This window comes from Ischnura elegans, assembly GCF_921293095.1.
Source record: "Ischnura elegans chromosome 13 unlocalized genomic scaffold, ioIscEleg1.1 SUPER_13_unloc_1, whole genome shotgun sequence".
Classification (NCBI taxonomy): Eukaryota; Metazoa; Arthropoda; class Insecta; order Odonata; family Coenagrionidae; genus Ischnura; species Ischnura elegans.
The window spans coordinates 6,947,036-7,053,263 of NW_025791657.1; the positions used below are offsets into that span (position 1 = coordinate 6,947,036).

At 36.9% G+C, this 106,228-nt stretch overlaps 2 protein-coding genes and 1 long non-coding RNA gene across 3 annotated transcripts; 2 read left to right on the forward strand and 1 right to left on the reverse strand.

Annotated features, from left to right (window-relative positions):
• Positions 1-3,337: 3,337 nt before the first annotated feature.
• Positions 3,338-42,345, forward strand: LOC124172375 (zinc finger protein 271-like). The gene is made up of 7 exons (XM_046551822.1): positions 3,338-3,369; positions 3,488-3,625; positions 15,857-16,024; positions 18,384-18,503; positions 19,086-19,205; positions 25,045-25,117; positions 38,389-42,345. Exons 3-7 carry the CDS (start codon positions 16,019-16,021, stop codon positions 40,854-40,856), a joined length of 2,787 nt encoding a protein of 928 aa, XP_046407778.1. The 5' UTR covers positions 3,338-3,369; positions 3,488-3,625; positions 15,857-16,018; the 3' UTR covers positions 40,857-42,345.
• A 6,874-nt stretch (positions 42,346-49,219) lies between these two features.
• Positions 49,220-50,789, forward strand: LOC124172414. Its single transcript, XR_006868154.1, has 3 exons — positions 49,220-49,272; positions 49,583-49,784; positions 49,920-50,789. It is a non-coding gene; the product is annotated as an uncharacterized LOC124172414 (long non-coding RNA).
• A 1,833-nt stretch (positions 50,790-52,622) lies between these two features.
• Positions 52,623-55,375, reverse strand: LOC124172397 (putative nuclease HARBI1). Its single transcript, XM_046551852.1, has 4 exons — positions 54,494-55,375; positions 53,776-53,923; positions 53,347-53,485; positions 52,623-53,059 (listed from the first exon to the last, which is right to left on the reverse strand). The coding sequence occupies exons 1-4, from the start codon at positions 54,613-54,615 to the stop codon at positions 52,677-52,679; spliced, it is 792 nt and encodes a 263-aa protein (XP_046407808.1). The 5' UTR covers positions 54,616-55,375; the 3' UTR covers positions 52,623-52,676.
• Between the last annotated feature and the right edge of the window lie 50,853 nt (positions 55,376-106,228).

Consider the following 106,228-nt stretch of genomic DNA (forward strand, 5'->3'; position numbering starts at 1 on the left):
ATTAAATTTATATTCAAATATTAGAAAGTAGTATTTACAAATTAACTAATCAGCTATAGAAAAGATACATCACATCAAAATTCCTGATTTCTTTCTAATTTTTCAATTTTGATGAAATTATTTTCATGGATAATTTTGGCGCACTAAAATTAATTTCTAATACTTTGCCAAATCTTGCCTTTGTGGCACAATATCCGCCACAACACGCAGTAGAGAAAATTAGGAATATTCCAGGAACTCCCAAAGCAGCGTTCCGCGTTTGCCGTAGTATATAAACAAGCGATCTCGGCCAACAATGATTCAGTTGGTTGAGTCTGTACTACGAAGTGAGAATAATTGATTCATAATGGAAATGACACAAGTTCGTCATTTAGCGTACAGAAGTATTATTCAGTGTAGTAAATCGCTACCCCTTCATTATACCCACCATCTATTCATGTAAGATGAATTGAAAATAAACAACCAATTTCTGAAATATTGCTAAGATGTTTTTGGTTGTACATAACCTTAGCCTCATAAGATCATAGTTAAACCTAAAGGAGAGGTCAGCAAAAAGAAATATAATATGTTTGCATGCACTCGGGACTATATTTAACAACCGACCAACAAACTATTTTCAAGTTCTCTCACATTTTATTATTTAGCAGCATAGGTCAGGGAATTCTTTGTTCTTAAAACAAGGAGTATGGTAGAGGAGTCATTCCATGTCAAATCAACCAATATTTTGTTCAAATGACACTCAACGACTCAGATTTTCCTGAAACTTTCCATACTTCCTGGTATATATTTAGAAACTGTGTACAATATTTGCCTCCAATTTTCAATTGTTAATGAAATATGAGCAATTGCAATTTGGGAGTGACCCCTTAAGTGCCGCAACGTGCAACACATGGTGATTTTTATTTTCATCCATAACTCCATTCCTGTGAGATGAAAAGCCATGATTATTTTTTCTAAAGCTAAGTGTTCCATATTGATCCCACGATAATCGTTAAATATTCAAAACATGAGGTCATTCATGCAGTGAATATTTCATCAACAATAGACAACTGGAGGCTAAAATTGTACACAATTTCTAATTATATCAACCAGAATGTATGGCCATGGCAAGTTTCAAGAAAATCCGAATCGGTGGGTGTCATGGCCTGGTAGATTTGAAATGGAATGACCCAGAGCCAAGTGTGTGGATTACCTTTCTAAGTCGATAAATGGAGAATTTAAATCCCATTCTTCCTGAATATTATTGTCTAGTAAACACTAAGTTTTGCCAAAAGACGACATGTCTTCAGTCTTTGACACTGAAAAACCAACTGCAACATAAATAGCATCTTGCCAAGGGCTCACATATAGGGAAAAACCGTTTCAGGGAAATTAGACTTTTCCGTTTACCAAGGACGAGGGCCTTTCATGTACCCTTTTATTGTAGATTAACAAAATGTATGCTAAATTATCTTTTGATCGTTAATCGAAGTGCCTTTTTAGTTAATATTCGATTTAATGGCCACCGGCAGTTCTACAACATTATATTTCTCCATTTGTGTCACCAAGAAGTTAATCGATTACAATATAGAGTTTATCCTCAAAACTTCATACCATAACTATTTCAGTCCGCAAAATTTATCTTTCTAGATTCCTACTGTTGTCGACAAAAGCCGAAGAGTGTCACCTTTAACTGTGCCATACCTATACTACGCCAGTAATCAAATAAGAAAAAAGGAAAAGTACTCACCCTGCAACAATTACTCTGCAAACTTTTTCTAAGAACTGCGTCTGATTCTAAACAAATCTTTTTGAAGACACTGAATTCCGTAAGTTTATTCAAACACAGTGGACAAATGGTAGTGGGCAGGCCATCTCCCACAGCAATCTGAGATATTAATAAACAAAATATGCGTCAACAGAAGTCGTAATTATCTTGGAAAAAAACAAAATGATATAAGCACAAAAGAAGATCGATTGCATTTGATATGCCACTCACATGTAAGCCGACTAAATCATGTATGGCATCATTTACAGCTATATTGTATGCTACATTCGAAGTGAATATGTTATAATAATAATCATGATTCTTCCTACAAAGTCTGCAATTCCTTCCTGAAGATTCCGTGAAAATCCCGCTGGTGCGACTCATGTTTTCACTTCAATATCTCATTCACTTTTTAAATCAGGTCTATCGTCAAAGACATCATCTACTCACTAACAAAGATCACAAAATCTCACAAGGAAACTACATTCACTACATTGGTGTTTGAAAATGATAATGCTTAATAATACTCAACGAAAGCACCAACGACGACAACAACAATCGCCCGAGAGACATATCACTACTCGATAATATGGACTGAGAATATTTTCAACAATATATGACACGATTGTAAATCCCATGAAGACAACATGCACGACAATTTTTGTTCCGCAACGTTTACACGTTTACTTGTTAATACAAGACCATGCAATCAAGCCTCAGCATAGATTCGATGATATTTAGTTGCCATTTTATCCGCAAACAGCACACCTATAGAACAGGCCAAACATCCGCGTTTCGAGACAAATTTCTTTCCATTTGAAAAAATAAAGGGACATTTAATTCATATTCGTCAATTTTATTTCAATTTATGGTAGCATTATAATTTATGTTTGAATATTATTCAATGCTTAGGCCATAAACTGAATTTAAGCCGGACTTCACCTTCCACACGGTCACAGTTAATTTACGGTCTTTCAATATGAAAAAGGATACACAATATCTTGAATACTGAGTAATAAAAATTATCAAAGCATTCATGTTTTAAATAATGCAATACAGCTCAATAAAGTATCACCCATCTTTGCAAATACCTCATTTATCGATTGTAGGCCTATTGCGTACGTTATTCTCTAGTGGTCAAAAACGCAACTAAAGTCTGCTATCTGAACTAAACCTTTCTACCCTGGTCTGTTACATTGTAGAACGTCAATAAACATGGAATTTGTTGAAGTATTTGCTGATTACTCTGCTGTAATGTGATTTCTTTTTGAGGTCATATTTAAATGTGGGCTTAACACGCCCTTTATCTTAATATGTCTGATGTTTTTGCATTGGTGTACTTCATGGAAATGATCGTAATTTATTAGGAATTTAGTAATCACTGAGTGCTGTGTGGATGCTTTTCTTGAGGAGTGAACTGGTTTAAAGACTGAATTAGTTATTGCTGTGAAAACATGAGTGCTGCCACTGGGAATTACTCAGAGTGTTTAGACAGGAATTCCGAGGGCACCCCGTGCAGACTTTGCATGAAGAAAAATGATTATTATTATAACATATTCACTTCGATTGTAGCAAGCCAGATAACTGTAGAGGATGCCTTATATGATTTAGTCGACTTAAAAGTAAGTGGCGGGTTTCATGTTATCGATTTCCTTACCTCTTGTTTTATTCCGTTCTATGAGTACATATTTTCCTTGGTACGTCTGAAATCTCTTGCATATGTTTTCATTCCTTTCTTAGGTTGCTGTGGGAGATGGCCTGCCTGCCACTTTATGTCCACTGTGCTTGAAAAAGATCATCGAATTCTACGATTTCAGAAATAATTGTCATGAATCGGACGCAGAACTGAGAAAATTTTCTTCCAGAAATAACTTCAGGGTGAGTGCTTCTTATTTTTTTTTCATGGAAGCCTCGTGTAACTTCCACATGATGTTAAATCATTCTCGCAAACAGATATTAACTTATTCGTGATTATGTACCGTGTAGCCCGGTATTAGTAGTTTCAAGTTTATACCAACGAGAATGAAAAATGTAGCAAGATGTTTGTATTTGTTGGTTGAACTGGTTAGAACAGTAACTTTAAAAAGTAACTTAATTGTGTATTTGGTGAATCACTTGCCACGACGGGCTAAGTATAATGCTTTATGACTGTAACAAACTGGTACGTGCAGCGTTTCTTAAAAATTGCTTTCATTAGGCATCAAAAGTTAATGGGGTATTAAATTTGTTAATGAACAACATTAGATGGTACGAAAGGCCCTTGTGCTTGATCGGCTGAGCAGTGAAAAGAGTCAAATGTCCCACATAGTGTCTCCGAATTAGTTAATCCTGATGAGGCATTAGTTAACTCGCTGTTGGTTACTCAATGGTGACGAGTGAAGTCGTTTTTTTCTTTTTGTAGAACTAAGTGTTTGCAATTCAATCATAGCCAAAAAAGTGAATCATTTGAGTTCATCAGTGACCAACTAAAAAAGTATATCAATGAACATGAAAGTTTTTGTGGAATGTTTTCGATGTATTTCTTTTGCTTTTTACCTCCAATTTGGTTTTAAATTCCAACACTTACAATCAAGATAATTCATAGAATCGTACTTGCGGACTTTAGGGAGTTTATTTACCATTTTTAAGTTGTAATACACGAAGATATATCCAATGGAATATTTCTACAAATCGATCGAAAATGTTTAGAACAGGTTAAGAAAATTTAATTTACATACCTGGCTATTTAGTGTACTTGTTCGTTGCAATGTTACAGTATTAAGTATATGCATTTTTTATATTTGTAATATATCTGATCGATTTGATAACAATATTATTTGCTAAAATTATCTGTCAGTTGTTTATCAAATGTTTTATGTCTTTGCTTATATAAACCGTCAATTCAAACAATTCTTCGATAATAATATTTTGTGTACATGATTTTGGTGCTATCAAAAATCATGTACCCAAAAGTGTGTTTTTTATTTATTGTGAGTGTGGTTTTTATTTTTTGAGAGTGTGGTTTTTAGTTATTACACTGTAAAAATGGGCACATATACATTGGGTCATTCCATGTCAACTCAGCCAATTTTTGGGGGGTCCCATGCTCACCATCTCAGATTTTGATAATTATTTCCCTGTTGTTAGTTTCAACCTTAGTTAAGAAAAATCTAAAATATTGAAGACCCATTGCAAGTATTTTCCAAGATATGAGTGTTTGAAGTCAATGAGGCAAATACAAAAATTCTGCGCACCGGTCAAATTATTCAAAACTACCATATTTGTGCCCCTGTAAAACCTAAACCAAACAAGTGAAGCTAGTAAAACTTTTAGATTTTTTTTGTGTGTGCCTCATTGACTTCAAACACTTATATCTTGGAAAGTACTTGCAATGGGTCTTTAATATTTTAGATTTTTCTTAACTAAGGTTGAAACTAACAACGGAAAAAATTATCAAAATGTGAGATGGTGGGCATGGGACCCTGGTTGAGTTGACATGGAATGACCCTATTGTTATCCTAATTTCAAGAGATGTTTCTCATTGTGAAATTCTATTTTTTATGTATTGAGAAGTTGTCCCATGTAGGAATCGTCATAATTGTGGCTGGGGATTTTAAACTCTATATTGCTTTTTTAATCGGTAGGGGTTGATGCATTACGAATCATGGTTAAAGGTCTGTTTACTCCATGAATTTACCTGTGCTAATTATTGTCTAAAATAAATGAATCCAGAAATGTACACAAGAATGCGTTTTGTAACACACACAACTCTTGTGATTGCATGAATAGAAAATAGAACCTGTGTTATTTGGTCCTTGCATTCATCTTTCATGCATTCACATATCAACTTGCATATGTTATTGTGTGGTGTAAACAGGCCAAAAAAATATGAAGTGGTAATTTTGATTCTCATGATATATTTTTTTGGTCAACTTTTTTGAAAATGCTTATTATATGTACCGATAATTTTTTTGTTAATATCGTAGCTTCATGGCGTAGGGAATGGGATGTATTTCATTTTATAGATCTATTTTGTTTAATGAATTTGAACCCTGATAAAAATAAACTCCACCATGGTGGGTTAAGGAAGGGTAGTAGCCTTCATGGTGGGTAGTTACCCTTGCACAACCCACGCCCTACCCACCATTAAGGGTAAGGAAGGATAGAAAAATCCTTTGTCTACCCTTCCTTGGAAATCCTTTCCTTACCATCTGTGCACCCTTCCTCTACCCACCATTAAGGGCAAGGGAAGGATAGAAAAATCCTTCCCTTACCATCCATGTACCCTTCCTCTACCCACCATTAAGGGTAAGGGAAGAATAGAAAAATCCTCCGTCTACCCTTTATTTGGACTTAGCATTTATAACTGAGGAAAATATATCCTGAAAGTGTCTCCTCAGCTACTTTCACTTGCTAATGAGCATTGAGTTCTGTAGAAGAACGTAAGCAGTCTTTGAATCGTACCCTCGCCCCCCGAAATATAAATCGTTTTCCTTCATAAAATAAAATAAATATTGAAATATAATGGATTTAAAAAAAATTTCTTTAACTATTGAAGTTTTTTCGATAGTGAAAAGTGTTTGAATTAGTTGAAAACCCATTACTTAGTATCCTGTATTTCAAAAATTTTCCCACCCGGTTTTGGACCCTTCCCCGAACGAAATTCCTGGCGACGCCACTGTACGCAATAGATTTTATAGTTGTGTGAAAAAAGTTCATTTTGAAGTTCTTTCATTCACATTTCTAGGATGTAACCTATTTGTGTGGCTGACAATGAGACATGACGCGAGTGATGTTCGATATTTGTATGCCGATCTTATTTTCTGAAACGAAATAGGTGTGGTAGAAAAAAGTCACAGATTTCTTCCACATAGACTCGGGTGTGAATCTCATCTTAAGATTTTGTAATATACGTTTTGTTAAGAAGCATTACCTCAGCAGTACCTCGATAGCCGAGGTTATCAAGGCACTAGTTCATTATCCTCCTATATGTAGGATATGTAGGTTTAGGCTTCAAGACCATGCGTAGGCCAATTTTTTTGTCTTATAATTTTAAAAACCACTGTTACAACTCATCCCCATTAGTTTAATTTAGTTGCTTAGCAATTTTTTAATTTTTTATGTTAATTTATGGATTTTTAGTTTTTATATTAGTCCTACCCTTACTGTACCCTTCATTGAGGCTGGCAGAACCCTTCCCTTACACTCCGGGAGGAGAGGGCCTACCCACCAATGTTCTAAAATACCCTTCGTGTACCCTTGCTGAAGGATAAAGGAAGGGTACACCTATCCTTCCCTTACCCTAAATGGAGGGTAGACCTCTCCTCAATGGAGGAGTTTATTTTTATCAGGGGAGTGCATGGAAAAACTGTTGGAGTAGAGATTGGAATGAACTACTTGAATGGGATGGTCTTCTTTTCTTGCATATTTTTGGGATATCTTGCATTTTAATTTTCATGGCTGTCTTTCCAAAATCATCACCAGGTTATGACACGCACAATAAAAACTTTAGAAAGCAACTTTCCTGAGGCCATAATATCATACTCTGTTGTATATGAGTGTGTTTCTTTGCTATGTGTAATATTTCTTCTGCAGACACTAGCTCGCTGACACGTATTTTGTTATTTTGCATTCCACGATTTGGTGTCTCGTCTTGAAAGATGCTACCCATGCAGCACTGGCTTAGTATTCAAATCCTGGAGATATGAGCTGAAATCACCCTGAAATTGCCTATACTTGTAAAGTCATCTGCATCATCACCAGTTCATTCCTGTTCCTGGCTTCCACAAAGCGATCGTATACCCATCTGTCGATCATTTCAAGATTGTCAATTTTCATTCTCCCTGATCTTATATCTTTCTCCCTCACGGAACCTGAGTAACCCTTCAGAGACAGTATGTTTAAAATCTTTGGCTCTGAAAATAAGTTCCCTTCATTTTGATGCTAGCACCACAGTTTAACCACTCCTGCTTGGATGAATCTTGGCGACATCAGCGTCAATATAGGGCTTATTGTCAAGAAGCAGTCAAGTAAAAAAATGTAAAACGTCTGAAATCAACTAATCTGAAGAAGATTGAACATAACAAAAATGGAGGTGGCTCTCTGGAAAAAATTTACTCTCTCGGAGTCTCAAACCCTGGTCCTTCAAAATGAAAGTGCGGTACGCTTCCACTAGGCCTTACCGGCATTGAAACAATCAGCCAAATTATTAAATTAAATTCAATGTGATCGTATTTTAAAATTTTAAATGCTTTTTTCCCTCAAACCCGGGCGTATGTGGATGAAACCCTTCAACAGTATTCATATCTAATTGCCTGTTTTCAAGTAAAAAAAGTGTCATCTTCTTTCTTGACATCTATTGCAAAAAGCCTCCATGAGACTATAAGAGATACTTAATGTTGATATCAGGTGGCCTCTGGGGATCCCATTTTTTATTTGAAATTAATTACCTATGCTTTCATTAAACAGCCATAGTTGGCATTAACATAAAATAATTTTTACAAATCTTCTTTCCTCAAAATTGTAATCTGCATTGTTATCTCCTATTTATCTCAACGGATTTTAATGATTAACTTTAGTTTTATACAGTTATAAGAAGTGATTTAACTTCAATGGAGCAAAGTGTATTTGAGTAATGTAAAGGAACTCTTACTTGATTCATTTCATTAGAGAAATCTAAGGAAACGTAATGCTGTATTCGTATAAGGATACGTTAGTAATGATTTTTTAAATGAATTAAATGCTCTCATGATTAGGTAGATCTGTGTATGAAACTAGGAACTAGTTTATGGTCTCTATCCAAATCATTGTTTTTTGGCAGTTTCATTGTTCAAGGAAGGAGTTATTGTTATTTATTATCAATTTTCTTTGCTTTGAAAAGCTTTTTTTATAACGGAATTTACCCTAGATCAATAATATGTTGTCAGGTTCTTATGTTTTACAATATCAGTACAATTTTTTTTTCAAAATATGAGTTTTTTAAATATTTCTTTACTTTAACCATCGTTTGAGACAGGTGAGTTTCGAAAAAGCGATATGGATGCGATGTGCACAAATAAATGCGAGATAGATGCGGTGACTGAACTTTTATTACATTTTTACGCAAATTTGCCTTTTAGACTGGAAAATTCATACATTATGTGCCAAGCGCAGTTTGAATGCTCTGCCGACACTCACTGCTTAAAACATGTGAGCCACTTGCCAGCTACTAGTTGGCTGGGACTCTGCATGGCCGCGAACTGCAAGTGGGTACGCGCAAGCTACACCTCCGCCATTATATGTCTTGTTCCTTAATTTATTATTATTTTACGACATAATTATTTTAAAAATTCTGTATTTTGTCATATAACTGTTTTTCGCTACATTGTATCATTCATCATCACTGGTCAACAATCCTAGGATTGGTTTGACGCAGCTCTCCACTCAGTTCTCCTATCAGCTAATCTTTTCACTCCTACGTATTTCTTCTCTTTCACATCTCTCTTTACTTGTTCCATATATTTTGTTCGAGGTCTTCCTTTTCCATTCTTGCCTTCCACCTGTCCTTCGACGATTGTCTTCATCAGGCCATCATGTCTCAATATGTGGCCTATAAGGTTGTTCCGTCTTCTTATTAAGGTTTTCATGAGGCTTCTCTTCTCTCCTACCCTTCTTAGGACTTCCTCGTTACTAACTCGGTCGATCCATTTGATTTTCATCATTCTTCTGTAGCACCACATTTCAAAGGCCTCTATCCTTGCTTTCTCCACTGCGGTCATTGTCCATGCCTCACTTCCGTATAGGAGCATACTCCAGATGTAGGTTCTTATAAATTGTTTCTTTACATCCATATTTAAGTTTCCCGCTGTAAGCAGGTCTCTCTTATTGTGGAATGCTCTCTTCGCCTGGGCTATTCTGCTGATAATTTCTTTCTTGCTTCTCCCGTCACTAGTTATCTTGCTTCCCAAATAACAGAATTCATCCACTTCTATCAGTTTTTGCCTCCCTATTTTAATGTTGGTCTTGACTTCTTCTCTTCTGCTGCATACTAAGATCTTGGTTTTCTTCGTGCTTATTTTCAGTTGATATCTACTTATTACCCTACCCATATTAACCAGAATATTTTTCAAATCCTTCTCTGTTTCTGCTATAACGGCTATGTCATCGGCAAATCTTAGCATGCTTATTTTTTCTCCATGGATATTCACTCCCAATGCCTTTTCTTTGATTTCCTTAATGGCTTTTTCAATGTAAACGTTGAAAATTACGGGTGACAATGCACAGCCTTGTCGCACTCCTTTCTTAATTCTTGCTTCTTCACAGCTGGGCCCTGATTTTATCACGTCTATTTGGTTTTTGTTTTAGCTGTGGATGATTCTTCTGTCATTATAAAGAACCCCAATTTCCTTTAGGATTCCAAGCATTGTGCTCCAATCCACGTTATCAAATGCTTTCTCTAAGTCCACAAACGCAACGAATGTTGGCTTGTTCTTTTCCATTCTCTTCTCTATGAGCAGTCTTAGGGCCAATATTGCTTCCCTTGTGCCTTTGTTTTTTCTGAATCCAAATTGGTCCTCATCAAGGTACTCTTCTGCTTTTCGTTCTATTCTTCTATAGATGATCCTTGTCAGTATCTTTGATGCATGTGTAGTAAGGCTTATGGTCCTAAAATCTTTGCACTTCTCCACTGTTTTCTTCTTAGGAATAGGGATTATAATGTTTCTCTCGAAATCCTTTGGTATCTCACATGTCGTATACATGTCACTAATGATTTTGTATAGCTGGTTCAACGTCTTTTCTCCTGAATTTTTAATTAGTTCTGCAGGAATGTCATCAATGCCAGACGCTTTATTTATCCTGAGGTCTCTTACAGCCGCATCAAATTCCGATCTTAAAATTGGGGCTCCCATGTCTAGGCATCCACTTCCCTCTCGTTTTCGATAGCATTCGTTCTGAGGCGACTTCCTTTGTACAAATCTTCCAGATATTCCTTCCATCTCTTCCGTTTTTCTTCGTTTTCAATCAATAGTTCTCCGTTTTTGTCCCTCAGGGTATTACATCTTACGCCCCTTTCCTTAAAGTGGTTCCTCACTATCCTATAAGCGGCCTCTACTTTTCCATGTTTAAGATTGTTTTGCACGTCTTTGCAAATGCTTTTCATCCACGTTTCTCTAGCCTTCCACGCTTTACGACATATTTCGTTCCTTATTCTCATGTAACGAATCTGCCCTTCCTCTGTTTTCGCAGCCTTGTATTTTCTTCTTTCTTCAATGAGATCTAATACTTCCTACATGATCCATGGTTTTTTCATAACAACTCTTCTTTTACCAAGAACTTCCTCAGCTGCCACATGCAGACCACTTCTAATGGTTTTCCAACTCTCTTCCATTGGTTTGTTGGTCGTATCCTCCCCTATTTTATTTTCTACAGCCTCTTTAAAAGCCAGTTGATGCTGAACCTCCCTCAATTTTTTAACCTGCCTTATGTTTTTCACGACTTTCTTCAACATTTTAAATTTAAGGTGGCATTTCATCATAACTAGGTTATGGTCACTATCGATATCTGCCCCTGGATAACTTTTGCAGTCCTTGACCTGGTTCCTGAATCTTAGTTTCACTAGAATGTAGTCGATTTGGAATCTTCTACGGTCTCCTGGCATCTTCCACGTGTATCTTCTTCGCAGGGGAGTTTTGAATAAAGTGTTGGCAACCACCAGCCTGTGCTCCTTACGGAATTCAAGTAGCCTTTCTCCTCTTTCATTTCAGTTACCTAACCCATATTTCCCAGTTATTTTTCCATCTTGACCTTCACCGACCACGGCGTTCCAGTCACCTAAAATAATAATATTTTCTTTCCCTCTTACCTGCTTGATAACTTCCGCTATATCTTGGTAGACATCTTCTACTTCTTCATCTTCATAATCTGACATAGGCATGTAAGCCTGTACCACTACAGTAGCTATGGGTTTTGTATCTATCTTCACCATTACTATCCTTTCATTAAACTGCAGGTAGCTTTTAACACGCATCCCGGCGCTCTTTCTAAATATTATGCCTACTCCAGCATTACCATTTAGCGATCCTGTGTGCATCATTCTGTAGCTTCCACTCCAAAAGTTTCTTTCCTGGGGCCACTTCATTTCGCTGATGACTAATACGTCGAGGTTCATTCTTTGCATCTCCACCTTCAAGTTCTCTAGCTTACCGCATGTATGTAGTGATCTGACGTTCCATGTTCCTATCCGTAACATTCTATCACCTTTGACCAATGTACCCTCTCGAGTAGTCCCCGCCCGGAGATCCGAATGGGGGACTACTTTACCTCCGGAATATTTACCCTAGAGAATTCCATCATGTCATTATATAAATTGAGTGGAGTAGCTGCGACTCCTCGGGATGATAATGTGGTGGTTTCCCCTTGCCTTCCACATCGCAGTACTACAGCCGTTAAAGTAAATGTTACCACGCCCGTAGTGGAATGTGTGTCGCTGTACCGACTAGTATGGTCTCCACCTTCGCACATGTGAAGAAGAGCTGCTGCCCTCTCCCCCGGGTGATGAGAGGCATAACTGTTGGCGGCCCCCAGTCGCCAAGTCACGGTATCTTCACAGGTTTTGGTATCATTTAAATGGTCTACCTTACCCAAGGGTAGCCCAATACCTCCTCAAACACCGCAGCTTTTTGTCCACGACTGCTTATTCGACGAGAGAACTCGCTTACCTTGCAGCTAACCTCTATATCTAAAGGTCCACCCACCATCCGCAACCCGGTGGATGCACTCGGTGGCTTTAAGCTCAGCCGCGAGAACTTAGTTTCACGCCTAATATTTTCCTTGACCCATATTCGAACTCAACTTTTATGTCTAATTAAGCTATGGAGATTTGGTTGATGTCCATATCAGGAACTATGAGAACATCATACAATGGTTTGTTCTTCCATTCTCCTTCCACATTTCTTCTTACATTTTTTTACCCTTTTAATTTGGGCAAATACGAAGCTGTTTCTTTATTTTGATTGGTACATATTGAATACTGACATTAAAGGCTTCAATGTTCAAGCTGGCCAGAGGCTCTGATGCTAATGAGTCGAATATCTGTTTGTTTCTTAAATCTGAGTCTTGTAATTCAGGGTGGTGAGCATTCATTATTGCTGTTGGTTCTTCAATTTTGTTGTTTGTTACAATGTTTCATGCTTTCCTTTCAAATTTTTCCTTTCCTTCTTTTCCTTGATCACTGGAGTCAGCCAGATTAGCTTTCCCCACAAAAATGTTGAAATGGTTGTTGATGTTTTCTGCATTGAGCTCTCGTTTGTCCAGAAACTCCACAATCATGACTCATGAAAGGGAAAGATGGTGTTTTTCTGTGAATTTCGAAAATCATTCTGTTTATACCCATGTGCCCGTGCAGGGGCCGATCCAGAATTTCTTTCTCGGGGGGAAGAGGCGGCTCAAGCAAGGCCGTATCCAGGATTTTGTTCTGGGGGATGCAAAGATACCTGGTAATACAAAACAAATGCAATGATTATGAGACCACATTAAAAATCTTGCATATAATAAGGGTCTGGTGGCAGGGTGCACGTTCCCCCACTGTACCCGCCTATGTGCCTACAGGTGTATCTCCCTGAGCATTAATTGTATTTTTAGTATGTTATGCTCTTGTATACTTTCCTTTTGACTGGGCAGCAAATGCTGAAATTGGCTGGTCTCCATAGATGGGCTTTTGCTTGCTTGTTCCATTGTTTAGCTTTCACATCAATTAGTTGACCTTTTATAATAGGTAAAGTTAACTCTTCAGGAGAGATGGTCTCAAATGATGTGCAAACTGCATTTTATGTCTTAGACATGGTAATAATAATAAGTGGCAGATTATGTCATTCCCTCTCATCATTTTTCCTGATATTTTCGATTTTACTCTAGCTATATGAAACGTCAAGAGACGAGCTTCCAATTTATCCTGAGGTGGATTAAACTTTTTCGAAAACAATCTCTTCATCAGTGGTATTTGACTTGTGATACTTTTCCCATCAAATATAATCTGAAAAATCTTGGATATCTCACCCAGGTATACTCCAGGAAAATCTAAAATTTAACATAATCTGAAATGTCTCCCAGGCTTCAAATTCCGTGGCTTTACCCTTAATGTATTCCAAGTGGCTTTCTGATACTTTCTGCACAGTAAGACTTTTACATTTTATAGCATTTCTGTGTACTTAAGTATGTCCTTTTTGTTTAAAAACTTTATCAGCTTCACCGTCTTCCTTAGATCCAATAAAAGGTGCAAGATTGGTAGATAATGGCTTTTCCACAAATTCAATGAACTTTTTCTTGAATAGGATAACATCCATTTGGGATTTTCCAATTGTTATAATTAGTTCCACCTAATAAGTGGTACATGGTAGCTAAGTCCTTCATCATCAGCCATTTTAAGTTCATTTTTGTTATTCAAAATATCCTATTTAAGCCATAGGTGTTCCTGGGCCCATAAACATATTAGGGAATATGAATATATTATTATAGGTGTCCTCATAAATGGTCGATGGGACAGTGAATCCAGTTAAATTTTCCACAAACAGTGCTTACCAAAATGTGAATCCTTAACAAGGGGCTGATTAACTTACAGTTAGTGTTTCAGTCATGGCAACTGAAGATACTTTGTCTTTTACTTCAATTATATGTTTTCAAATAAATCATTGTTAAGAAAGTGGGTCCTTCAAATTCTGCATTGGTTATAACTTAAAAAGGCAATCTACCTGCTAGGCTATACCACACTCTTTCATACTTTGTAATTTTCACTTTACCGTTGAGATTCTACAGGGAATGAAAGTAAGTCGGAGAAGGAGACCATTTTAGAAAAATATTTTGCATTCTCGAGGATTATTTATAAACATAAGATTGGTACAATAAATGGAAAAGTGGCCTAGTACTAGAAACAAATTTTATTTTGCAATATATACGCTGTAGAAATTTTGTGTAAGTTTCCATGCTAGAATAATGTATTAACATCATATTTGATTAATTTTGTTGCTATATATTTTGTGAATGTCATCTATGTCACTTCTTGAATAAAAAGTTTTAAGTTTTTTGCATATAAAAACCATTTATAAAATTTATTTATAATTTATATTCTGTTTCTTAATTTTTGGTGTTATAATTTGGGAAGTAAGGTTTTTATCATTCACAGTCCAAATTGTGAAGTTTCCTTTTTCAAACAGTTTTGTGAGAGGAAACATGTATGGCATCTCTTAGACTTTTTATATTCAATTCCAACAAAATTGAATTCCAACTGGTCAGGAAAGAAACATAAATGAGGAATTGTTTGACAACCTACTAACTCCAAATTGCTATATTGACACCCACTAATTTGACAATTCTTGTGACTAATTGAGGGAGTTAACATATCAGCCTTTTCTTCTATTGATATCACATATTTTATATTGAAATTTTTTAATAAGATCCTAGAGAAATACTTAACCTCGATGTGTTTCGTTCTTCAGTACTCATGTTTCTGCAGTAAGTGAATATGGAACTGTTATCGTCGAGCACGGCTACTAGCTTTTTCATATCTATACACAAGTTGTATGACATTGGAATTTAAATCGTTCCTTGGAAAAACTTGTAATCGACTGCACCTTTAATATACCAAAGTACTCTTTTAACATATATTTAGTGGGGCTGATGCCAGTTGGAGTCATACCCGTGTTGTTCATAGAGCTTCTTGATGCTAATTGGCGTAAACCAAAAAGATAAAAAAAGAACTGTGCTCCTCACCAAATTAGAGTGAATTGGTGCCCCAGTGAATGTGTTTAGTTCATTCTATAGTCTTTTGGTGGGTCTTCTCTAATACTTTCTAAGTAAGTAACACCTAGAGATCATTCAGTTCTAGAAATAGACATCAAGTACATTTAATGTCCACTAAGTTCATTTAGTGGTTTGTCAGTCATTGTAGACTCATTCTCAAAATCAGTACCACAAAATCGTCCCTTTTTAATTACCACATGGACAAATTTTTGATCCCTCACTCAATGCCCTTAGGACAATAGCAGACATAGCCATTGAAATGTTGGCTCTACTGAATAGCTTATTTGTTGGGTGGGAATGTCTTATTTGTTGATTGTAATGGAGGTGCGCTCTTTATCACTTTTAATTTCTCCTCAGAGTATCAATGAAGAGAAGACAGCTGATGAAAAGTCGGGGTCTTCTCCTAAGACAAAAGAATTCATTGGGGATTCAAGTGAAGGAACTTCACAGTTCGCATGCTCAGTTCAAAGGATTGAAATATACATTCCTTTGCAAGAGTGCCAATTACCCAGACCCAATATGATGGTAAGTTTTATTCTATTTGCAGTGAAACTGGAGTAGAATGACCTTTAGTTTAGCAAAAGTCTCAGTTGTATGACAAAAGTGTATTTGACTTCAGTAAATGTATGAATTTTTATGGGAAGTCACCCTCAAATGTGTGACTTTCTGTTGTGCAACTTTTCCAGTTGTACAATATCTAGCAAAACCCTTGAGATCTGTATCTATTTGCATCTGTCTATCTTCGTTGTAAGACATCACTTACCATCCTACAGAAATGTCTTTCATTCCATTGAGTAGGCCTATTGTGAACTGTATTCATTGCACTTTCAAGGTAATACACTTTGCTAAGTCTGAAAGCCTAAATACACTTATCTTTTTTCCTGTAATTTGATTCTTGATGCACAATCCTGCTAATCTTCACTGATATTTCGTGCCTTTGAGTAGGCCTATGGCGAAGTACATTTAGTCTACTTTCAAGATGATGTAGCGACCCGGCCCCAGGGAAAGCCGGGGCTCGAATCCGAAAGAGTTTAACGTGGGTTCTTGCCCTTGGCGTCGGGTATCAATGATAGCACATGGATTACATTTTAATAAAAAGAAAAAGGAACTCTACCTTTCGTTGCGGCTGTGGCACCAAAAACCCACGGAGAGGTGGCAGGCAGAGACAGAGGCAGATCAGAGAGGCGGGAGGAGGAGGGAGAAGGCTAGATACTGGGCGGTGTCTACCGACGGACTGGCAAAAACTGGCCTAGCTGGAGGTAGAGTGCGAGGAACTCCCAAGTTCCCGGAGGGGGAATGGATTTTGAATTTTGCAATTAGTGGAAGTTATGGCTAATGTCGCCCACCAAGGAGGGCGTGAGGGCAAGGAACGAAGAGAGTGAAAGCAAAAGAGCCCGGGAAGCTGGTACTGACGAGCCAAGTAGGCGCAAGATAAAGACTTAATATATAATCACAACGTGCACAATCATGCCTTCCGTGAACAAAACTTCACCCCAAAGTAGAAGAAGACCAACCTATTCTTTTCAGTTTACCTTTATATAGTGTCTCTCAAATGACGAAGAGACGTTCTAAAAAGCCAAGGTGAGGGTATTTCATGGAAACATATCTTTTAAACTAAAACCCCCCTTCTCGAAAGGTTTGAACCTGCAAGCGTTATATTAATGGTGTTTATTCTTATTTGCCAGTCCTTCGGTCATCGCCTTCCTTCTCCATCCTCCCGGATCTTCCATTTTGTGACAAACAGGGCTCTTTGTGCATCGTCCTCTGCCTCGCAAACAGCCCTGTCCTTCGCGAAATATTTTATAAATGGCCTCCGAATTTTGGGCCATTACAGTAATAGTATTTGGTGGAACACGACTAGGTCTCAAGATTGCTCTCTATATTTTTCAGTTGCGCAAAATTCTCAGTAGTTTGACAAAAGTGGGTTTGCCTTGAATAAATGTATTCATTTGTATGGGAAGTCACCCTCAAATGTACGAGCTTCAGTGGTACAACCTTTCCAGTTTTACAATATATGTTAACATTATTTGGTCTACTTTCAAGGTCTTTGCTAAATCTGAAAGCCTAAACGCACTTATCTTTTTTCACCCTGTTCTATCCTTGCTGTACAATCCTGCTAATCTTCTCACAGTAAGGTTGCGCCTCCCATGTCTTTAATGATGGGATACCATGTTCTGCTCATCTTGAAACCTGCGTGTCCATTAATTCTAATCTTTTCGAGTCCTTTTCCAATCATCTCGTTTTTAGCCATTGTCAATATCCATTTGCTTAGCAGACAAATCTGGCTTCATTAAACTTACGTATGCGATACAGTGGTTGGCTACTGTAGATCCCTCTGGGTATCTAAGTCTTATTCAACGTTTGTGCTCTGATGTCTTGGTTTCAATAGTTCTTCCAGTTTCACCAGTGTTTGTGTCTCCACACTCATGAGGCATGTGATAGTCCCCAGAGGTCTTTAAACTTCACACGCTGGCTCCGTAGGTTTTCAGGAGGCATGTGGAATGTCTCAATGTTGCCATTTTTGGGAATGCCTGACAATTTCCCAGTAATAAAGGAAATAAATGGGAGAACAAAATGCGATTTTGGAGTCAAGACCTTCGGCATCTTTCACATACCTTGTAAATGTTGAAACATCTACGGTCGTGAAACTGGGAGAACAAAATCTACAACACCTTTGTCTGGCGAAGAGGTTTGCTAGCATCTGCTGAGGCTAGCAAATGGAGTCATTCCACTCAAAGTTGGTTGTAACAATCTCAGGTGTACAGTTTCGACCAGGTAATGTGGTCAAGCGGTAAAGGACAGGGTTTTCTTTATTATCAATTTAAAAGTTATTTAAAGGTTATTATATTGCTTTTATTGATTGACACTCAACATTCCCTTTTAGTTTAATGTGAAAGAGGAAAATGAGCAGCTCCTCAGTGGAGGGAATTATCCTGCATTTAACTCGCCGAATACAGCTGGAATTTCAAATGATGCTGTAGACCCTCTTGCAACTCATGACATGGTAAGTGTACTGAAGTCTTGTTTAGCACAGTTTTACTACAATACAAATTCTATCCTCTGTGGAACATTGCTAACATCATTTAGCAGAAGCTCGTATCTGTTGTCCCACAAGGTAGTGTAATCAGCTCCATTTTCTTCATTACATGCATGAATGACCTTTTCTCCTGAATAAGCAGTAAAATACATTTATTTCATGATGGAGATGTCATAAATTGTAAAATAGTGTTTGCTCGGACTTTTAAACTCAGTTGTTGGAATTAAAAAAACTTTCATGTAAGGAGATAATTGTGGGGCATAGAACTCAATGTCAGCAAATCCCACTTAACTGATTGAGCTCTGTTTGTGAAAACTTGCAAGGTTGGCTCATTAGCAACCTGCAGCCTTTGCCTTCAGAGCACCAGGAGCTAACGAGGACAGATGAGACTGAAATAGAGGTCTGAAGCTATAGTTGCACTCTTGTGACAAATGAAGCTCAAGAGGAAATTGCATAACTTTATCAATAATTTAACTTATCTTGCTTAAAATTAACTTATCTTGATTATTATATTGCTTTAATTGAGTGACACTCAACACTCTCTTTTAGTGCACTGTGAAAGAGGAAAACGAACAGCTCCTCAGTGAAGGGAATTATCCTGCATTTAACTCGCCGAATACAGCTGGAATTTCAAATGATGCTGTAGACCCCCTGGCAACTCATGACTTGGTAAGTGAGCTTTTTTCATGTTAAGTGCAGGTTTGCTATCACAAAAAATTCAGTCCTCCCTGGAACTTTCCAAACATCATTCATCAGAAACACGCATCTTTTGTCCTGCAGGGTAGTGCAATTGGCTCCTTTTTGTTCATTGTATACATCTCTGACCTTGGCTCTGGATTTAGCAGTAAAATACACTTATTTGCTAATGAAGATATCATAGATATCAGAATAGTTTTCGCTCTGACGTTTAGGTTCTATCATTAGATTTAAACAACTTTCATGTGAGGAGAGAGGTGGAACTTAATCGGGGCAAATGCCTGGCGGTACATTTATATCATGTGTTGTCTAATTGTCCAATTGTGCCATTTTTTCAATAATATGAGACAGCCACAAGTCCCTGTTAACTGAATGGGCTGGTTCAGTGAAAACTTGCTAAGTTGGCACGTAAAATAAAACCTACATCCTATGCATTCAGAGCACCAATAGCTGACGAGGACAGATGAGACTGAAATGGAGTTGTGAAGCTGTAGTCACACTAGTGAGGAATGAGGCCCTGTAGGGAATTGCATAACTTAACTAATAATAAAATTATCTTCCTTGAAAATCTCCACCTTTCTGCTGAAGATTCTTTGGTGTGCAATATCACTCCCAATGTTCCAAAATGATCATTCGATTCCATTCTTCATGCCTACATCTAATGATGGCCTCACTAGCATCGCCTACCACTATCTAGTGGTAGCATTACTAACTACTTTTATATATGTAGATAATCAATTCCTCTTCAGATAATGGTGTAGGCCTAAGGTGGTACTGACCTTGGTTAAGACCAAGGTTGGGTGAACAATTAGTCAAATGTTTTTTTAAATAAGTACGGCTTCTACACTCTTTTGACTGTGATGTGTTACTTTACTAATAGATTGCCTTGTTCCAAAATTTAGGCTTTATTCTTTGGAGCACAGGAATTATAACCTTATTAGGGTTGGTTGTATTCTCAAAGTATCTTCTTCTCTGGGCATTGGCTAAGTTTCTGCTGGGAAATGGAATAACTATCTGCGATAATAATATTTAAAAATTTTGTGATAATCATTAGAATATTTAGTCAATGATAACAAATGAGAAAAAGGATTACATCAATGGCAGTGTTATTTCTCAATCTAGAATGAACATAATTCAATGGCTGTCTCTTTGTTGAAAGAAATGAGAAAGTCTTGATTGCTGTGAATGTTAGAAAGCAAGTTCTAACTTGTAAAATGAAATATTTCTCCAGAAAACTTCATCATCATTAGTCAGCAATCCTAAGATTGGTTTGACGCAGCTCTCCATTTCTCTCTCCTATCCGCTAATCTCTTCATAGCTACATATTTATTCTCTTTTACATCCTTTATAACCTGTCCTATATAACTCATTCGGGGCCGTCCCTTGCCCTTTTTCCCTTCCACTTGTCCTTCAACGATTGTCTTCATCAGACCATCCTGCCTCAAAATGTGGTCAACTAAGTTGTCCCTTCTTCTGCTTTATGTTTTAAGGAGGTTTCTCTTTTCTCCCACTCTCCTTAGCACTTCCTGGTTACTCACACGGTCAACCATTTTATCTTCATCATTCTTCCGTAGCACCACATTTCAAATGCTTCCACTTTTGACTTCTCTGCTGCTGTCAATGTCCAAGCCTAGCTTCCATAGAGAAACATACTCCATATGTAGCATCTGATGAATTGTTTCCTTACTTCTATGCCGGAAAACTTAAAACTTTGATTTTAACCCATTTCTTCCCAACGTTGCGTGAACGCAACGCATACTTTGCGATTTTTTTTCTCCCTACTTGTAAAGAATACGCAGTTCAAATTTTGTGTGTACGTAGTTCAATGCCTTCTCACTTTATGTGATTTTTTAAATTGATATCATTCAAAAAGTTTTGATTTTGTAATCACCTTTTCATGTACTTGTATGTAGTGATGTCAAGACACTTCTTTTTGTTACCGATTATGAAAATACCTAGGCCTGTAGTGAGTAATTCTTTCTAAATATACAATTATACATCTTCATTCTAGGACACTGCAAAAAATTGGCGGAATATATTAAGCGGTTTTGAAATTATTAAAGATTTAACGAAGTGTTGCGTTCACGCAACGTTGGGAGGACTCCAGTAAACTATGGGAACGGCGTATTTCGTTCCGAGCATTCCTTTCAGAACACAACTTTAAAACATTGTTCAAGAATACGTTACATTTCTATGGCGAAAGTTTAGCTCTAACCCAAAAAGGTAGTTATACAATATTTTAGTCTTCCAATTACATCTACATAGGTGCTGCAGTGTCTTTACAAGAATGTTGGCAAGTGATGAGTGTTCACCGAGTACTGATTATATTCGATATTTTTAACTTCACGTATCAAGCAGTATTAATTCAATGTTTAGTTATGCTACACTACTTATTTATACTACTATATATTCTATTTATCTACTATATATTTACTTTTACCAAAACATATAGAATGTTTTAAAACTTTATCTTGGAGACATCCAGAAAATACAGTGATTTCCGAAAATTTCTCCAGTTCAAAGATGAAGTGGCATCCTAAGGTTAGAAAGATATGTTTACCACAGTTGAAATGTATTTAAAAGCAAGTGGATGAGAACATGAGGGTTAGGAAAGGCACAATCGTAATTGGGAGGTGTCGTTGATTTATATTCTAAGGGAAGGGGGTTGGAGGGAATAATGCAGAGTTATACTGGGCAAGGATAACCCGGCCCCTAAAGGTCTCGGCGCACTGCGGGGGTTGGCAAGTGAGTAAAAAGAATGCAGAAATTGGACGGGTCACATTATCGCAGTATATTCCGAGAACTTCATGCACACTGTTAACTGACGAATACTTCCAATGAGATTCCAGGTTATTTGTGGAGAAATTTCTTAAGAACGATGGGTGACAATGAATGCAAAGCGATTCCAAGAAAACTATTTCTTGGTAAATGGACTCAGGTAATGGCTAAGAGAGATAGCTTGAGTATTGGGATTTACTGTATAGAGAAAGGGGAACGTTATTTCCCGTCTACTTTTCTTTTAACTGCGGTTGTCTGTTGAACAATTGTACCCTTCAAATGGCCTGAACCAACATTTGCAGCCTAAGTTTCTCACTATGGTCAGTGACCAGCGTGCGTAAAATTCTCAGAAAATATTGTGATAATGTTCCCTTCTCTAATCCTTCCATCCTATTTCCTTCGTCGTTAACCACCTGCCCAGCCACCCCGCGGAGAGCCATTTGCGCTGGGATATCCCTGCTTAGCATAACTACGCCTTTTTCCGTCCCTCTCAGGTTCGAACCCTAACACACCTCGCAACGACGCCCACCCCAATCCCTTTCCTCCCCACCAACCCCACCCACCAGGTTTTACCAAATATAATGCTGTGACCTATCGCAAATCCTTCAGAATACCACTCTGTGAAAAGCTATGAAGAGCACTATTTTGAAATTCCGAACGTCAAGTTTGCACACATTCTTGCGCGGAGGTACCTGATCTACAATTACGCCAGACCTCATCAAGTAACAGTGTTGAATACGGTTTCCATTCTTCAAGGCTGATTATCAAAAAGTAAGTTTATTACCCTTATGTCAGTATTTTTAATCCATAGTGATTTTGCAGTTTAAACTTGCAGTATTACATTTAGAAATACTTTTTCTTAACAGTTGTTTCTAACATTACAGAAATGAGTTGTGATGGTCGAATATATCGCACGGTGGAGGAAATTCAAGCTGCAATTGAGGACATCGACGCCACAGAAATTGACGCAGTTATTTTGCCGCCAGATGCAGATGAGCTGACCGACGAGGAGAATATAGAAGATGACGAAATCGTGATCTGTGATGTCGCAGGAAACCTTCACTCAGATGTGGTAGGAACATTTGAACTTCACACCAATACAACCGTTGACTCTTCTGCTCGAAGTAAAAAAAATATTTCTGGTGAGCATCCAAGGAAGAAAAAAAATGTTGGTACAGAATGGGTAAAATCAGCTCCATACTATAGCAAACTTCCATTCAATTCAGAAAAAGAGAAAGTAGAGCAGATAAAAACTGTTTATGGTGGCTTTACACCAATTGAAATTTTTGAGTATTTTATTGACGATGCATTTCTAGATATGATAATAGAATTCTCGTTAAATTATGCCTTAAGCAAAAATGTGCATAACTTTTCTTTGAAAAGAACGGACTTGAGGAAGTTTATTGGCATTCTGTTGTTTAGTGGGTATCACACCTTACCTCAAACAAAATATTACTGGAGTAAGGATGCTGATAAGGGCGTTCCGATCATACGCCAAACGATGTCTCGGAACCGTTTTGTTGAGATTAAAAAATTCTTACACCTGTCAAATAACAACAATTTGGATAAGGGGGATAAATTTGCTAAGATACGTCCCTTCTTTGACGAACTCAACAAAAGATTTCTTCGTTTTGGGGTGTTTTCTCACAAACTATCAATTGACGAGGAGATGGTGCCTTATTTTGGCCGCCATTCTGCAAAAATGTTTATTAGAGGTAAACCAGTAGGGTTTGGTTTTAAATTGTGGTGCATAACATCGTCCTCAGAGTATTTATTTCAATTTTCTCCGTATGGGGGAGCATCACAAAAAACTGATAACTCTTTGAGTTTAGGGGAAAGAGTAGTAGTTGGTCTGACAGAGGTTATTGAAAATCCAAAAAATCACTTGTTGTATTTTGACAATTTTTTCACGAGTCATTCTCTGTTGGTTCTTTTATCGGAAATGGGATTTTTTGCCACTGGTACTGTGAGGGAAAACAGGATTGCGAATTGCCCTCTTCGCAGTCCAAAAGAACTTTCGAAAGAAAAAAAAGGTTGTTATGATTACATGTATGACAAAAAGAATGAATTATTCTTTGTGCGTTGGCACGATAATTCATTAGTGACTGTAGCGACCAATTTTGGTTCATTGGAACCATTTGTAAATTTGAAACGGTACAATCGCAAAGAAAAAAAACATGAAATGATTCCTCAGCCCAACACAGTGAATCAATACAACCAGGGGATGGGTGGAGTCGATCTGCACGATAATGCAATCGCTAATTATAGAATTAGAATTAGAGGCAAAAAGTGGTGGTGGCCTTTATTTGCAAATGGCCTCGATAGTGTTTTGGTAAATGCCTGGAAAATTTACAAAGTCGCTACGGGATCAACCATCAGCCAGGTAGATTTTCGGTCCGATATTGTATTATGTCTCCTCAAGAAGGAAGACGAAAGTGAAGGTGTACCTACAGTGAGTGATAAGTGCCAAAACATGGGACATTTCGGAAAAAACAGTTTGCCAAATGCTGTGAGAAAAGACAAGGTTGGTCACGTAATTGTGCGCCATGAAAAAAATTCAAGACGACGATGCCGAGTGTGTAGCAGCCAAACCATTTATGTTTGTCAAAAGTGTAATGTTCATTTACATACAGATTGTTTTTCCCAATTTCACGAATAAAAAATGTTTAATTAGTACTTTTTGTAAGTTATGTATTTGTGTTGCAAAAAAACAATATGCTTTGAACGAATAAAACATGCTATGACAAAAAAGAGGTTTTGACTCATTTTAGCCGGAGAACTCCCAACGTTGCGTATACGCAACGTTTCACCAACGGTTAACTAAAAGCAATAAAAATATGAAAGTGGATAAATTCCCTTATTTGAGTTAGTTTTAGTGCTAATTTATCAAAAATTTTGGAATTTTCAAGTTATTAAGGTGCTTGGGATTTAATGGGTTAAATGTTGTTTTAAATTCAGTTGTAGTTGATCATTTTCTAAAATAATCCTGATTCTCCTATGCATTCATGATTTATATCTTGATTCTTATTTTCAGCCTATGTTTACGGAGGATGAAAAACTGATTGATAATTGGAAAATGACCAATGACTCCACGACCGAGGCTGCAGGTGAGTACACTCATGGGCTTACAATTATATGGGTGGAGAGTTTGTTACAACTTTTTTTAAGGATGAAGGACCTAAGTTAGACATGGATGTGTAACTTTTTTCTTTATTTTACATGTCACTTGATTTGGAGAGAATATTTTTATTTATTTTTGTGTGGCTATCAATTTCTAACAACATAAAATTTAGTGTGTTCTATATAATTATAATTTTTTTTATATTTAATAAGTATAAGTTCCTTTGATGTAAAAATTTTTTTTCCTGCTGACGTCTGTAAGTATTCAACTACCTCAGCCATTGGCTAGTAAAGTTTCATTTATGATTGAGTGACATAGAGCATTTATGGAGGTGAAGGATTCATATGAAATCTCCTCTTTCATTTTATCAATGTATTATACTTTATTTTTACTTTAATTATACTTTTCAACCAGTGTTTAGGAAATAAATTCCTAGTTAATCATCCAAAAGGAGTGAATTGCATGAGATACCAGGGTGGGGTTTCTGTAATAATTTTGGGTGGAATTAGGTGGAATGACTGACTAATGTCCATGTTTAGATATACAATGAAAGACGTAATTTCAACTTTTAATGCACTACTCTACTACCAACTTTAGTTTTGGCACTCGAATGTCATTCTTAATATGATGATACAGGCCCTATCACATGCATTTGTACCAGAGCCAAGATAGGAGGAGGGGTATATTCTACATAATTATAATAATATTATTGTATGAAGTAGAAGTTCTTTTGATATAAAATATATTTTTCAGCCAATGTCTATCAAGTATGTAACTAGTTAGGCCATTAGCTTGTAAAAGTTCATTTATGATTTAGTGACATACAGCATTTATGGTAGTGAAGGATTCATATGAGACCTCCTCCTTAATTTAGTCAATGTTTATCCATTACGACCGGTTTCATGGAAAAATTTTCTAATTTATCATCTTTAAAGGGTGCATAGCATGAGGTACCAGTGCCTGTATATCTAAGGGCAGTATTTGTATGAAACCTGTGGGTGGAATTCAATGAAATGACTGTATGAAATCGTTTCCGGCATTGTTTGGTAGAAGTACAATATGTAAATGTCAAAATATACAACACCAATATTAATTTTCACTCTTTAATACAGTATTCCTCTACCAACTTTATTTCGACACTCTTATACAGGGTTCCCACTCAACTGAGAAAAGCTTAAAACTGTAAATAAGTCGTGAATTTCGTCTGCCATGAAAAAATCTGGAAAAGCCTTGAATTTTGCCGTGAAGCCTTAAAAATATCAGAATGTTGATATTGATACTACAATTGACTGATCAAATTCAATATGTTAATTAAGTTTCAAGGTCAGGCAGGTGCAGACTCAGTCTACGCAATTATCTACACAAGGGTATTAGAGGTGTAGTAATTGGTCCGTACAATATGACGACACATTGACCGATATTTTTCATTTTAATGGCGGAAGTCTGTTGTTTTCAAGGAGGTTGTACATACACTCGAGGTGCTATATTTGAGTTTAAAGAGTGGTCAGAATTCCGCCATCTTGGTTTCACCATTTTTGGACGTAGTCTCAAAGAGTGTATGTATATAATCAAGTATTCTATTGCTTATGTGGCATCTGATTTATAAAATGAAAATGCAAATTTTACTTCCACATTGTCGTTGGAGTTTACTGATAGTTCGTCATACTACTGTGTATATTAAACTATGCAAATAGCCATATCGTGGTGAACATACTTTCCTACCATTTTTGTGACCGGTCGGCTATCATAAGATTTTCATTGGATGTAATATTATTAATTACCAGTAGGATTGCAGGGGAATAGACTCGCTCTGGACGCGCTTGTTAAGGGGCTCCGCCCCTTAGGAACCCCAGGTCCGGCTCCGCCATCGAATTTGGTGGGTGTTTGAAGATTTTTTATTCGAGTAATCTGACCTAAAAGTGCTAGGGGTCGGCTTTGCCGGCCAGGGGGTAAGGAAGCGCTCATTCCACAGAACGGTTTTGCCGTTCCTCGTTGAGAGGCAGCTTCGCCTCCCAGGGGTGGAGGCTGCACCGCTTGATACTCGGAAGGGCTTTGCTGCCCCAGGGTTACTGAAGCCCTCCCCCCTTCGTGCCTACGCACGTTACTCCTTGGAACGGCTTTGCCGTTCCTCGTTGTGGGGCGGCTTCGCCACCTTGGGAAGCCCCCCCCTGCGGCTGCTCCACTTAGTCCTCCTAATGGGTCCTCTCCACCGAGGGGGGCGCCCAGAGGGATGCGGGGGCTTTAATGTGTGTTATACATGCGGTCACCAATCGTCCACATTGATTATGTAGCGGTGATTGGAAAGATAAAAGAAGACTTTATGGCAAGTTTTAATTTTTCCGCATGGGGTTTCAACTGAATACCGGGGTTTTTATACTTGTGTTTTACCAGTGGTCACGAATCGTTCTCATCAATTCCGTGCACATAAGTCCTAGGGGTCCGGAACAGTGGCGGAATTCTGACGATAATACCCGAAGAGGCGATATATCAGAAAATTCTTTTTTGGGAGGTTTCACGGGGTTATCGGAGGTTTTAATAAGTCGTAGGGGTGTTGAACACCGGCTGAATTGTGACAAATACTACTCGGAAAGGTGACTTTAAAAATTTTTTATTTTTTTCTGGCGAACTTCCAGGAGGTGATTGGGGTTTTCAGGTATTTTTTCCCATATGGTGTACGGTGGCCCGCCCTCACCAAATATTCCGTATCTAGAGCTCGGAGGGGACGGGTAGTGCGGCGTAATGTTGGAGAGAAGTTCCCAAATAGGAGACTTAATGGCCCCTTTTTATTTTTTGGAGGTTATAGGGGGATACCAGGGGTTTATATCTTTGTACTGCCAGGGGTCATCAATCGTCCACATCAATTCCGTAGCGATGAGTGGTAAGGCTTGGAAAAGCGGCGGAATTGTGACGAATAGTACCCGAAAAGGCTACTTATATGCAGATTTTAATTTTTTAGTGGTTTTCAGGGGGTTTAAAGATGACAATATTATATGGTTACATCATTGTACGATCATATGTGTGAGAAGTTACCCCTATGACATCCATATTTCGAGAGTAATACAATAAAAAGTAAACCTCTCCCCGGAAAAAAATTAGTAGTGCCCCCATTTTTATTTTTTAGTTGTTATATCGACTGCAACATTTATCGAATGTTTATGTTTATGGAAACATAATGCATAGTTGTATGTAACTACAAAGTTTGAAAGATATCGGTCTGGTAAAAATTGGCAAAATCTTATGTTGATCTTTCGAAATCGTAATATTCTTTCTGATTTTCAAATTGACACTACTATTTTATGATGAAATGTACATTACAAACTTTGAAGTTTTTTTGTGGATCCGTAATTAAACCTGGAAAAATGAAATTGTTTAGGGAGAAAGCGCATTCCTTGGCCTTTCTGAATCAATCAAAAAATACATGTAGGGTGATAGGTTACCTAAAAATAAATCTCATTAACAAATTTGAATTTTTTTGTGGGGATTCAAGGGGGTTATCAGGGATCTTTAGGTGTGTTTCCTGTATTATGCGTAATCGCCTTCCTTCTCTAAAAATTCCGGCTCTTTAGCTGTAGTGCAAGCATGGTTTTGCGACAGTGGCACCCCATTAAATTAAACAATAAGTTGGTCAGAAAAATTCAAAGATAGACCCATAAGAGAGGCATTGGAAATTTTAAAAAATTTAAAAAAATACTAAAAATAAAATATTGCGTAGAAAACCACACAAAAAATTAACCAAAAAATCTAGTATCTTATCAATTGAGGACTTTGTCCTACAATTATTGCAAGTCGGTAAAAAAAAATCCAAACATAGGACCACACATGACAAATTGTAAAAAACACACATATGACAAATATCGTCATATTGGATAAATAAAATCCTTAGATATTATGTTTCCAATGAGATATTGTATTATTTGACCTAAATCCATTATAAAAGCATTGGAAATTTTAACAACTTATAAAAAATGCTTTAAATAGAAATATGGCAAAGAATTCCATACTAAAATATCAACCCAAAAATCTAGTTTTCGTCACAGAAATTTTGTGTTCCTGAGACATTTACAAATACGCAATTAAAGGAAAAAGGTTTTAGTCCCATATGTCTCCCATGTTAACCCATTTCCGGCCGAGTAAAGAAATATTTGAAAAGAAATAATTTTTTCCCTTCATTTTACCTAATAGCATGCTAAATAAAATAAATGGAAGAGATGGGCCTTTTAAAAATTTGCTTGTGGTAAAAAATAAATGTTGCGTTTTCGCAACTTTGGCTGGATCCGGTATCTATAGGTGGTTATGCAACCCGCATTACTATATATTGCCGTTTCCTAGGAATGTGCCGGTTTTACTGTCAGATATAATCCTATGCCTTGTTATGACACACATATGACAAATATCGTCATATTGGATAAATAAAATCCTTATATATTATGTTTCCAATGAGATATTGTATTATTTGACCTAAATCCACAATAAAATATGCATGCTTTACGGTTTGAAAGAAATGAGTCAAAGGGAATATTGTCTCAGAAGAGTATGTATTTCACATTTTTTCATTGGTATTAATTTCATCATTGCAGATTGAATTACAACAATGAATGACTATTTACGAAATACTCAAGAATTTTGGGTGCAATGGAACACTAAATTTTGTTCAATAATATATGGTTTGGCTTTTTAACTGTCGTTTCGGCAACTACTTCTGGTCTCATTTTATGAACTCTCTGACCAAATTCTTCCTTTCATGCTTCATGAATCCACGATGAATTACATGCCCTACCTTTTTCTATATTTATGGACGTGAATCGCATAGAGGTACATCATCTACTGACTCATTCACTTTACTTTCTAGATCCGTCCCTGCTAGAAACGATTTGAAGTCTACCAGTAACATTTACTTTGGTTGCATAACCTGTGCAATTTCCAGGCGTTTGTGCTAACGCGGTCCTGTAAGTTGATAAACTTGGACCTTTTTTCTCCAGAATTCTAGTGGGGTAATTTGCATTTGCATAATCAAGTAGGTCCACACCTCCCATATATGTACTATACTCTCGAATAACTCGAGGCTGTAGAATAGTATTTTCTTTTTTTGCTGAAACCTTTCCCTGTGCCCAATGGAGGCGTAGAACTTGTATTGCTGTCTACAGTGACAATCTAGTTATCATTCCATCGAACAGTACTAAAACCTTTATCAAATGTTTGTTTACATGTTCCTCTTGGTTTTACGCCAATAGTTTTACTATATTCTATTAGGTACTCCTCCGTTATATTTTCACGGATAGCTCCAGTGACAAAAAATCTTTTTTCTTTCAAAACAATAAAAGCGCGCAATGAAAAGAAGTTATCGAAAAACATACGATGATTAGAGGGTTCAGGGATAACCTTGAGAAATTTCAGAATAAAACTTGCTTCCAAGCCTTTCGATGCTTTCGATGGAAGTAATTTCCTATCGCCTGGTTGAACCGTAAAGCCATCTGAATAACATAAGCACCAAAGTTAAAAGCGAAGTCTAAAAGGCTCGTTTTTTAAAGAACATTTATGCACTCTAGTGACCAAATTAAGCTACCATTTGCTCTCATTTGAAAAATGTTTCGCAAATATTCTGAATTGTAATAATTTTTAATTCAAGTCGTCAATTTGAGGTCATAATTTACAAATCTGTGATTTTTGTCCAGACAGTAATGGTCTGAAAAGTGTAGATTATTTTTTATTAATCTAAATATGTTTTGGCTCAATGATTTCCGAACCAAATCCACACCCAATGGTCAATATCTTGTTGTGGAAGTCAGTGATATTGCTGATTCGTGAAGTAAGGAAGGACTTAATCGGAATGAATGTACAAATTTTTGTGTTCCATTCCACCCAAAATGCTTTCATGTATTTCGTAAACAGTTATTATTTGTTATAATTTAATCTGTATGGATAAAATTGTCAATTAAAAGCTGGCATGTAAGTTATCTTCTGTAAAAATATTCGCTTTGACTCATTTCTTTCAAACTGTAAAGCATGTCTATTTTAAATTGGATTTAGGTTAAATAATACATAATATCTAGGAATTTTAAGTATCAAAAAGGACGATACCTGTCAAATACGTGGCATAAAAAGATGAAGGATTATACCTGACATTAAAAACGGCATATTCCTACTAGACGGAAATGTGTGGTAATGCGGGTTACGTAACTGCCTATAGATACCGGATTCGGCCAAAGTTGCGAAAATGTAACATTGTTTTCCCGATCCGATTTTAACTTAATGTTGACTCCCTGACGAAATATAAGCTTTAACATCTAATTGAAATTTTCACGTCCATATGGACGAATAAAAAACTTAATAAAGGGAATGGTTACTCTTAGGAAAAATTATTTATCTTGCGTAACAGGTGACTTGAAAATTGACACATTTTGAGTACTTTTATAAATATCGAAATACTTATTAAATGTCATTAAAATCTCACAAAAAATCAGTTAATCTTACTTTTATCGAAAAAAGCGAATTCTATGTGAATAAAATTCAATTGAAACATTTTTTTGCATTTCTCAATAATGTTGCGTTTTCGCAATTTTGGCCGTAAATGGGTTAATTCAGATCAATATAGCTCGAAAACCAATCGACATTTTTAGGTTTTCGGATTTTTCCCTCCGATCAATATTTTTTAGAGATGGGTCGAATAGCAGATTTCTCGAATTCGAATATCGAATTCGAATATTAAATCATTGCTCGAATATTCGAATACCTCGAATAATAAATGATGAATGCTGTAATGTTTGACTCGGTTGCCTATGCAGCAGGCAACACAAGATTTTGGGGAGTAATTTTGATTTCCTTTTAATGATTCGAACAGGAATTTAGCTGATTAATGAATATTTTAATTTTATGGAAACAATTGGGCATATCATTAATTCAACTAACATCGCTTTACCCCCACTTCTGCTGCCAAGTGCTAGCTGACAATCTGAGGCATTTTGCAAAATACAAGCTCTATTCCACCGGATTTTCTTCAATTATTTTCAGTCCATCTTTGGGAGCTCTCACGAGATAAGAAGATGAATTGTAATTGCTATCAGGGAGAAACCAAATATTCTGAGAAAATATCCCTTTGTCTGCGACTGTAACAATAAAGATTTATAGCACCACTCATTAATTGTAACTTGATATATGCTTTCGGAAAAAAATACCGCATCAACTTCCGAGAAGCTCTGCTGCTCATATCGAGTTTCGCCAGAATGCAAAGTCTCCGTCGTATTTTGACATTTATTTCTTTGCGTAAAATGCTTAAATAAACTCAGAAATACATCGTGTTTGGTCTTATTCTTTTTGAAATTACGTGCACATTACTAATATTTCAATTCAATAAAGGTGTAACAACAATTGACGAAAGTCATTCTTAGACACCTTTTGTGCTAATAGATGACTCATGCAGCGGTTGACCTCCACTGAAATGGGGAACTTCGAAGCTGGTAGGAAAAAAAGGTCAGTGGGGGAGAAAAGGGAGGGCCCGAAACACGTTTCTATTGTTCTCGTGTAACTTGGTTTTTTTTCGAAGCTAAGGTCTTCGTAATGTAATCCCTGCGCGAGCTGTGACCTTTTTTTATTTCGAAGAAGAGGAAAGCCTCAGAGGGGGGGGCTAGTGCTGAATGGAGAGGGATACCGGATCTTGGGAAATGCGCTAATGTAAGTATCCCACGGTACTCACACAGCAGTTGACATCCAGAATTGGGGAACTTCGAAGCAGGTAGCCAGAAAAAGGTCAGTGGGTGAGAAAAGGGGGGAGGGCGTGAAACACGTTTTTATTGTTCTCGTAACTCGATATTTTTTCGAAGCAGGGGTCTTCGTAATGCGATCCCTGCGCGAGCTGGGACCTTTTGTTTGATTTCGGAGAAGAGGAAAGCGTCAGAGTGGGTGAGGCGAGTGCTGAATGGAGGGGGATAGCGGATCGTGGGAAATGCCCTAAGGTTGCTATCCCACGGCACTGAGGTTCTCCTAGTGGGGGGAATCGGGGATTTTCAGATTTTTTCACCCGACCATTTTCGGTTCCCCTCGTCGAACTCTTTTCACCGCTAAAATCCACGAATTTGATGAAATTCGTCAACTTGCGTAAAACGGCGCTGCGAGCACTAAATGACTACAGTTCTCTACATTTTTCCGAGTCAACTACCAACGACGTGCGTGCGACAGTGTATGACGCGAAATTCAAAGTATTCGAGGTATTCGAGGCGGTACTTTTCGCATAATTATTCGAAACCTCGAATATCGAATACTTTCTAATATTCGAGGTAGTCGAGTATTCGCGGATACTATTCGCACATCTCTAATATTTTTTCCCCACCTCCAGCAAAAATTTCGTCCTCCCAGCACGTCCGGAAGTGGTCGGGAATTTGTATACATGAATCAGTCAGTGAGTCAGTCAGTGGTCAGTGAGTGAGGTATATGTCACACATCGGGTTGTATATATAATAGATAGATATATTACATTTGTAAAATGTTATTTTTGGCTAAGCTAGTTTCGCAACCAAACTGTGGTTACTGACAATATTTTATAGATTGGGAAGATATTCTAGGCATATTTTCACGAAGCCTTCCCATAATGATAGAAAAAAGGTTACTGGGTTCATACTCGATAGTTTATTTTAACTTAGCAACTTCGATCATGACCGAATATTTCACCAAATATTTAGCTTGTACTCTAATGGGATTATCAACGTTTTGGTCAAAGTTAGGGTAATTATTATTGTCAGAGTTAAACGTCGGGCCATCATGACAATCAAAGTGTGGAACCATGGGTTTTAAAGGGTGCCAAATCAGTTTTGCAGTTCATAGATCCATATTGTCGATTTTTCTTACCAGCGAGGATCATAAAGGGGGTCAAAGGTCATAGAGGTATGTTTTGCAAATGATAGGCTTTCCTACCCAAGCACCCCCATTCCTGCCACAGTCAATGCTCGGGACCAGTTATGTCCTCTCCAGTATATTCACAGCCTCTTTGGCTATTTTGTCTACGCATTTCAATCTCAGTGATAGCTTGGGATGGACTTTTATTCGAAAAAGGACAAATGAAATAACTTGCATTTCTAATAGACCCAGAAAGAACCCTGTGCGAAAATTATCTGATTTGTAACTCTAAGTTAGGTTCCCACACAAAATGGGGAAAAAGGTTGTATGCTTTGAAATATGAGTTTGCCATTGGAATTTGACTTATGGAAACATTTCTATGGTAACTAGGCTTTGCAATGGCAATAGTTCTCAATACATTGAGCTCACCTCGTTGATGTGAATAATTAAGTGACAGTAAAAACAACATGTTTTAGCAGGTATTTATTCTGTCTTTATATATTTCAAACCAAAAGCATTATAAATATATAATTTTTTTATTTATTTATTACATTCTATAAACATTTTCAATAAAATATTTTCTGCAATTAAAAAAAATTGGGTAAGGGAAATTTGGTTACTGTGCAGTAATAAGAATGTGTACAAAAAACTATCTCCCAGCTAGGAATTAAAAAAGGACTTCCAGTGTCACCACGGAAGAAGGTCACAAGGGCATTCGCATATTAACGTAGGCCATGGTATTCGGTGTCCGAGCAAGAGTGCCGTTGGGTTGGGCCTTTAGTCAGCCCTGAATTTTGCAAATGATAGGTGACGTCATAACAGATATCACTTTTCATGGCTGCGTTTACATGTACGGCATCTGTTACGTGTGTTAATTTTGTGTTAATATATGGCTGGTGATCGTCTTATTGTTGTCTTATTAACGGACCGTGTAATTGACGACATTAAGACCATGAAAACCTGAAAAAAATGTGAAAACTATCTCAGTGTAATGATTGTATACATAGGCTTGGGTTCTGATTGATATTTAATTTACAGAATTAGCATGAAACAAAAGAGCACACACTGCTTTATTCATTTATTTTTGCGGGCTTAGCAACTTTGCTTGGTTAGGTTAAACAGTGAATTATGCCAGAAAATACATTGCAATGGAAAAGAAGTGGATGTAATGTGGAATTCAGAAGTAAACCCTATAAAGGAAATCAATGAGGCTAAGATAAAGCACAACTCAATATTGATAACTTATGTGGGGCAGTTTGCTGCTATTGTCAAAAGTCAGAGTTAAACGTCGGGCCATCATGACAGCCAAAGTGTGGAACCATGGGTTTTAAAGGGTGCCAAATCAATTTAGCAGTTCGTAGATCCATATTGTCGATTTTTTTACCAGCAAGGATCAAAAAGGGGTCAAAGGTTATAGAGGTATGTTTTGAAATAATGGGAAAACTAATGTCCCCAACCAAAGGTTTTGAAGGGTGACCAAGTGAGTGGCATAGTACACATATCCACTTTCCTTTCCAATAAGCCTCTCTTGACCTCTTAGTTTCACGCCATTGTTGATTATTTCTGTAGGCATCCTTTTTCCCGACTCTGTGACCACAGTCTTCCACTATATCTCTCTTCAAAGAAGGTCCTAAGGAGGCCAAATGCCACATAGGACTTTCTCGATTACCACGCTGAAATCCCATTGGTTTTAAAGATTACCAAGCAAATAGCAATACCCATTTATGCCGCTTTTCATTTATTAGACCTCCATTGGTGACGCTCAAGTAAGGGGTTACGATTTTTTCCCATGAAAGTCCTAAAAATATATTAAACAAGTTGTTTAGAAAAAAGTCCTAGTTAGACTGTAAAGACCACAGCTCCCCTTGCCTGTTCGTCGTCCTGCAAACATTACCAGCAGCAAATTTATCAGGACCTCACTTCACATTCAAACTTGCAAATTGGTTGGGTATGTCTCTGCTTTGATGAGATTGTTGAACACCCAACAATCTCAGAGACAGGCAGTTGTGGCTTCGTCTCGGCATCTTCATTAAGATGCATTTGCCGCTGCACACTATTGTCCATGCAGTGTGTACTGGACAATTCCACGTGTACATTATAACGAACTTTAAATATTCTAAACTTGGAGCTCTAGTAAGTGTAATGGTGCAGGAGCCTTGAGAAGAAAAGCATGGCAATCGAAACCATTTCTGCAATTGGATGGTTGACTAGCACAATTAAAACTCCATGTTCACATTTCAGCTTATTTTCCTATTAATTTTGGCCTTTTTAAGAAATTTCTCTTTAATCGTCAAATTACCTATTATCACATTGCATGATGCAATCAAAATAAAGGCTGGATTTATCCATTTTTTTAATGTTTAACCCTATGGTTTTGGACATAGCCGATATCTTTTTAAATGGAGTTTTGTCTTTCACTTTGGGCGGCATAACAAAAGAATGTTTAGAGAAATAAATAATCAACTGCGGCGTGAAACTAAGACGGCATGGGAGGCCTGTCGGAAAAGACTGCTAAGGAAATGGAAAAATCTCAGAAGGAAGGGAGGGTTAGCGCGTTGCATATTTTCTCTATGACCTTCGACCCCCATTAAGGTTTTCGGAGGTCAAAATAATCTTTTATACGGATCTATGAACTGCAAAAACCAACTTTGGCACCCTTTAAAACCTATGTTTCGACACATTGGTTGTAATGATGGCCCGATGTTTGACTCTATGACCGTTGACCCCCATTATGACCTTCGGAGGTCAAAAAATCAACAACATGAATCTATGAAGTGCCTAACTAACTTTGGCACCCTTCAAAACCTATGGTTTGACACGTTGGTTGTAATTATGGCCCGACGTTTAGTTGTATGACCTTTGACCCCCATTGTGACCCTCAGAGGACAATTAGTGAATAATACGGGTATTTGGACATTACCAATGTCTTGGGCACCGTTTAAAACCCATGGATCAACACCTTTGTTGGTATGCTATTCTTTTTACCACCCTTATGACCTTGCTGGTGATCTTACTGGGCCAACGGTTGAATTCTCGTAAATAAAATTGTTATTTTTGGGTTTCTTGTGTCCGAAAACCTAAGGATTGACATCTTGGTCAAAGAAATTCAGACTTTTTCCTATATCGATTTATTTAACATTGAAACCCCATAAGGCAAATTCAAATTTTTGGTTTGGACCCAAATTGTGAGGTCAAAAGTTCAAAATTTTAACATTTTACATACACTCAGAAAAACTTATGACCTTTCCCCTTAAGTGTGCCAATTTTCATGAATATTGCTCGATGCAAAGTTACTAAAATTACAGGTCAAAAATGACACACAACCCTTGGGACAGTCTGTATAATGTCCTATGACTGTATAGAATTTATTTTTTTTTAACTCTTGTGGCTTTATATGTACTGCTTTATACTTTAATCTTTTGCTCACAATGCGTCTAGCCTGTATACCTGTAGTCCATTTAGAATGAATTTTTTTTATACCTTGAACAGAAAAGCACAGTGGTCGAGTGTCACTCGACACCTACATGATAATGATTATTGATTAGTCAGCCTTGAAAAATGTAAATGTTACCCTTATAACATTCTTTTGAAACTGTGGTCCACAAATGGAAGGAAAAGGAAAATATTTAAATATAAGGAAATTATTTACATTCTTTATTGAAGTTGACATTTTAATTAGATTTAGATGTGATTATTGACTAGACTTGATTCATGGTGGATGTAATCCTTCTTTTTCACCAAAAATGTGCTATGAATTCGGAAATAAAAATGCACAAATTGGGGCCCCATCCAGAGAATATGTGATATCAAATGCTAAGTAAATAATGAAAAATATTTACTAATGGGTATTATAAGTAGTACATGTTCAGAGCAAACTCAGATTGCATTTCAGGAGCAATTTCATCATTCAAGGAATTATGTTATTAAAAGATTTAAATCTGTTATTGTGATCTTGTGTAAGAGGATAAAGAACTCAATATATTTATTGGCCTACATTTGAATGGCTACAAAATTTTATCATTTAAAGTGATTCTAATAGATTTACCATTAAAAAGCATTGGTCCATACTAAAGTATTCCTTATGTGAAAAATTATTTCCATTATTAAATATCACCTTTGGTAACACCAAATCACTACACAAAAATGTTTGTCTTATAATTGATCAAATTTTCAAAAGAGCCTGATTTCTTTTTTCTTCAAAAATGTTAAGGTAGACATGTGATAGCTATTAATGCCCGCCTTTCCAGTTCAGACAAAAATGTAACAATATTTAATTGAGTGAAAAAGACTGACACCTTTTCTACTTGCATAGCAACCAGCAAAACAATTAACTGGATGTCTCTATCCATCAAATGTCTTTTAAAAATTAGGTCAGCGAGTCTTAGATTTCCCCTCTGACTCTGAAAGTTGTAATAATAATTTCTTTTCTAGGGCTGTCAACTGCTCACGAAGTGCAAATGGAAACAAAATTCAGTTCATGTATGCTGAAGGAAAGAAATGTAAGGGTTGATCTTGGCAATGACTGCAATACTTCGTCATGCTCAGTGACTCTCATTGAATCAATAAATGGGCCATCCCATGAAGGGGAAGGAAGGAATGCATTAGATGGAGACTTGGAAAAATGTGGCACTGTTCTTCCTGATAAGATAACATCTTGTTCACTTCTTGATGATGGACAGTGTTATACCAAATGTATTCCAGCATCTAAAAACAGTGGAGATGGAGCAACAATGACTTTTGTTGGGGAAAGACATGACGTTGATGCACCAAATGTCATGGACACCCTTACATTTACCAGGGAGAACAGCACAATTGAAGATGAGGCTGTCGTGAGAGACAGAGGAGAGGTACAAGAGAACTGCTCAATCAAAAATCTTGGGAACAGTTACCCATCACAGGAAAAGGTGTATCATTGTTTCAACTGCAGATATGAATTCAACACCAATGATGATCTGATCAAACACATGGAAATTCATTTTGTAAAAAGCAATTTGAATCTTGATGCAGAATCATCTATGGAAAAAAGTGAGTCTTTCACAATCCCTGCATCAAGTGAAGAAAGTAATAATTCTTGTGAGTCATCCACCTCTGAGACATTGAAAGGATCGAAAAGGAAAAGTGTAGGGCCAATGCAAAAAGTAATTATGCCTGTTTTAAAAATCTCTGGTGGACTAGGAGAGAAGAAAACTGTGGGAGGATTGAGAAGTTTTGATGGAGATGGGAAAGCAAACACACAGAATATGTCCTCAGAGTCCACCTCTTGCACTGGAAACCTTCAAAATCATACACTAGGAGGTACAAAAGGAGGGCCATACTGTTGCAGTGTGTGCAATAAGTCTTTTGCTCTGATTCGCAGTCTTAGCAATCACATGCATGCACACACAGGGACAAAACATTATCCATGTGGAATAGGCAAGTCTTTCTCTAATACTGCTAACCTCAATAAACACATAAGTATGCACGCAAAGGAGAAACCTTTCTCATGCAATGATTGTGCCAAAACTTTCTCTAGAAAGGACGCACTCGTGATGCACTTGCGTTCACACAAAAAGGAGAAGCCTTTTTCATGCAGTGATTGCGCAAAGTCTTTCTCTACTAGAAGCAAACTCACTTTACACTTGCGCGTACACACAGGAGAGAAACCATTTGCATGTAAGATTTGCGACAAGTCTTTTGCTAGGAAATCTCATCTTACTGACCATCTCCGTTGCCACTCGGGAGAGAAGCCTTATTCATGCAACTATTGTGCCGAGTCTTTCTCTCATAAGAGCCAACTCACTCTACACACTTGGACTCACACAGGAGAGAAACCTTTCTCGTGCAAGATATGTTGCAAATCCTTCATATCGAATTCTCATCTCACCAATCACATGTTTACACACACAGGAGAGAAGCCATTTTCCTGCTATTATTGCGCTAAATCTTTCTCCAGAAAGCACACTCTCGCCATACACCTGCAAACACACACGGGAAACAAACCTTTTTTATGTAAAGATTGCGCTAAATCATTCTCCAGAAAGAACGCACTCATGATGCATTCACAGGTACACTCAGGAGAGAAACCATTTGCGTGCAAGATTTGCGGCAAGTCTTTTACTAGGAATTCTAATCTCACCAACCATCTCCGTTGCCACTCGGGAGAGAAGCCTTTTTCATGCAGCTATTGCGCCGAGTCTTTCTCTCAAAAGAGCCAACTCACTCTACACACCTGGACTCACACGGGAGAGAAACCTTTCTCGTGCAAAATATGTTGCAAATCTTTCATCTCCAATTCTCATCTCACCAAGCACATGTTTACACACACAGGAGAGAAGCCATTTTCCTGCAATTATTGTGCTAAATCTTTCTCCAGAAAGGACACTCTCACCATACACTTACAATCACACACTGGAGACAAACCTTTTTCATGTAAAGATTGCGCCAAGTCTTTCTCTAGAAAGGACAGACTCATGATGCACTTGCGCGTACACAAAGGAGAGAAACCATTTGCGTGCAAGATTTGCGGCAAGTCTTTTACTAGGAATTCTAATCTCACCGACCATCTCCGTTGCCACTCGGGAGAGAAGCCTTTTTCATGCAGCTATTGCGCCGAGTCTTTCTCTCAAAAGCGCCAACTCACTCTACACACCTGGACTCACACAGGAGAGAAACCTTTCTCGTGCAAGATATGTAGCAAATCTTTCATCTCGAATTCTCATCTCACCAAGCACATGTTTACACACACAGGAGAGAAGCCATTTTCCTGCAATTATTGCGCTAAATCTTTCTCCAGAAAGGACACTCTCACCATACACTTACAATCACACACAGGAGACAAACCTTTTTCATGTAACGATTGCGCCAAGTCTTTCTCTAGAAAGGACAGACTCGTCCTACACTTGCACACACACACATGCTAGAGACCATTCACATGCAAGATTTGCTGCAAGTCTTCTTGCAAGATTTGGTGCAAGACTTTGAGTTCTTCTCTCGCCAATCACATGTGGAAACATTCAGGAGAGAAACATTTCATTTAATTATAGCTCTAAGTCTTTCACTAGAGAGGAGAGTCTCATCATACACTTACCAACACGCTCAGAAGAGAAACATTTTTCATATATTTACTGCACAAAGGTTTTCATTCAAAGTTCTACCCTCAGAAAATACATGCTTGTACCTACAGGAGAGAAACCCCATTATTGTAATGTTTGTGATAAGTCTTTCTCTAGGAATAGCATCCTTTCCAAATACGTACGCATACACAAACTAGAGATACCTTATTCATGGTTAATATGATCAGATCTCTCTGTACAAGGAGTCATGCACTGGCATGCTCACACAGTTATGAGATATTTATCTTTCAGAGTTTGCTTCAGGTGCTTCAATATTTTTACCAGCTGATTGACTTTTCCTTAAGGATGATGCACATATGTTTTGACACATCTGTGATGTCGAGGGTTCAGTGCGTAAAGTTAGAATAAAGATGTCAGCAGTATTTTTTATGCATTGCATAATGTAACTTAAACAATGCTATGACAACTGAAAGAAACTATGTAAGTGAATGCAGCCATATTACAAACATACTCAGTGTATTTAAGAAAATTATCGTTATGCATGTTTGCTGTACTTAAATTAATTGGCACTTTGCCAGTTTATAACTTAATGATCTTGATAACTTTTACTTATGGGTACATGGGTATATATTTATAAAATGAATGAAAACAGAAGTAAAATAATATCAGTTAAAATATGACATATTGGAAATGAATTCCTTCAAAGTTTAGAATACCTTTAGTGCATAAGATGCACATGCATCAAATATCAGTGAAAGCAGTCTGTTGCAATGGAGGATAGATGATAGAATGCATATCCTAGAAAATTTAAAAACAGCTGATGTGACTCAAATGTACAATCTGCTCATCATAGGAGAACAATACGATCACTAAATTAAACATGCCACACATTGAGATATACCATGAATTAACTGGATATACCATGAGGTAGATGTATCTCACAACAGCTCTGGGTTCAGAAATTGAAGCCAATCTTGAAGAAGTTTACTAGAAATGAGCATGAAGTTTGGATATCAATTCAGGGAAGGAATCAATCTGGAAGATATTTAATAATGAAGAGATAATTTTATAGAGTTGAAGACCTCAAATTCAGAAAGCTTGGGACCAAAGGGTTTTAAGATTTCTGGTCTTAGACATACGGAGAAGGTGATACTATTTTTTGAGAATTTAATACATAATTAGGAGAGCAACATCACTTTCAAGGAAATAGTTGATGATGAGCCACATCAGCTGAACATGCTTTGAAAACTGAGACTTCAAACGAAAGGTTGTTAGAAGTTACTATCTTACCCTGAAACTAAGGAAATATAAAGATACAAACGCAATCAAGAGAGAAAAGTTATGAATGTTTATGCAAAATTAATTGAATTCAAATCCTTACTTCGCAATGAAAGATATTCTCTGCAGAAACGAAAATAATCTTGTGAACTGACCTCTGACAATAGGCAATGCATTGGCTACAGCAGTGCATCTTTGCAGGATTTCCCATCAGGACAAATGATTAGCTTAAATATTTCACATACGATATCGCAGTAAATAAAAACAATATAATGGTATAATGCTTATGAAGAGTTGGAATGAGTTTTCGCTATTACCATAGTTGAGGAAAAGCAGAAAGATTGCTTGAGCAAATACATAGTTTTCTCTCTTGAGAATCAGTCTTAAAGCAATAACCATGTTAAGGGAAGTGAAATGTATTGAGCGATTCTACATAGTGAACTTCTTAATTGGAAAGATAAATCTGGTGAAATACAGGGTATTTTTGACTATCATCATCGAACCAAATCATACTTTCATGTCAGGCAAAAACAATAAAAGAGTTTATATTGTCTTGGAACTGTCAAGAAAATTAGGTTTTGTTATGAAAAATACCCCAAAGATGTAGGGAAAAAGTGATGATCTTTGTGAAACGGATCATTGTTTTTGTGTTGGAATGGTGAGGTGAGTGTCGTGTTGTCTTCTTGTGTGGATTTCAAATGGTAAAAACAAATTGTTCATGCCTAGCTTTGTTTGCCTGACAGAATTTGGTGGTACACATTACAAATTCCAGAGTGGGCAAATGATTTTACTGCGGCGAAGTTCTGAAACTGCGGGGAAATTCTCTCTTTGGTGAATGTACCCAAAAGTAATTGTATCCTAATGAGATAAAGTATTATTCAAATTTCACTGTATTTTAATTAAATATCCTTCCATATTTTGATTGCGTAAGCTTTAGTGCATGTCTTCGAGGAGGACATGTTTCAATCCAAGAAAAGTTGAGATCCCTTTGCATGATGAATTGGTTGTCGAAAAGGAAAGGAATGAGGTTACTGTTCCTCTTGCATATATAATTGGTTGTGAGGAGTAATGCAATGGTTTTGGTGGTTGAGTGCTTGAAATCATACCAGTTATTTTTCTCACACCCTTGTGTGATACATCCTCACTTGTCAAAGTTAACACTTTCATCCGAATAACTTGCAAATAATTCTTCAATATTTTGTTATGACTTGGAAATTATATTTTTGTACCTGTTGAAGTCATTGTAGCGATCTCCAGTTTTAAAAGTAACCATGCCCTGGGAGTACACCCAAGTAGAATTACAACATGCTGCCTGAAAGAGCACATCGCAGCATGATTGGTTCTATTGTAGGGGGGGTGTGGTGTACCTTGTACCTATTTTTAGTTTGTTATTTTTTATTGCCCATTATTAGTAAAATCAAGTCACAATACTAAATTTCATCTCTTGGAACGTGTATTTTTTCAAAAGCTGTAGTAAATATTTATAATATTTAAAATCAATTTAAAAAATATGATTTTAGAATCAAGGTACATTGCAGACAGTTTACCGTGGACCTACCCATAGTGTACTTTGGATCTAAAAACTTGGGATGAAATTATTAACTGTATAACAATAATAAATTGTAAATATTATAATAAGATCTTTGTAGTGAATATTGAGCTATTTACATGTAGTTTTATTATAAATAAGGAGAGGACCTGCATTAATATAGAGAAAGCTTAGGTCCACTCATTACAAAACTTACATTTAAGTTTACTCAGGTGCACACTTTAAGTTGTTTTTTCAAGCTGCTATCAAGACATCAGTGGTTGTGATAGCCTCTACATAATCACATAATATATCTTGTCCATTTCATACCGCACAGGGTCTGCACATATAAACTTCCTAGAGTTCGAATCCTCCGTCAGATATTTCACCTCATGAATATCAGGTTCATTTTAAAACACTTAAGCAACGAAACACTTATACAAGAATTGCCATGAGAAAAAATTCCCCTGGATCGGGAATCGAACCACGGACCTTTGGCTTTCCGGGCCAATGCGCAGACCACTACGCTATCCAGGTTCTTTAATTCCCATGGCAATTATACCGAGGCTCATGGCACTAGGTGTTAGGCCCTCGCGGTCCATCAAGGATGGCAACGCGAGGGAGAAAAGACTTCCAAGAAGCCACAACCGGTTGAGAGCCTCAAACCTGCGCTAAAGCCGCGCAAAGCGGTATGTGTAATATTTCGAACCCTGCCGCGTTAACGGCGGTGAAATATACAAGAATTGCCATGAGAAAAAAATTCCCCTGGACCGGGAATCGAACCACGGACCTTTGGCTTTCCGGGCCAATGCGCAGACAACTACGCTATCCAGGTTCTTTAATTCCCATGGCAATTAGGCTAATGGGCTAACACCTAGTGCCATGAGCCTCGGTATAATTGCCATGGGAATTAAAGAACCTGAATAGCGTAGTGGTCTGCGCATTGGCCCGGAAAGCCAAAGGTCCGTGGTTCCATTCCCGGTCCAGGGGAATTTTTTCTCATGGCAGTTCTTGTATTTTTCACCGCCGTTCACGCGGCAGGGTTCGAAGTATTAAACAAAACACTTAATGTCCTTATTCATAGTAAATTTCACTGATATAAAACTTTGTAGTTCAATTTTTGATATGTTGGAAGTCCTCGAGATCTGCAAATTTTTCATCAGAAAATCCTGATTCCTCACATAATTCTTCAATATCATTAGGGTCGGATTCAGAAATGGAGTTTTATGAAAGCATTTTTGAGCTTTTCATTTTCTTTTAAACTTCTATTTATGTTTTTCTTCATTTATCTTGTGGCTTTTTCTAGCGCATGGCGTTTTTTCTGGTGCATCAGTCACAATACTAGATTTAACTTTTGGCCTTCCTTTTATGGCTTCCTTTCAGGGCATCGCTTCTGGACAAGGCCTATTTTCCTTATTCATTCAGGTCTAAAGTGTAAAAGGTAAGACAAATATTGAATAAGAAACACACGAATTGATTTTACTGAAAAACAATAACGACATAATTTTCCTTTTATTTCATAAAGTATTGTTTAAAGAAATGGTAATAGGGAACTTGCATATATTTCAGATATAATCAATAGCCCCAAAATTATATCAAAATATATGTTGTCATACCTGGGTGAAAGTTTTTTTATTATTTTATGACGTGGTTAGCGATATTTAATGCATCAAAGTTCACGAGAATTTTCAAATGCAAGTGAGAAGCGAAAACGCCCGATGATTGGCTGGTAGAAAAGTGACGTCATAGTTAAGTACGACGAGGCACGGCCATAGTAGAGGTTGCATACTTGAATACATGCGACGGCGTGGTTATGATTCATTTATTGAAGTGCAAACGTGTCGGAGTTGTTCATTGTGACTTCAGGGCTATTATTTGATCTATTTCTCCTCCATTGAAAGCGATAGATTGCGTAAAGATGAAGGAATATGGTTATTCTTAGGCTGATCCTAGCAAGCTTCCTGTTACTGATTCCATCATGATAACAGGGTATTTTAGTGAAACTGTAGACTTCGTCGGCGCAGAAAGTCGATGCCGAGAAATGGAAAGGTAGCTGATGCGCATCTGAAATGTTTTATAGTTCTTAACAAAGTGAGACTTGCGTATAATATTGGCGAAGGCGTATACTCATGTGAAATGTGTATTCTTTTGGCAGTCCGGTAGGGTCTTATGGTGAACTTATTTCCACCTCGAAGCTGTCGATGATACTTTCAACTTAAAAATACCTTGCCTGGAGGGCGACAGGAAGCTCTGAGGAAGCCAGACTATTATTGTTTCAATTTAGTAGGGATAATATAGACGAACTTCCAACACAATCTACCATCTTGTGACTCAAAACCCCGAAGCCACTTCCTATTCTGCAGAAAGAATCGGTCAATCGCACTTCGATCAATATAATAAACACAACAGCTGTTAATAAGTTACTTTTGTAATGAAATCCTTCCTAAATTAGCATTAAAATGTGAATATTTTCCAAGCAGAGCCTTTAATACATTTTGGGAGCTTTTCTCACGATATGTCTGAAACCTACTCTAAAGGCGAGCTCATCGTCATTGCGATGGGTTGTCACTTAAAAATTCCGTATCGGAAATCCTAGAGGGATGACCTTCGACGATGACCATGATCACCTGCACTCTCACTATCACTGGAACCCGTGGTGAAAATATCATCTCAATCCAATTTCTAATTGGTTTTAACTGGGGAAAGAGCAACATAGAACTGCACATTCTTTGGGCAACTTTGGGTTTGACTTTCCCTCAAACACCCCATTTCCCCTGTGGTGCACATCAGTCCTATCTCAACTTTTTCTGAAAAGCAAGCAACGGCGTAGAATAAAATCAAAGAATGCTGCGATTCATTTTTTGTGACCACCTCTGGATTCCATTCTTTTTCCATCTACAACTTCCTTTATCTTTCGGGGTAAACAATGTGACAAGATAATGTTTAAATATTTTCATTAATTTATAACAAAAGATGTAAGTTCTAAAAATACCCAAAAGCCATTTTATTAATCCGCACTGATGAGTGTAAATTAATGTTCAGGATGAATGCTGTAGACGTAGTAGTTTTCCTTAGGTTGAGTTGCAAAGTTCATGAAGTTGACAAAACGGCTAATTTTCAGTCATTTATTGCACTGGCCGTGTCTACATTTTTCAATTTTTTTGTAATAAAATAAATCAGAATTTAGGATAAAATTTCCTTTAAAATGACGTATAGTTCATTATCATAGCATGCAGTGAAGCCAGGATATAAATTTTCAAAATACAGCGACACATCATTTTGACGCCGACAGTAGAAGAAAACGCTGTCTTCTTGGCTGACACTCGAATGCATGAGGATCAACGTTGCTCTATATTTTCATATTTCCTCCCTTGATTTTAAACATCATGAAATTTTCTATGTCCTTCCGTAACTGAAATTGAACAAGTGCCATAAATAATTTGAGTCCATCGTAACCATCGAGAAACACCTATCTCGATTTTTGTTGAGAAGTTGAGTTTTTATTCTACGGCGCCCGGATTATCGAAAAATCTCACTTTCAAGTTATTCAGTCGATGAAATATGGAAATATTATATATATTAAAGTTATCTTCGCTCACGTAGCACACGGGTTTATCATTCCGTTAATTATACTCTCATTTTTCCGTAGCGCTCATCCCGACAGCCGGCATGCATCGAGGCTATTCTTCTAATTTCCTCCGTGGGAATGCAGACGAAAATGTTTTCTGGGGTGTTATTGCACAGAGGAACAATGCACCACTTGTAATTTTTCCTTATTTCAGCCATGTTCTCCTTTAAACGCAACGTGGCTCTTCCAAACCTGCAGTTACTGGGCTTGGATCTTGGACTCCTACTGAGCTATGACGTCACGGCCTAAGATTAGTGGGGGCGGTATTTTTTAGCCCGCGAAACTCGGGAGACTTTTGGGAGTAATTTTCTAGTGTATAAACTGAATTTTAAGCGGAGAAAAGTATATTGCGGTACTAAGTGTTTACTGTAGTATATCAGCATACTGTTTATAAAAAGTATGCAATTTCCCTATTGTGGCGAAGATTCAGATCCGCTGAATCTACTGGTGTTCGCAAATTGGAATAGGTACCACTAATTTCAAAAATACAATTTCAATTTACCAGAATTTATTAACAGAGTAGATAACTTTGAAACACCTTGTCAAACGCCTGATCACAAATTGGAGCACAACTCCTTCAAAATATAACGGTAATGTTTCAATGACCTTATAATAGGTTAGAACACCGCTAATAACTTCAAAAATAATTATGTGAAGGCTTATTTTTTTTCTGTCTTATAATTTTAGAAATCACGGTTACAACTCATCCTCATTCGTTTAATTTAGTTTCTGAGCGATTTTTTTAAATTTTCATGTTAATTTATGGATTTTTAGTTTTTATATTAGTTAATTATTTGCTATTTTTATTGAGACACCTAGATTTAGTATGATAGTATTCACTCATAAGATTTGAAATGCAGTAATCGACAGATTTACAAGGATTCGAGATTCATGGATTCGAGGTATGGGGGGGTGTGCTTGAATCGCTCGAGATCAATTCCGGCACGGAATAATCCCGATCTCTCATTCCGTGCCGGAATCTTTTTGCTCGGGATTTGGTGTGCTTGAAATTTTCAAACCGATTGTCGGTTTCGAGGGTTGCTGTCTAGATTCAACCCGAGCGATAGACGTGGCAACGTCGGGTTGAGGACGTAAATACAGACGTTGTTAAGGCCGTGTCAAAAAATATTTACAAAACAATTGACAGCAGAAAGCCAGATACCGCTCATATTAAAAATGAAAATCACGAAGCAGCAGAAGGAAATCCTTCTTCAATTTGTTGAAGGTAAGTAAATACAACTAATTTTTATTTTACTGCTCGTAATATATAGTTCTACATCACTATTTACTTTTTAGAAAACGAAAACATTAGAAAAGGAAGATTAAAAAAGCACTTTTACGGCCAAAGACGCCGCAAAACTTTGGGAGGAGGTGACGCATACTTTAAATGGGTGTGCGGGACCGAAGAGGTCATGGAAGGAGTGGAGAAAGGTTAGTTTGAAAATTGAATGAAAGCATATGTCGCGATTTTTTTCATTTTTAACCACGAATCATCGACGCGGCGTGTTTTTAAATTTTTCGACTCATAAATGATAAAGATGTTTTCGATTAATGAAGCGTTGCTCAAATTTGTTTAGCGATAATGTTAACAGCTATTAATTGAACATCATAGTGGTATCATGACAGACATATCTCTTTACAGTCTTGGCAAGATATCAAATCCGCAGCAAAGGGCAAGGCAGCAGCCCTTATAAATGACATTGCTCACACTGGGGTTGGGCCTCCAGTGGCTCTGGAACTGAGTGAGTTCCAGAGGCGGGTGGCAAACATCATCGGATGCCATTCATGGTCACCAGACTATTAAGGAGTCACTGATTATTTTTGATGAGGTGAGGTTTTTTTAAGTTGTCCTTTCAATGATGCATTATCAATAAAAATGTTAGTTCTGCAATATCATACTGAAATTGCTATCATTAGTGTAAAGTGCTATTATACCATGTAGTATATTAATTTCGATACTATTAATATATTCTCATTTTTAAGTCGAGCACCTTATAAAAGTAAATTGTTAATTGAAATGAATGTTTAACAGTGGACAAAAAGAAGTTTTGTAAGATATAGTGCGAACAACCTAATTGCATACATATTCATATTGTTTTCAGGGCGCATTTAATTCGCACTTTACTCCTTCCATTTCAGAACTCTAAAGAAATTTCTATAGATTCAGCATCCCCTCCAACCCCTCAATTAAGTTTCAGTGAAAATGATCCTGGCCCTTCCACTTCATCTGTTCCCTTGCTCCCTGAATATCCATCTGCCACATCAATCCATCACCAAATAAATGCCGATCCTCCTCCATCCTCCTCAGCCACGAAGACACATAACAAACCCTGTGGCAAGAGTAAGTGATTTTTTTACGGACAAGCTCATTTTATCAATTGGTTTAAACATTACTCCACATTAACATTATAAACTTGAAGAACCTGCAGTGATCTTTTTCTAAATATTGTATTATTTACAAAATAATTTATTTCAGGTACCAACACCAATGTAGAAAATTTTAAATACATGCAGGAGAAGCTCATTTCCCTAAAGGAGAAGAGTTTTCTCCTGAGGGAAAAGGAAATAGAAGAGGCAAAAAAATTTCATCAGGAATTACTATCCATAGAAAGAGAGAAATTAGAGACGTTGAAGAGAATCGAGGCGAAGATTGATAACATTAATTTTTAGATATGTACTAAGTGTTGTATTTTATTGTGAATTTAATATAAAATTGAGTTCTATCATTGGGTTATTAATTATTTAATATGAAGTCCTCTCCTATAACCACTAACTATATTGTATATATCCATGCATATTGAATTCTCAATAACCATATGTATTCATTTAAGTAACTTTTTCTCTAATAATATTCCATAGAAAAAGTAAGTATACATAACGCCAGGAATAATAGGGTAAAAATAATTGAGAGTGTTTCTGGGAAAGGTGACATTAAATGAAATCTCTAAATTAACCAAGAGTTTTTATTTGACTCACTGTAAATACAGTATGCAATTGCATTTTATTTATAATTTAGAGTCACTGAATACAGATATTTTTCATCACAAAGTGCAGTAAATGTTAGGCATCTATCTATTATAATAAAGTAATTTTGCTTAAGTCTACAATTATTCTTTATATAAATCAACCAAGCTTCTAGAACTTCTACTTAGTGATTAACATTTGGTAGCTATGAAAGTTAGTTAGTGTATGTAATGATTAGGTGTGGAATTACACAAAATAATTTCTGGCTATGTATAGTATGAACTTCTGCAAAATTAAGATAGAGGTGAATGCTTAACAGGCAATTAGTTCAAGACTTGATACTTCATAATGCTGAAGAAACCATGCATTACATGCAATGATATGACCACAAAAAAGTTCGTAGTTATGCAAGCAGACAATAAATTTTTTGTATAGACCATTGATAGCTAGTTATTTTAAACATGCAATGATCATAATAGGTATCACTCAAAGGGATCCAAGTGAAAAAATAAGAAGCACCATAAAGAATGCAAATAACAATGGCAACTTATGCATTTAACACAAGTATACATTCAAGGTAAAATTATCTTTCAATTAGCAAGTCTTACTTGCCTCTATAATTATAATACCTTGAGTATGCACGACAGGAAAGAGAAATACGTCACAGGATAGAGAAATGACAGCACTTTTTGGGAAGGCTACATTAAGTAAAAGGTTTTGTGATGAAGAGCTATTCACATCACAAGAACATTGGATTGCACTTGATCACACATGCGGAGAAACACCTTCATATTCTGAACAGCCCAGTTCCATTTTATTATTTTTTTTGTTGAAGGTATTCCAGCAGTGAAGATGGGTTCAAATTGAGACTTTTTACATATCATCCTGATCAACCCTATTCCACATTAGACATCTCTATTAAATTTTAGTGACACCATTTTCCTATAAAAATCTGAGTGTAATCGATGGAACAGAATTGTGAAGTACACCAAATCAATAATTATTGACCCTATAACTTTCGGTGTAGAAATTCTAGTTAAAATATATAGCTAGAGCCTAAAGTATATCCTACTCATTTGTTTACTTTATGCATGGGATATAGATAATTTTTGATTGAATACTAAGCCTTGTAAAATGTAAACATATACTGCAGACAACTTCAAATGATGATCCCACTGAATGGAATGATTCATGATATCAAATGCACTCTAACATGAGTGCAATAACAAAATAAATGAAAACCATGGATAGATAACAATAGTAGGATAATTAGTAAGGTAATCATCGCTAGAAATATTTAAATAAACAATATGAAGTGCAACATAATATCAATTTAATGAATAAGTGGTGTGTTGATAATAGAGTTCTTATCAATGAAAAAAAAATCTACTTTTATACAATTTCGTACTCCTCAGAGGGAAAGAATTTGTACTCCTCTTCTCAGGCTAAATGGTAAAATTTTATGCTCTTCGGCAGAAACTAGGTACCTAGGTCTGTATGTTCACGAAACATTATCTTGGGAAGTGCATATAGACAATCTTTGCACCAAAGTGGCAACCGGTTGTTATTTATTAAGAAGAATTAAAGCTCTCTCAGATATTAAATCAGCCCTTTTGGTCTACCATGCCCATGTTCATAGCCGATTGAAAAATGGAATAGTAGTTTGGGGCCATTCTCACCATACTACGAGGCTTTTTAAACTTCAAAAATGGGCCATCAGGATCTTAAGCAACACTCCAGGGAGAAGTAGTTGCCGGACACACTTTAAATCCCTAGGAATACTAACATTACCTAGTCTGTATATATATTCTACTGTTATTTTTGTCTGTCTCCATAAAAGTTTCTTTGGAATTGAAATTAATGCTGATGTACATAATCATAACACCAGAGCGTCCAGGGATTTTAGGGTGGTCACTCATAGCCTCACCCTCTTTAGTAAAAACCCCTTTATGCAGGGGTGAAATTGTTCAACTGCCTTCCACATAAATTTAGGGAAACAAAACCCTTTTCACTGTTCAAATCCCAACTGTATAAATACCTCCTTAGTAATTCCTTCTATTCTGTGGATGAATTTATTTCGTTGAAGTGGAATACTTGACTGGTACTTGTATATATTTTGACTTGTTCTATACATGTAACTGCATGTCCTGGAGCGAATAAATAAATAAAAATAAATAAATAAGCACTATTTGGACAAAAAAGTGCCAAAAAACTATGTATACAGGCAGTAAAAAGTAAAATCAAAAGTGAACAATGAAGAAATTAACATTCAAGTAAAATGAGTGGCAATTAGCCTGTTTCTTATGTCCCGCCCTCGCTGATTCCCAAGTACATTTTGGTCAGGGACTACATCAACTCCTAATTCCTCCAACTCTACCATGTCTTCAGCATTTAGGGGCAAACCTTCTTCGACACACATGTTGTGCAGTACAGCACAGCTATTGACAATTCTGCTCACTTTGTCCGGCAAATAGTGTAATACTCTATGTTTCAAGAGGCATCTCCACCTGCTCTTTAATACCCCTATGCACCTTTCAACCGTGCTGCGTGCTCTCGTCAAGGAACGGTTGAAGTTGTCCTCTGGGGTGTTAGGAGCAAAATAATCTGGGACAGGTGTCATCAGCCAGGGGGCAACAGGGTATCCACAGTCACCTATAGAAATAATTACAGACCAAGTTAATTCTTGTGTCACTAACCTAATAGTCGAAGAAATTAAAATCTTCTATTTTGAAAGTGTGATAAAATTCCAAAGGGCATATCTGATGGTTTGAATCCAATATTGCTTAGTAAATATGATAACAATGATGTAATGAATAGTACATATTATGTAACCACCGAGTAGGAATGTTTACCTCAAAATTACAAATAAAATAAAAAGATTAAGATACACCCATTCAAATCATGACTGAGAAACATGGAAAAATAGGCATGTCTATTACCCAAGAGCCACACATTGTACCGCTCATATGCTTGAGTGAGGGCTGGCTTTAAAGCAGAATGAGAGATGATGTAAGCATCATGAGTCGAGCCACAGTACCGTGAGTTGATATTTGTTATTTTAAGGTCCGTGTCACACACCTAGAAAAATAATTTCATGCATCTAAATTAGCATTTCAGGTATTGTACTTGATTGAGCCATAAGAAGAGTGAGACTTACAATTAAAAATATTACCAATTCCATTCAAATAATGAATTTCAGTAAGTTTTAATTAAGACCAAGGATAGTTTTTTTCTCGGCAAACATGGCCAGTTAATAGTAACACTATGACTATCTTTGAAAAATATACATAAGTAACTAGAAATTGCAAGGAAAATTAAACTGCTCATTACATATATATGTTGAAGCTGCCATAAAAACATAGTCTTACCACTTGTACATTCAAAGAGTGATATCTTTTATGGTTAAAGTAATCTTTCTCTTTAAATACTGGGTGGTTATGAGGGGGTGCCACAATGGCAACGTGGGTACAATCAACCACACCAATAACCCCCGGAAATCCATATTTTTCATAAAATCTGAAATGAATTGATACTACTGCGAATGAGATTCATACAAAAATTATTTATCTCTTAATATGTAATAAGATTTTAAAGTACATATTCTGAATCACTTACTAACAGAAAAATATTGCAATAGCATAAGAGAAGACATGTAATAATACAAACAATATCACAGCATGTATAATCTTATTAAATCTGGTAGGTTTTTATGCATATAATTCATGCTTGTTAGTTAAACGAAATCATTCACATCACATTTCAATGCACTTTCCTTGATTGTGCTTGACATTTTCCCTTCCTTTTTAATACAGATTTTGATGGGTTTTAATGTTTTAACTTACAATCTGCTGAAGGGTTAGGAGAAATGGTTTTCATGGGTGGTCAATGACTTGGGTAGCGATATAGATCAAGCTTCACCCAACGATTAAATAGGTGGTCATTTATGGCATTGGTGACCTCATTTGTGACTCTAATGACCCTTGACAGTGACAATTACTTAGAACTCATCTAAAGAAGGGCATTATTACAAACATTCAAGAAAGAAAATGCTCTACTTAAACATATAGTACAAGTGAAATGCATTACCTCTGCCTTGTCCTAGCCACTGCATCATGACTTAGGTCAAGCTTCACCCAACGATTGAAGAGGTGGTCATTTATGCCACTGGTGACTTCATTAATGACCCTGCTGACCCTTGATCTAGACATTGCCGTTGTACAGTCTTGCGCAATACAAGACTGGTATGAGCCAGTGGCATAAAATCGTAGTGCTGCCAACACCTTGAAATAAGTAAGCTATAAGTAATGGTGACTGAGGTTGACTTAAACAAAACTATTGTCCTTCGTTACATGACCGCAGAAGCAAGTGACTCTTCCCAATTTGCATTAATTCTGAAAAATGTATGGTGATTGATGAAAAACCACCTCATCACTAGGGCAGTGAGTTTTAAAAACATACTTACCACAGCACAACAAGAAGTGAAAATACGACTTACCGATCCCTTTAAAAATAAATACGCATAACATTTAAACAATTCATTTCAAAACAATTAAAAATTCTACGAGAAAACAGATCTAAGAAGAAGCAGCTGGTCTATTAAAATAAAATCCTACTCATTGAACTATAATTGAAACATTGACAAAATGTAATATTAATATGTTTAGAGGCCAACTTTTTACAACTTAACTTTGACGATAAGCTTTAATAAGATGGACTATTCCAAGAATATTTCGGAGACCAAACATTACTAAATGTAATTCAATGCACGTCCTCGGAAATTGCTGAACAACAACAGGAAACACGGTAAACTGACCACAGATACTTTCGAGGATCGTGCCGTGTTTGTCAACACGTTCGGCGGTACATTCAAACGTGAAATTATATGGTCTTAGAAAAAAACATAATTTTGCAGCATATAAATCACACGAGCAGCCATGAATGTAGTGAAATAATCATAAAGGGCATGATAAGATGAAGTTATGGCAATGTATATGCTTTTAAAATTTAGGAATGTCATAGAAAACGTTTGAACTCAAGATGAATGGAATACATTACGTAAAGAAATATATACTTGTAAAGAAACATAAAACCCCGGAGCTTTTTCAGCAGCAGAATGTTACTTACCTTTGTTTCAACGGAAAGCGATGATGATCTTCCTCCCTCCGGGATAACGTCTGCGAGAGATTCTATTAAATCTCTCGCCATTGGCTTTGAGAGACGAAAAAGGCTCTTGAATTCGCCGTTGCTCAAGCTGAAGGCATCTTCTCTTCCTCTGAAATATCTCCTTCTTCTCAAAACTCCCCCTTCTTCCTCCTCTAGTTCTCTCATTAGCCAAAAATTTACCATACCATCCGCCATATTGTTTTAGATTCCGATACGTAATTATAAATCTCACCTAACTACGACCACTCGGCTTTCATACCGACACGGAATCAGCAGATCCCGAGCAAAATCTCATCTCGAGCGTTTCAAGTACACCAAATCACATTCCGTATCGAAATTTTCCGGGCGAGTCCTTGGTTACGTATCGGAATTAATCTCGAGCGATTCAAGCACACCCCCCATGGATTCGAGAATCACACGGTTCATTCGGTTCATTATGAACGATTTAAAGAACCGAATCATTGCCAAGAATCAAATCCCATGAACCGAATCCACAAAATGAACCGAAATTCCCACCTCTACTGACCAGGGGGGTTGTGTTTGAATCGCTCGTAATTATTCCGAGCACGTAACCAAGGAGTCACGTGGTACAATTACGAGCGATTCGGAGTTTTGGTGTGTTTGAATCACTCGTAAACATTTCACTTGTAAAAACCCTTCGTAATTATCTGACTCGGTAGCTATCGGTCGAGATGATTACGAAGGATTGACTACGATGGATACCAAGTAAACAACATGGCGGACTTTATGATGTTAATGCACGCGCATGAGAATTTTGAAGACGAGGATTTAATTGCGGAGAGAGCACAGCGTAATTTCAGGAGAAGAGGAGACGCCTTTAAAATTAATGTCATGATGCCAGCACATCGCTTTTCGGAGTTCCTCATTCTCCTTCTTTACATGAAACATGATCTTTTTTAATGATTTATTAAACTTTTGCACTCCAACTTAGCATAATAATGTCCTCAATTTATTAAGATATTGCAAGTTAGAACAGCGGTAATAAAGTTAGACTTCTTCACGTTTCACATCTTATTTAACTTTGGATCACAACCAGAAATCGGTGTAAAATTTCTATGATTAAAAACAATAAATATTTATACATGAAACATGTGTACTTACTTTGTTTACATTACTTACAGCTGATGTCCGTGAAGCTTCGGAGATGTATGGCATCAATCAGAGATTGCTTCAGTCTTCACTGAGGCGAAAAAAGCTTCTGATTTCCTTTTCACTCAGTTTAAATTGGTGTATTTGAATTTGCCCCCAAAACAAATAATGCCGTACGCAAAGCGCGTACAATGTAAATACGTTCACTTGTTGTTTTCTCTACATTTTCATTTCTGCCGAGTGGGATATGTGGTGGAGAGTCAACTTCTGGTTGTTGAGAAGCAAATTGTGCCTTGCTGGAATGATTATTTACTCAAACTCGATAAGTGCAATTGAATTGTTTTACCGTTCATCCTGAATAATTCGTTTAAAAGTGTTTTAACAGTGCTAATGTCCTTCCGTTACCGTATTTCGCTATTTTAGGATAAGTTTATTTATTGTTCTTCAAATTTGGCTTTGATCTTTCGTATTAGAATGGTAGTTTTGAGAAAAATATCCTCGGTCATTAGTTTCTTTTGACGGGACGTTGATTACTATAGTTTTATTGTGTTACTAATTCCGAGTATTGGTATCTTGTATTTAATTGTGTAATATGGGCCTCATTACATATTAGCTTATCTCTAACTTAAAATAGCCGAATATATAACCATGAAAATACATTAAGGATGTTTCTCACTCGCGCATGTAACCGTGTGTGTCGACAAATGTTCAACTTTGCCTCAAGATAAACCCTCATTTCATTACAGGTATTGGCTACTCTTACATTCAATGCTGTTGGACAATAAGTGCCATACATAGCTTATGATGCATATATGAACATGGAGAGAAGCTTTTTGTGCCGGAGTGTGGAAGAGGTGACAAAAACTATAAATGACTATCTCTTTAACGATGGGTGACCGTGGACCATAGCCAACATTCAATATCTTGGCGCTGGCGTAGGTATATACTAACTTGGTTTAAAAAATTATGAACATCCGTGAATAGTGAACGCAGTAGACTGAATGCTATATTTCTTAGGCAAGTATGTACGCGTCATGCATTAAGTGGTTGGTTTTTACTGGTTATATGTGATGTATGTATTCCCTATGAAAATCAGAATAATAGATGGAACTCACATTGCCATGGTGGCATCTCCAAAAAAATCATGTAGTGTTAAAGGAAAGGGATTATTTATATTATAACATATATCATTTGATTAATATGCAAGTGGTGAGTTCATGTGATGTAATAATATTTTATTTTGAAGCAACTAGGGTCAATTACTTTTTAGAAATTTACATTGTAACCCATTACCTGCTGAATGATATTTTAGTGTCAATGAGTAGCCTAATGAGCTTCTTACATTGACTTACATAACTGGTTTTCCAAAATAGAATATAATTATTATATATCCATGATTATACTAATTGAAACCATGCATATCTGCCATGTTCTATAGCAATATATCCCCAAAGCAATAGATCCTCAAATAGCAATGAATAGCCTTAGGAATGGGAGGCATGTTAGAATAAGATTATTTTGACTCATCTTACTTTGCTTTGATTTTAATGGTTTCTGTTCAATTTTTTAATCTGAAGGTTTTGATATGTTGCTTTTCTGTTACTGTTGTATTTTTAATTTTTCAGACTAACTCAACCAGATTCTCCCAGGTTCAAATTTGGGTGAGGCTTCTGGACAACCCCTTCTAAATCGTAATATTTAAAATACTAATCCAAAGGATGCTGTTCAGTGGTTGTTTGGTTGACTAATTATTTCAATGGAAATACTCTGGTGTGCATTTTTCTCAGAATACTAATCTATGTATAAATAATAATTCTTAGATCTACTAGGAAGTCTACCATCTGTAAAGCCTGGTTACGTGATACATTAACATGCTCAAGTTAATGCCTAAATGATTGAATGCGCGAATGAACATGAAAATGCACTGTATAACCACCAAACTTGTGTGGACGCAGGAACAGAAAATAGAACCTGTTCTATGTGGTTCATCCAGTTGTATATGTTCTGTTCCGGTCCACCAAAATCGTTCATGATTTCACGCATTAACTATGTGTTTATGTACCGTGTAACCAGGCCTTCAGATTGCAGGATAAACTGCTTGACTCCTTGGTGACTTTTTATCACTACAAGCTTGGTATGTACCTTGTTTCACTTAACCCATCTTCTAATCTTTCATAATCTAAAACTAATCGAAACAGTTACATCAATGTTTAGGGGTTTCCAACAAACATTGGTGTTCAATACCAACAGTTTTGATGTCCAAGCCACTTTTTCTCTTCAAATGTGCTGAAACATTTTTTTTGGCCCTCTTCATACTGAACCTCCCAAGGCACACCCACTGTACAATAAGCAGGAGTCTGAATGACAGTCTTTCATGTGTGGTCTAGGTTTATTCTTACTATAGTTAATAGTAGTGGGTGTAACTCGGTGGAAATGCTTTATCATAAGAGATGAAGGAATAAAAACTTTACTAATTCCACATGGTGATTTATTGTGTCTGACCATGGTTTCGTTACAGTGTAACATGTTCAAGGTGAGACCTCTAAAATGGTAAGCTGTAATGAGACCATGGTAGACAAAATTAATCACCATGTGGTAAAAGCAATGTTTTTACTCCTTCAACTGCTACTTTTTCTTACTTTTCCTCTGCTTATACCATTTCTGCTTCATTTTCTATTTGTTTTCCCTACATAGGTGTAGGTATGTCCGCAGTGGTATGCAGCGGAGATTACTTTCTGCCAATGGGAATGGAATTACTCATAAATTTGATGGTTGCTTGCATTATTTGTCTTTTATGAAAATGATTAATGAGGATCACAGGTTTGCCATCCATAATGGTTGTTAATACTCAATATTCAATAATAAATCCATTATGGCATACAAAACTTTATGTTTCTATGATATGCTCTACTTTCTCAACTTCACATTAATGTGATCCATGAATGTGATGTATACCAACTCCTTGTATAACGTTATTTCTATTGCAGTACATCAACGATACTATGTGTTGGTCTTTTCTTTGAAAATAAAGACAATTCAATGCCAAGATGCATGTTACTGATGCTATTTTTATATAACTTTGACCTTGTATAAGATAAATTTAAATGTTCACCTAAAATAGTGACAAACCTAATGGATTAGAGTAGCATTAATTTTATAACAGCATCTTTGAGAAACCAAGATAAGTCTTAGATTGAACCACCCCTATGAAAAAATTGTATAAAACCGTATAAAATTTCTATACAGTTTATACAGGTTGTATACAATTTGTATACATTGTATACAAATTGTATAAACTGTATTAATTCACATCCCAGACGGCACAGGAAGTTTTCGTACCTGAATACGAGGGTGGACCATCAAGATACAAAAATCGCGCTTAGGAAGTTACTAAAAAGGTTTTGTTTCTTTATTTCCTATAATGACGAAAAAAGATGCAAGAGGACTGGCAAATTCATATGCATCGATAAAATTGTATCTCATCGATAAAACTGTATTCGGTCTGGGACTATTTTCTTTCGCGGGTGGTGCCATCTGGTGCCATCGTGCCATATCCTCCTAGAAAGATCACATGTCTTCACAAGCCGTTGGAGATCGCGTCGTTCACGTAACGTCTTACCACATTTCAGGGATTTTTGTGGTTAAGTTTGTGAAAAATAGAGTGTCTGGTAATAGTGAAGTTTCCCTTATTCTTTAATTTCATTCACTGGGCTTCAGAAACGTGTTTGTGAGATATTTTTGTTAAAAATGCCTTTCGTGTGTTTATTGTCGGGATGACGTAATGGAAACTTCGGGACATGGTTCAAGGTTTTAGCTTTCCAAAAGATCCTGAGTTGAAGAAGAAGTGCATTTGGGCGATAAGAAGAAAACATTTCACCCCTACGAAAAGCTGTGAGGTATGTACTGTTTCTCGCTGTAATTATTTGGATGTAATTTTAAGTTAGAAGTGGCTTCGGGATGTTGATGCATCAACATCCCGAACTATTCAGTACTATAGTACTATTCAGTATTAAAAATGGTGATTGAAAATATTGTAGCAGCAATTATTTTGAAAATTCTTGCATTTTAGTTGTCTTTTTTGTCTTAATTCATTCGGTGAACGTGTGGTTAAAAGGAGAAACTAGGAATAAGCTGCCAAGTTTATAGGATCGAATATTGCTTCTTAGCTTGCCCTATGGTGTATTACACGTCGGCTTTCATCATTTCAAATTATCTTATGCTATAGTGTAAAACAATAAAAATATCAGGCATACAAATATTTACTATATTTACGAGCCTAGTAATTTGATTTCTCATGCAGAAATACCAAAAATTGGAAATGATTTGACCTAATAAGTTACATGGTATTTTATTATTTATTAATTTTAGGTGTGTGAGTTTCACATCGCACCATTGTGATATCAGAAAGTAATCTGTGGCCTTGGACGAGAAGACGAGGAGAAAATTCTTGCTGAATTGAAGGTGCTCAGATTGGAGGAAGGTACCATTGCTTCACTGTTACCTGTCGCCAAGAAGACAGACATTGTGGCAGAAGTGACATATTTGTAGATGTGGATTTGATTTGTGTAAGTTGTTGCTGTGGACGTTCATCGGAGAAAGTATTGAAGATAGTTTTTATGTATCGACCAGTCCTCTTTTAAATAATTTTTATTCGAAAGAGAATAAGAGTAATTGTTTCGCTAAATTAGATGTGGGATAGAAGAGAAAATTGGAAATATTATTGTGGTTGACAATAGAAAATACATAATACAGACATTGTGGCAGAAGTGACATATTTGTGGATGTGGATTTGATTTGTGCAAGTTGATGCTGTGATAGTGGACGTTCAGCGGAGAAAGTATTGAAGATAGTTTTTATGTATCGACCAGTCCTCTTTTAAATAATTTTCTATTCGAAAGAGAATAAGAGTAATTGTTTCGCTAAATTAGATGTGGGATAGAAGAGAAAATTGGAAATATTATTGTGGTTGACAATAGAAAATACATAATATATGTATTGTATTTCTGTGGGTTTTTTCTTTCCTGCCTCTTTAAAATTTCTTGTGGTGGTGACTTCATGCAAAGTAAGTATAAAATCGGAGGTGTGATCTAAGAGATACCATGTTTTATTTTACAAGTGTTTATGCTGGTGGTTTGGCAGGACTTTCATATTTTTAATAGGTTGATACATTTTATACTGCAGTGACCTAGAGACTTTTACTCATCCCAAATAATTTTTCAAATACTTTAGCGCCTGATATGGGTAAGTTTTAGTAGCTTAGACTGAACTATACGTTAATTTTTGCTTGCATTTTGATGAATTCGATCATACTAATAGCAGATGTGTCAGCAATCCTGTTTCATCGGCAATTTTTATTTAAAAATTTTATTTCGTCAGGCTTTAGGGCAAGCTTTTTAATGCTCGTGGGCTATGTGATGTCTTATTTAGTGTCAAAATTAATAAGAATTTACTCTTATTAACATCTCAAGGTTTCCAAGTAAGTACGAGCCACTTAAGAATGCTGGATGCTGGGGATGCGTGAATCAGCCTTGAGAATCTCATTTTTCGCAGTTATTTAAGTGGCCGAATAAGTTTTGTAAGTTCTCAATGGGTAAATAATACTATATCATGAATTCTAATTACCATGAAAAACTCACAACCGACAAAAACTTTGTCGGTCGTGAGTCTTTCATGGTAATTAGAATTTATGATATGGTGTTATTTACCTATTGAGAACTTACAATTCATAATGATTCGTATCAAGGTTCTCGCTACGGTCGGTAGCTATCGATTGTGTAGCGTTCGATATATTTTTCGATCGTGCGAGTTACGATATATCTAATTTCGACCTAATCGATTTAGATTAGCCTGAGTGCCGTGTTCCTGCGCGCTTCGTATCCAATCGTACGTGCTTAGTAGCGGACATTCACATGCTGCGTACGCGCTTCGTCGACAGGCCGCGAATGGAAATTATCCATTGACGAAAAGCGACGGAGCGGCACAGTATCCCCTTAGTCAATGGGTACTATGTACATACGAATTAGATACGGAGGGTTCTGTGCCGTCTGGGATGCTGTATACAGCATATACAATTTGTACACAATGTATACAATTTGTATAACAGTAATTCAAAGTAGGCCTCAAAAACTGAAGTCCAAAAATCAACTTAGTAGGGGACCAAAATAATGTTCCACATTCGAGAGTTCAATTGCTTCTAAAGATCATGAATCGCGTTTTAAACAAGATTCTCGGTGGTGCATCAACGCTAGGCATTCAATGCCACTTGGAAAATTTTCAACCGAGGCGTCAAAAATTTAAGTCCAAAAATGAACTTAGTAGGGGACCAAAATAATGTTCCACATTCAAGAGTTCAATTGCTTCTAAAGATCATGAATCGCGTTTTAAACAAGATTCTTGGAGATCCATCAACGTTAGCCATTCAATGCCACTTGGAAAATTTTCAACCGAGGCGTCAAAAATTTAAGTCGAAAAATGAACTTAGTAGGGGACCAAAATAATGTTCCACATTCAAGAGTTCAATTGCTTCTAAAGATCATGAATCGCGTTTTAAACAAGATTCTTGGAGATGCATCAACACTAGTCATTCAATGCCACTTGGAAGATTCAATGTCACCAGCGGGCGTCCATATGTCCATAGTGTCCCCGTGTCCCGTTTGTACGAAGCGGTACGAAGGTTTTAAACAGTACACTGACAAATTCATATGCAGCGATAAAATTGTATCACATACGCCCAAATTTCCTAAAAACTCGTGATTTAATATATGACACAGTAGTCATTTCGTTTCTGGATACTCTGGATAAAAAAATTCATATCCGGTGTGGGACTATTTTCTTTTGCGGATGGGGCCATAGCCACCGAGAAAGAGAGCCCGCGGAAGGATCGCCCAGGATCGCCGTTAGAGATTACGTGGTTTATGTTATGTTTCAGCATATTCCTTGGATTTTTGTGGTTAAGTTGGTGAAAATTAGAGTTTTTGTGAATAGTGAAGTTTCCGTTATTCTTTAATTTCATTCGGTGGGCTTCATAAACTTGTTTGTGAGGCATTTTTGTTAAATATGCCTTTCTCGTGTGTGGTACCGGTATGCGAAGGAAACTCAGGACTAGACCCAAAGTTCAAGTTTTTACCTTTCCTATAGATCTTCATGGATTGAAGAAGAGGTGTATTTTGGCGATAAGAAGAGACAATTTCACCCCTACGGAAAACATTAAGGTATGTACCCTTTCTCCCTGAAATTCTTTGGACGTAATTTCTAGTTAAAAGTGGCTTCATGATGTTGATGTACAGGACTGAAAGTGGTGATTTAAAATATTGTAGCAGCAATTCATTTGGAAATTCTTGCATTTTAGTTGTGTTCGTTGTATTCTGTCGTTCGGATCTGTCGTGCAACAATTGCTCTATGAAAAATGTTCTTAATTATAATATATGTATTACTAGTATATTTTATAACTTTCATTTATAAATATGTAATATATTAATATTTTTACTTAAAATCTTTTCTTTTTTAAGAAGAAGAAAAATCCAAAGGAAAGTTTCTAAAATGTTTACGGCCTAAAATGGACAGGTTTCCTAATTTTGAAACCTTAAGAATGTTAAACTCGAGACAAATAAGACTGTAGTTTCCTGTCTTATGTAATCTGCTTGTTACCTACAAGAGACAATTTCTTGCTACAATGAAATTTTTATATACTTCATTACTACAGTAGCAGTGCAGGAGAGCATGTCAGTCCCTGAAAAAGATGTGGAGGTGGCTATCAGAAACTCACTAAGGCACGCCAAGTGACAGCAACAACACGGTTGCAGGGGGAGAAGAAAATTAAGTACATAATACTTATGTAGTTTCTTGTGTTGTATTATTTCACCAAAGAAGCCCAATAAATATTGTGTATGGAATTGAAGCCTAATTTATTTAAATTCTTTTCTGGACCTATTATTTAGATACTAGTATCGAACGAAATTCAGTCCTAACCTAAACGTGTCTTAAAGGTGTCCGTGTGCTGTGTGGGAAGTACCTTGTAGACGATTAATTTTTTATGAGTAAGTGATGTTTTACTTTGAATTAATTACATGCTATTCTTAATTTCCACTGTTTAACTTGAGAATCCCCTATTTATCATTTAAAAATCTGGTATTGAATGGTTGGTTAGTTTTCAGTTTAACAATGTTTAAAGGATTATAATGTTATATTTTGGACAGCATTCACTCCATTTTTATTTATGCCTTTGTATGCATGTGGGTTCCTAGAGGAAGTGTGGTAAGGGAAATGGTCTGTTGGAATAATTTTTATCTTTATGACCTGAGATGAAATGAGGAAGAAAATGGGTAGTATTACTCCACCTATTTTGGATGAGGTATTCCTAGGTCTTCTTTCATACAGTTTGTATACAATTCTTATTCAGCCCGTATACAGCCCATGTACAATTCTTATGCTGCCCATGTTTAATTCTTAAACAGCCCATGTACAATTCTAATACAGCGTGTATGTAATTTGAGTAAAAATGCATATTTTTATACAAATTGTATATGTACACTCATTTTTGTATATAACTTGTACACAGACTGTATAACATCTGTATAGAGATTTTATACAATCTGTATTGAGACTGTATACAACTTGTATAACATTCTATACAGAATGTATACAAAAATTTTATACAATTTTATACAGGTTTTATACAATTTTTTCATAGGGTAGGTCTTCTTTCATACAATCCGTATGCAATTCTTATTCAGCCCATATACAATTTTATACAGCCCATATACAATTCTTATACAGCCTGTATATAATTTGTATAAAATGTATATTTTTATACAAATTGTATACACTCATTTTTGTATATAACGTATACAGACTGTATAAAATCTGTATAGAGATTTTATACAATCTGTATAGAGACTGTATACAACTTGTATATAATTCTATACAGAATGTATACAAAATTTTTATACAATTTTATACAGGTTTTATACAATTTTTTCATAGGGGCAATAGGATTAAGCAAGAGGCTAATTACATTTTTTTTAATAGGAGAGTAAATTTTTTGTAACAATTATATTGTTTCTTCCCCATATTTAATTACTAGAAATTAGAATTGGGCATGAAGTATATATGCACTGCTTTGAGGATATTCTTGCAGGTCTTATTGGATACTAAATCCCCTATGTAGATCAAATTCTATTTTATCTTTTTCACATCTTAAACCTCCCTCCATTCCTATTCATCTTCTAATTTTCTTTTCATTACTGGAATTTTTTCAACTTGAACTTTGAAAAATGGGCATTTCTCTCATTGCTCCTACCTTCCAGCATTAATTTTTGCCCTTGGTATAATTAAAGTTGATTAAAATGTGCAGGGAGATAGAAACATGTATGAGTGTTAGGTTATGGAAAGTGGATTCAGCACAGCAGTAGTAATCCTTATGGTACAGAATAACTTTCAATGAAAAACAATATGCTGGAAAGTTTACACAAACACAAAATAGAGCTCAGAGCTAATTTCAGGCTAAAATCCCAAGAGGAAATGGCCACATAAGTTGGGCCATTTTGCTGCACATACTATGTAGTCGCACATACAGGCTGTATAAGCTTTTCCTCTTGGGATATTATGCAAGACTTGCTTTAGGGTCGTCCGCCTCGTCTTTAGAATTGAAACAATGGTGCTTGGTGTGGTAGTTTGATTTGAGGGAGTGAGCTTGAGTGGGGATTAGAAATTGAGACTGTCTGAATAATTATGGAAAGTGGATTAGAAGTGGAAATAAGTGTTGAAACACTCTTAGGGTGCGATTCATAGACGGCACTTTAGGCTAAAGTATACTTTAGCCGGGCTAAAGTCTGCTTTTTCCGTTTCATAAACGCCACTTTAGAAGAAAAATGGCCGAATCGTCACTTTACCGTAAAGTGCCCAACCGGAGCTCACTTTAGGGCTAAAGTGTCCTTTACGGATGAATAAATATGGCTGCACCGGCTGTTATTGAAGTTGAAATATGAAGATATTTGGGATACGGAAATGAATATGAACTTATTTTTTGATGAAAACACAGCAGCAAACTGGCGCGTTTCAAGAAATAACCAGACAAGTAATATATGTCTTTTCCCTGAATATATATCGAGTCGGTATTGATGGAGATGACCCATTTACTTATATTTTGAAGTTTAACTCTATCGGTCGTGTGATAATTACAACACAGTACGTGGTTGAACAGGTTGACATAATTTATGTTGATTTTATATACAAGTAAATTGTTAAGTTCTTAGGTTATTTATACGTTTATATTCTAGACTTTTCCTTAAAGATACTTGAATATGATAGCAAAATTCTGTTTACATTGGCGTCAATAGCCTTCGTAAACAAAGACTTGATTTTCATATCGTTTGGCCAGCCAAATGCTAGTTTCTACACCTTGCATTGCATTTTAAGCGTTTTCATTCAATATTTGCTTTATGTACTCTTTCCGTATGCCTCCATATCAAGTTTAACATGTTTCTGTGATTTTGAAACTAGAGTCGAGTTTCTGTTTCGTTTTTCGACTATGCATTTGAATGTTTACAATGATGATATAAGATCTCGTCATGAAAGGCAGCAATTAAAAGTAAAACGTACTTTCCTTCATAGTCATATTATCAGCAGCAAAGCAATGTTTCCTCGAGGATGTAGAATTGTTATGAAATGTTATTTACACAGCATCACAGACTTCACTGACATTTTTTACTGCAAAATTCGTGAATGGATACTCGGGTTAGGTATTCACATATGTCGAGGCATCTTTTAAAGTAGACAAAGAGATATTTATTGATATAAGTCCATTCTCACTATCAACATGTTTCATTGCGTGGCCATTCATTCATTGGTTTTGATGTTATAGATATTCTTGAATGTAACTTCTCGTCCATTTCTCTAAAATATGTAACCCCTTAGGTCAACATTCCAAGAATTAAAATATTGGTAAGCACAAAATAATTCAACAAACACCCATACCTCATTCAAAATATGCGTCCAACTGAGACAACCACTGATCGGTAAATCTTCAAACTAATTGGTAGTTTCAAGTTAACGCGAGAGAATTTTACTATTTCACCCACCTTCAATGAACGTACACCATCAAACTTCGACTAACATGTAGTCCAAACAACCGTATGCAGTTAATCATAGAAAATGATCATACAATGACGTGAAAATATCAGCATTTGAATATTTACTTCGCTGGATACATGGAAGGGCATTACCAATGCACGAAGCTAATTAAAAGTGAGCTTTTATTCAGCCAACTCAGTCATTAACGTACAAAAAAGCTAGTGGGGAAAATCTTTCAATGACGCAGTATTCATTAACATTTGCACATAATATGAGAAAACGAGAAAATGCAGCTTAATAAATCTTAGCAATATACAACACAAAAACCCAGTCGCCAGAAACATAGAGCTCTTTGGCCAGAAACACGTAAACAAGTACGCATTTAATATCGTGTGTCATCTTTTTCTTCACTTTTTCGCAGCGTTCATTGCCAACACTCAAAATTTCAATGCACGATCGAGACTTTAGGAGCTAAAGTGCCACTTTATAAAGTGAGATCCTTGGGACGACTCTGAAACGAACTTTAGCTAAAGTCTCACTTTACCGTAAAGAGAGACTTTGTAAAGTGAGCAATTTCAGTGTCGTCTATGAATCGCACCCTTAGTAGATGTGGAAGGAGATTTTGAGGTTGATGGGATCGGGTCAAAGGAAGAAAGATTACTTGAATCTACAGATTGACTATTTTTTTCTTCATCTACATGGATTTCTGATGAATTCTGTTGCTGAAATAACCAATGATTCTATTTTGTGACATACTCAACTTAGTTACACTTGGAGTCTGCTACGCTAATGTTAGTATTACCTCAATATCGAAAATGATTAGTGTTTCCTGCAAGTCTCCATGCCCGTGTGTCGCATTCTTCCCTATCAGTGCTATCATACGTTTTTTAATATGATTAAGCTCACTAAATTTAAGGGCTTCACTCCCAGTCTGGGTGCCCTCACGCATGCAACACGCTACTATAGAGGCAGATTTCAAATATTGCCAACGCTGAGGGAAAATTTATTAATCACAACAAATGTTATGAGATTCTTAAATGGCAATTTATGGAAGCATATAGTTTATCAGCAACATATACGATGCTACATATTTTTCTATTTTTGAGTAAGTAGTTATTTTTACGTCTCATTTAAGCTAATCACTCCGTAAAAAATAATTACTATATAAGAAAACGATCATTTACCGAAAAATATGGATCACATATGGAAGAATAAGAGGCTAATGCTACGTAAATATAAATAACTAATACGCTTAATGGTTTATTAATAATGAATTAATCATTAATGTCGCAATACGTTTCATTTTATATAGCGTACCTTCAGAATGAATCGCAGAAGCATATATTTAGCTCAGCGATAACCTTCACATTTACGTCTTTGTTTACTTAAATTTACGCCGCGCTACTGAGGAATTCGTAAACAAATGAAGGAAATAACACGTTGCCACAACCACCACTCGTGATCCATCTCATTACGAAGGCTCCAATACGACTTCGAGACGAAAACTTTCAAACACACCAATTACCCTTCGTGTTGGTGACCACTCGTAATGGACCGCTCGTGATGGTGAGTGGGTGAGATTATTACGAGCGATTCAAACACAACCCCCCTGGTAGAAAGATTTAGTTCAGATACCAGACTGTAGTTGCGTTTCTTACCACTAGAGGGTAACGTACGCAATAGGCCTACAATCGACAAAAGAGGTATTTGCAACGACAAGTGATATATTATTGAGCCTTTCTGCATTATTTTAAGCATAAATATTTCAATAAAAAATTTAATTCAACGTTAAAGATATTTTGTAACCTTTTTCATATTTAAACACTGTAAATGAAATGTGACCTTGTGGAAGCTGAAGTCGGCCTAAATTCAGTTTCAGGCCAATGATTAAGTAATATTCAACGATAAATAGTTATACTACCATAAATTGGTAGAGAATTGACTAATCTAAATGAAATGTTCCTTTATTTTGTCGAATGGTAAGAAAATTGTCTTGAAACGCGGATATTTGGCCTGTTCTATAGGTGTGCTGCTTGCGGATAAAATGTCAACTAGATATCATCGATTCTATGCTGAAACTTGATTGCATGGTCTTATATTAACAAATAAACGTAGTGTTCATGGGATTTACGATCATGTCATAAATTGTTGAAAATATTATCAGTCCATGCTATTGAGTCGTGATATGTCTCTCAGACGATTGTTGTTTGTTGTTGGTCCTTTCGTTGAGCATTATTAAGTATTTTCATTTCAAACATCGACGTAGTGAATGTAGTTCCCTTGTGAGATTTTGTGATCTTTGTTAGTGAGTAGTTGATTTCTTTGACGATTGACCTGATTTAAAAAGTGAATGAGATTGTGAAGCGAAAACATGAGTCACACCAGCGGGATTTTTACGGAATCTTCAGGAAGGAATTGCAGACTTTGTAGGAAGAATCATGAATATTACTATAATATATTCACTTCGAATGTGGCATGCAATATAGCTGTAAAGGATGCCCTACATGATTTAGTCGGCTTACATGTTAGTGGCACATTAAATGTTATCGATTTTCTTTACAATGGTTCTTACTTCATTTTGTTTTTTTCCAAGATAATTACTTCTGTTGACGTATAATTTGTTTATTAATGTCTCAGATTGCTGTGGGAGATGGCCTGCCCACTACCATGTGTCCTCTGTGTTTGAAGAAACTTACGGAATTCAGTGTCTTCAAAAAGATTTGTTTAGAATCAGACGCAGTTCTGAGAAAAAGTTTGCCGAGTAATTGCTGCAGGGTGAGTACCTTTCCTTTTTTCTTGTTTGATGACTGGCGCAGTATAAGTATGGCAGAGTTAAAGGTGACACTCTTCGGTATTTGTCGACTACAGCAGGAATGTAGAAAGATAAATTTTGCGGACTGAAATAGTTATGGTATTAAGTTGTGAGGATTAACTCTATATTGTAATCGATTAATCTCTTGGTGATACAATTGGAGAAATATAATGTTGTAGAACTACCGGTGGCCATTAATGCGAATACTAACTTTAAAAAAGCACTTCGATTAACGATCACAAGATAATTTAGCATACATTTTGTTAATCTTCAATAATAGGGCACATGAAAGGCCCTCGTCCATGGTATACAGAAAATTTTTACAAGTCCAATTTCCCTTAAACGGTATTTCGCTATCTGGTCAACCAGGCCATGACTTTCACCGACTTGGATTTTCTTCAAACTTGCCATGGTCATGCATTCTGGTATAATTAGAAATTGTGTACAATTTTAGCCTCCAGTTGTCAATTGTTGATGAAATATTCACTGCATGAATGACTTCATGATTATCATGGGATCATAATGGACCACTTAGCTTTGAAAAAAAACGTGCCTTGTCATCTCACAGGAATGGAGTTACGGATGAAATAAAAATCACCATGTGTTGCACGTTGCGGCCCTTGAGGGGTCACTCCCAAATTTCATTTGTTCACAATTCATTAACTAATGACAATTGGAGGCAAGCATTGTACACAATTTCTAATTATACCAGGATGTATGACCATGGCAATTTTCAAGAAAATTCGAGTTGGTGGGTATCATTTGGTCAAAATATTGGTTGATTTGACATGGAATGACCCCTCTACCATACTCTTTTTTAGAACAAAGAAATCTCTGACCATATGCTGATAAATAATAAAATGCGAGAGAATTTCAGATAAGGGATAAAATCAGAAAGATATAAGGAATTTTGATGTTGTATAAATCTTTTCTGTACCTTTGCATATATTATTTTATATTTACATCAAAATTGATTAATAAGTTCACAAAATATATGGCTAAAATCATTCCTGTTAGTGCCTTTTATGAAATAATTTGTTTCTTTAAATAATTTCATACATAAACACTATTCTTTTTTTAAAATGCATTATAACTTTTGAAAGTTTTCTATGAATATTGTGGTCGACAAGTTTATTTTATACATTATATTAAATTATATTGTGATTCAAGTTTAAATATGACCTTAGTATTAATAGGCTACCTGTACCTTTGTTGTTACCATTGTTAAGAAATACAGATTTTAGGTATTGAGATGCTTATCCTACATAACAGCCTTAAAAATCTTGGCTAAGGATATGGTGTGCAGAAGGTTACCCAGGAATTACACCGGGTCTGATTCTTCAACTCAATGTCGGCTGGCGTTTCTATGTACCAGTTGCCTAGGGGCGCTGATGACGATGGACAACTTGTTCATCAAAACTTTGGCTGTTGTTAGATGGAGTTGGAGAACCTGACCCAGTGCAATTCCCGAGTAACGTTACACGATACTATACACCGGGAAAACCTGTGATAATTCTTTATATGCTATGCATGCCTGGCAAGTTTATTGCATTCTTAATTTTTTTAGGGCTACCAATTTGAAGGAGGTGTACGGAGCAGAAAAAATAATAATCAGATGGTACAATGTCTGGGGAGTTTGGCTGATGTGTTCAGCCTTTGTTTTACAGTGTTTCATAATAGGTTTTAATGTTTAATATTCTAGGTTTTTTAACATTAGGTCAAGCATTTAATGCTGTGGAATCACTGTTGAATCATTGGTAACTCAAGTTTCATGCTTAATATTAAATTCCCAACTCATGCAATCACTAGGAAATGGCTTGGTTGGTAACTTCAAATACACGGGATAAACTTCTTGAGTTTGGCAGTGATCTTCCTCAGGCAATGTCTCCAATTATGTTTCTTTGAAGGTATTTGGTCTTCCTTCACATGGACAGTTGTTGTCATTGAAATGACCGTCGTTGAAGCAGTGATACCAATCATGTCACATTGTCTCTCTTAGAGCAGCATCTCGGTTAAAGTTATAGGGCTCTTGATGCACTTTATCCCGTTTTATTTTAATGACAGAAGGGAATCAACTGCTCATGCAAATGATGGTTAGTTGGCTCAAACCCAGAAATTTTCTCACAACACTAAGTATCCATTGCCAAGACAAATTCATCATGGTCGTCCAGCAGTTTGTTACATAATGTCTGGGCTTGAGTAATGATGTTACTGACATTTCAAAATTGACCATCTGTCAGTGCTATATACATCTATTAACTAACAGCAGAAACTTTGTTCAGAGCGTAATACTACGTAATTGTTGTATGATTGTTTTTGCAACTTTTAAGGATAATAATGTCAAGGTTATTAAAAACAGTTTCATGAAATGATTTTGCAAGAGAAGATGATTTTCAGGTTTCTCTTCTTTCTACATAACCCAGTGTTGGAACGAGTATTCCCTTCCAGAGTTAATATTTGAATGTTAGCAGTAAGTCTAGAATGTAATAAATACATTGAAAATATGTTCAACATGTTTTTTCCTCTACTTCTCTTTCGAGAAAAGAACAGCTGAACGTTTGGGCCTTTTAAAAGCCACTCATACGAAAATTATGATTTCAGAAGAAATAATCAGAAGTGTAAGAATCAGAAACTCGGTCATTTCATTTTCTTAATTTCAAAAATTTTAATCCTCATTCTCAACTTTGATTTCGTGAAATAAAAAAAAACTGAAAATGATACCGCTGTATAATCCCCATTCTCTGTCGTATATTTTGCAGTGATGGGCCAGCTACTATGGTCCCAAATAAATTTAAAAAGACACTGTAGTAACTCAATATTAGGGATCTACCTGCGAGAATTTGTTTCATTCCGCAGGATAGATTTTCAGTGATTGATTAACAGGCATGCAGACACCACTCTATTTTTATATGAAAGCATAGACACTATGTTGAACATCCTTTTTCATATTGCTTAAGAGCATCCCATGTATGTATTCTTAAGGAGATAAGTGTTTTTTCGCTATTACTTTTTCTGCAGAGTTTTGAAGGAGGAGGGGCAGCTGATGACAATTCGGGGCCTTCTGTGGAGACTAAGGGCTGCATTCAAGATGTGATTGAAAACAATTCACAGCTCACATGCTCAGCCCAAACCACTGAAATATACCTTCCTGTGCCAGACTTGGTACTGCCCAGGGACAATGAGTTGGTAAGTTGTGTTCTCACACACAGTGAAACCTGATTTGAACCACCTTCATTTGTACAAATTTATTGGTTCTATAAGTAAGAGAGTGTGTCTGTCTTAAATATATTTACGGGAAGTCACTCACAGTTATGCAACCGTCAGTTAAGGGCTTTTTCAGTTGTAATGTATGAGGCAGAAAGCTGAACCACACTTAACTTTTTCAGTTAATATCACTTGTACAACACTAGAAATCTTCTTATAGAAATCGCATGTATCTGATGGAGTAGACTTGTGGATAACTGTGTGAAATGTCTGTTCAAGCCGTTTGTCTTAGCTATAACTGGACTGTCTCATTATTGCCCTCTCTTCATTTTAAGCCATCTTCTCCTTAATTTCAATGAAGGATCCAGCAATAACTGTTGAGGCACCTCATTACAATCCTGGGTACAGAAAATATGAAGACAATTCAATGTACAGTGGAACCTCGATCTATCGTTCCAGCTGTTTTGCCTCTGCTGTAAGTGGCCAAAACTCTCTTTCAAACCGCATGCCCTTTGTGATATAACTCCCCCCTCCCTAGTTGAACGTTGATATTCTGGAGTTTGATCTGTGAGTGGCAAGAATCTCATGATTACATTGGCCAGCTGGAGAGGTCTCAAGCAAAACAGGATTTTTTATTACCCAATTAGGTTATTATTGTTTTTCTTTTATTGAGTGAAGCCCATTATTCTCTCCTAGTTGCATGTGAAAGACGAGGACGAAGTTAATCTCAGTGAAGGGAATTATCCTGTGCTGTACATCTCAGATCCAGCAGGAATTTCAACGGATGTGTCAGACCCATTGGCCACCGATGGATTGGTGAGTTTACTGTTGCCTTCTATAGCACTCTTTTGCTATGGCCTAATATCATTCGGTTGCGGAGTATTCCTAACACTTCTCAGCAGAAAAGTAAAGCATTCTCCCTCACCTGATCAATAACTACCAGCTACAGATAAGATTTCGTGAATGAATCATTTAAAATGACTGATTCATTGTAATAGACAGTTTTTTTGTTTTTCACTTAACTAACAAGTCAAATTTGTTTACTGAGCAAGTGAGCGCACTGTCATCACATCACTCAGCAGTCATTATTTTTTTTATAATGCAAAGAGTTCTCAAATCTGTTCACTACACAGTGGAAGGGTTATTAGGAAATGAGAGTTAAGCTGAGTACTGTTGAGTTTGGAACAGTTTAAAAAATGACCATGAGGACATGAGGTAGCTGCTGCAATGGTGCTGCATGGTAGCATGCTGTAGCAGCTACGTGGTGCTGCAATGGTGCTGCAATGCTGCGTCGGAAAGACACCAAGCTTCGTAAAGAACTCGGCGCATTTCATTGACATCTTAAGAAACACCGTCATCAACGACAACGAGATTATGGTCAGCTTCGACGTTGAGTCACTCTTCACCAACGTTCCAATCGAAGAATCTCTTAACATCATCAGAGAACTCACTGGCTGTGGCATCCCGAAGGACTTTCCGAAATTAGTGGAGCATTGCCTCCGCAATTCCTTCTTCTTATGGAATGGCAGCTACTACGAGCAGACGGAAGGAGCCGCGATGGGTTCACCCCTTTCCCCGGTTGTGGCAAACCTGTATATGGAAAGCTTTGAGAAGGCAGCCTTGGAATCTTACGACAAGCGGCCTTCACTGTGGCTGAGATACGTCGACGACACATTTGTGATTTGGCCACACGGCGAGGAAGAACTAAAAAGGTTCCTGAATCATCTGAACTCACAGCATCACGCCATCCAATTTACTATGGAGTTGGAAAAAGAGCATCAGCTATCCTTCTTGGACGTCCTGGTGAAGAGAAAAGGGAATGGAAGGCTTGGACACAGTGTATACAGAAAGCCTACACACACCGACCGCTATCTAAATGCCGCATCACATCACCATCCCAGCCAGAAGAGCTCACTAGTGGCTACTCTTGTTAACCGAGCATATAAAATTTGCGACTCGGACTCAATTGCCAGCGAGAAGAAGCACCAGACATCAGCCTTACTTAGAAATGGATACAGCGCCAACATGGTCCTGAAAAGGGCCGAGAAGGAAGAAAACAGAGGACAAGTGCCCGCGACGCCTGACCCGGAAGATGCCACCAGGCCGGATCCGAAGGCTTATGTCACCATCCCCTTCATCGCAGGGACGTCTGAGAAAATCGCAAGAGTATTGAGGAAGCATGATGTAGTGACCAGGTTCAACTGCGTCACTAAGATAGCTGACATCCTACCCGGGCCCAAGGACAGAATTTCACCACTACTCTCCGAAGGCGTGTACCAAGTGCCATGCTCTTGCGGTAAATGGTACATTGGTGAAACATGCAGAGCGCTGAACACCCGTATGAGCGAACACCGAAGAGCGACCAAAAACAAACAGTTCAAAGCCTCTGCCATCGCGGAGCACGCCTGGAGTGAATCCGGACATTCAATTTTATTTGACGACGCCAAAATAATTGCGAGAGAAGACAAGTACTTCCCGAGAATAATAAGAGAGGCCATTGAGATAGTCAAAAGACCAGCGAACTTTAACAGGGAGGATGGCTATCCTTTGCACAGCGCGTGGAAAAGGTATATTCGACGCAAATACGAGGACGTTCCCTGATTGGTCGAAAGAAATCCACCGAATTGGCGCCAAAAATTGCCTATATAAGAGACGACTAAAAGCTTCACTTCATCCTTCACCTGAGGACGCTGGCAGGAGAGCTGGCGAAACTGTTGTGGTTCTTCGACAACGGACGCGGATGCAGCCCGAAAGAATGCTGAACTCAAGTAATCACCGCGGAAACCTGCGTACGAACATTTAATCAGTGATTATTAACCGTTGTTCCCCTGAGCTCTGTGTCTCATGCATGAATTGGTAAACTCAGACAATGTAAAACTTCTATCAAGTGATGTAGAAACTAGGTCCCTGTGACGTCACGTGGATTGGCATCGCATGGGCGCTAATTGGCCTTTTTAAAATGCGGTTAAAATTGAACATTGCCGTTGGTCTAAATTGGAATTTCTAAAACAAAATAATTTATATATTATGACTACACTAATGGTGGGTCAGGAATTGCAATCAATGCCTTTTGTTTTTTTGATGAATGACACTACCCTATTAAAATTTTCTTCATGATCACTTTTTCTTATTGTACCAATTGCGAAAAATATGTATTAATGGAAGTTCCACTATCCAATAAAGTAATCCGGTAACATACAAGTGCCCCCTGTTAAAGAAGATCATATTAGCGATGATAAAGAAGCAAATAGACTCAGTGATTGCACTGATGGCGCCTCAATCAAACTGATTCATTAAGACATTTCTGGTCAGGTAATACTATTTACAAACTATTTATTATTCATTGAACTTGAGTTACGTAAGAGCTGTATCGCCATCATTCTAAATTTGGTTTATCATATCTTTAAATATTTATTTTTAAATCCTTAATATTCTGTCTAATGATGCACGTACATCTAGAAGCAATCTTTTCCCTTCTTCCCATCCATCTTTCCTTTTCTTTTTTTTGACAATTGTCTTCATAAGTCTACCATACCTCATGCTGTGGCTGATCAAGTTTTGTTTTTTCGAAGACTTCTCCTATTATTCTCGGTACTTCCTTGGTACTTCCTCATTCGATCCCTTTTACCTTCTACATTACTCATGAGCAACAAATTTCCAATGCTTTCACTTATGACTTTCATGCGGCCGTCGATTTAAAATCTTGCTATCATTTTTAAATATGCTCAAAATGTAGTGCCCGATGAATATTTTCCATATTTTTGTATTAGTACTCTCAGCTATGTGGAGATTCCTCTTTTCTCTAGAGTGCTCTTTGTGCCGAAGCTATTCTATTCAATATTTCTTTCTTGCTTCATCCATCACTGATAACTAGGCCTCCTGCAGCTTGTCTGATTGTAAGGTTATGAGATGTGAAAATGACATAGTGTTGAAACCATGTTAAGGAGTGGAGATATATGTTAAAGTGTGGAAGTTATCATTTGTTGTTTATATTTTATCGCAGATAATAATTGCATTTACATCTGAAACAATGTCATACGTGTGAAAGCAATGGTGTATACCTTTTGAGAAAATAAGTATGTAATGGTTTCAGTTATTTCTGGACAAGATAATGACGTTCTTTTTAAAATCTCAGACCTCTTTGCTTAGCTCCTTTTCGGAAATTAATTACAATGATACAGGAAGTCCACACTTTTAAACATTCTCATGATATGCCCTATGAAGTTGTTCCTCTTTTTTTCCCAAGGCTTTTCTTAGATTATAATAGAAGGAAAAATAACTTTATAAAATGGCTGAATCTTGTTCATCAGTTAAGTTACTCTGTTTTTTTTACAAAGAGGCCAGAATAGTTCATCAGGGATTACTTGTTTACAACAGACATCCTGTAATTCAAGCTTCGTTCATGATCACTTTTGCTTGTGCACCTATAGATTAAAATGTGTTTCAAAGTGTGTTCCTCTTTCCAATAGAGTGATCTGGCAACATACAAGTGCTCTTCTGTTAAAAATAATCAGATTAGCGATGATGAAGGACATGTGGTGAATGATGGCTCTGATGGTGCCACCTGCAAACAGGTGCATCAAGACTCTTCTAATCAGGTATTACTATTAATGAACTATATATTTTCCATTGAACTTGAATTTCATATGAACTATGTTGCCATCATAAATCCACATTCCTAAAATTCATTTCATAGAGTCCTCAGTTCTTGTCTAACATCTGCTTACCTTTTCATGTGTTTGTTCTTCTTTTTGTATATCCTTAATAACCTGACTTATTAAAACATTCTGAGCCATTTTTCCCCTACTTTCAGTCCACCTGTCCTCCTCTTTGTCTGTCTGTTCTTCTAACAAGGCCATCATATCTCATGATGTAGCCGATTAAGTTAAGATTTTTAGAAGACATCTTATCTCCCACTCTTCTTTTGGCTTTTCTGCAGCTGTCAATTTTGAAACCTTACTACCATTTATAAATATGTTCCATGTGTAGTGTTTGATGAGTTGTTTCCTTACGTCTGTATTTTAATTCTCAACTGTGAGTAGATTATTCTATTTTGTAGAACGCTCTCAGTACCTGTACTATTCTAGTGACTATTTCTTCCCTGCTTCATCCATAACTGGTTATTCTGCTTCCTGTAGTATAACATGTCAGTCAGTTTTTAAGGTTATGAGAAGTGGAAATGACATGGTTATAAAACCATGGTCAGTAGTGGAGGTATACTTTAAAGTGGTGAAGTTATCATTTGTTGTTTATATTTATCTCGGATATATTGCATTTACACCTGAAACAGTTTCACATGCTTCAAAGCACTGTTGTTTACCTTTTGAGCAAATATGTTGTTAAGTAGTCAGTTATTTCTGGGAAAACTTATGACGTTCCACTTCAATGTACATTGTTAAATTTTTAATTTAGTCCCTGGAAGTAAAACCACCTCAAGTACACACCACTCATCAGTTGTTGTGCAGGGTAAAATAAAATTTCATGTTTTCACATTGAAGTTAAGCATCTTTTGTCCTATAAGGAGTTCATGTATGGATAACTTTTTCATTACCTTGGAATTGCCTCCCGTTATATCTACTCTGAGTAACTTATTTTTATAAGCCCAAATGTTTGATGCCTCCTGCCAAATTCCTGGCATATTCTGTAAAAACTAAAATTGATTGTAAAAATTTCACTGGTTGAACAACGATGTTATGTGGGTCCTTAAGAAACAGAGGAAATTGTACAACCTACTGAAAAGGTCCTATTTAACTATTATGGATGAACTAGGCAAAATTGTTCATCATACACATAATTGATCTATGGCACTATATTTCTTGATGAGGTTGTCCCACTTCCCCATGAATGGGCAGTGGATAGTTTCAACAAAAAAGTGACAGATAATGGGGAGGGTCTGACTTTATGATACCCTCAAACCTATCATGGAGGATACGTGTCAGAAATATTGGTGGCTGGATCCTGAAGAAGTGATAATGAGTCAAGCATTTTGTGAGGGTATATTTCGATGTTAAAGTGCTTTAGTTTATATAGACTCGCTTCAAGGCTCCGAACATTAGCTGCAGGTGCAATGTGTCGTGGGCTAGTCTTCCTCCCTCATTTCAAGGGAAAATTCATGTGAGGCTTGATATGTGGAACCTCTGATACGTTGCTTAATACTTTACCCTTTATACCACTGAAAAGATAATATCCTGAAGGAGTCTCACTGCCCATTATGTTCACTGTGTTTGCAGATTTCCCGACTAGAGTGAACTCCATCAAAGGTGAGTCGTGGACAAATCACACTTCAGAGAATATGCGCAGCTGGATCTTCTGCTCGTCCTCAATGCAATGAATGTGATTATTTCCCTGGCTTAAGGGGCATAGACCTTTTAAAATTTCCAGTTGTGTGAGAGTATTATTTAGGAAAAATTTGGGAAGACATGTAGATCCTCAATTGACCACTTTCAGACACCAATGAGCTGTGCGTTAATATTTTCATCCATTGTACATATTACACTTCAGAAAATTTTATTATTTATTCCATTCAATGGTATGATGCGGTAGTAATACCTATTACCTTTCTGCTGTGTTTCGAAACATTTTAAAATGGTTCATATGAGCTAGTCTCCCTTAATATGCATTAAAATGTAGATTAATTGGTAACGATCAGCAGAAAAAATTTTGCTGCCATGTTATGTAGGGTGTAAGGCTTGTTCAGGTGCCCTAGTTCATGTTGGGTCCATTTAGTTAAAAATTGACCGTATGTATTGTTTTTTATTGCAAGATAGATTTATGTTGGTGCTGATGACGTATCAATGGTCAGTTGATCCTTTAATGTCGACATATGGCCTTATTCTAAGATAAACTTAAAGGAATGGTAAGAATAGTTTCATCTTTTTTGATCGATAAAATTCAGGACTTTTAAGTCCTCTCCATTGAAACGATCAAGTTGAAGGGGAGGCATATATCTAGAGCCTAATACAAGACCTAGATGGGGGAAAGCCACCCAGTTGGGATGCAAACATGAAACCTCTGGGTTGGAAGGTGAAGACTTTTACCGCTTCTGCTGTGGTTAGCAAATGCTGAAGCATTCCACACCAAGGTGTGCTGAATAAACTAGTCATGTGAACCATTTAATAGTAGTAGGTCACTAAAATCTTACACAAACATGCTTTTGGCTTTCATGTAAATGAGATTTTATTGTTATTACTAATGAACATCAGCATTATTATTGCCATGTATTATCCTTTTGCCTTCTTTGATTGACACTCAGCATTGTTTTCTAGTTTAATCTAAAAGAGGAGGATGAATACCCTCTCAGTGGAGTTAATTATTCTGTGATGCACACAACAGATCCAGCCATAACATCAACTGATGTCTCAGACCCATTGGCAACGGATGACTGGGTGAGTGTACTTTTCCTTTGTTAAGTGCAGTTTTGCTACTACATAACTTCAGTCCTCCATGGAATATTCCAATATCACTGAGAACTGATTCAAGCGATCATTATTCATAATTTTTGATTGATCACATCAGCGATCACTCTTGTTTGTTGAATACAGTGATGGCTCTGAAGTGAGCGTCGAGCGAAATTTTTTTTCGATAACCTTTATTCTGTGGATTCCCATCACTTTTTCCATCACTCATTTGCTTTTTCTGTTACTTGAGCCTCATATCAGCCATTCAGAACACATACTTGTATGGAGAGATTTCAGCACTGCGTTTGACAAACAATGGTATGTCATAGACCATAAAAACGGTGAATTTTGTCTTGAAACCTGAAAAATCTCACAAACTTGTTTGTAGAGCTACAATTGGGGGATCATAAGAAAAATCTATGCGTGGATTTTATTTCAAGGTCAGTCATGCATTTATCTGCACACATATTCGAAGTAGAAGTAATGGCCCATGTGCCATGAAATCACAAGGCTTCACCGAATCTGGAAGGCCAGTAAGGAAGGTGTTCATTTATCCTGGTGAAATTTCAGACACTTCTTAACTTCCCTGCTATGCTGCTCTCTCTATTTTCTCACTCACAATCTTAAGCCAGCACTGGATTTTTCTAACTATAGGTCATGTCATAAGAGATAACACTGATATTGCTGCATTTGCATTCACTGAATCTCGCCTTTTTTAAACTTTAAGTTACTGTGAGGCCCGTGATTTTCACTTGATCAGTGTTCCCGCCTAAAATGGTGAATCAACTGACCATGAATTTGACAACATTTAGACCATGAATGTCTGGAAAAAAACTGAATTTTATTATTTAGTTAGAGTGGGAACCCTGTGTGTCGTTCTTGAAGAAGATATTCAAAATGAGTTATTAATTGTACTGAACAGGTTGGGGGCACACAGCTTCTCTGATTACTCACCTTTGATCACTGAACAGGTGAGGGCTCTGACTCTTCCCACTTTTGTGAACATAGATATATGTACGATGCTCACTTCTGATCAACACAAATCAAAGGAAGGAGCATCATTGCTAGTAAGCAATCGTAAGATTGGTTTGATGCAGCTCTCCCATCTGCTAGACATTTTTTAGCCCACATATTTCTTCTCTTTTACATCCTTGAAGACCTGGGCTATGAAACTCATTCAATGCCGCTCCTTGCCCTTCTTTCCTTCCACCTGTCCTTTTACAATTGTTTTCATCTCACTGTTATGTGTCATAATATGGCCAACTAAGCCGTTCCATCTTTTTTTTAAGGGTTTTTGGAAAAATTATCTTTTCTCTCTCTCTCTCTCTCTCTCCTAGCTTTTCCTTGTTACGTACATGGTCGATCCCCTTTGACCTCGTCATTCTTTGGTAGTACTACATTTGAAATCCTTCCTCCTTTAGACTTTTCTGCTGCTGTCAATGTCCAAGCTTCGCTTCCATAAAGAGACATACTCCATATGGAAGGAAAGCAAGTGACATTCATGTTACTTATTGTAGTAATTGGTACTCTCACACTCAGTGCTCGTGAAGTGATGATCAACTGATCACCGAGTATAGTGTGGCTAACTACACCAAATGATTTGAGTCATGATTCTTTGGTGAAATCGTACAAAATGAACAAAAGCATTCATTATGAATGATAAATTTGAAATGAAATTTGCTTGTGTTGGCTGTGGTTGGTTGCATTTCTACAAAATCAATTGATCATGCAGTTTCTAGTCGTATCTTCCAAAGAAAATTTATTCTCAAAAAAGAATTAATGTAAGGCATATTTTTATTATATCAGATTTGGATATTGTGTGAACTGTGTAGAGGAAATTATGAAGGGGACTCAGGATTTGTCCTTTACCATTTTTGAAAAGAGTATTGGATGTTGGTAGACCAGGTTGGTTGTTGAGATGGATAATTATTTTTTCCATCTGCTGATTTTGATGGAGCTTGTTGTATGTATACATTTATTACAGTATACAACTCAAATATGAGGGGAAATGAAAAACTCGTTGCATCTCACAACAGGACAGTCTGATTCAATAATTCATTCATTGTTGCAGCTTGCTGCAAATGGAACAACATTGACCTACCGATATGTAAATCATCATCACTCTTCATCTAGCTAATGAAATCCACAGAATACAAATAGTTTTTGCATGAGCAGAAGTTAATTCAATGTAATCAGTGGCAAAAACATCTTAAATCAATTCAAATTACACCCAAGTTTCAGTCACACGTTCCAGCATTAGAATAATATTCATTCACATGTAAGTAGTGATTTCTCACTTGATACTAATCCTACCATTTTTTTGATAAGATGAGTGTTTTTTTTCAAAAACTATGGTAGATTATTGTACAATTTAGTGCATAAAAATGTTACACTTAAGCTGTTTACATGTTAATACTACAAAAGTGAATTATTTTGGTTGGTATGTACATATATATGCTATTAATAAAAACCATAATTTTTTTGGCAAACTCACGAAGCTGTTTCTATATTTCTGTCCCCCTGTCTTTAATGATGCTGATTGTGGACTCAAATGCAGACACAGGCGTCAACATCTTCCCAAGGTGAAGTGGTGGATTCTAATGGCAAAGAAAACAATTTTGTGATAGACCTTGACTCTTTGCTGGTTTTAGCCAAGAGAGAACTATCTTCCAATGAGACTGATGCCACTGAGGTATGCATGAAATTCACATTCAATTAAATTAATGGATGAAAGTGATACTTGGGGGTAATGCTGAAATTCAAGTTCTGTAAACATGTGCTACTTGATTCCAGATTTCGAAACCTTAATCATTATTTTCAAAGTTGGGCACAAGGTATTGTAACCGATGCCACTTGGCATGGTTTATGGGTAACTTAAAATCGGTGTTGACGAGGGAAAAAGAGCTGATGCAATGTGGTGACTGAGTATGTTTGTGGGCATAGTGAAGCAGGAATGGGCTCAATTATAAAGTGTTTCACCCTCCCCCCACGACTCCCTGCTTTCCTGATTCCTGTTTTTTTTGTGTTTTGTACGTGACCAGTGAAATGTCCACATTTTCCCCAACCCCTCCCTCCAAACAGCACCTATGAGCAGGGGATAGAGGGTGACAGAATCTATACCCCCTCACTCTACAAAATGAGGACATGCTTTGGCAAACCCCCCTCCCCGTAGTGAGGTTTCTAAGAAAGCCTGCTTCAATCCTGGTTTCCCCCGCCTGCCTCATCCCCAGAAACCTAAACCTTTCTGGGTTATAACATATGGACGAATTTCAGCTCATGGTGACACATGGACCCTGGCTTCATTTTATTGCCAAAGGCTATGCTGGTCAGCTGAAGGTGTCATGCCTGTCATGTGGAGGAGAGTTAGAGAGAGAAGAGAATCTTGGAGGTAAGACTGAAAAGTGATGAGTGGTAAAGAAGAGGAAATAGGAGAACAGAATGGTAGATTTCCCATGCCAAGAAGAATAAGATCAACCCACAACGCCTTGAATTAAATATTCTCTCAGCCCATGATGAAGGAAGATGCAGCGACCCCGACAGCAGCCAGCCAAGGAGGTCATCCCCATGAATGACTGAGAGCCAATAAGTTAAACAGCTATCCCACATTACATCCCTCCCATAGGCGCCAACTCCATGGGGATTGAGAGTGCCCGAGCCCCCTCAAAAATCCGTTATGGGTGAGAGGAAAAAATGTGTCAGGCTTGTCGATTTTATCCGGAGTGTCCAGATATCAAGATTCGAGTTATAAGGATTCTAATGTTGATCATATGACTCTTTATAATCCTTAAAAAACGTAAAACTCACTACTTAGAAAATTTCCCGGGGCAAGATCCCTGGTTTGGCCCCCCCCAATATTTTTTGTAAGTCTGCGTCCCTGATCCCCCCCAAGTTAAGAAGATTCACGAAGAAGTACTCTATATCCTCTAATCAAGAATAGAAGTACTAACTGTGGAGAAATCCTGTTGCCCCACAATAATTGTCCCTCGCCTAATTTATTCTTTTTACCCTCTAGTTTTCCCTGTGAGGGGTGCATATTTTAGTATTTAGGAGAGAAGGGAATAATTAGATATTGTTTAGGATTTATGTTGGTGCTGTCACTTCATATTTTTTGTATTCATGCCAAAGGTTCATAAGAAGTGAAGGTTATTGTTTCATTATTTTAAATAATTTTAGAAATGTCATTTGTTGTTGGTAAATCTGAAATCTGCATACTTTCAGCCTACTGGTATGGAGAGTGGGGAGCTGATTCAAAATCGCACTATGGCCATGGAGTCTATAACGGAGGCAGTGGGTGAGTGCTCTTCAGTGTTTGAAAATGACTATTCATTGAAAACACTTGTAACTAATTCTGACAAGGGTATATTAAAAAACCAAATCTCAGAATTCAATCAAATTTTGCAAATCTCTCATGGAATTTTTTATGCATTTTTTCTATTGTTTATGTTATATAGGCCCGTTATTCTTCAACATAACCATAAAGTTCACAGAAAATTTTTCATGTGTTCCTGGACCCCAAATCCTTGGTGTTACAACCAGGCACCTTAACCCATTACACCCCAGACTGTATGTAGAACTTTCAACTTTAATTGTTTTGTATTTCCCAGTTTATTTAGGCCTAATTAAGATGAATCCGCATGAAACATTATTATATTCATCATGATAAATGATTTACATAGTGTTGCGTTTATGCAACGCTGGGAAAACTATGGTAAATATAAATGAAAAATCAAATATTCTAACTTTGCTTCTTTTCTTTTTTGCCTTCACTTATGATTAAATGCGTGAAAACATTCTGCGTGAAGATAAACATTGCACTATAAACTCCCAAAAGTTGTCCATTATTTGCACAATTGAGGTTTCCACTGGGACTTATCAGTATTCCTTTGGATGAAATGCCCTATTCTGTATTGAATGACATGCTTGGGTATGTCATTTTTCCTAGGGCATCCCACATATGTGCACCGCTTTTTATGCCAATTGTTACCAGTCTTTGTATTGGAAAGTACTTCTTGCCTCAATGCAATTTTTTGATCTCAGACTGGAAGTCTAACTGAGGATTGCTTTGCCCATGACCATGATGTACAATCGCCACACAGCACAAGAGAGCCCATTTATAAATAGAGGCTACCACCATTTTTCCCCTAATCTGGATAGGGTAACATGCTGCAGAATTATCATGTATTTCTACCCCTCCCATTTCCTGATTGTAATCGTTAATGATATTTGGTTTTTGTTCTCTTTTCTTCTGCCTCCGGTTATACCTTTTCGTCCTTACTATAGGTTCAATATTCCAGTAGTTTGATGCAACGGTGGCGACAAAATTATCATGCCATCGAACTAAGAGAATATCTTTTCACTTGTCAAATGAAAACCGTCAAATCCCTTTTTGGTTTTTTGCCAAATCTCTCGAAGACATAACAGCACAGTTTCCCATTCTATTTTCTCCTTCTGTTCTTACTGCAAAATTACCGTAATCACTTTGAGTTGCCAACAGAATGTAATGGGTGAGAAAATTATAAAAATGCATGGTTAGATGTTTTGGAGACTTACAAAAATTCAACAAATATAGAACAGTGATATGGCAAAAACTGATAGAAATGGCCTGTAGATGAGGCTAGACACCACAATTTACCACCAAATCTTATTGGTTTCCTGCAGATGAGCATTTTAGCTTAGTGTTGCCCGAAATGTGGAACCATTTGCTCATCAATGGAAAAATTAGTTCGAAAAATTCCACACTGAATGCAATTTTAATTTAGTCTACTGAGAAAAGGCCTGAATTTTTCACTTTTGTCAATTTGAGAATCATCGGAGAGATGCAGATATTTTTGAATGTTATGAAATCTTTTCCGTATCATACATCACCTCACTACTAGGACAGACATACCCTCTTGATTTGTCATGTACTAGTTAGTGAGCAGTAATGGATTGTACCTCGACAGTATTAGTATCCCAATGAATTTATTTTAAATCTGCCATTCTCAGAGTAAAAATATGGTTATTTTTCTCTCTAGCATACTCATTTCAATGTTTCAAAATTAATTCATGTGATTCTTCACTGATAAATAAGTGAATGATTTCAATTGCTGAATGGCATGCATACTGAGTAATGTGTGTTTCTGTTGCTTTACTCTTATAGACATTTGGGGCTCGAATGGAAGTTACTCTTATTTTTTTGATTTAGGTCACCGGTTTGCTTCCTGTATCTTTTATCTGGATGTTCGCGTTAACTTGATGATTGATCTTTAGATTCTACTGGTTTCAAATGTGGCTTGCCTTGAAGCAGGTTTGAATGTATTTTAACTGCATTTCAGATTTAACTATTTGGTTATAAAACCCAATGGAATCTCATTCAAGGACAGCTTCCAACGGACTTTGTATAGTGCGAGAAAATTCTATTGAATTCTGACACCCGATTGGTGGACACTCCCCTTTGAAGGATGTTGCATCCTAATTTCTCAACCATGTAACCTTTCTTTAGTTTATGTTAATAGTTCTACTGAAGAATTTAATCAGGTCGGCTAATGTCTAGCAAATTTTTGCCATGCTTGAATGATATAAACCAATATTTGTAGCCATGTGCATTCATATGGGAATTCCAGCATACCTTACCTAACAATTTAGCCTTTGGGACTCATTAATTGAAAGCAATTCCCAATAAATCACTGATGAAGAATACTTAGCATATGATTCCAATTCCTATTTCAATTATTGCGTTCATAGACATAATAAACATGTAACTTGTTGAAATGAGTGAAAATAGTGTAGTCCAGTTATGACATAATGGTACAATTTTCCTTTGATACACACCCCATCCAATTCACTGTTTTGTGCTCTTGGCAACTGTGCTTTATTAGGCCTAACAGTTAATCATGGAAGAAGCGAAATTTGGAGAAAATCTGATTTGGTTAAAATAGACTAAACCCAATTTCAATACATTGTGTGCAGAAGGTTTTGTTTTGCAGAGTAATGACAGAGGGTGACCACACCATGCTTACTTATTCTCGTTAGCTAAGACTTCAACACTTAGCTTCACCCAAAATATCTAAAGGTGGTACAGCAAAGTAGAGGGCATCACCATCATTCAGGGTGGATATGAAAAGTTTGAATTATTTGTATGGTAATATAACGTATAACTGCTAGGTTTATTTATTCATTAAGATGCTCTACTGGCACTTTGTACATTGATTCACATTTTACATACTTTGAGTGTTATGAAAATTCATTCTGGACAGGAATTGAAAAAGAGGAATTGTAATAGACATTCTTACAGAGTCACTCATGAATCAGGCTTTACTGTGATTGCTTACAGGACTTGTATAATCAATTCAATCTGGAATATATGCTCCGCCAATGGAACCGGAAGATGTTAGGTGGCCCTATAATGGAGTTGGGAAGTAGTGTGGGGGAAGGCAACTGATGAGTAACGAATTGTATAGCTTTGCCAATGCAGTTCCTCTTTGCATGGAAAGCCTTTTATTAAAATTGTGGTAGTATTGTGCATTTTGTCTTAACATTCTATGTAACTAGTCTGTTGTTATTGCTTTATTTCTGATGAAGGGCAATATCCGTGGATATTTTGATACGAGGCATCGGATCTTACCATCCTTAATGTTAACCTAGGTATGAGATCATTAATACACCAAGCCTTTGTACTTGAAATATTTTTTATAGTATTGCAAGGTATAGTGGTTGCAAAAGTTTCTTCTGACATAGTGCGATCTGCCCCTAAGAAAATGTGGTGTTAACTTAATGCTTTTGTTGTCCTTGGTTATCCAATACAAAAATTTTTATTTTTAGTAATTGTTGTTCTTGAAGACAATTTCATATAGTAAACCATATATTTGTGGTCATTTATTTTCCCACAATGATAAATTAAGCCGGAAATGATTTGTTTGTGAGCTTCAATTACCTTCTGGCCTCCGTTGTTCCTGTGATTTTGTATTTTGCATATTTTAAGCCTTGCAATTCGAGGAAGTTTTTGTGTTTGATAATAATGATAATTTTTCAATTCAATGTTATGTGTATGCATGCCATTGGTAAATCGAGATTATGATTACTTCTGTTCATGTAAAATTACACTGAGTTGTTTTCTCGAGTAGATACTTGAGGTTAACATGCCAAACTTGGCACATTTTCTCTGAGGAGAAGTACCACTCAATTTGTGAAGAATCATTTGGAAACCACCTTAAAAATAAACTTACGCCTTGAAAGCATCTAACCTAAAGGTCAGTCAAAGAGGCTACCTTGATATCTGTCTAATGGCTGTTATAAATAAGGGCAAAGAGTTACAGATTTCATCTCTTACTTATTTTTAATGTGAAATTCTTTTCTAGAGCTCCCTGCTCCTGTAAGAGCCTCAGCCTTTTTTGCACTCCTTGAACCAAAAATTGGAGCATCACGTTCAAGGGAAGGAAAGAAGGTGAAGAAAGAAACTTTGTCAATCAGAAAAGATATGCCCCTCAAAAGTCCTGCTTCAAAAAAGGAGACTGTTAGTTCTAGCCAGCCCACCTCCTCCAAGAGTTTAAATCAGCTTTTATGTAAAAGACAAGTGGTGGGGGAAAAGGGAAATAGGCTTCTTAAGGAAAACTTAGGAGTAACGAGGCAGAAGAAAAATGTGAGGCAAGCGAGGACAAGGTTCATTTTAGATGGGAAATCATGCACAGGTAGTCGAAACATAGCTAAGAAGTCTTATTCCTGCCATGGATATGAAAAGTATTTCTCTCAAAAGAGTGACCTTGTCCGTCACATTCGGACTAATACAAAGGAAAAACCTTATTCGTGCAATGATTGTGACAAGTCTTTCTCTCAAAAGAGTGACCTCGTCCGTCACATTCGGTGCCATACGAAGGAGAAAACTTATCCATGCAATGAATGTGGTAAGTCTTTCTCTACAAAGAGCAACCTTGACGTTCACATTCGGACTCATACTAATGAGAAACCTTATTCGTGCAATGAATGTGATAAGTCTTTCTCTCTTAAGAGTACCCTTGTCTGTCACATGCGGACTCATACGAAGGAGAAACCTTATTCTTGCAATGAATGTGATAAGTCATTCTCTCGTAAGAATGCCCTTGTCAGTCACATTCGGACTCATACGAAGGAGAAACCGTATTCATGCAATGAATGTGATAAGTCTTTCTCTGAAAGGATCACCCTTTTCCGTCACACGCGGACTCACACAAAGGATAAACCTTATTCTTGCAGTGAATGTGATAAGTCTTTCTCTCGAAAGGACAACCTTGTCAGTCACATTCGGACTCATACGAAGGAGAAACCTTATTCTTGCAATGAATGTGATAAGTCTTTCTCTGTAAGGAGTAACTTTGTCCGTCACACGCGGACACACATGAAGGAGAAACCTTATGCTTGCAATGAATGTAAAAAGTCTTATACTTCCAAACAAAACCTTGTCTTACACAATCAGATACACCGAAAAGAAGTCTTATTCTTGCAATAAATATGAAAAGACTTACTCTTAATTTATCCACCTTTTCTTTCATTTGCAAACACACAGCCTTGTCATCCACATTCGGACTCATACGAAGGAAACACCATTTCCATGCAATGAATGTGGTAAGTCTTTCTCTATTAAGGGCAACCTTGTCCGTCACATTCGGACTCATACGAAAGAAAGACCTTATCCATGCAATGAATGTGATAAGTCTTTTTCTCAAAAGAATGACCTCGTCAGTCACATTCGGAGTCATACGAAGGAAAAACCGTATTCATGCAATGAATGCGAAAAGTCTTTCTCTCTAAGGTGCAACCTTGTCCATCACATTCGGACTCATACAAATGAGAAACCTTTTCCATACAATGAATGTGGAATGACTTTCTCTCTAAAGGGCAACCTTGTCCATCACATTCGGACTCATACAAATGAGAAACCGTATATATGCAATGAATGTGATAAGTTTTTCTCTCATAAGAGCACCCTTGTCAATCACATATGGACTCATACGAAGGAAAAACCATATTCATGCAATGAATGTGATGAGTCCTTCTCTCTAAAGAGCACCCTTGTCAATCACATGTGGACTCATACGAAGGAAAAACCTTATCCATGCAATGAATGTGAAAAGTATTTCTGCCGAAAGTGTGACCTTGTGTATCACGTTCGGACTCACACGAAGGAGAAATCCTATTCCTGCGGTGAATGTGAAAAGTCTTTCTCTCGAAAGAGCAGCCTTGTCATCCACATTCGGACTCATACAAATGAGAAACCGTATATATGCAATGAATGTGATAAGTTTTTCTCTCATAACAGCACCCTTGTCAATCACATATGGACTCATACGAAGGAAAAACCTTATTCATGCAATGAATGTGATGAGTCCTTCTCTCTAAAGAGCACCCTTGTCAATCACATGTGGACTCATACGAAGGAAAAACCTTATCCATGCAATGAATGTGAAAAGTCTTTCTCCCGAAAGTGTGACCTTGTGTATCACGTTCGGACTCACACGAAGGAGAAATCCTATTCCTGCGGTGAATGTGAAAAGTCTTTCTCTCGAAAGAGCAGCCTTGTCATCCACATTCGGACTCATACAAAGGAGAAACCTTCTCATGCAAGGAATGTGATAAGTTTTCCTCTGTCAAGAGCAACATTGTCCAACACATGATGATTCATACTAAGGAGAAACCTTATTTCTACGGATAATGTTAAAAACCTTTCTATCAAAAGAACAGCCTTGTCGTCCACATTCGGACTCATGCAAAGGAGAATCCTAATTCCTGCCGTGAATAAGCAGTCTCTTTCTCAAAAGAGAAGCCTTTTCGTTCATATCCGTACTCATAAAAAGGTAAAGCCTTATACATGCAAGGAATGTGAAAAGTCTAATTCTTCCAACAAAAACCTTCTTTTACACATGCGGGAACACAGGAAAGAAGCCTCATTCTTGCAATGAATGTAAAAAGACTCTCTCAGTAGATCCAACTTTTCTTTATTTGCAAGCCCTCAGTGTTAGGTCTTAGTAATCTAATTGGCTTTCTTAAGCCATCAAGGTAAATAATTCTTATTACTACGATAACTGCTTTTTTAAATGGAAAAATTGTCCCATGATGTTGAAAATAATATAACAATGTTCAGTTGGGTCTGCGACCTAATTTCATAAATGTTTGAGTAAATTTACTCTACCATATTTTCAAGGATCAAATAATTTATTTTTGTGGTTTTTACTGCTAATGTTTTACTGGTAGAAAATTATTTACATTTGAATGTAGGCCATGTATTTCAACACTTTCGACAAAATTTTGAGGCATCTTGTCCTAATAATAACTTTTTGTGTAATATCTATGTTCAATGTGTTATTAATCAATGTTAATTTGTCTTATTGACGGTAGTTAATGAAGTGCCTCTATGTAATTTCTATGAAAATATTAAGTTGGTGATATTTTACGATTGATAAAAAGAGTGTTAAACTGAGTGACTCGTCTCTTTTACTTGTTCCTGTACGCTCTTTCCTGTCGATTATTACATCAATATTGGGTCGTTTTTTTATTCGCCAGCCACAATCACAAAGCAATTATTTGCTTAAATGACAATAAAAGTCGTCCTCTTGAAAACATTGCCAGCCATGGTTAAGGCTTAAATGATGAATGTAGGGAATTTCCTTCTCATGTAAGTGGCCATACATTTACTGGTAACCGTGTCCCATCTATAGGCATGAACAAAATTACTTCCCTGCTGTGTACAAATAGATTATATTTTAGGAAAACATCGTATTACACGCCTGGTTTTGCGTGTCGAGATACATCAGTTGAGATCATTTCATTACGGACGAAGTATTTTACATAAACAATGTGAGCAAGAAACAATTTTATCGTAAGGAAATAAAATCTCCGGTTTTTTAAGTCCAAAAGGGCATTTCTATCATGAAGATTTCTAAAAGATCATGGAAAAGAGAAATTTTATCAATAATTTCCATTCAGATTTGATGAATAAAAAAAACGTTTTTGCAGAAATTTTATAAATCTACCTTACCTACATTGTGCTTACAGTCGTCATGCCGTCGTGTTGATTAAATTCGACCTCCACCTTCTTTCATGCCATAACCTATAAAGAAAGACCCACAGCATCGGTTTTCTTTCACTCCAATACAATTCCGATCAATAATTAATTTTAAAATCAAAATCTTCTCCTACGCCGAATTCTACTTACAACTCGTTTCCATATTGTTTACAAACAAAGCCACAAGTGATGGGTCGTTCTTGATCGATTTGTTCAAAATTATTTAATCACCCAGTGATTCAAATGACTCATTATTCGTTGTGCAAAGTAAAGTCGTTCATCAATCATCCCGACTTACGGCTCCGTTTTTTTCGGTATTTGGATCAATCATTAATCGGACAGACTTCCTATTTATTCAGTGATTGATTATAAGTTCCTACTATTGGCGTGAAAATATTTCTGTTGTACTTTGTTAACCCAGTTGATGTTTTCATCCGTTTACTTTCATATAATCGCTTTTTTCCCATTACGCAATGTATTTTTTTATCTCCGTGCTGCATTAGCAGGTAATTTCATGAATATTAATTGACATACGATAGATAATTTAAACACATAACTAAGCCGTAATTACCCTGACTATACATACGACTTTCATCTTATTTTTCTCGTATTTTCCGGGTTGCTTAAGCCTACTTAAGATGAATTTTCGGAAGTAATGGTGATTTTCATCCCTTTATATGATTTACAAAATGTTAACATATTGCGTTTCCGCAATTCATTGGGAAAAATGTGGTGACTAAAAGATTAATATTTCAAAACTTCGGTTTTATCTTTTATTTTTCATCGTCACTTCTGATGAAATGAGTGAAAAACATTCTGCTTGAAATTATCTAATTGCACTTGGCACATCAATGATTTGCACCCTCGAAAATTTTAGTATAGCAATGAGTATCGGTGTTGTATGATTAGACTTTACATTAGACTTACTTTTTTTAGCTACATTAGCCTTTAATGAGAGAAGATCAATTGGATTTAGCATACTTAATCCGAAATCAGATTTCTTTTTTTTCAGAGATGCTTTTACAAATGCGTGCATGATTGTTTTCATTAAACATCTTTCCCTCAAAATTCGTAAATCTCTCCAAGAATGTATCTATGCAAAAATATTTCTCCGTATCTTCAAATACGGAATCACTATTAGCACTTTATTACAGGGGATGATTCATTTAAAATTAGCAGTTGACTTAAGTTTTCATATTGCGTTTATTGAAATAAGTTTCTTCAATATCTCGATCATAATTCATTAAAGTCACGCGATTCATTTCAATGGATAGGTTTTTATCCGTCTATCATCGGAGTTCATTGGTTGAATTGTTTCAATCTTCTCATCCCTTGATTCAATCAATTCCAGGTCATCAATAAAAATGATTGAGTGATCGAAATGATTGAATGATCGAAATGACTGAATCAGTTGTTGGAATCACCCCAATGACTTGAATCATAAATATGGAATCTTTGAAAAGAACGTCCTCGCACATCTCACGTTGAGACATTCGTTATTCAATTATTTCCCTTAGTTCCTCTTGATTTCTATGTCGCTACGTTCGTCTGCGTAATCAACCTAGTCCAAAATGAATGTGGCAACATATCTCCCACCAATTTGGAGTAGTGAGGTTTCTGGATATAGCAGTCAACAGAGCGCCCCGTTGCAAGTTGAATCACCGTTTCTGAATACAGCCTTTAAATGAGTACTCATAATATGCATCAATACTTAAGTTTATTAAGTGCTTATAATTTTTTGAGTGCCTAATTTATCATAAAAACGCTGTGTTAATAATTCTATGGACTTGGTGGGCAGTTAGTGTATACCCTTGCCCGGTTTGAAACAAGTTAGGTTGCTGTGGACTTTTATGATAATTGATGAGATTTCATGTCTACTCGATTTTAGTGAATTTTTGCCGTGTGTATGTAAAATTGAAATAAAGGTACGAAACGGAAAGTTTGTTTGAATCTTCAGCTGTGGCTGACACCAATTCCAATTTTTTTCTGAAACAGCAAAAATAAAGACAACCATAGAGTAAGTATATTCTAGAGGGCTCACGGCATAGGCGGAAATCGTATCGACAGTTTTAATTCTCAAAGAGCTAATAGATGTCCCTGGAGTGGCGAGCAAGAGGCGAGAGAGTCACCTTTCAAGGTCACTACCTGTCCCTCGCTTCTCCCCTTTCCTTCCCGCCGTCCCCTCTTCCTTATTCTCCGTCAGTCTCCCAAGCATCGAAGGAAGGTAAGACGATGTTTGCCACCGGCTGATTGAGAGAAAAATGCAGACCCTTCAGGGATTTCTTTCTCGCCTGGTGAGCTGCATCTTCCACGAATCCTTCCCTCTTCTCTCTGCTTGGCTTTCTCCATTACTGCTGAAAACATTTGTACAGCATGCAGCTGTGAATAAGTGTTTAAACGGTCTCATGCAGTTCAAACAGTGCAGTCCGAAAGCCAAGAGGAGAGAGAGGAAATTTTCAGGGGGGCTAAACGAATAGGCTATCAGTTAGATACGATCACGGAAGTATTCACGACCACCACAGATTTTGATGGAACTGTGAGAGGAGATATACTCGAATATCGAATGGTCGTTGGAGGGATTAACCGGGATAGGCGTACGCTAGTTTTGGCTGGATCATAACCATTTCAAAATCTTTCACAGTATTATGGCAGGAGATGCACTTTTTGCACAATTGATTGGTGCTGTTTTGTTTGCGCTCTGAGTCATATTATCATCCGCAATACCTCCTAGAAATTTTATTGTGTTTTTCCTCGCCTGGTTCTTTAGGAGCCATTGTAAATGAGGAATCAGGTAGAGCCTTTATTCTTCCTTGTAAACTGCATCTCCTTAATTTTTTAGGTTTAAGTTGAGGCTTTCTGGTGGTAATCCAGTCTTCCACTTAGTGCAAGTGATCCGGGATGAAGTCCACATCCGTGATTTGATTGAAGGACGTGGAAATAATGGCCAAGTCGTCAGCATGAGGCCCAATGGTCATCCGAGTGGGTAGATCATTAATGAAGACGTTTTGACTACATTACCGTTGCTGTAGAATCGGGACAGGTATTATCGTTTTGGAGAAATGTAAATGAAAGGGTACACGTAAATGCTTTACGGGGTAGAATGTCGTTCGAGCCTGCTCAAGTAAAACTTTTTCCTTTGAAACAGAGCTGATTCTGGGCTGAAACTTCACTGAATGTGTGGAAACTGCCTTGAAACAACCTTGTAACTGCACTGCACTGCCTTGTCCTCAACAAGAAAAAGGGTACTTAACTGAAACTCTGATGCCATTCTCCCTTGCAAGTCCATTGCATTTGAACTGCTTCTCCCTTGCAGCATGTGTGCCCCACTGATACTGAACTGGGCAATAGCCTCAGGCCAGGCCGACTTTATGACACCACTGCATCTCTCTTGTCGCATGTTTTACTGCCCTGCCACAGATCTGCTGCAACCTTTGGGTATCCCCTCTCCCTCATAAATTTGAACTGCTTCACTCTTGCTGCGTGTGTGCTACCCATCGTAAGTTTTGCCAACATACAGAACCCATCTACCGGACATATAAGCGACCCCGGTTTTCAGCGGCAATGTATTTTTTAAAGTTAGCTTTTGGCAACACGTACATCTTTTCCCGCGCGTAAAGCTGTCGGTTGCCGTTATTTCTCTCAAGTTGCTAGGAGCGAAAGACGAGTGGTGAGCATGGGTTTTGGCATGAAAAGATTGATGGCATAATTATTTTCCCGGTACTTTGACGGTTGTTAACGGCAAGAATTAATCGAAATTAAGGTGAAGGGGAGAACGAGGTCGGTGGTGGTGACTGCAGTCAAAATTGGAGGTAAGCGTTTTAAGTTCTCCGATGGCATGTTTATACCTTCCATGTTTAGCCATGAGAACGTTGACATTGAATTCGTGTTTTAGTCCAGGCAGGTTTAAGGATTTCGAGCTCCTTTTTCGGGGTTCATGCCGCCAATAACGAATTCTTCTTTCAACGCCTTGACGGCTGCCATCCACTTTTCCTGCTCATGGATACCCCGGACGAGGAGGAGAATACACCGACCGGTCATCAATTCCGCGGATGCCACGCCTTCCGTTTGTCATCCTGTGGAGTCCCTAACGAACTCGGTGAGCTCGAGCGGGCTTAGGAAGAAATAAGGAATGCGGGTGGGTATCGCTATAGTGCAATGTAAATTTACTGCTTATACTTATTAGTTACTGCTAATAGTTTTGGAAGCTTGCGTGGTTTTTGTTTGGAGTTCACACATAGCCTAAGTAACGAGTCATCGCTTCGTTTTTCAATTGAACTTTCATGCAAAGCGCATGCTTCCTCAGTGATAATTTAAGTTTTGCTTTTTATATTTTGAATGCTTCACATTAATGCACCATATAACTAATAAGCCAAGAGTTTTTTTTGTGAGCAATTTTGCTAATTTTATTTTGATTTAAGTCGTTTGTGACTCTCATCAGTAATGTTTCTTTTCTATTGCAGGAGCATCTAACTTCCGGGACCTCTTTCACTTAGAAAGTTTTTGTATGTGCTTTTAACAGTTATTAATTTATTTATGTATTTTCATGTTCTAATACATTGTTTCTTGAAAAATGTTGTGGTCATTGCAGTAATAACTATTGTTGTTCGCAATCACCAGTCCACCCTATATCTTTTATCATGCATGCAAAATTGTGGGAGAAACCTGTTATGTGATCATCCACTGTTGGCTCGGTTGCGCAAGTTATTAATTTATTGTGCTTCATAGGATTTGACAAGGGAATTTTAATGGATTGGGTAGGGGAATTTTATTCAGCCAAACAAGGGAGTTTCAGTCTAGCTGGTAACCAAGGGAGTTTCAGTCTAGTCTGTAGCCAAGGGAGTTTCAGTGTAGCTAGCCAAGGGAGTTTCAGTTAAGTCGGCCAAGGGAGTTTCATATGAGTAGCTGGAGTACTTAATTGCACTGCTACTGCACTGCCATCCCTCTTCCAAACTCCACTGTTTTGTTTCAATTTCAATGCAGTTTCAGCATAGAAGCAAGGCAGTGAGTTTCAAGGTAGTTTTAGCCCAGTTTCAGTCAAGTTGCAAGGGAGAAATTTTTACTTGAGCGGGGATCAAGATTGAGAGTAAAACAATTACCCGATTAATTAGTTTTTCACGCATGTCCTTTGGGAAAAGTAGATTTTTGCTTTTTTAACGAAGGAAAACATTTTCTTATTTAATTTTTATTGGGAATGAACCCTTGAAAAAATACTCAAACTTAGGAATTGTAACTAGTGTAGCTGATATGTCCTGAAAATTGAGTTAGTCATTTTTTTAATTTTACTGTATTAATATCTCGTGTGTAAAAGCAGGTAACATTATTTTTTTGAGTTATGCTTGAGAACCCTGTATTCATATAAACTGGAAAACTTGTAACTGGTGTAGCCGATATTTGTACTGGAAATTGGTTTATAATTGCAATTCCATTGTACAACTTTCAAGGCACTGTAAAAGTAAAATTTTTACGTGTGCCTTCAAGTAGCCTTTTTGAGGTGCCTTCTCAAGGCGCCTGAAAGGCGCATTTAAGCTAGAAGATGATAGACACCTTATAGGCGCCTTGTGTGTGCCTTTTGAAGGCAGTGCCTTGCCTTTAAAAAAGGCACCTTTAAGGCGCATTTTGGAGGCAGTGCCTTACGTGGGTTAATTATGTCAAGGTCCCAGCTAGCACAGATTTGACCTTATCGTTTGATAAATCAGATATTTTGGGGATATGCTTTTATTATACAAAATTAATAGCCTTTCTCTTAAGAAGACTGAGAAATATGAGAAAAGATCATATGACTACTTTTAAATATAAATTAACAAGGAAAAAGTTTATCCATTGGTATGCTTATTTAGTACATGATACTAATATATTAGCACCATGATTTAGTTGCGGATGATTCACACAGAAAAAAGATAAAACTTGTGATACCAAATTTTCAAACAATAAATTTCATATATAACTGATAATTTCAGGCTTCACATTTAGAAACCTCTCCATTATGGATAAAATTCTGTTCCCTTAAAGCTTACCTCGGTATTAACAATTCTTCTTGGTCTTCTGGCTTTGCTTCGCCGATTTTTTCCGTATTCCATTCTCCTTTTGTCCTGGCCAAGCTATTTACATCGTCACCCGCTGGATATGCGCGAAAGAGCATGAAAAGAAAATTAGAATTAATTAATTTGGCCCGTACGCACCTTTTTCTTAAGGTTTGGAACGTCGAGGAATCTATCCTTGGATACATCTATTGGCACAATGTGATCAACACATGAATATACTCAACATTTGGAGTCTATGTTATAGGCGTACAATATAATTGCGACGTAATTTTGCCAAGTAACTTATGAATAGAAGATTTTAATCGTGTAATAGTACATCTTTAGTCAAAATAGCGAAGAATACGCGTACGAAAACACTCTTTTTAAACACAATGGAGAACTCCTTGCATGGTTTACAGTGGTATCAATCATTTCACCCACAATAAAACATAAATCATACCTTACCTTAATTATCCGGTGACAGGAAACTGTTGGAGTTGGCTTGCACGAATCGCAATAACGTGCGGGATGGAAGCAGATTTTCAGCAAAACATAGCTTCGAGTTGAGCATACAATCCACATGCACCGGTTATCGAGGATTAAAACACTATGTCAATTCTGCCAATATGTATAATAATACAAACAAATATAAAATCAACTATACATCAGTAGCTAGTTAAGTACGGATTTTCTTTTGGTTATTAGTGTAGATGCCGGAGTTCCTCCAATAGCACGTTCTCGAAGTGCTCGTAGTCTTGAACGAGGTGCCGAGCTTAACGAGATTATACCTAAATGTAATACTCCCGCTCACTTCCCTTGCTTATCGCGGCAGTGGAGCCGGGACGGACTGAGGGACGAAAATAACAGGGTAATATCTCGCCAAAAAAGAAAGCAGCAAAGAGAATTTTCAAGCATTTCAATGCTACTCGTAGTACAGAGAATGTTTCCCCGTTGTAGGCACTGGCACGAAAGGCTTAATAATAAGTAGATATTATTGGTCGAGGGATTATATGAAACCAATGTTAAGGCCTTGGAAGCATTCAAAATGACACCATGTACTGCAGTACCTCGTGCCATTTCGCACTTGTACTGTTACGCTCCTGGGACGAAGTCTGAAACAATAAGCTTATCACCTGAGCACCACAGAAGGGGGAGGACGGGAACGAAAATGGAAGGAGGCAATGCCTCGATAGGAGCCCGACGGCGCACAGTGGTCTGAAATCGGAAAAAGCCGGACAAAAGTCCAAAATGTCTTTTTTTGATATGGGGACCTAAAACTTGGCACAAACACTCAAAAATAATAGGTAATCATGAATTTGAATGCCATTTTTCATATTTTTGATCTGTTGTTGACATACAGCGGATCAACCATGACCAACTTTCAAAAACTCGCTTTTCTGCGAAAATCTTTGAACTTAAGCAGGTGGTGTTGCAGTTGCATGATTTTTATGAAATAAAAAACACAACCCTTTGAAAAAATGCTTTGGCCATATTGCTCATGATTTTTGAAGATTTTGGTTCATAGTTACATGGTTTTACAGAACAAAATCTCGTACCCTTTTTTGGCGTGAAATTTTAAATAAAGTAGAGTAAAATTATCTTTCGTTTACGAAATATGGGAATCGAAAAATTTACATTACAGTGTGGAGTAGACATTTTTTAAGGATACTGCGAAGGCATCTTGGAAAAAGTTTGCGACCACGGAAATGAGAGCGATTTTTCGATCGCACGTCAAGTCAGAGCTACGCGACGCGGGACTCTGAGGCTCGGCCACTGCGGCCGATTTATCAAGTTTTTTTTCAGAATTAACTCCTAAAAATCGCCATTTGAAGCATGGCACATAGTCAGCATTGACCTAATACCTATTACTATTGACCTATTATTATTATTATTGACCTATTGACCTTTTAATATTGACCTATTACCAAGATAATGGATCGATCGACTTCACCGTTTTGCGCATTACTCTAGTGAAGATGGCCAGGATTAGATTTTTGTCCGAACCATTTTACGTTCACGAAGTATGCTTCAGATGTTGAAGTATTGTTAAGAGATTCAGTTGGCATGCGAAAGAAAGAGAGAAGTAAACAGTTTCTGGGAAAGGCAACGACCTCTACTCTTTGTCCCTACCAGTAGCTACTCTCCCTTTCCAATCCTCGCCGAAGAGGTCGCGCGGATATTGGCGTTTTATGACCACGCAAGGCCTTTTAAGGCAACTGTATGTAAAGGGTCCTTCTACACGGGTTTTTCCTTTTTGATGTCACCATACACAAGTAGAATTTTGAAGGAAGAAGAAAAGATAATCTTTTATCCTTGAATTCATAATTAAATATTATATTAAAATGGTAAATAAAGAGTTAACTTGATTTAGTCAAATTTCACTTTCCATCCATCGTTATACAACAAACAAGAAACACGTTTGATAAATGCAAAAATCATTATGAAATCCAACATTTGCGTTTTATAAACTTTGAAAACAGTTTTTTTTAATTCGTCATGGAATATTTCAATAAAAAACAATGCAGCATTGATGGATTACTAATCATTAGCTCAAAAACTTACAACTTAATTTAATGCGAAGAATTATATGAGAATGTAAAACGGATAAATACTTCGGAATTCAAATTTTACTTCGCTTTTTTTTAATTTTTAGATTGTCTTTTTTCAGTGACGGTAAGTCAACTTTCACTCTCCGAATGAGTTGTCGTCACTGATGTCTGAGTCCTTTTCTTCAACATCATCCAAAATCAGCAGATCTCTTAAATCTTTTGGCATTTCCTTTGGACTTCTCCGAGTTGATGTCAGTGTAGAGAAAAGAAATGGATCAGACGTTAAGAGCAGTCTTTTGAATAGGTCGTCGTTTGTGGCCTATCTGGAGTGCTTCGTACTGAATCTCATGCGGAATGTTTGTGTCCTTATACCAAGCTTCATGTATTTTTGGATTTCGAAATGAATATTTGAGGAGAGCGGTGGCAGAAAAGGACACATGTCCTCACTAGCAGATGAAGATATGCTCATTAATCTCAGTATAAGGTGTCTTTCTCAAACTCCATTCTCATTTGTCATGTACTTAATGGTTCTGATTTACTCTGAAAATGGCCATGATGCTTGCAGCATCCTACCTTGAAATAAACAAATTATTGTGTTTCATCGTAATAATGTACCGTTTTTGTATAATTATAAGTATGAGATTGAGTTTGCCAATTAAATTAATTTATTTTGTTATTTCATTAGTTTCTAATTATTAGCAATTCTATTCCAAATTGTCTTTTTTTAAATATACGTACAAATATTATTACATTAATTCAAATGAAAGCAATGTTTTCTAAGACTGTCTTAAAAATGTGCATTTCTCTATCATAGGGAATTTTATTTTCAAATGAATTTCCAACAATGCCAGGGTAACTGTCTCACATCCGTTGGTGGTCAACCGGTTGTTCAGTTGTCCCTTCTATATGTGAAGGATAATTGATATGAAAAATTACTATTTTAAATATATGCTTATGCAATGCAAGGACTATGTCTTGTGATGATTTTATCTAAAATATAATATACTGCATGAAGAATTTGACTGATATTGTCGCAAAGCATGGGAAGCCCCTGGCCAAAAATAACGAAGGCATAACTTCATAATGTCGCACATGCTTGAAGTGCAAATATTTATATATTGTTTTATGCTGTTTAAAATTGTAGGAACTGCCATGGCGCTTTAAACTGGTAACCTCTAGTGTTTGAACTTCTGACATCATCAACTTATATCTGTACTTTAGCATAAGAAAAATTTAAAAATGATGTGTAACGGAAGCCCGGAGCTTCAGCCTATCTTGGTACCTGCTAGCAGCCTTTATCGCATCGACACTCATAGCCACTTATAGCAAATTTTTATTTTTGAGGGGGTTTCAGGGGGTTTAAAGATGACGTTGTTATATGGTCACATCCATTTACTATCATATCTAAGAGAAGTTGTCCCTATGACATCCATATTTAGAGAGTTATACAATAAAAAGTAAATCCCTCCCCGGAAAAAATTCGTAGTGCCCGCAATTTTTATTTTTTCGCGGTTATATTGATTATATCATTTATTTAATTTTTATGTTTTCTATAAGATAATGCATAGCTGTATGTAACTATAAAGTAACAAAGAAATCGGTCGGTTAAAATTGACAAAATCCTGTGTTAATCTTTTGGAAATCGTAATTTTCGGTGATTTTCAGAATATTTTATTTTTTTCGGAGTAACCAAGGACGACAAAAGAAAATCGTTATGTACATTTCGCAGACAATGTTATGAGCATATATATAATAATCATTTTCGTTATCATACACCTTAAGTTAAGTCGAGGGGAGCAGAAGGGATGAAAGTATTTTCAAAAAACCAATTTTTGGACGCCAATTTCGCTGCAAATTTCTTAAAAAGAAACTGATAACAGTACATAACTACGTGCCCACTTTCATTAGGTTTCAAAAAATTCATTAACGATCCGTATGGCACGCAAGGTTCGCGCGCAGTAAAATAAAAACCGAAAGACGGTCCCCGAGAAAATCGCGATTTCGGCCATTTTGCCGTCCTAGTGACGACACCTGGCGGAAACTTCCTGTTTTCGGATTTTTCCTCCGGATAATTTCGGGTTTCCCGCACGCGTTCCAAATTTCAGCTCACCAGCATGTCTGGAAGTGAAAGGGATAAATATCCCCCATGCTGATGTTCTAAGCAGACTTCCTTTGGCATATGATACACCAGTGGAGTCTCCTGAAAATGTAATATGTTTAGTTAAGACATTAGGTGCACCTTTGAATGCTCAGACGATTTTGCTAGCCACAGAAAGAGATACTGATTTATTAAAAGTACGAATATACATCCAGCATGGCTGGCCCTCTAAGTGTGATGATCTGCGGTTACAACCTTATTTTAAGAGACAGAACTCTCTGTTGACCTCTTCCCTACGCAGGGCGTGATTTCACGGCCTGAATTTTCTGACGCTTAAGAAGGAAGGCCGGCTTTTCACGGCTTGAATTTTTCGGAGCAAATCGCCAAAGGCCGTGTTTTCACGGTTTCGCGGTCAAGAATGCCAAGTGGGTCCCAACCGCCATTAGGGTCCCTCGGCACGAGAGGTCCGACCCTTTCTTATTGTCCGTAAGGGGATTAACTCGGCCAATTCCGGCTCTCAGTGTCCAACTCAAGGAAGGTGCTCGTGGTCACTTATTTGTTTATAAGTTAAAATAACTAAAAACGTTCATGTTGCATTTATTGAAAATCAATGCGAGGAATTACATTCTGTATGTTCTGCTGATTGGTTCCAAATTTTAAACGGAATTCTAGCGTTCATATTAACGGAGTTGATCATCACCTAGAACAATTTTTGGAGACGCTAAGGTTAGATGTTTAATTGTTATTTTTATAACTCACTAGCAAGTTTGTAGGAGCGATATTGTAATGATTTACATCTAAAAATATACGTTATTTTGTTAGCTACATTCTAGATGTACATTTGCGGTGAAATTCGATAGAATATTCGATTTAACTTCTATGAAAAAAAGCCCTCGTAATGTAATAAAATATGATTCTCTCAGTTCTTTGTCGTGAGCCAAAATTACAGCGACTATTTTTAATAACCTCTTACCAACCTTTGAATACAAAGGTATTATAAACGAATTTCGCTATAAATACTGATTAATGAATATCCTAAAAATTCGTAAATTTAATGTACGATAATGTATGATAAGGAATGTTTTACGTAGACACATGTTGTGAAAAGCATTCCATACCATTGCAGGAAAGACAACTGCTCTACCCAGGTAGTTACTCTCATATCTTGGATCTCTGGTCAGGTTAAACGTCACAGAGTTAGTTCGGGACGCATTAGCGCATTAATGTTTTCTTGGAAAAACTTATTATCCTCCAACTGGAAGACCCAAGACCATATTGGTGTAAGTATTCTCCTACTGAAATATGTACGTGGAAGGTGATAACCTTACTCTTCTCGGAATAGCTCATTTTCTTTTCAAAATTTTCTTGGCGTGTATTCAAATTTAACCGTAAATGTTCTGTATGCATTCCCCTTCCTCCTCCTGCAAGGATTTTTTTCAAATGATGTTTAGGTGGAATTACTTTTTTTCTCGGAATTATACAGCCAGTATTTTTTTCTTGAAGTGCCTTTCGTTTCGCTTTCGTTAGTTTTGCTTACGTTCTCGACCTGTTCGGAGTTGCTTGGCCGAGAGGAGCGTTAGGCAAATTTCCTGGACTTAACTTGCACTGGGAAAATGTCCCGGCTAGTAACGGATCAATCGATCCTCGAATCGAACGGATCGAAGAAGGATTGGAAATTTATTCTAGAAACAGTGTTTTGTATTTTTTCTTATTTCGTGCGTAATATGAATTTATATTTATACAAGCAAATTTGCTTTCAAATAATATTGAAAGGAACATTGAAATATTTCATTCCCTTTAAAGTATTTGTTGGTCTATGATATAATGTCGTTTTGCTGAAAACCCTAAAAATAACCGTAGAACTTCGTTTAAAAGTTCTACAGGCATTGCAAAATGAAAGGAATACATTGATGAACTGACATTTAATGCAACAGTAACAATTAAAAAAAAATTAAAATTGCACTGGTAACAATTAACTGACCGCAAAAGTACGACCGCAAAAGGGCTGCTCTCGGGGAAAAGGGTCGAGGATTATCCCCACTAGGAAAGGTCATTAAGGGGAGGAAGCGACTACCTGGTCAGTCCCGAGCCAAAAAAAAACTCCGCACTGGGCGAAAAAGAAAATCTCAAACCCTTCGTAGAGCCAAAAGCAACTTCCCGCGAAGGAGCTCGGCTCGAAAAGGTTAATAACCAGTGTGTCACCTATGGTTCGAAAGTTTGTATCCCAAAAGCTCTACAACATGTCTTAAATTTGTTGCATGATCAACACCCAGGAATGAGTAAAATGAAAGAACTTGCTCGTCATTATGTCTATTGGCCCACTCTTGACCAGGACATTGAAATTATGGTAGTTTCTTGTGAGTCATGTCCATAGGTTCAAAACTC

What these genes read in the sequence shown, in the direction of transcription:
- LOC124172397 (XM_046551852.1), bottom strand. Translation starts at nt 54,615, where the DNA reads ATGTCTAGATCAAGGGTCAGCAGGGTCATTAATGAAGTCACCAGTGGC. An exon ending in GTGGCTAGGACAAGGCAGAG is followed by an intron (nt 53,924 to 54,493) that starts GTAATGCATTTC and finishes AATTCATTTCAG; the next exon opens with ATTTTATGAAAAATATGGAT. An exon ending in GTACAATGTGTGGCTCTTGG is followed by an intron (nt 53,060 to 53,346) that starts GTAATAGACATG and finishes TTATTTCTATAG; the next exon opens with GTGACTGTGGATACCCTGTT.
- LOC124172375 (XM_046551822.1), top strand. An exon ending in CCCTGGCAACTCATGACTTG is followed by an intron (nt 19,206 to 25,044) that starts GTAAGTGAGCTT and finishes TCTTATTTTCAG; the next exon opens with CCTATGTTTACGGAGGATGA. An exon ending in CTCCACGACCGAGGCTGCAG is followed by an intron (nt 25,118 to 38,388) that starts GTGAGTACACTC and finishes TTTCTTTTCTAG; the next exon opens with GGCTGTCAACTGCTCACGAA.